Here is a 144,179-nt window from a genome sequence, read left to right as displayed (position 1 = left end):
CTTCCATTTGTACTTACAAGCTACAGTTGAGGTTTTATAGCCAGGGATAACTACAGGCAGGGTAAAATTTTTTTTTTCTTCTTTTCTTTTTTTTTCTTTCTGGTCAACCAGACATGTTTGCCATTTTTTTGGGGTCGAGGAGAGGAGAGAGGGAATGGAGTTGAGAAACTCCAACAAAACAACAAAAAACAAACCAGAAAGCACACCACCCACCCCCCCCCAAAAAAAAAAAAAAAGAGAGAGAGAAAAAACCCAACCAACCGAAAAACAAAAACTGAACAAACAAAGAAAAAGCCCAACCATCAAAACCAGGAGCTTGGCTCATACTATGAGTGGAAAATGTGTTCCTAAATGTGTGTTGGGATTAACACATTCAATACCTGTGAGAGTTCATTTCAGTCGAATAGCAGACATGTGGGGTTGTATTTAGAGGACAATGGACATATGATGAACCAGCCATATGAGACCCTCTTCTAAACGCATAGCCGCATACCAAGAAGAAGATAAGAGGAAGAAAACATCTGCAGTCGGATACATGGGAGGAACACCAGGAACTAGATGAAGCAATAAGGACACTTGCCTAGCCGCGTGATTGCCTCATGCAAAAGGGCTTTTACTAATCAAAAGGCACATGACTAGCGCATGACCGCATGTAGGGATAGAAAAATTTGTATATAAAGGGATAGTGAAGAACAATAAAATGGCTTCTGCTTGGTTCACATTGAATTGCGTAGGGTCCGCGGTATTCTCTCCTCACAGATACTGTATCTTCCTTAGTAAGTACTTTGGAGTTAGTATTCTCCTGAATGTACAAATCTGTACTTTCCCCCACTTCCTTTCTCTAAGCCCTCTCAAATCTGCTTTCCCTTTCTGTCTCTAAAATGCCTCCAAGCCCCCACTATCTGGCAATCCAGAAAGTGTATAAATTTCCATTGAGACCTTCAGAATAGCTGTGTACAGGAAGATTTTCTCATGTTGGATCTGTTCAGCTCTAGCAAAAGTTTGGATTTAGACAATTATTTTTCTAATATACAGCAGGACCTAACACGTGTTGCAGTGAGGTCAACAATTAAATGGGCCTGGGTACTACATGCAGGTCCAAAATGATGTAACAGTAAACTGTAGCATTGGTAAATGTCTTGGTGGTGTTGAAAGGTGGCAATGTGACAAAAATAGTCTTTATTTTGGTCTCAGCGTCATGATAATTGTTTCAATGGATGTGAAAGCAGAAAGAGGATATGCTGGAAATTGCCAGGACTACTATGAAGCCCTTTGCCAACCTGTTAGTGTTGCTTGTTTATAATAAAGTACAAAAATGGTAAAACAGTTTGGTTGTAGTTGTAAATGTGCCACTGCTACACCTTGTTTTTTAAAAAAAAATAGGACAAATATGCAAAATAGGGAGGACAGAAATGTCACTTGTCTCAATTTGATAATGTAAATTTCTAATGCTTCTGGATCCTCTGTACTCCCTCCATGATGAAGGGTGGAAATTGAATCACCATCTTAATGCTGACATGAGCATGATAATAATTCAGATGAGGTTCAATAAAGATTTACAGAAACACACTGGTTGTCACATTTTGGAGGGTCTCATTACAGCACAGTTCCTTGTCCAAACTAAAGCCAAAGGTGGAAGGATGCTCTCTAGGTGCTAAGGATTGTGTAATTTATTATTGTACTAGTAAACAAAATAGAAGAGTTTACTTTCTTAACAAAGTAGTTTAGTTTGGTTGTCTTTAGGAGATTATTTTAAGACAAAGAAAACCAAGAGCCCTGTTCTAGAGGTGGAAGAAACTCCTAGAAATCATGTTCTAAAAGCAATCCTGTTCGTAAACACTATTTTGGTCTCTTTTTAATCATAATTTGTAAGGGGAATGACAAGTACCCACCCTGTAGTGCTGAAGAGCAGTGCCAGAGCTCATGGACTAGTGCTCTGTCATTCCATCTCTCATCAAAAACCCCTGCATGCTCAAAAATTACCTTGTGACAGACGTGATGTAGATCATATTGTTCGATTTAAGAATATTCTATTTCTTCTCTTAGTTTCTTGGGGGTTTCCATGGATAAACATGCCATCTAAACAAGGTGCTTATAAAACGTGCGTTTTCCTAGAGTGAAGTTATTTCACAAACACCTGGTGGCAGATTTTGGAGCTATTACCACCGAGAGGCTCGCAATTGTGCCTAAAGCACAGATGGAAGAATAGTTTGGGGTTAATCAGGGTCCCTGTGCTTTGAGTTCTCCTTTGCGGTTTCTACCTTTATGATCCTGGTTGGCAGCTCTTGCACCTAATGAACGCTATGTTGTATGAGGTAATTTCGGCTTTTCTCTAAAATCTTGCATTTTTTGGAAACAGCTAGGAAGGTGGAATTATTGGTCTCAATCATGTAATTTGTTTCCATTTTCAGCAAAATTTTATTGGCCATTGTCAAAGCCTGAGCACAAGAAGCTACATCATAAAATTATAGTAAATAAAACCTATCATGAACAAAAACATTGTTTAGCTCTGTGAATCTCTGTACTATTTGCCAAAGGCAGACTACAGTTTAATGGGCTTTGAAAACAGAGACATTAATCAGATCTATTTCTATGGAAAATAAATGAGGCAATTCTTATAGCATGAATAAATTGTTCCCCTAGAATATTGTTTTGCACCATTATTGCTTCAAGCACCATTTATATAATCTCCTAACGAAAGGCCTCTGTAACAGCTAGAACACCAGGTACAGAAAAGGCTCAAAATTCCCAATTCCTTTCGAAAGCCAATACACTGTGTCAGAAAGAAGGGGTGCAAAAGAGTAAGGAGGTAGAACTCATTTTTCTTTGAATAAGAAGACCAGGAAACTAACCAAGGGAGAACAGTTCTTATAAAAAGGATAATATGTAAAGAGTCTTTCACACTGCCTCAAGTTTTCTTTGTTGAAAATGTATTCAAGTTGTCTAGAGCTTTTTTCAATTTAAAATGCTTTCTGTTTTTTCTCTCCCTATCCCCAGTCTAGGCATCTCCAAAATAAATTCAAGGAATGGGTACAGGGGTAATTGGTTTGAAGAAAATGAGATGAGGATATGGAAGAGGGAATTATATTGCAAAAGAGGGAATAATGCTGTGGGAAGGAAGGAAGGAAGTGACCCATCATGGTGCTGTATAAGTATTCTTTTAGCTTTTGGGTTGTACTAACTCAAGTGCTTTATTAGTTATTCCATATACTAAATATAAGTAATTATAACTCTAGATTTTTGAGAAATAATTAAGTGTGACTTTATGTGCCAAATCAATCTGTTCATTAATTGTTATGGATTTGATTCCATAAACAAAGTGCCCATCAGTGGAGATGAGATCATATCTTAAATGCCAGACAAACTCTGCAATGGCTCCAGGTCTCTGTAAAGCAATGCCTGCCTCCCTTTGACCTGGCTGCTGCTGCTACTTTGGGAAAGAAAATTTTGAGTTGGTGCTGGTTCCTTTCTTTTTTTTTCTTTATATTTTTCCTTTTCCCTCCTCAATGTGCCAGCTGTCCAGAGGGATCACAAAGGCACAGACCAGAGTCTTCACACAGGGGAGGCCTGTAGTTTGGCTGGCTCAATCTCTGATTCACTGAGGCTGAGCTGCTTCATGATTTCCAGTAAAAATGAAAAAGCACATTTGTGACAAAGGCTTTTTATTTTTATTTTGATTGCGGTGAAGCTTAAATGGCCTCAAACTGGGGCCAGCTTTTGTTCTGTCTTCTGATTAAGTAACTCTGGCATTTATGATAGCTTGCAATTACTGTGCAAACTATCATTTTTCCATTTCAAAATTTACCATTTCTCCGTGCTCACTGCATTATCTAAGATACCACAATTATGTGCATCTTCAGAAAGAGGAAATGGCTGTGGCACATCAGACTGGCGTGGTGAGTGTAGGGAAATGTATTTTTGGGGTTTATGTGATAGCTGTTCTTATGAAATCAAATTTTCATAAGTGTCTGAAGACAATTTTGTTCATTGGAATACTGCAATACCTTTCCTAGAAAGACTTTAGATCAGCTATTCATTTGTGTTTTATACATATGTGTACAAAGGTAGATATGAGGTAATTGTAGCAAATAGAAGTTAGTGAATACCCAAGTCTTATTTAGTCATAGCCATACATGAGAATGGGGTCCAGGAGTTAAGATGGACCAATATATTTTTCTAAGTAGGCAGTAGTTTCAAACACTGAAATTAAAATGTTGTGCAAGGAGACCACTTCCTACAGGAATTGCTAAACCAGCAGATTGGCAGTGCCAGACCTAGGAAAACTGTGCTGTGTTGGTATTTTTGTTCTGATTTGCTCTTTGGCTTCCTGGAATTTGTAGAGTTCAAACTCAAATATGTGGTACCTAAAAGCAAAGAATAAATCTCTATCTTAGCTTTTTTTCAGGGGTTTGCTATTTATTTTTTCAGGAAATATGCAATTTGCATATGACACGCTGCAAGTGGGAAGATGGAGGTTTTGTCATCGTCTGATATCTGATACTCTGGGTTCCTGATGGCTTCAGTGTTGTGGAAACTGAGGGATATTTACAGATAGATTTGGATGTGTAAGATCTACTTCAAAAATAGATGCAATTTTAACATAACCTTATGCAAGAGGTGTATAAATTCTTCTGCCTTTTGCTGTTGAATTAACTAGAGCTGTTGAAAAGTTACGTCAATTATTTTTTTATTTTTTTTTTTTTCCAAAAGCTGTGTGGGACAACTATGGTACAGCCTTTTATGTCTCAGCTTTCTGCTCTTGCAGGGCTAATCTGTCAAGATAATTGTTTTTAATAAGAGACCAACTTTGCACAGGGATGTTGATAAATAGGTTGTTATACAGATGTAGTACAAGGTGACTGTTGGGTTTTGTGGTGGTGTGTGTGTTTTTTTTGTTTGGGTTTTTTTTTAATGTTAACGGAGATGTAATAATGACCATGTTCAAACACTTTGATAGCTTGATGTACTGGGATGATCAAGGACTTCAGTTTTACTTTTTTGTGCTCTCGTGACTGAGCCTTTCATGGCTTCAGGACAGCTGGTAAACACTTGCTTTACTCCTCATAAGGGGTGGAATCAGCTGTGTTTATTGTTGAACAATGTTGTTGGTTTGGGGAAGAATTGACTAGAAGCATCAGGGAAATAAAATCCTGAAGCCTGGCTGTGACCATTGCTTGGCAGCCCATCTAATATAGAAAGTTTTGTCTGCTCCTCAAAGTCCTTTGGAGTTCAGGACATGCTTGTCTTGGGTTCAGTCTGCTTTCCCATGTCTAATGTTTTCATGATCTATTTATGTTTGTCCTGGTGTATTCTATGGCTTTGCTCATGTTTGTGTCTCACCTGGTGGTGGTGGGGAGGAGCTGCAACCACTTCCCACACCCGCACTGCTACCAAAAACCACCTCTCCCAAAGACCACACACAACGTTTTACATGGCTTCTGCTGTAATAAATCAAATGAGGCAGCCACCCATGTAGGACTCGTAAGAGCTGACTTGTTTTGCCTGAGCAGTGGTTTTTAATAGTGCGTTAGTGCTCAGCATGCCGGTAATTCTAATGAGAAAAGACCAGGATGCAATCTCAAACTTCTATTTTAAAATGGCTTTAGTGTTGCCTTGAAAGGTGGAAGAGATTAAAATGAATTGCTCTGTAAATTCATTTATGCAGTTAATGATAAATATGTTTATGTGAATTTAGTTAAACTTGAAGTGATTTCTTAATATGTTTATAAAAAATTCGGTGGGTGGCCAGTTAATAGCTAAAGTTGTTGATAAAATGATGAAAAGGTTGTGTAGTAGAAATTTAACTATGAGTGAAACAAGTTCTGTAGATATGTCTAATCTCTTTAACCTCTTGGGTAATTAAAAGCTCTCATAGAGCCATCTGAATAGTTTTATGCTTGATGCACAGCACAAAAGTGTCTGGTGTATCAGTTCTACAGTAAGCTTCCCTGAGGAGCGTGGTACCAGGAAGACCAGCAACTTCCATGTTGTTACCGATAAAATCGGTTACTGCCTTTCTGTACAAGCACACAGCATGCATGGAATGAACAAAGACCCCCTCTGCCTCCTGTTCTCTCTTTATGAAGTCTGCTAAGCAGGAGGGGGAATTACCTTTATCCAGCCAAAAATGTAGCTTTGCCCATTCTCCTACCAAGGAGAACAAAGCGAAGCTAGATGTGGCTCTGATTCAGAGGTAGTTGTGTGCATTCCCTTCTCGGACTGTGAGTGCTATTTTGCAATATAGCTCTCAAATACTGTGCAAATAAACCAAAACCACTACACAAATACATTAAAATAGAAGCAATCAGTGAGAGAACTTTTGATATGTTTATGGTTTGTCCACAATAAAATATTCTTCTGAAAAACAAAAGTGATGCATGTTAGAAAAGGACTTCAATGAAATTGTTTGAATGCTGTGCAGTTGGCTGCACTTCAAGGCAAGTCGGTACTGTCAGGAATCTGTCATAATACAGTGTTGATCAATATAGGTATACAGCAGTCCTTGTTCATGGTATTAAAAAAAAAGGTATTGCTAAAAGAAAGCTTAAGGTACTGCTATAAAAACTGTTAGGTCTCACTGTACATAGGTGTAGCTTATTACAGTGCTGTTGCAGAAGAGTAGAACTGAGACTTTAAAGTGCCACTAGAAACTGTAGGCAGCAGTATAATCAAATGCAAGGTATGGTTGGTTTGTTTGGTTTTTTTATGTTGCAGTATCAAAATAATGTTCTCTGGTCTGACAAACCTTTGGTGATGAGAAGAAGTGCTTGTGCTGACGAGAACTCAGCAGGTTCACTTGATAAAGTTCACGATAGCAGACCATTGCATTTATTCTGGAAAGCCCTTCACTCTCCTTTGGAATGTGAGTGTGGGATGAAGTTCTCTTTGAGCATTGCAGGACTGGTTGCTACAGTGGAAATGCTGTCCCTCATTTGAAGGATCTGTGCTTTCTAGTGATATATGAAAGATGACATTTCTTGTTGGGTAGTTAAACAGGAATAATGTATGTCAGTCTGAGATTTCATGGCCAAATACATGTACTCATGCCGTCCTGTGCACTTGCACTAAGTCTGAAGCTCCCAAGAAGTTTTGGACTACTGCATTTTAAGCACTGTGGCTGTATCTGATGCAGTGATATCACTTTCAAAGTACTGGAGCTGCTGTATGTGTGATAGAGCTACACTTGTCTTTCCAGCCTTACTGATACATGGCACGTGACCAACAATATTGGGGTATTTCATATATTATTGAGTGTTGGGGTCCTAAATTGGTGGAAGGATTAATCAGAAGTTCTGTGCACCATGAATTCCTGCTTTATACTTGGAAATCTGTCCTGTGTGGGTTTGGGATTTTTGTTACAAGGTAAAGATTAATACATGTGTTTGGTACTAGAACCTGGGAATTTCTGGTAGTGTCTCTCAGTGAGCTGATGTCAGAGACATACTTGTGTATTCAGGAAGACTCATGCTAACTGCTAACCCATTTAGGTTTTTTTTGTTTGTTTGTTTGTTTTGTTTAAAGGGAGGGAGACAATTTTGTATATTTCCATGTTGTTTTGCTTTTCCTAGTAACCTGGCTTTCTACTGATAGAGCAAGTTTTGTTTTTTGATGTTCAGAATATCTGTTTGTGCAAATAATTTACATATATAAGGCAGTATTTCAGGGGATCAGAAGCTGAATGATGAAAAGGCAGATGCTTGTCAGCCACCATGCTGTGGCATCCCCAGTGCACTGGCACTTCATGTGTTAAAACATTGTCCTTCTCACAGACACGTAGCCCTTGCATCATCCCTCCTTACTAAAAAGGAGAGTATGTGCAGAGGCTTACTGGGGTATTGGTAAAGAATGAGGCAAACTTGCCTATAACTAAAAGCAGCCTCAATTTGCCATCCCTTGTTTTTTCCTTTTTTCTAAACAACTAATTTTTATCTGAGTTTGAGTTGTGTTATCGTTGTCCTGTGTTCAACTTATTCACAATATCCTCTCCACTCATGCCATTTTTTCCTGCATGAATCTAGATTGTCATTTGCAAGACCATCATTTGCCTACAACTATGTATTTCTGGCACTATTTCTTCTTTTCAATGCACATCTAAAGACTTGCTTACTACACATTTTGTTTCTAGTATGAAAGTCTGTGGAAGTCTGTACAGCATATTGCTGTGTCTCATATTTTATCACTTGAAATAGGTTGCCAACTATAATATGCGTATACTTAATTTGTCTAAAAAAAAAAGTATTGGCCAAATTTTTCCATCTTAAGAGTTATTCAATTTACCCTAATGGTCTTTAACCGAGAGTTATGTTCACACAATGGAGGATAAAATAGACTGATTTTTTTTTTTCAGAGCTATTAAATTTGTGAACTTGATGAGTTCCCATCCAGTTCAGAAAATACAGGTTTCTGAGTGTCCTGCATACCTGTCAAATCTGGCAACTAAGCACTAGATTTGTTGAGGCCACTGGAAGATGAAAGAATAGTATAAGCAAGAAATGATGAGAGGAATGTGGTTATTTCCAATCTAGAGTGATAGGAGGGCACAGCTTGCGTCCAAGTGACATCATGTCAAAAGCATAACTGTGCTGAGGCAACTTGGGGGAGGCATATTTCTGCATCAGCTCAGCAAGAGCACCTTGCTAGATAATACACTGCAGTAATTGCCTTCTTGAAGCTTGAAGGGAAAAACAAAACTTTCAGGTGCTGTACAACAAACCCCCAAACCCAAGCATTAATGTATTTAAGAACATATTTCAAAACTAAACATTAGTAAGGAGCCTAATGCATACACTCAATGTGAATATAGACCATGTAACAACACCGAGAAACCTGTATTGAAAACCATGCTAAATATAAAGGAAAAATCCAAGGAAGTTTCCTTTTGGTATAGCTAATTGACTAAATAGGCAGGACAGAAAGCCAAGTGAAAGGGGACAATAGTCCTCTGCTGTTTAAATTTTTCTTTTGGTAATGTAAGTCTCTAGTCCAACAAAAGAGAAACTTGCTTTATTTAACAAAGAACACGCTCAAATCTTAATAAAATAAATTGGCCTTAAGCATATGCTTTATATCTTCCTGGCTAGACATGCGTTTTGCTGAATCAGTGTGTGACTCACTCAGCTGCGTGGGACCCAGGGACAGAATCAGACTGGCGTTCTAACCAGAAACCCATGTCAGTCCAGAAAAATGTGTCACTTCCAAATGAACTACTGGGGCAGCTGCTTCCAAATAGCCCTTAAGATAGGTGTGCTGTGCTGGCATTCCCTATGATGCATTAAAAACAATGTTTTGACTCTAAGCAATTGCATGGGGGGCATGTTCTTTTCAGTATTGGTCTTACTGAAAATTTCTGTACCGGGTTTCTCTTTCAATTTCTTGAAGAGCCATGTCAAAGGCTTAGAAACCACTTTTACTCTGTGCGTTTTAATGGAGAAAGAGCAGCTGTGCTGAGGCAAGCCTCAGGTGGCCCATGCTCCAAACCATGGGGTGTTTGGAGAAGTTAAAGGCAAGCACCGAAGGACAGTGTAACTAATTTCAGTGAAGATTCACAAGCAGCTTAGCTGAGAAGTGCTGAGGTTGCTGGCCTTAATGTAGCAAAGCACTTAAGCAGGTGTCAGGTTTTAAACGTGAGCTTTTTCATTTTGGTTCCTATGAACATCCTTAAGTACTTTGCTGGATTGGGATCCTGGCAGCACTGAAACCCTGGATATCTTTGCACATTAAGCAGTGTACGTTAAAGCATGAATTTATTTGGATTTGTAGCTTTTCCTTAGATTATATAGCAGAGGTCTGCTATTTCCCTTTTGGTTGCTCTTTTTGTGCCTGAAAGAGTTTACTGTTTTTTATAATATTTAAGATTCTATGTTTTCTTCTATTAGACATCCAAATGTGTACAAAGAGCCTGCAGGGGGGAAAAAGGCAACAAAAACAAAAAAAAAAAAACACCACCAAAAAAAAACCAAACTAAACAAAAAAAAAAAAAAAAAAAAAAGAAAAAGTTAAAAAAAAAGGAAAAAAGAGAGGAAAAAATACAAGGGGGGGGGGGGGGGAACCAAACCAACCCAAACAAAACCCACCAAATCCCTCAAAATGAAAATCAACAGAAAATACTCCTCTTCCAGAGCTTTGAGACTGTCCATAGAGAGAATTGCAATCTTGTCAAATTAGTCATTACAGAGAAGCACTTATTTGCATTCTGTCCTGCAAAAAAGAGGCGAATTTGAGAGCTGTATTTGCACTTAGCATGAAGCCAAAGATAAGGCACATCTAGCAAAAGCTGAGTTCACGCTTTTGCTTTGAAACAAAACATGTTCAGGTAAGAACTCATAGCTGACAGCAAATCATCATAAATTATGTATTAGTTATACTAGAAAATGAGTGCTGTTGAGCTTGATTCTGGTTATGTTTCATGACTGCGTTACACGCCCCTCTGTGTCTCTTTGGTGATGATAACTTTCTCTTTTGTAATATTTCTTCATGCTGTTTTTATATATTATTGAAGAAGGAACTGGGAAGCTGGATGGCAAATACTGTATGCAATGAATTTTTTGAAAGTTATTAGTTGTTAGCATAAACTAGCTGAATTAAATGCTAACAACCATCAAATGACTTTCCAGCAGAGAACAACACATATTCCTTCTGGCTGATGAGAGGAAAGCTGAACCAAGGCTGGGAGAGCTGTTGCGATTCCAGCAGCAGGAGCTGGACTGTACTTGCCCAGTTTGTGCTGTTGTAGCTTGCAGGTTTCCTGTTCTTCTAAAACAGAGTTTTACACATTGATTGAGTGTCTCCTTTGGCCTGAAGGGAGGGAAAATGCAGCAGTTTTTCAGTGCAGAGGGAAACTGTTCAGGCAGAGGGATCTTGTTCCAGCTTTAGGTAGTTTGTCTTCCCAGCTAATGAGTCTGTCTGACAGAGATAGATGGACTTCAGCAGTTTCCAGTACTGAAAGCTGGGCCAAGGAAGAAACCAAAGGGGGTATGATTTCAGAAATAATTTTACTTAATTAAAAAAAAAAAAAAAATATCTTTTTAACAGTTAAATGCTGATCTTTTGGAAATGAGAACCATTACCGCTGTTCTTCTAGCTGGATGGATGTGATCTTGTAATTCCAAAATAATACCAAATAAGTTTGCCCCCAAATTATGATACTAGTTGCCTCAATTACATCACAGACTTGACTTATCTTGAGGTTCTGTAGATTTTCAAAAGGGCTGAATTGGCCCCTTCATTTCTCTTCTAAAAATTCCCTTTGGTAGCGAAACATGATCTCAGCTTTTATTCCTTGCTCCAGTGGAAGTAAAAAGAATTGAGTCTGCTTTCAGCATTGTAACAACTGCTGGCCGAGACTCTGGTTTAATATTCATAGAATCATAGAATGGTTTGAGTTGGAAGTGACTTTTATGATCGTATATTTCCAACCCTCCTGCCATGGGCAGGAACACCTTCCACTAGACCAGGCTGCTCAAAGCCTTGATGAGCCTTGCCTTAAATACTTCGAAGGATGGGGCATAATATCTGATATTCCAGTGGTATCCAAGCTAGTGGTTAGACCAGCACTTTCAAGAGCTGTAAAGTACAGCCATGCACCATTCATCCTCTTCCTCATAAGCCCATTAATTCAATGGTAAATGACATCAGCTCTGCTAGTTTGTCTTTGTTCAGGTTTCTGAAGCAGCAGCATGTGAAAGATGTAGCAGTCTCTTGGGCAATATGTAGGGTTTTGTTTTCTCTTTTGGGAGAAGTGCGTCTGTGCTGAATGCAGTATAGAGATGCAATGTACCCATGCAGGGCTAAAGCATTTACTACTCTTCACTCTGCAAACCTGTAGTGTGCAGAAATGCATTTAACAGCCCTATAGATAACTTGAAAAAGTGGCTTGTAGGATAAATGTTTGTTTGTTAGGCTGGATTAGAAGGCAGAAAAGTAAATGTCATGTCTAAGTACTATGCTGTGAAAAACGAATTGAACTTTACATCTATATTGCATTAGTATGCTGGCTTCCTTGTTGATTTATAGTTCTGAAAACTAGTTTTAAGCCTTAACGTGAGCATTTTTGTGTTTATGCTTTTAAAGGGAAAGATTTCTTCTTATTCAATTTTTGGGTCATCTGATTACTTTCAAATTGCGTGGACTTAAACGTGCTTGTAACTGTTTCAAGATGAGGTGAACACAAGAACCAAAATCTCAGTCTTTGACTAGAAATGAATGTTGCCTTTGTTCATAGTGATAAGAATATTCAATTTTCGTTTTCATTAAGTCAGACTTTTAATTATGGTAGTAATTAATATGGTGGTTTACTAATAATGAAATGTCAGTTGATTTATTAGTTGGGTGCTTTGTGTGATCGAGTTTTTTCTAGCACACAGATCACAGTAAATAGTTTCTAAGAATTGTGGATAAAGTTGCAAAACTTTTGGAAGAACAGCTAAATATTTTCCTGCTTTATGTGACATCTCTTAAAATTATTTTGATTTAAAAATTATTATTCATATATTCTAGTTACTAGTGATAACACAAATGATTTTATTTTTTTTTTTAACTAGCTTGGGGCTGATAAATTCTTAATACTTAAATTTAAATTATATATCCTAAAGAGGATTTTCAGAATCACGCAGTTTCAGCTTGTGCTCTGATCCTACAGAGAAGCAGCTTTTCATTTCTTCTTATTGGCTCTATGCTGCAAGAGAAGACCACCATATGGGGAAAGGAAGCATAGCATTTACAACTGAATTTTCTGTCTAGGGAAGCGGTACCCTCAGATGCTGTGTTTCCCCAGGGATGGTTTGTTGCATTGTGTATGCTGAATTCTAGTTCATTGCCTACTTTAGGTTGGAGTATAAAATTTTTGGAGAAAGTACAATAGCTGGAAATGTGTTATGGGTCATAAAATAGTATTCCTAGATTCTAACTCTGTGGCAAGGGGGCTGAGCCATATTTTCAGGTGGTGTAACCTGGCACTGTTCCATAATTGACATCTCCTGTTGGCATCCATGCTATCCTCCAGTAAAACAGAAGCTGTTGATTCAATGTTGGTTATGTTCCTAATGAATCTATTTTTCAACTTTATGTTTTGCTTCAGAAAAGTAATTTACCAATTCATACGTCAGATGTGTGTTTGTGTTATCCTGGAATCCATTATTTGACCCAGAAAATTAGTATTCATCAAATTTAGAAAAGATTTCTGAATCTTGTTGTATTTTTTAATTTGAAAATCTGATCCCTTGAGAGATTTTGCTCTTCAAGATCTGTTCCATGAGATCTTTCTTTTGGAGAAGAAATACCTAAAAACCACTCACTAGAATTGAACGGCCTGTTGATCTCTTCAGAAAATAGCTGATGTACCACCAACAGATTGAACAGGTAGAAAGTATGTATGCAAGACCTTCTCTGCTAACACAAAGAAACTATTAGAAAATGTAGGGAGCAATGTTTGAGGGCTGGCTGGGTTATATATTTCCCCAGGCATTGCAATAGGGAAAGCAAACCTGTTCAAAGCGTCAAACACAGGAAGCACTAGAACTAGGTCAAATTCTTCTTAAAGATCAGGATCTGAGTAACTTGCAAATGTCAACTTTCTTCATATAAAGAAACCATACTCTTAAGCATATTGCATATAGTACTTAAACATTCTTTTCAGCCCAAATGCAAGGGTGTTTGAAGGCATTGATTGTACCAGTAGTGGACTGACTTTTTGGTATTTCATTTTTTCTGACTTCTGTTTGTTACAGGCCAGGTGAGATATTTCAGGATGGGTGGCTGCTTGTTTTTGAAGGCAGTAATTTTTATGTGTCAAAAAAATAATTCTGGTATCATGTGACGGAGCAAGCAGTTGCAATGGCTGATGTCAGTCCCTGCCACAGCAGTGGCAGGCTGAAATGTGTGCCCTTGAGTTTCTCAGACTTGTGTCTTTGTCAGTATCAGTTTAATGCATTGACCTGTAAACTGTTAGGGTAGGCAAAAGCCCACTCCTGGGAAGCTATAGCCGGTAATACCACGGTGAGCTGAGGACTGTGGTTGTATTTTCTTAAAAGACACGGTATTTAATGCTAGTCTTTGTCTGAGAGCCTGAAGAGTTTACATATATTGGATCCTGGAAATGCTGTTTCAAAACTTAGTATTGAAACAATAATTTTACTCCTTGCCTGTTGGAACAGGTTTTAGTTTGGGTTTGTTTCTAAGCTATTTAGAACAAAATGTAAATGAAAATTGAAGAATATCTAATCTGTGCTGGAGGCTTTTGTTTCCTTTGCTGCTTCTGTTAGCTAGCCACCATGATGTGTACTACACCAAGGTGTAGATGTGCTAAAGATTGCATTTACATAAATGGTTGGAGTTTTCTGCTGACACTGAGATGGTTGTACAACATCCAGGTCAGCGCAGGTGTTCTCTCCAGGGCACTGTACTCCTCCAGGGAAGCAGAGCTAGATGCACCTAGGAAAATAGTAATAGGGCTCCATCTGCTTTAGTCCTTCTACACGCAATGCTTACACGTTTACATGAAATCCCACCAGAAAAGATCTGAACAGTTGTGATAGCTGTACTGAGGAAAGAAAGAGAGAAAGTGAGCTTGAAACAGTATTTTGTGGTGATTTTGTGTGTTTGTTCTATTGTGTCTTAAGAAACACGCTTAGCTTTGATTTTCCTAGGTCTGGTTTCTATCCCTAGCTGTCTCTCCTCCTCCTGCTCCTGCAGTTTAGAAGTATTCTGCCAAATCCAGACTAATAGGAAAATAAGAAAACATACTAGCTGTCTATACTGAGGAAGTGGTTTCGTTAGAAATGCTAACCATATGAAAACTTGTAAATGCTGATACCAAAAATACAGCTGAATTTGTGGATGTGGGCCCTGGAAAAAAGCAGAAAATGGGACCTGTTTGCTAGCTAAAGGGGAAAAAAGTCTTGTTGCTGCCTAGGCTTTTTGCCAAGTGCAGTTGAAGTAAGATTACTTTAGGTGTGTTGTGTGACAGCTTTTCCTCTTGCTTTTTATATAAGGTGCTCAAAGGAACATGGGTATGAACAAATGAAAGTCTGTTTTGATTTCATACTTTCATGGACTCGCAACTGAAAAGGTGAGTGCATGCTCTGATAACCGTGTGTGGGACAGGGCTCCTGGTGATGCCATCAGATGTGACCCAGTACTGCTTAGCTCCCTGACACAGCTGCTGTGGTGTCTGGGCAGACACAAGCCGGATGCAGCTCTTACTAGTACCATTGCAGTGCTAGTGAGTGGGTTTGACAGCTGGAAGAGGTCAGAGGAGTAATTGCTGGCAGCAGAGTGGGGTACAAAAACCAGACCGAAGAGTCCTGTTACATGCAGAGCTCTATTCTCCGTGCTTTCTGTAACCAGCAGAGACCTTCTTGCTAGCCCTGAGTTACACTAACAGGTTAATATAAACATGGTATTGCTTCTCTCTCATCCTGAGAAAATGTAGATCATCTGTGAACATGAGGCAGAAAAAAGCTGGAGCTGGATTTCTCTACAAATGCTAGAATGCGGCCATGCTGTGCAGCACTATTAGACACCAATGTATAATCAGTGAGGTGCAGAGCTTTACGCTCAACCCAGGAACAGATTTGCTGTTGAAATTCTGTTATCCTTCTACCTCATCAGATATAAACTTTGATTTTTTTTATATCCACTTTATTTTTTTATTTTTTTTCCTGGGACCTGCACTTTGTGAGTTACAAAATCAGTCAATCAATAGATTTTCTTTAAAGGAAAAAGCAGGAATGAATATTCAGCAGTCATAAAATGCTCTGAAGATTGCCATTTAATAAAGGTGAAATAAAAAGCAGAAGCTGATTAGAATTCTAGAAAATGGGATATTTATCTATTTATAGGAATATGAGTCTTCATACGCCAGATTTTGTAATTTAGTTCTCAATGTCCTCGATTTTAAGCACTTCTGGAGAAATCATTAAGTGAAGGAAAAGTAAGAGGAATTTTAGAAAAGCCGAGTCATGTTGATTTGAAAAAGAAAAATGTAGCGAACATGATTTGTCTGGTTTTGAAAGATGCATGAGTGAAAAATATAAAATCCCTTTATTGCTGAAGTATTGCCCCATGCCAGGGACTTACTGTCTCCAACACAGACCAATTTGCTAAGCTAAAAGCAAAGGGTACAATGAGACTTTTTCATAGTGCTTATTTTTCAGACCAGGTCATAGTCCTTTTCAATGCAAGTGCCCCCCTAAAGCAGATCTTTTTCATATCTATTTTTTTCTTACATCTTTTGTGTGTTTGGGTGCTCCTGCTTCTCTTCTTTCATTTCTAGCTCCTATGTGCGTGACTTGGGAGAGCATTCATAGGACTTGTTAGAAGAAGGTGACCTCTGGCTGCTGAGAAAAAAAAAAAGAAAAAAAAGTGGCTGGACTTCCATTTCTACAGAGATGTTTTAAACAGCTGCTGACACTGTGGGAGACCTGGAAAGCCTCAGGGAATCATTCTACCTTGTGCTTGATTTTATTAAAAATACTCTGTGTATACTTTTTAAAAATTTAACATGTATGAATTATGAAATTGGGGAAGAGAGGCCATTATAGGGAGATAATAACTCTTGTGGAAATATTGCCTGTTCTTTTGTTTATATAAGTATTACCATAGCTAGAAAACAGTGTCAAGGTTTTTGAGGGTGGGGGAAGGAAGCCTTAAAACTAAGCAAAGCTTTATGTTATGTGAGCAAGGCTGGGCTAACTAATCATCATGCCATTTTCTAGCTGATAAGTGCACCTGACTCGTAATGTCTGTTAATTGTAATATGAAAGAAAATGTAGTGCACCTGCATAAGGTGGAAGGAAATTGTACTGTATTTAGGTATAATTTTAGCATGGTCTGCCTCTCAGCAAGGATGTTTGTGTGCTCTGTAAATAATAGTTTTAAATCAAGTCCAGTTGAAGCAGTTAATGTCCTTGTTTTGGAGAAACTTTTTCACAATAGGTACAGTGCTTTTGCTTGGGACAGCACCAGTTGGCAGTAAATGGTGATGGGGACATGGGAGCTGTGAGTTTCTGGGCCTCAACATTTTTGTCTGTACCATCTGAAAGGAGATGATGTCAAGGGACTCGTTCTCAGCCAAGTCATTCCTTCCAATAGCTGCTCTTACATTTTCTTGGCAGCAGCATTAACTAGATTCTTAGGCCAACTTGGCCATGCTGTCACTGCTGGTGTGAGTGGCCCACTGAGCTGTGCTCCCACTGGCTGTGTGGGCAGCTAATGCACCCATTATAGACTGGCCCTGGGAAGGAAGGACTTCTCTGGGAAGAGCTTAAGGGGAAAAACTGCAGTGCAACACTGACTCCTGCCTTCTCTGCTTCAGTGTCTTCTAACTTTTGCCACTCCAGCTTTATTCTGAACAGCTGTTGAGAAATGTGTAGTATTTTGTACACTCAACATTTCATTTTCAACACTGCTCAGTGTAGCGATGATGTATAGCAGCTTTACTGGCAACGTATCTTGAATGTCTTAGTTGCTCTGATCTTTCCTGTTTGGCTGGCTGGGGGATTTTGAATCTAGGCAAATATGTTAATAATTTGATGTAGAGAAGTCTATTTTAGTGAATTAAGTCGTTAAAAATGTGGATCTAAATTCACATTATCCTTGGTGGTGGTTTGGTTTGATGGTGTGGTTTTTTTGTTGTTTTTTGGTGTGTGTGGTTTTTTTTTCATCTGTGATGATTTTCTTATAGTTTGGGCTTCCTGGCTGATTTCAAGTGCCATGCTAAGCCGTTTCACTATTCTTAACTTCTTACTAGACGAGGGATTGGCTTGCAATCCGGTTTAACTCAGTGCCTTTGAGGCAGGTAATTTTTCAGTGGAAATTAACTGTGGATCATTTCAGAGCATCATTGCGTGTTTAAAGAATGTAAATCCCAGCTGCTTCCTTGTGCACCAGATTTAAGTACATTTAGTCTGAGAGCAGGATGGCAGACAAGGGAGACATTGTATGAAGAGGTGCAGGTCAAGCAGAGATAGCCACTGGAGACTGAAACACCAAGGTATTACTATTATTATACTATTACTTGTATTGCTATAGCCTCTGAAAGGTATTTCAAAGGGAGGGGATTTTTGAGTTCATGTAAATAATAATGGAGTAATCTTTGCCCATTAAGTTGGCATAGCATCCACAGCTTACAGCCACTGAGAATCTGGGCTAAAATTTGCTTAATATACTTGGTTCTGTTAGAGCTAGAAATTCGGATAAAACCTTCATAAGAGGCAGAAGGTAGCTAGCAAAATAAGCAGTGAGTATTGAATTGCAGAAAATAGGCTCTGGAGCCTTTGAAATGCAAACTTTCTTTAGGAATTCAAGAGCCACATGAGTAGGAGGTCTTCTGAAAAATCTGGCCAGCATTTTCGGATATATATGAATTTAACTGTCATTTGGTGCCTAATAGTCTAGTTCCGGTAAGCTGGCCTTTTGACTAAATTCATCACTACAAAATGTCACTCTGGAATCCTTGCTCATGGAAGTGAATGAATTGAATACATATTGAGTGTACGAAGGGTTTCATTATGCAGAAGCTTTAGAGAAACTGAAACAAGAAAAAATAATCTCCCCCTCCTCCCCCCTGCGAGTACTCCATTCAGATGTATCCTTTGAATACAGACTGGCTACAGTTGTATTTTCTGTAGTGTGTTTCTTGCAGTCCCCTGGCAAACTTCACTGGCTGGCACAGGCAAGTCCAACTTGCATTAAACTTAGCAGGAGTTGTGCTGACTGAACTTGGCCCTCTGCCTGCAGAAAATTAAATGCTTTGGCAGGTTAGCTAGAGGAAAGTATTCTTCTATTTGGGGTGCTCAGCACTCATTCTGAGGTACTCTGGGCTTGTGGAAGAGAGAAATGCTCCGAAATCAGGTGTAGCCAGGAGGGCTTGGACAAATTGCATCCTCCTTCTTCCTCTCCGTATTAAACGCTAGGAGGCCTGAGAACTGTGCAAAGCATGGTCACAGGCAGGCTCTGGATGCATAGCTAGCCTTGCCTGCACCTTGGACTTCATGTTTGTACCCATAAAAAGGAGATAACTACTGCTTTATTTACTCTTTTGAGGCACAGGTTTGACAGGGGACATCAAAGTCATGGTGTCAGCCTTCATCCAGGTGTGGTGGCCACACTAGCATATATACAGCAGGGATTCTAACATGTGTGTGTTCATGCATGAAAGCACACCCTTCAGTACCTAGGAAAAGATAGAGGAATGTGTGAATAGGTCTTCAAATCGAAGACTCTATTTGAGTTACTGCAGTGTGATCATGCATCTCCCTTCTAAGCTGTTTTAGCCCCAACCTGCACTTCTCTAGTTAGTCCTTTATTCGATTGTTTTTGAGATTCGGTCCTGTTCCTGAAAGTGGAGTAGGCACTTAGTAGTATAAATCCCATTACAAATAAATGGGATTCAGAATTGCTTGTGCTTGGTGGTTTTGTTTTTGTTGTTTTTTTTTTTTTTTTTAATGGAAATTTGGTCTCCTGCTATATGCAGTTTTTTACTGTATTTTTTTTGTGTTAAAAAAAACCCAACAAACAAATGTCATTTTGTGTTACTTGAAATCATGCTTAAAATAAAGTAGTTCTAGAAGATGTTAGTAACCAGCATTCCTTGCATTGTATGATGACTTACTTATGAAGTGGATAGAATTATATTATCTGGAGTTGCAACACTTCAGTCTCTCTTCGAATGTTTACAATAAAAATCTGATGTTGACAAGTATTGTGGAGTATATTTATTCTCTTGCTGTGGATTAAACAATTGATTCTGAAAGATTAAAATGCCCCACCTGCCTTCTTGCACACTTCTGTTTTGCCGTGTCAAACAATATAAAATGAATACTGCACTTCCCTCTATCTAATTGAATAATTTACTGTAAATAGCTGTCATTTACTTTAGAGCAGTAGGGGATCATTAGCCAAATGGATGTGAGGAAGTCATGCCTTTAATGCGTTAGAGGGGCCTAAAATGGAATCATCTAAATGGAACCATCAATACAGCATGCTGAATTAAGTCAGAGGCACTTAAAGCTTTAAGTCCTCTTTCTTGTAAATTACATGTTCCCTCTGCAGAAAGGTAATCGAGAACTTGCATAAAATATGGTATCTTTGTTTCAAAGCTTTATTTTTAATGAATAAAATAGTACAATTTAGATAACATGATTAGTAGGTAGAACTGTGTTTTAGATTTCCCTTGTTTTAATTACCTCCCTTCCTCTCTGATTGAAGACTTCTTGCTTGCAAGCAGCTACTTGTGCTGACTAATATTGGATCTATTCAGTAAATAAGTAAGATGAGAGGTAATAAAATATATTTTCTTGACTTCTATGAGTATATGACCTGATAATTATTTCCAGAAGTTGATATTTTCTGTATGTAATTTTAGAAAGGTGCCAGTCAATCTTGACTCCTAAATGTACAATACGCTTTTGGCTGAAGTCAGTGGCAGGGTTGTCAGGTGCTTTAATGCATCTGTCCTTCTCATTCACTCCTCTTGGTCCCGTCTAGTTCTTTTGTTCAGTTCCTTGTTATCCTGGAAAAGGTTGGTTTTCAGTTAAAATCAGAAGCCATACTCAATAGAGGTAGCAACTGTCTTGAGATGTGAGGCTTAATTTAAAAATTATTTTAATTGTAATTTTGGTAGCTTGTATTATCCATAAGAATGTTCCTTTTTGAAGTTTATTGAGGTATCTCCAATCTCAATATTCTCTGATACCAGCTTCTGCTTCACAGTGACTTTGTGGGAACAAGCGGCACGTGTTTCACAAAAAAGCATTTCCCTTCTGAGTTTTGACTTGGCTCTGTTTTATTCTTCTAATCTTCTAGGAGTTCTACAACATTAAGGTTCCTGACTTATTTTTCCACATTTATTCCCTACTGAGTTCTTAGTCATCTCCGGTCAGTGGTCAACCATTTCACTTTAAAAAAAAAAAAAAAAAAAAAAAAATTCTTTTTTTTATTTTTATTTTTTTTTTTTTTTTTTTTTTTTGAGCACTAGGAATTTCACTCACACATATGAACTATTAATTTCTTGGAATTAGATTTGGGCAGATACTTTAAAATCAAGTTAAGGTTCAAGGGCTGTAAATAAACAAAAACCCTCCCTTCCAAACCCCCCATTATTGCAAATGTAATCTGTCACTGCATTGAAGAGAGCAGAAAAATTTGATATGCCATTACTTCAGAATATGGAGAGGTTAAATAACTTTGCTATTTAGCTGGGAGGAAGTTGGTGACAAACCTTGTTGTGGAAAGCAGAATTATTTCCTTATTTTCATTCCCTAGCTGTAATCATTGCCCTATGTTTCCAGTAACCATTTTTTTCCACTTCTTACTGAATTTTTTTTTTTTTAAAGGTAAATTCATCTTGTACTTTGAAACTTTTCAGAATCTGCTTATGAACAGCTTTCACTTTTATTGGATGAGTCAGAAGTCGAAAGCTCTGTCCTGTAGTTCTTCCATGAGTAATGCTTAACATTTTCTTGAGTTCTCTTTTAGAAGACTATTAAATTAAAAGAAGAATCTGTTTTTTGATATCTTAATGGACAATTAGGTGGCTGGGTCTCAGAACTGATTTACATTTACCACTGCAGGAACTTAAATACTTTCCTCCAATTTAAGGATGTCACTTTTTGCTTGCATATATGTGTCACTAGCCATAGCTCTTAATTCTTTAAATAAATAAAAACATTTTGGTTTTTAGGAGTGCTGTGGAAGTTCTGATTCCACAGCTTTTGGGGTCAGTTTTTCCACTAAGGTCTGTACTGGCAGTAGCTACCATAGCTGGCCCATGTACACAAGCCTTAAGTTACTTACATAACATTAAATTTGTGGTAATGAATATAGATAGTATGTGGCTTCAGGAATCCTATTCTTTCACCTGAGCACTGACTGAGAGAGGTCACAGGTTGTTCCCATGAAACTTCTGTTCTGAGTGTTGTCCCAATAATGTGTACTTGCATGTGCAGTCCCTACTGCTGGTGAGGCAGAGTGCTGCTCAGATGGCAGATCCTTCCTCTTGGATGCCAAGGCACAGGCACATCAGTAAGTGGGTATTGGCAATATCTTCCAAGTTGTTTGGCATGCCTGGCCCTCAAGTATTTACTGGTATAACATAAGTGTAATTGGCACAGGCAGTTCTTTGGATCCAGCTGATGTAAATGTTGGATAGTTAATAGCATCCCTAAGCTTAGGCACCCTGAAAGTAACAAAAACCATATTTGCAGGTGGAATATATACTCTGTCCCCATGAAGGATTACATATGTGTATGTTTTCTTGCTGAGGCCAATTATTGGCTTTGGTTGCATTTGGCAATACTGGGAGATGATGGTTGTTTATAGATGAGCAGAGTTTTCTGAGGCTGATCATGAAAAATGGAGATGTATGAAACTCGTTAACATGAAATTCTCTCTAGAGGTGGTAGACGAAAAAATGCTGTTATTTTAATAGTGAAGTGAGCTCTCTGGAGAGATTTGGAGTTCACTTGGCTACTCTTGCAAGTGGGAGATGGTCTGCTCCACAGCTCACGTAACACAAGTAACAACAGAAACAAATCTGAAGACTGAAGTTTCCAGGACAATGGATGAGCTCTGTGACCTCTGGTAAGTTTTAGTGCATTTGCACTAGAAATGGTCAACACGAGATTTCTGGGAATGGAAGTTCATGGAGAACTCATGCTTAAAGATGTCCTTGGTCTTACTCCTCTCATGTGCCTGGAGATTTCGTAATGCACAGACTTATATTGGAAGGGTGTGAATGGACTGCTTTCCAGATGTGAATCTAATGTGTATCTGTCTGACTTTCAGCGAAGCATTGATGAGCAAGTTCTGGGGCACAGTCATAAACAACTGCAAGGCTCAAGCCAAAATTAATAAAAAACCTATGGTCACAGTTGTGTTTTCCTCTGGGCAGGAAAAATCAAGTCTGGAATCTGAGCACTCCTAAGCCTAGCCATTAGGAATTAATTTTGAATTTGGCTGCTAATACAAAAGCTTGGCTCTGGGACCTTTACTTCCAACTAATTCTGGTGTATGTATCTGCTTCTGCTATCACAACTGATGATGATAATGAGAAATATTTATGAAAACATTATCCCTTTTCTGCATTGAAACTGGTAGTGTTTAAAAGACAATTTTTCTCTTCTTCCAATATCACTTTTTAGAAAATCACATGAAAAAATAACACAGGTGTCCTGGAACAGACTGGAGTTCACTGCGTACTCAAAACTTGCATGCTAGTTCCTTTGTGTAAGAGGCTACTGAACATCAGCTGAGAAGCACAGTTGGTTGCTGTAGCTCACCTGACAGATGCGAAGTTGCTGGTCTCCAGTAACTTGCTGTGTATCTGAGAGTTACTAATGAGATGGGAGATACAGGCCATAAATTTTAATCCTTACAAATCTGGAGCTTTACTAAGTAAAAGTGCTGTGACATGTAGATTGTCTCTTTTTAAATCAAACTACACAGGTCTATTGAGCTACAGTATTTATAGGAATGATAATGTGTAGTAGAGCTATGATGTAAACCAGGGGAGATCTGTTAGACATAAGGAAGAAATTCTTCACTGTGAGATTGGTAAGGTACTGGAACAAGCAGCTCAAGGAAGCTGTGAATGCTCCATCCTTGGCAGTGTTCAAGGCCAGGTTGGACAGAGCCTTGAGAACCTGGTTTAGTGGAAAGTGTCCCTGCCCGTGGGAGGGGGTTGGAACTAGATGATCTCAAGGTCCTTTCCAACCCAAACCATTCTATGATTCTGTTACTTGCTATAAGCTGGTGGAGGATGTTGTGTTGACTCTACAGCATAGCTGGATTTTAGACAAGAGGCCTAGCACAAAGCTCTTTGCTCTACACTGTTTTTGAACTTGTACTGAGTGTGAGTGGCAAACCCTGAAGCTTGCTAATTCCCATTTTCACTGAATCTTTAGTCATGCAGCCTTTTCACCGGTGGACACACTTCAGGAAAAGGGCATCCAGTTTTCGTCTGTCAGGATCAGTAATGTTATAAGCTCTCAAGTGTGGCATAGTTCTTCAAATGTACATCCATCAGCATCTGAACTTTACTTACTAACAAACAATATTCCTCTCCTTGTATCTTTTCCTATGGTTTTGTTACCTGTGCTCTTCTCCTTGGTCCTTTCATACTAAAACTTCAACCTATGAATTATGTGTGACTGGGGAGAAGGCATGTGAGAACATTAAAAAAACCTAAACAAAACCCCCAAAACAAACAAAACAAAAAACCAAATGTCCCCACCCCAAAAAAACCCAAACCAAACAAACAAAAAACCAAAACTCTGACATTACATCAGATAATACCTTTTGAACTTTTTCTTTTGGCCTTCTGGAGCTCTGAAGCCAGAGGCTCGGTAGTGCTCTTGACACAGAGTTCAGCAAATTGACTTGAAGTAGGCTTTGCGCTTTCTGGTTTAAGCTGTTCCCAAGACACAACTTGAGCTCTGGTGTAAATCTAACCTAATGTGTACAGGCTGCAAGTCCCCCTGAGCCTTTAGATTTGCTAGAGATTTCCGGATGTTCTCTGGTCATGTTACACCTGCTCCTGAGACACTAAATACGGGAACAATCCTACAAAGCAGTTCTGCCTCTAGTCCTGCTGGAGATTCCTTATCTGCATTGCTATTACAGCTTTTTGGCTCCTTCATATTGTCTGTGAAGGACAGAGGGAGAAGAAAATGTCTGATGACTGGATACTCTTTGGCGGTGATTCAAAAATAAATGCAGTATTTTCTCCTTAAAAAGGGAAAAATTCCACTGCTGCTTTATTACTCCACCTATGCAGAGAATTATAATCACTAGACAATGTAGCTCTGTTAATTGGCTGTCTGAAAGTGTTAATTAGTTATTAAAGAAAAAAAGGAAGAAATAGGTACATTCAAATGTTGCTGTAGGCTCAAATGTTCATATTTTTCTGTATAGCTAATTTCACAAACATACTTTGATTTTATTATTTAATAAGAAGTTGTTTGTGTTTGTCTACAGGATTTGTTCTCCCTATCTAGAAAAGACATGTTTAAAGGTAGAGATTTCAATTAGCATGAAGATAGCTTAGTGGAGAACAATCCCTGTTCAGAGAGCCTGGATCCTTGAAAGTACATAGCTCAACCACACTTACTTTACATTTTCCTTGGTGCATGTTGGCTCATCGTGCATACTTGTCAATAAATTGGATCTCATGTGCTTGTATTCTGTTTGGGTACCTTATTAGCAGGCAATAGTTTGGACATCTCTTATTTCCTTTCTTTCAGTTTAACTTTTCTATATAGTGCTCTAATGTCCTTTTCTTTCTTTTCCCCAATATGTAGAGGAAAGGGAAAAAATATAATAGATATTAGTGGTAGAAGTAGCAAATTCATTGGTAATTCATATAGAGAGCTTGTTCAATGACTAGAGTGAGCTATTCTTGGCCTTTTGTATTTGTGTTGACTTCTAGGTAAATATGTGTTTGTTCTGGCCTAAAGCTGGTTTTAAGATCTTCAGATTTATGACAAAAAAGGAGCAATTGGATATTAACTCTGTAAAATGAAAACCTTAATGGCAAATATTGTGAAAATACCACCACTGTTTACCATTTAATGCCTAGTGATACTTCCAATAGAGGCTTGTTTAGTGTGGGCTGTGACCTGAATTAATAATATTATTTTGCTCATCTCTGTTAAAATGTCAGATTTTTTTTGTTGTTGTTCTTTAGAGGAATATCAATGTAAGTCAAGATGTCTTTCAGGCTGCCTGTCTGACTAACTGGAATGGATATTAAGAAAGATGAAATCCTTCCATTACAGCAAAGAGATCATACACAGACATATGCAAAGATATTATTGTTATATTTCCTTGCAACAACTGAGTTACTTGTGTAACTCCTTACTGTTTTCCCTTCACTGAAGTTGTTAAAAACAATGTTGTTGTCTTCTCGATGTACTTATTTAGTATTCCCAGTATTGAACATGGGAATACTTGGTTTTAATTTGTACTTGCCTCATGTTCAACTTTGAGTAAGTCACTTCTGTTTCTCTATTTCCTGCCTAGATAGATAGATGATTTTCTTTTCTCTTTTCATTTTAAGCTCCTTTTGGATTTTGTTTTTATGTTTGTAGGGAAAATAATGCAGTTACAGCCTAAGATTCATTACACTTAGAAGCCTCATGCTAACAAAAAAGAGAAAACCCTGATATTCTGTTGGCACTTCTTCTGAGCAGTGTAGTCTACACTTGTGCAGGCTTGTACAATGGAAGGTGCAACAATATCCACTTCCTATCTTTTTGTGCCCTACATAATGACTCATTGAAAAAACAGCCTTTTTATTTCTGATCTGACACAGAGACTGGCAAGACAGAAGATCCTACCTCCTGTTGAGGATAGAAGATGAAATCCCTTAGACTGGATGTTGTTTGCATGTGGCTATTGTGTCAAGGGAAATCAGGCCAAATCAGGAGCATTTCACTTGAATTTATTTATCGGCAATCAGCACAAACCTCTGATCCCTAATACAGGTGCTGGGGGGAAGTATGGGGAGCTTCCAACCTGGCCTCAACAGCCATTGTTTTCAGGGAGACTTGTGAGGCTGAGGTGGTGCTGGCAGTTGTTTCCTCACAGTTCCCCTCATGATGTCTGCAGCCTCCTAGCAGTCCTCCTCACAGAGGCTTCAGACCCCTCCTGGGTTCAGTCCTGAGGCTGCTGCGTTTGGGCTGGGCTTACGTCAGGGCTGTCTGGAACCAGTTCCAACTGGTGGGCAGCAGTTGGGGGCTCCCCTCACAGGTGGTGTGGGGACCCACAGAGCCATGCCTGTGAGGTAGCGAATCTGCAGCTGGTGTGTCCCTGGCTGCTGCTTTATATCTAGTTGGTGGGGAGAAAAATAAAAGCCAATAAAAAATAGAGAGGGGAGGGACTTGTTCTTTGGTCTGACAGCCACTGAGTGTCTCCAAAGAATAAAACCCTTGTACCACGTAGGGGCTGCCGATGGAGGCGTTGCCATGGCTGAGAGCAATCCATAGTGAGGAGAGCTGGTCTGCAAATCAAACAGCTAAAGCATGTCTATCTGTTTCTCTTCAGAAATACCTCTGAAACCAAGAGGTCATGACCAGGAACACGGATGCCCCTATTGTGGGCATTTGAAGTGAGACTTGTGTTGGCACAGGTGATGTTAAATTCACTGTTTGGCTTGTAAGAAGGGAAAGGGAAAGCACTATGCAGCCTGTCAGAAAGCAAGAGAAGTGTAAATACAGGGGAACTGTACTTCTCAGCATTTCATGGTAGCAGGTTGCATTAATGATGCTCTGAGCACCAATAAACATTTTTATATGGTGATTATTCTGTATCACATAAAAGATAAAATATAGCTCTGGAGTGCACCAACTTGCCACCTATTATTCAGTTCCCGAACCTCAAAAGCAAATTCTTTTCCAGTGAAACTGCCTCTAAAATGCTAATTGCTAGAAATGTGACCACTAATGAGTTTGCTCCCATAATACTGACATCTATATAAATTGGCGTGCCCCTTCCTTCTGGAAAGGGACTTTCACTAATAAGATTTAAAAAAAAAAAAAAAAATGCCAACTAAGTGATTAGTCCAGTGGCTCTTTGCCAAAAATAATTTTAAGGGGGGAGGAGAGAAATATTAAAATTTGTAATGGCCTTCTCTATTGCCTTATTTTAAATATTTTCATAATGTAGTCTGTGATGATGTAAACACCATCTTTCTAGAGACTTTATATCTAGATGGGAAAACTTGCTAAATATACATTGTAAGAAAACCCATGCCTTGGCAAAAGGACTGACTGTAATGCATGTGATGACACTCCTAATCTGTGTCATGGAGAAAACTGGATTACCTGGGTAACATGGTCTATGCTTCCCCTCTCAGTGCAGTCAGATCTTCTGGTTGCATTGCAGATATTCTACTTAGTGTGTTTGCATATGATCCACTTGCTAAAACAAAGAAATTTAGTGAGCTATCCAACATCCCTTGCTTTAAAAGCAGGTTTTTGCATTGTAGTTATTATAAATTAAAAATCGTATATGTTCAAGGAGGGTGTTCTGAAGGCTCCAAAACCAGAAAGTGAATGAAGGAATCAAACTTTGTATGCATATGAATGGGACTGGCTTCAGCTATCTTTCTTCTTCTTTTTTTTCTGTTTCTTTTTTTTTTTTTTTTTAACCCCTTCTTCCCGCCCAGTATTTGCAGTTAGCAATGTTGCACTTGTGCTGTCTTAACATCTACAAAATAATGTTCTTTATCTGTATGTTTCAGGATAATCTGCTTGAACTGAGGTAAGTTTTTATTTGCTTCTCTTCTTTCTCCCCTGTATATTCCTAAGGTATAGCTGTGTACGGCAAGGCGAAGATGAGAAAAAGAGAACACCAAGGTAGTACAGGCTTCAGTTTGCATGAATGTATATTTTAAAATGTCATGTGTACTTATATTGTATAATATAGTACATATATATATATATATGTATATCTTCAAGGCCAGGTTGGATGAGGCTTTAAGCAACCTAGTCTAGTGGAAGATGTCCCTGCCTATGGCAGGGGGCTTGGAACTAGATGATCTTTTAGGTCCCTTCCAAACCAAACCGTTTTGTGATTCTGTGATATGTAAAAAGGGGTATTGTCAAAGATAGACTTGTTTAAAATTAACTCCTCTATCTTCAGAAAATAGAAAGAAAAGATAGGAAGAAATATGTATTAAAAATAAAACCCTGTGTGAGTAAAAATGGATTTATGCTTCAGCTTGCAATTGAAGTGTAAGACATAAACTACTCAGCTGTGCATCCTCTTTGATTATTGGTTCTGCAAGAGCAGCTACCATGAATGAATGATGCAGGTAGCGCCTGTTCCCACCTCTTCCTCGTCTAGTTTTAATTTTGCATTCTACGTGTGTGGTACATACATCTGTATATGTGATCCCATGCTAATACAACCCATTTTAATGCATCATTTGAAGGACTCTTCATTATTTCTTACTCCTGGTTTTATAGCTGCTTAGATTTGTGAGACCCATCTTAATTCTGAGTTGGCTTTTACTATTGTAATTAACTTATATAAGCTTGTTATAAAGCAAAATGGCAATGGGATCTTGAGTCCTGAAATGGTTCGCATGAAAAACTTCTGATGGACCGGATGTGTTGCTGAAGGACAGAGTGTATATATTTACTTTCTGACCTGTCACATAAAAGCTGTCAGAATTTTGCTCTTAATTTGATTTGTAGAATTCCATTAACAGTTATTCTGTATAGCAGGAGAATAATAACTAACGATTCCCAGACTCCCAGAATTATAAAATAAGTTCAGGCACTGTTTGGCAGAACAGAGATTGTCCTGTGCTACAGACAGGAACTGTTCATATTAATCAAGAGATATCTAGTCTGAAATGACTTTTAGCTAATGACTTCTTATTCTCAGGTTAACCATATTATTTATAGGTAACATGTTCTTCTCATTCTGATTATTATTAATAATCAAAGGCTAGATGCATGGATTTCTGTCTTCCAGAAAAAGAAATTATGCTCTTGATCGACCTTATTTTAAGATGTTCTTAGTGTTGAAATTATGATCTTAGGGGTTAGAAATGGGGTGGCAGAAGTTCATGGGTGTGCTTTTTGGTTTAAGCCTTTACAAGAGTGGACATGTGTGCAGTGAACAAGCTCAAAAATGTGAGTTTCAGGGCTTAATTATACAGGCCACCATTTTGTGATGGAGAGCATCTTTAGGGCCATCAGTAGTAGGGTAAATGAGTCACGCTTATTTCCCCTTGAATATGTGCTGGTACTGTGATACTTTTGGACATGGATGTATTTCTATTAGAATCCTGACTGCTAAAATCCTTCTAATTTCTAGCTGGTTTAATATAAACTAGCATGTTAAATGATGGAGAAGAAATTAAGCTGGGAGATTTTAAAGATGTAATTTGTTGTTTCTGCTAGAAAACATCATTTTTAGGATGCTAAAAATCCACTTTGCACTGTACAAGCTGCTTGCCAATGCTAAACAGACTTGAGCAAAAGGAAGCTGCCAGCAGGGAATTCCTGTAAGGCAGGAGAAGCCTGCTGTTGTGGAAAGAGTGGTCTAACAGTTCCTAGCCACATGCTGTGCTAAGGAGGCATTGCACAGGTTTCATAGATGCTGCCAAGCCTGGTGTAAGTTAGGATGAGACAACTCCTTTAATTTATGGGTGGAGTAGTTTAACAGATTTTTAAGCTATTTTTAGTTCTCTGTGTCAGTTGTCAACATCAGGGCCTGGCTCTTGTACATAAGCACCTCTTCTTTGTGGTGTGTCTTTTTGGTTGGTTGGTTTTGTGTTTTTGTGGTTTATTTTTTGTTTGTTGTTATTGGGTTTTTTTTTAGTTGGTTTTTTTTTTTGACCATGAAGGTCACATCCTCTGCTGACACTGGGTTTTTTTTTTTTTGTGAGCAATGCTTACATGCTGTTTCTTGTGTGATACTTTGTTTCCTTCTTGTCTAGTACTTCTCTGAAAGAACATTTCGGTGGACTATCCTTCATGGGAATGAAATGTGGTTTGTGGTCTGCTAATCTACATCTATCCAGTAAAAATGAGGAAACAACATCTTAAAATCTAATTCACTGTTGACCTGACAAAGAAAGATGAAGAACAAGGAGAGACTGCTGCCTTGAATATATCTAATCCCACATGAACACATTGCTGTTTATGAAAAGAATTAAACCAATTATAAGTCATTATCTATAATTGCAATACAAGTCTATGTGCAGAAATTTACGTAAAATCCTATACAAGGTATTAAAGAAAGACCTTATAATAGTCCAAGAATGACTATTTTATTTCAGCTTGTCATCGAGGCTTGCACCAAAATGACCAATATCGTGAACTACAAGTAGAGTTATTTTTTTGGTACAAGTTTACCTAGACAGCATCTCTGATTAGCTGTGTGCCTTGATCAGTGGCCACTGAAGCCAGGGAAAATAACCATTAGCTTCTCCTGGACAACTTTGCTGATGTTGGCTATTAGTATGTATATGCTTCACAAATGTGAGTGCATGTATATACATGTGTAGCATATAACAAAGCAGATATATATATATATGTATTTTTATGAAATTGAGTCAGAGGAGCATCTTTTAAATAGTCATTAGGAGAAAGGTGTCTGACTTCAGGCACTGTTTCAGATCTGTAGCTCTGCTTGCAGTCATGCTGTTTCCACCATCTGTGAGGAAGCAGCTATCAGGAAAGGTTAAGATATGTCTCAATCTGTGTAACCTTGAGTGCATGCAACCTGTTCTGTGGGGGGTTTTTTGTTTTGGTTTTTTTTCTGGGTGGTTTTTTTTGTTGTTGTTGTTGGTTTTTTTTTTTTTTTTTTTGTGGAAGACAGAATATTTGATACTCTGAAAGCTTTTTGCTTTGTTTTGAGGTGGTGCTTAGGGAGTCATCTAAATGGTCAGTTATATTAGGAGACCTTCCTTTTAGGAATGCTGGCTAGAGCTCAACACTGTGTTGTGGCCTTTAATAAAATAAAAAGCAGTATTAACTAAACAGAAGGGGTTTATCAGTCCTGTCATGACCTTTACTAGGAAATACAGTTGCCTTTTTCTTACTGGGAAAGGTGAACGAGAACACTGAAAACTGAACAACGTCTGTCATTGAGCACCATGATTTCCCAGGATACACAAGAGCCATTCTGAACATGACCAGAAGCCTGTTACCATATCAGTCACTGGGTCTCCAGCCTCTCTTATAGTCATGGGTTTAGGTGGCCTAGTGTGGCACTTTTCTGTCCCCTGGCAGACTGTCAGGTGCTTGGGAAGAGCATTTCATCATATTGTCAATAGTAACCACGGGCTTAAAGATTAGAGCTAATATCTAATTGTAGTCTTGAAACAGACTGTTTGGTTAAGATACTGATGCAGCATTTTGTTATTGTTCCTGGAGCATAAATGACATCTAAGTAGGAGTTGATCATGTTTTTAAAGGCTCTGAGCCATAATATAAATGTGTGTTTTGAGGGAAGACAGCGTATAAAAAAACCTGCTTTTTTGTCAGGTTTCTAATTATAGGGAACAATGCCATGCAATAATATAATTTACGTCTGTGTACATTATGTCACTGGTCACAAGTAATGGAGTACAAGCAGATGCTTTGATTTGTATGAATAGAAATTTTTAGAAGGCTGAGCTAATGGTGAAGTAGCTCGAGGTTGCCAGACGGCAGCTGTCGATTTTGCGCTGGTAGCATAAGGAGGTAAATCCTGTGCCCGATGCTGAGCGGAAAAAGATATCTAGTGTCAATGAAGTCTGTTCTTATGAAAGACTGTTTTATCAGTCCTTTACACAGTAGGATTTAGGAGAGGAAACTTCATCTTGGAGATAAAGATTTTATGCAGATTTGTTCATCTTTGGTTAAGGGTATCTTCTCCAAAAGAAGATAGTGATAATCATGATAATTACTGAAGTAGCCCGTCTTAAATGTCTTTGATAAAGACAAAAAATCTACTAGTAAAAATAAATGAAGATAGCCGATTTATTCCAGTTGTTAATGAAGTCTGTGCATCCTATGATAATGCTTTCAAAAAACCCCCCAAAAAAATAAGCTTGCTTTTCAAATCTTGGGGTGTCATGGGAGCAAAAGGATACATACTAATACTTTCATACTTGGGCATATGAATTTTCAGACAAAGTCTATCAAATATCTGCCATCTTTTTAAATCAGATAATTCAGTAACACTTAAACCACCTTTCTTATCTAAACAGATTCTTCTCACAGATTTCAATATCCTGCTTCACAAGATGCATGGACTAAGATGATTCAGGGTAACATCATTGTCAAAGTAAGCTGGTGCGTAATAGTGGACAGAGCATATGAATGCATTACTTCTGTTGTAATACTTTTATGTACTCAGGCCAGTTTGTGAGATCGGGGCAGGGAGGAGGGACAAGAACATACATTAACAACGAGATCAGTTTGCTGAGAGAGACACTGAGGACTACTCTGTGTCAGTTAGGAGTAATCTGGAGTGGCAAATATCTTAAATGTTGGCTGACTCAGCTTGCAGAATGTAGACAATAACCAAATGACAGAATTTCACTAGTGGCTACATCAAAAACATTCTGCCTCAGTTGGTGACACAAACAGCATCAATTTCCTGTGTAAAGTATTTTCTTCAAGAGTGAGATCCATTGATCTCAGGTTTTTCTTCAGATCTGAGAAAATATAATTTTCCACACCGTTCCTGTCTCTTTCTCCAAATTCATTGATTCATCTCCTAGTTCTTCAGTCATGGATTAATCTTTTTCCTTCAAATATATTCTATTGTTACATTGGTTTTCCTCTGGCCAGGTAGGTGAGTGGGAATGTCTTCACCTTTCTTAGCAGAATAAATTCTCTCTGGCTTGTGTTGAGAATATACATTGACCTATAGTAAGTAAGGCCCTAATGTAAGATGGGGCAAAATTAAAAGTAGGGGGAGAGAGACAGCACTTTTTATGTGTGTGAAAATGAGGAGCTGCTTTCTCCTCTCTTGCCTCTTTCTACTACAATAGTGTTTGGACGTGTCCCTTAGTTACCACGTAGAAAGGAAAAACATGGAGGAAAGATGTATAGAGCTTTTCAAACTGATAGAAAACCAAACTTGTTTAACATGGAAGGACCCAGTACTTCAGTGACTTAGACATTCTCTAAGGCCTCTAAGGCCTCTCTAAGTGGCCTTTCTATAAATGTAGTACTAAATGATCCTGAAATCATATGAGCATACTCTTGATTTCTTGTGCAGTCTTTATCACAGTAGCCTGAAGAATTACAAGCATGCTAATAGTTCAGGTTAATTCAAAATAAATGAGTCTAAATAATAACTCAGAAATGTTCAACCCAGATGGCTCTGATCTGTGCAGTAGTCCAGGAAGTTCAGGAATATGTAAACCCAATGTTGCTTATGTTCTTAATGGCCTTTGTTTTCTGTTGGAATTGTGTGGTAGCCTGAGGAACTGACTTTTGAATTGTTTGTAACGAGTTAGCTCCACAGATCAGTAGGAGAATGCCATGCCACCCTGGACTGAAGAGGCCTGACTTTCCCTAGGTTTACTAAACAAGTGTTTGTTTTCTTTCTAGATTCCAGCCTATGGAGAAGTGCATGTAAGAAGAGGATAAATATGGCTTTTAAGGGTGAGGACCGCTTAGATTCCCTTCCATTACCAGTTCAGCGGTAAGTGATGTACTCTGTTGTGAGGGCTTGAGTGCTTAAACGTCTCTAAGGCTGCAGCTGCACTTCCCTTTGAGGATCCAAAAATGCTTAAAACCTCATTTTTAACGCGGAAATCTGGAAAACCTTTCTCGAGGCATTTGCAAATTTGTATACCTGAAGTCTGGTAAATCATGACAGTGAATACGCAGCTATCATTTTAAATGGGTGAACATGTTTGCAGTAGAGATATGACTCTATTTACTGGATTAGTTCTCTGTCATGATGGAAATCACTGGAACTTACTGTACTCTGTGAAAATTGCTGAACATTATAAATAAGAATTCCTTTAACCTGGTTGACTTTCTTCAGGTGTAGCTATTGTAATGATACGAACTTTATAGTGTAATCTCTCCACTCTCTGGTGCCCTGGTGGGACCAGAGACATTGGTGATTCTGCGAATCAACTGTTTTTAAAAATCTGGCTGTTGGTTGGCATCTAGTAGCTGTACCTGCATAGTACATTTTCACTTTAGCAAAATGGACGTTCCATGGAAAGAAAAAAAATAATACAATAACCTTTTGCATTTTCATTGAAATACAGACTTTATGCGTGGAACAACTGGTTTTGTGTTGTTGGTTTTGTGTTTGGTTTTTTTTTGTTTGTTTTTGTTTGTGTTTTGTTTTTGTTTTGTTTTTGGTTGGTTGTGGGGTTTTTTTGGGCGTGTGCGTGGCTACTGAATGCAGGAATAAAATCAGAAATAAAAAGGATTTAAATTTCAGTCTTTATCCTAGTCTTCTTTCTTCAGGTCAGATTGTAATATTGTAATTAACTGGCTGCTGACATGCAGTGTCAAAATGAGATGCTTTTCTTCATCAGGAATTTTATATTTCTCCACCTTTTCCTATCCAAGTCTTCTAGCAGACACTTTGATAATGCCATTAAGCTCACAGTCAGAGTAAGACTGTATGAGTATATTATTTTCTGGAAGAAATGCTGTGTGGAAGAACATAGTTTGGGGATCCCAGGTGCCAAGGTAACTGGTACTGTTCATTAGATTCTAGCCAAAAACTTGCTTTGGAAATAAGTGAATCCTAGAAGTCCTGAATAGCCAAGCATGGAGTGGACTAGTATAAACAGTAATGAGGTGTCCTATTACACTAATGAGTTTAATTTTTGTTCATGGGATGGAGCTATAGAATATTACTTCAGATGCACATAATAGAGAAGACAGACTAATGACTTTACCATGGAAATGCTCAGGCTAACCCAATAGTCAGATAAAGTGCTGGACATCCAGGTTAATTGCTTGCTTCTGGAACGAATGGGTTCCAGAAGCTGAATCCTGGATAAAAAGTCAAAGAAGCTCTTAAAGAGAACTGCTGTGCTAAGAATTTAGGTTGCCGAAAGGCCCAGTGAAGTCTCTTACTGTAGTAAACTAACTGCAAACAGAACCAAAGGCAGTAGGTCCTGTCGATGGCAGGGGTTGATGGTGGCAAGTTTTGTGTGCCAATGCATAAATGGGGAAATTGGCTGCAGACTGGAAATGTGGAGTGGTATGCAGCCCTCAAAGGTAACAGCGGCACAGAACTGAAAGCACTGTATTATGTAAGCTAGAGATTTCTGGAAAAGGAAACTGCCTTCAGGTCAGTTCTACTGCCTTCAGGGAAGCAGAACTCTGCCATGCTATGTGAATAAAACCATTTCACCTTACATCCACTCTGCACTAGGGCATATCTTAGTACAAGAAGTGATCTGGAGAAGTGCCTTGTAGTACGCACTACATACTGGCAAACAGCTTGGCTCACCAGGGAAATTCTATATAATAAAATTTAAAAATAAATAAATATTGTCCCCTGCCCCCAAGAAAATATCAAGCTCTTATTTTCCACATGTGTTTTGAAAGAGAATCCTTTTGCCTTTTGATGAGGGTTATTTCAGAGAAAGCCCATGTAGCAGAATGGGCAGACTGAATTTGTCAGTGGTCACACAGGTGTGAAGGCACAGGGAACGCTGGAACTCAAAATGAGGAAAGATGTTTTTATCCTAAGATTCTTTTCAGAAAGAACATAATATGGACTAGATCAGTAACATCCAGGAATTGTATGAAACGCATTTATTGATTATTCTTTTTAACACTCAACCTAATAACATTTCCAAAGAAATGGAATTTATGTGAGATTAAGTTTATCTGGATTAGATAAAGGAGTGATATGGATCCTATAGGGAATTTAAAAGGATTAAGTCAGGTTTCAAAATATCTAACAAGATTCAAGTATTATATATTATTGATCCTGTAATCAAGCCTAGAATGTATGTCTGTCCCAGAATTCCAGTTCATGCTACTGCTTTTTGTGAGAGGGACTTGAAGGCATGTACTGTTATGTCCTGTCACAGGGAAAAGTTAACACAAATCCAACTGATGTTAGTCCTGTGTAGCACCACAACCATGTCTTGTTTCATGTTTAGGTTAGATTGTTTCAGAAGTAGACACATCCCCAAAGAATACCTGTCTCCAAAGGAAAAGTGTACCATACACATGCAAACTGATTTCAAGTGTTTCCACAGCAGCCATTCAAGTCAACAGTTATCCTGTTTGTATCAGGAATTTAGAACTGAGGCCTTAAGCCAAGCCTCTGTGCTGCATGAGTTGTTGTTTACACTCTTCTTTATCCTCAGATTTTGTGGGAATTCACAGCTTGTATATTGGAAAGTCTCTAGAGTACCAAGTCACTATTCTAGTGGTTTTCTAATGTACTGAGAGACCTAATTTCTCTAACTGACACCTAGACTGCTATGGATACAGTATTTAAAACTGTACAGTATCTGGTGGAGGGGAAAAGAAACCCAACCAAATTATTGTTATTGAAACTTTATTTTCCTGTTTCAGAGAGTTAAGAACTTACAATCAGTGATAGTTTAGTCTCTCAGGAGAGAAAACATTTGGAAATCAGTTCTATAAAACAAATTGATCTAGTTACTCTCCAAAAACTGTCAGTAGTCCTGTGTAGAGCACTTCGCAGGACCATGAAAAATAATGTTGCCATCAGTGATGGCCAGTTCACTATAGCATGTGAAGTGTGTATATATGCCTTAGATATGCATATGCATCCACATTCTTCAGTACAGCTATTTCAGTATAGCTTTTGAAAAATGTGACCCTTTCCTCACATTGGTATTGTTTTTCCATGTTTCTGGTGAATTTTTCCAGATGGTAAAGCCAATGTAAAAGCTGTGTTTCTCTTCTGTCCCTGCCCTTCCTCTTGTATAATGAAAGTTCATTGGCCTTTTTGTTTAAGACAAAATTGTAATTTGCACAGATACTTTTCACTGTAGTCGTGGTTTCTTGTACTTTCTAGATTGGATCGTAAAGTAAACATTTGGGGTGCTGAATCTGAAGTTATTCAGCTAAAGAAAGAGTGCTCATAAGAAAGGACAGGACAGGACAGTTTTTTGCTTGTCGGATTACATGTGAAGTTCAGTGTGGCAATTGTGAGAAATACAGTATGATTAGGCATTTTCTAAAGAGGAAGAAAGGTTTTACGGAAATTAAGTAAAAAGCCACCACAACTGCCACAATCAAAAAAAAAAAACAAAAACCAACTTATGCAAAACCAAGTCAAACAAAACCAACCAACTAAATAAAAAACCAAACACAAAACCTTATTCTTGATGAAAGATTTTGAAATTTGGTCTGTATGTCTTGGAAGTACTCTCAAAAATGAAGTGGCCATGGGGGCAAAGAGAATTTTTCTTCCTGATCTTCAGAAATGCAATACTGCTGGACTGTTTAATATATTGTCTAAACATCCTTAGAGCTTCAAAATTGAATGATGAAACTGGTGGTTATGATTTCAACTTGCATAGAAAGGGCAGTGCTGATTATTTAAATGTTTGAGAGTTTTTTGATTGTTTATGAAAGGTCAATACTTTGAATATGAGGTCCAGGAAGATAAACCCAATAGGTGTCTATAGTTCCTTTTTCTTGGTTTCAATACTATAATTATGTGGTTTTCCGGTATAAGTTTACATCATCATTGGGGTATAGATGAGAATTTTTGTCACTCCTTCAGGTGAAGGGGATGAGTCAGGGAAAGTAGACAAGCCTTTCAAATCTAGGTACTTGTGGTTAAGTCCTTTATAGCATTTCATCTCTCAATCTCACTTCCTCAATTGGATACTCCAATGCAGGAAAAGTTTGCCATAAGGGACTTCTGTGGAAGAGTCAAAAATAGAATCCAGGTTTCCTGTCTTCCAGTTCTTAAACAAAAGACAGTCCTTCCTCCTTTTGTTACTTTCTTCCTTTTTTGTTGAACTAAAGATCTGAGTCGTATGAAAGAACAATATGAATGAGGTCATGACATGCATATTTATAGCCTTACATTGCTCTTTCAAACGTACTATGTATCTGCAGATGTTCTTGTAACTTCTCTAGAGGATCTGCTTAGGTGTCCCATTATATAAATCAAGATCAATGTGCCCTCTGTCAATAAGAATGTGTCAGAGTATCTAGCAGCTCCTAAGAAATCTGAATTTCTTCCAGTATGTCTTTTGGGGTTTTTTTTTTTCTTTCTTCTTCTTCTTTTATATATATATATATATTTTTTTTTTTTTTTTAGCCTAATTTGTTTGTCCTAAGCTTTTTCATTTCTTACAGTGCCGTTTTTGCATATCTGCATGGAGATCTGTTCCCTGTGCATGCACACTCTGGTGAAAAGAACTGTACAAGCTGTAGCAACTACATCTGATCTGAACAATATGTAGGAGATGAAAATTACTGAGGAAAAAAACCAAATCAAACCAAGCAAACACAAACCCCTATCCCCTCTCCCCCAACCAAACAAAAAACCCCCCCAAAACTCGGAACAAAACCTGGGAGTTGGTATTTGCCAGTGTCATACACAAAAATCAGTATGTTCTTAAAGTTCAGATTTGAAACCTTTTTGTAAACTGATAATCTGTGCTTCTCTAACATGCAGCAAAAGCAGGGCTTTAGAAGTTCTGTATGAGAAGCCCGTCACATAGCTGAGTCAGAAGCATAGCAACAGACCTATTGATGGCCCTAGAATTGACAGTAGCATAAGGTACAGACAGCTAAAGCAAAGGAGCCACCAAATTTCATGGTATAAAAATTTGAGGTAGCTTTATCTTGGTTATGAGTGAAAATACTTTTCTGCAACTGTATTTCCCCGTCTGATTATACGTAAAGACAGATGATATTGGTATGTGGAAATTTATAACACGTTTGTCCCCTTAGATCCAGGGGGAATTGGGGATGACTTGGGGTGGGTTAAAGATTGAGGACTTGCAGTAAAAGAGAAAAAATTATTGATTGGTTTCAAAGTCCAAGGAAAACACTGAAAGACTTAAGGAATCCATAGTGAGAGAGAACCCAAAACTTTTTTTTCTATGCAGATGATATGAACTGGAATACCATCTTGTTACAGACTTCAGGGAATTCTGGATGAATTCACATCCAGAAGGACCTTGACAAGCTGAGAGGTGGGCCCATGTGAACTTTATGAAGTTCAGCAATGCCAAGTGTGAAGTCTTGCATGTGAGTCAGGGCAATCCCAAGCACAAATACAGGTGGGGCATTGAGAAGAGGAAAAGAGGCCTAGAGGAAAGAAGGGGAAGGACTTTTTATCAGGGAGTACAGCAATAGGACATGGTGGAATGGCTTTAATTTGAAAGAGATTTAAATTAGATGTTAAGAAAAAGTTCTTTACTGTGAGGGTGGTGAGGCACTGGAACAGGTTGTCCAGAGAAGCTGTGGCTGCCCCATCCCTGGGGGCCTTTGAGCAACCTGGTCTAGTGGAAGGTGTCCCTGCCCACATCAGGGGGGTTGGAACTAGATGATCTTCAAGGTCCTTTCCAATCCCAACCATTCTATGAATCTGAATTGTTCAAAATAACTTGCATGTTTTCAGTAAACCACTTCTAAGGCTACCTCCAGACTTATAGAACACTTCCACCCATGAAATACTGGGCACCATGTTCTTTTTCACAATTCTGTTAAGTGCTTTGCTGCTCGACCAGTGGAAGTCTAAAATGGATTACTTTTTTTTATAATGGAAATTGAATTTCTATTGAAAAAAACAAAAAAAACCCCAAAAAACCCAAAACTTGACAAAATATTCCTAGTAAGGAAGAGGTGTTAAAAAAAACCCAAAACCAAACAAGAAAACAACACAAAACAAAAACAACAAAAAAACCCCACAACAACAACCAACCCAAACCCTCAAGTGAATGATTCCTAGGAATGTGACTTCTGTGAATTAACCTGAATAAAGTTTATTCTCTTTTATCTCATTCTGCTCTATTCTTTTTTTTTTTTTTTTTAAACCATCTCTGTTCTCGTTATCTTTGTACTTCTTATCTGCACGGCTTCTACACTTTCTTTCTCCTTTTGTTACTAGTGCTTGTCTTCACAAGATTTGCCTGTTTTCTTTTTTTCTTATAACACTGACTCCTCAAGAATGGGCAATCCATTTGTAAGTGTGCATAACTCTGACTGTAGTTAAGTTCATAAAAACATGCTGAAGTACAAGTGCTTTAAATGCTTTGTCTATTCAGTGATTCTGTATGTCCTTACACTTTTTAGACATCTTCTAAGTGATGAATTCTTTCTATTTCATGTTTTCCTACAGTGTCTGCTGCTGATAAGCAAGGGCTTGTTCTGTATTTCTGGCTTTTTCCACCTACACCTGTAAACTTGACTTCCTGTCCGGCAAACACTCTGTGTGAAGTAGTAAATAACATTTGTATTTTCTGTTTGTATTTTAGACTACTTACTGTACATAGATCTTGCCCTGCTAATTTGAATCCTACATTCTGTAGATCACTTTTACTTGGAAGATGTTGGGAACTTTTGTTGCATCTCTTTTAAAGCATTCAGAGAAAGACTGTGAGAAAGTCTAGAGAAAAAACTGTGTTATTTGTAATACAAGGGCTAGAGCTATAGATTTCCAGAGTTCGAAGTTCAGTGTGCTGATATGGCTCTTTCAGTTTTTAAAAAACACTTCAGAATGGAATACTTGCTGGGGAATTGAAAACATTTTTTTTCTTTTTATTTTTTTTTCTTTGAGAAACCTCTTTTTGCAGTAAGCTGTATGAATAGAAAGTAGTACAAAAGAAAGGAAGGTGTTCTGACAATAATGCACCTCTGCCAGAATGCAAGATTTTTCTGAACCTTTTCATTCTGATAGTTTTATCACTGTAGTTCAGTTCTGTAACATCCTGTAGAAACATATTGCTTTCCAGAGCTATGCTATAAAACACTTTATGTTCAGTTGTAGAAGTCACAAAAGAATTTTCGCTTTTAACCCAAAGGAAATCTGAATTTGTTCATTATAATTGTTAACTTATCGTGACTTTAAAATGTGAATAAATTGATGAATTTAAACCATCTGTTCAACTGGTCTTACTAGACCTTTTCTCATTAACATTGTGATTTCATATTTGTGACTTGCTGTTGGTTGTGAACTTCTTTAAATGATCAAGCACCATCATTTATCCTGAATCCCTCTTGTCAGGGTCAGGAGCATGTTTCATGGTATGTGACACACAAGCAATGGAAGGAGGTCAAGCTGGTGCTGGTATAGCCTATCATAGAAGAAAATTGGCTGATTGTTTTCAGAATGCAAATGAAATCTGGGAGTCTGTAGAAAAGACTCTTCTCTTTTTGTGTATTAGAGAAATAGCAGTCCCCATCTGCCCAATGAATATCTTGTGTCTGGGACTTGGTATCCTTTTCAGAAAGGACCCTCAGATTAACGTCTTTGAAATAACAGCAACAGAATTTGCCTGAACGCTCGGTTACATGATCTGCCAGAAATAGATGATGCTTTCTGATTGTATCTTCAAACCTATTGCATGAAATTTTTATTGTGACACCAAATTAGTAATCCTGTCAACTTTACACCCTGTGGCTAGCTCTTCTAGCCATTGTTTTATGGCTTTGACTCCATAGTTTGTACTTCTCTGCAAATTTTCCCTAGTACTCACAAGGCCTTTACAAAGAATTCAGTGTCGTTTGTTGTCTGTTTTGTTTACTTGTTTTTCTGTAGCACATTTCAGAAGAGAAGCTAATCAGGTTTACAAATATTCTACCAGTCCTGTTGGACGTCCGTGCTCTGCTTCCAGAAGAGTCTTGCTAGCTGTTTCTATGTTTAAGGTTTTATATTGCACATGGGATTTGTCTTTTTTGTTTGTGAATCTAACAATGTGAATGATGCATTAATTGACACAAATATTTTGATTTCTTCTAGTCTACCAAATGTTTTTACTGCAATTTGATACTTGTCTGCTTTGTGAAGTCTTCTAGTAAAGTAGATGGATTTCTGGAAGTTTAGGATATATTTGCTGTACTGTGGAAAGCTCATGGAAATTTTTAATTGTGAAGTAATTAAATTGCAATCTTTAGTCCTTTAAATCAGAATTTTATTTCAGCATCGGCTGCCTATTATTATAATGACTTACACTTTATAACTGTTTTAGCATTAGCAGTTTTCCATTAAGTTTTGGCATAATCTTAAGTAGGGTCAGTATCCAGGTGTCTTGTTTATTTGCCACAAAGGCTTAGAAAAAACCTTCTAAAACCTATCATACAAGTTAAATAGCTCCTCTGAGTTATTGTGCAATAACGTTATGTTATATAATACTGTTTCAGCTGTGGGTAGCTGGTGATGAAGCCACATTCTTGGCTTCTGTATTGTCTCCTAGTGGTCCATGTGGGTGCTAGAGATATAGATAGCAGTAGCCTGGAAAACATTAAGAAGGACTACAGAGCCCTGGGAGAGGTGGTTAGGGGCTCTGGAGCTCAGATAGTTTTTTCATCGATTCTCCAGGACAAAGGGGAGGACCTTAAAAAAGCTAGGCGTGTCTGGCAGGTTAATAAATGGTTAGAATGCTGGTGCCATAGTCAGGGGTTTGGCTATTTAGAACATGGGGCTCCATTTGGGAGGCCAGATCTACTGGAGGCTGGTGGAGCTGGTCTGACAAAGAAGGGGAAGAGCTGTTTTGGTAGGAGGCTTGCCAGGCTGGTCAGGAAAGCTTTAAACTAGATGTGTTGGGGGAGGGGAGCATTGATCCATCCCAACATTCCTGGTCAGTTGCCAGCACCTGTAATAAGTGCTTGGAGCGATGTAGAGATGTTCCAGCTGCCCCAGCCATTGAGTCGGCTTCATTTGGAGCTCGGCTAAGGTGCCTCTATATAAACGCCCGTAGTATGGGGAACAAGCAAGAGGAATTAGAGATGTGTGCAAGGCTATGGGAATATGATGTCATTGGTATCACAGAAACATGGTGGGATGGCTCCTATGACTGGAGTGTCGGAATGGAAGGTTACAGGCTGTTTAGAAAAGACAGGCCAGGCAGACGGGGAGGGGGTGTTGCTATCTATGTCAGTAATAGGCTAGAGAGTATGGAACTCTGGCTGGGGACGGGTGATGAGGTAACAGAGTGTTTGTGGGTCAGGATCAAAGGGAAAACAGCAACAGGGGACATTACGGTGGGGATCTGTTACAGGCTGCCTGATCAAGAGGACTCTGTGGATGAAGCGCTCTACAGACAGATAGGATCAGCCTCACGCTCGCAGGCCCTTGTCCTCATGGGGGACTTCAACCATCCTGACATCTGCTGGAGGGACGGTACGGCCTGGCACAAGCAATCCAGGAGGTTCCTCGATTGTGTGGAAGACAACTTCCTCTTTCAAGCAGTAGAGGAGCCGACGAGGAGAAGTGCCATGCTGGACCTCGTGCTCACCAACAGGGAGGGACTGGTCGGAAATGTAACGCTCCAGGGCAGCCTTGGCTCTAGTGATCACGAGATGGTTGAGTTTGAGATCCTCAGGACAGTGAGAAGAGCATGCAGCAAGCTCACTGCCCTGGACTTCAAGAAAGCAGACTTTGGCCTCTTCAGGAACCTCCTTAGTAAGGTTTCATGGGATACAGTCCTAGAGGGCAGGGGGGCCCAAGACTGCTGGTCGGTATTCAAGGATCACCTGCTATGTGCTCAAGAGTGTTGCATCCCGACTAGAAGAAAGTGCAGCAGGAGGGCCAGGAGACCTCCATGGATGGACAAGGAGCTGCTGAGGAAACTTAGAGGGAAAAAAGAAGCTTGTAGAAGGTGGAAGCGAGGACAGGCGGCCTGGGAAGAATATAGGAGCATTGCCCGAGAAGCTAGGGACCAGGTTAGGAAAGCTAAGGCCCAGCTAGAATTAAGTTTGGCAAGGAATGTAAAAGATAACAGGAAAGGATTCTATAGATACGGAGCAAATAAAAGACAGACTAGGGACAATGTAGGCCCTCTCCAGAAGCTATCGAGAGAACTGGCTACCATGGATTTGGAGAAGGCTGAGGTTCTTAACGACTTCTTTGCCTCAGTCTTCACCAGCAAATGCTCTGACCACACAACCCAAGTCTTGGAATGCAAATGCAGGGACTGTGAGAACGAAGACCTTAGGCCCACTGTAGGAGAGGATCAGGTTCGAGACCATCTTAAGAACCTGAACGTGCACAAGTCCATGGGACCTGATGAAATCCATCCACGGGTCCTGAAGGAGCTGGCGAATGAAGTTGCTAAGCCACTGTCCATTATATTCGAAAAATCCTGGCAGTCAGGTGAAGTTCCAGATGACTGGAAGAAGGGTAATATAACCCCCATTTTCAAGAAGGGGAAGGTGGAAGACCCGGGGAACTACAGACCAGTCAGCCTCACCTCTGTGCCTGGCAAAATCTTGGAACAGTTTCTCCTGGAAAACATGCTAAGGCACATGAAAAACAACGAGGTGGTTGGTGACAGCCAACCTGGCTTCACTAAGGGGAAATCCTGCCTGACCAATTTGGTGGCCTTCTATGATGGAGCCACAGAACTGATGGACAGGGGCAGAGCAGTTGATGTCATCTACCTGGACTTGTGCAAAGCGTTCGACACTGTCCCGCATGACATCCTTGTCTCTAAATTGGAGAGACATCAATTTGATAGATGGACCACTCAGTGGATAAAAAAACTTGCTCAATGGCCGCATGCAAAGAGTTGTGGTAAATGGCTCGATGTCCAGTTGGAAACCTGTAACGAGTGGTGTCCCTCAGTGATCGGTGTTGGGACCGGTCCTGTTCAACATCTTTGTCGGTGACATGGACAGTGGGATTGAGTGCGCCCTCAGCAAGTTTGCCGACGACACCAAGCTGTGTGGTTCGGTTGATACGCTGGAGGGAAGGGATGCCATCCAGAGGGACCTTGACACGCTTGTGAGGTGGGCTGATGCCAACCTTAGGAAGTTTAACCAAGCCAAGTGTAAGGTCCTACACCTGGGTCGGGGCAATCCCAGGCACTGCTACAGGCTGGGCAGAGAAGAGATTCAGAGCAGCCCTGCAGAAAAGGACTTGGGGGTGTTGGTTGACGAGAAGCTTAACATGAGCCGGCAGTGTGCGCTTGCAGCCCAGAAAGCCAACCGTATCCTGGGCTGCATCAAAAGAAGCGTGACCAGCAGGTCGAAGGAGGTGATCCTGCCCCTCTACTCTGCTCTCGTGAGACCTCACTTGGAGTACTGTGTACAGTTCTGGTGTCCTCAACATAAAAAGGACATGGAGCTGTTGGAGCGAGTCCAGAGGAGGGCCACGAGGATGATAAGAGGGCTGGAGCACCTCCCGTATGAACACAGGCTGAGAGAGTTGGGGCTGTTCAGCCTAGAGAAGAGAAGGCGGCATGGTGACCTCATAGCAGCCTTCCAGTATCTGAACGGGGTCTACAAGGATGCTGGGGAGGGACTCTTCCTTAGGGACTGTAGTGGTAGGACAAGGGGTAATGGGTTCAATCTTAAACAGGGGAAGTTTAGACTAGATATAAGGAAGAAGTTCTTTACAGTGAGGGTGGTGAAGCACTGGAATGGGTTGCCCAGGGAGGTTGTGGATGCTCCATCCCTGGCAGTGTTCAAGGCCAGGTTGGACAGAGCCTTGGACCACGTGGTTTAGGGCAAGGTGTCCCTGCCCATGGCAGGGGGTTGGAACTAGATGATCTTAAGGTCCTTTCCAACCCTTACGATTCTATGATTCTATGATTCTATGATTCTGTGTGTGTTTCCTGGCATCAAAGAACACTAAGCCTGAACTGCAAGAGTACTCTTTCCAAACCCTATGTATTAGCTGTGGGGAAGTGATATATAGGAGGAACCTCTCACAGAAGCTGTATGGCTAAGCAGGAAAAAGGAGTAGAGAGTAAGAAATAGTAGAGCATGACAGGATCAGAACACTATGGTAGCTTGGTATGTCTGTGACACATAGTGAAAAAGAAAAGAACCAAGTGGTCCACCTCTTCATGCAACTCAAAGAGATCAGACTAATGAAGGGAACTTAATGTTCAAGGTTCACTGAATGTGTTATGTCTTCTTATGCCTGATGTGTACATCATCCCATTGCACTGTTGCAGGTTGGTAATGTTGAATGTTACCTAGCAGCCGTTCTCAGTAAATTTGAAGAGTGTTTCTGTTCACAAAAACTAACTTTTTCCTTACATGTATTAGCTTTCCACTGTTTTCTTGGTGGTGTTTCCTGGCAAGTGAGTTCACTAAACTCTCTATAACTGTATCTGTAACAGAAGATAATGATTCATTATCCATACCTTGTTATTTCAGAGGTGTTTTCCCACAATCAGATTTTAAAAAATAGATAACTTCATTAAGGATATTTTAATGATCCTACTATGACTTGTCTTCTCAGTTATTTATTTTAGAAATACTAGTGACACACTGTGTTAAATACAGTATTTGTTGCATCAGTTCACATTTCCTGAGAATTTCTTCCTTTCTTAATTGCCTGGTCTCTCTTAATCTGGTTCACTGCTGCCTGGGGATAGTGGAAGGATCTTGTAATCAGTTGTTCCGTAACCTGTAACGAGCAAATTTATAAAGCCAGCAGAACAATGCTATGACTTTGTAAATGGTTTTTTGCCTTTTTCCCTTTTTGACAAACAGTATCATGATCTTAAGAAATGTGCTGGTCTGACCCCATTTCTAGTCTCATTAAATTCGCTACTGTCTGTTAGAAGCTGGATTTCTGAGTTCATATTAACCCTGAGGGATTTGGAATTATGGAGTGAAATGCTTACAGGAGTTTAATATTAAGGTGAAATACAACTGTTAGCAGTACCAGTTGATTCTTTTTGCTTCTTACAGTGTTTTAGAGAATGTGATGAAGCACGTATGTATGTGTGTATATATATGTTATTTAGGGTAATATGCCTAAAGGACTATAGATATGTAATGTTTTACTTATGTTTAAAGGAAAAAACCTTTTTGTTGCAGGATGCTTCAGGGGTTTTTTTGTTGTGGTTTTTTTTTTTTTTTTTGTACCTGGTCTTTTGTTGAATACCTTATTGTTGAAGTTATTCCAGGGGTACAATGGAAATATAAAAAATATCTATATTAAGAACATAGTATTCTGTCCAGCTCTAGTTAATAGGAATATTTTTCCATTAACTTAAATGGCAGCAAGACTGAGCTGAGAATAAATATTAGATAGGAGCAAAACAGGGGAAACCTGAGAAAATTATCAAAGGAAAAAGGGGAGAACCAGGAAATGGTATCAAAATAGATTGAGGTTATTCAGTGAATGGTAAGATAGTTGAATGGCAAGATAGTTGAAAGCAACCTTTTGGAAATTGCTACAGAGCAAAAATTTCTTGTTCAGTATCATCTGAACTGCCAGAGGAAAAAGATTGATTTGTTTTGTTTTTTTGCCCCCCTTTCTTTCACCAAGCATTTTATTCTCCTCTGAAGGGCTGGAATTGCACTGAACGTGCGCTGTGGTTCAACTGCTGGGCGAGAGGTTGATCTCAGTGACTTTTAAAATGTGTCTTTTTCTTTGTAAAGTGCGAAGACAGTCAAACTGAGTAAACTGTCACACAGTTGCCCTACTGTAAGAGGGTGATATTTCAAAGTGTGCATCAAACTCAGCATTGTTCTACTCTAGTTCCAGTTGCTGCAAATGCAAGGCCCTCAATAAATGATCAAATTGAGCATTTTTTACTATTTAAATTAACACCTCAATATCAATTTACACACCTCTTCAACTGATCCCACAATCAAAAAACTGAATTTGGGTTTTTAATTTAAATATCTGCTGTGACATGAGAAGCAGGGACCTTGCTAGTCATTTCCAACAGCTCCTTAGTTTGCGCTGCATGAGCCAATCCTCCACAGCTCACCCACTGAATACCTTTCGCACAGAGGGCCTTTAAGCCAGCAGAACAGCAACCTCATAGGACTGTAAGTGCAGTATAACATCCAACAGTGAATGTGCCAGAAGACCATGATGGAAAAAGTTTACAGGCACAGATCACCAGCAGTGCTCTGTGTGTGCTGTAAGGACTATGGTAACAGAGGTGAAAGCTGAAGCAGACTGACGGTTGCTTTGTCTGCAGCAGGTCAGAGCTATACTGCAGTTGCATCCACTCTCAGCCTTTGCTAGTGCTAGGTAGCCCCCTGTCCTTACGATGAACTGGAAAATAAAGCTTTACTACTCTCTTTATAATGGTAGATGAGTTCAAGACATTTGTCCTGTTATCTTTGTGAACTTTCCAGCATATAACAATGATGTTGCTCCCTGCTTACAAATTGAATTTCAGTGTGTGTGTATGTGTGTGCTTGTGGGAGACACAGGCAAGCTTTTTTGACAATTCCGTTTTTTTCAATTAAAATGTAGGACAGCATTTGGCTATCTGTTTGTTAATTTGACATTGCATAGGGACATGTATGATATACATTCAGTACACAGTCTATTCATAGTGTAATAGCACAGAAAATTTTATTTCAGTTTATTCCTCTAGCAAATCTGTGCAGGATCTTGTGTCTCCAGAAAGACGCTTAAACTGCACTTGGAAGAAATGGAAAGGGCTCTGTATGTTTCAAAAACTTGTTGCCATTCTCTTTGTCCTCTCTACTTCTATCTTTTGTGGGCATTTTTTTGAATGATCTATTCTCTTTGAGGCTTATAACTTTTATTTTTTACAAATAACTATCTCTCCTGCTGTCCCCCCATTGCGTCTCAAGGAATGCTTTGGCATCACTGCTCTTTCTATTTTGTATGCATGATGCTTTTGACAATGACAGTAAAGATTTTCTCATAATTGCTTATAAAGGCTACAAAGAAAACCAAAACTATGCAGGGAGGTCACCCCTCCGTTTGTATTAGCTTTGTATATACTTGGCGTCACTCTTTCTCCCCTTACTCATCTGGGCCCCCCTCAATGAGTGTTTATACATGGATGTGGCTTAAGCATGCTTAAGCGGAGTCCATATGAAGAACAGGTGAAGCCATCCTCAATGTTTTTCATACGCCTCTGCACCAATTACCTGTTTCATATTCTGAAGAAATGCCCTTTGAAAATATGCTCACCTAGACATTAAATAAACCAGGAAAGATAAAATTGATAAGCTGGAACTTGCATAATATTTCAGAAAGGTGATACAGATATCATACCTGCTTTTTGCAGGTATATTAACCTTAGCTTTATTTCAACCTATATATAGCCTCCAATCACTCTTGTGCTGGAGTACAGCAGTGCTGCTTCCCAAATTGGGTCCTGAAGCAATCTGTAACTAGAAGTGAGCTTAGTTATATCTCAAAGACCTTTAACAGTGAAAACAGCCCATTATCATCAGAGGTCTGTATACATCTCTGCAGCTTGTTAGGACAAGTTTTTGCGCTTTAGACAGATAAATGTGGTACAGATTAGCTAATTTACTATGGTTATGTAAGAGAAGACGTTAGGATTTTGACATTCTTTTATGTCAGAAATAGTCGAACCGTTTGCTAATAGGCAGCAAAATGCTCTTAACTTTTTTTTCCTAGGTGCCAGTGAAACTGTGGTGCCCAGAATGCTGTCACTATCAGGCATCTGTGCAAGCAGTAGGCAGATGGTAGGAGCCATATTCTGGTGAAGAGGAGGTCAAAGGCTATCCTAGCCAATAGTAGTCTGACCTAGAGATTATTTAGCATGGTCTAGAGAATTCCTTTGAGAACCTCTCTTCTGCAGTGTTCTCAAGAAATATGAAGATTAACAGTTGAATGAATCCTGTTATGCAGGAAAAAGATGATTATTTCACATCAGCTTAGGTCTGTGAATAAAATGGAAGGGAAATAAGGTGGTGTAGGACCACTTATCACATCTTTGCATTTGTTTTTCTCAAAACTGAAGTCATGCAACAGATTAATATGAATTCTGATTATAGTTGGCTGAGAAAGGTTTTTCTGTTTGAGTATTTGAAATTTCAAAAATATTTATCTTTGTGTAAAGATGTTTCTTTTCTATTCCAATCAAGCATTTGAGAACAGCAGAAAGAGATCTTCCCCTCTCTCAGATAGCTTCTATTGCCTAGAAATATCCCTTGAAGGGGGCACTTGAGTCAAAGTCCAGTATAAATGCCCTAATATTTTTTTGATAAATGTGTGTATATATATATTGATAGGCAAATGCTTCCAGCAGAATCTATTGCATGGACTAATGTTAGAACAGCAAAGAGCTAGCAGATGGAATATGAAGTTAAAATGTGTTAAAGGAATTGCTTTGTGTTCTGAGTCATATTTGCCCTGTTAGCTTCCCAGGTGCACCACAGGTGCTGTGGTTTTGACTAGCATGGGTTGCATATACATGCACTCTTCATTGACTTCAAGTTAAGTCTGGTATGTAAAAACTGTTCTGACAAAAGAAAGGGCTGAATGGGGAAAGAGAGAAACAAAAAAACACCTGTTCAGAAAACGTCTGGCCACTGCTAGGTCTGATGTGTTATAGCATTTTGATATTTGATTTGTAGTCTCCTGGATCTAGGTTTTTGTTTTTTTGGTGGGTTTTTTGGTGGTGGGTTTCTTTTTTTTTTTTTTTTTTTTTTGGTATGAAATATAATGGGATTTGATTTAAACTGTGTGTTTCTACAAGTGAGCATATACATACAATATGGACACAAGTAAGATAATGATTTAATTGGCATATTGCCCTGTCATAGTTTCACTCCTGTTATCACTGGTCATCTTTCCAGGCAGCTGTGAAGTACAGGAAAGATTAGTTCTAGTAAGGCTTTGCTCTATGGAAAATCCGGCCATATACTTAATAGATGAAGTGTGCAGTAAGACAAAGTGGTATTTCCTGAATACAGGAAAAGAATACTGTCCCATCCCTCCGCAACCTGAATAGTCTGGAGTATCTCAAGTCTTCAAAACTTCTGAGTTCATGTCAGATGTCTGGAGGGTTGAGTTGGTGGGAAAAAGGTGGAAAGAGAAGAGAAAAGCAAAGATGTAAGAATATAGTAAGAATATAACTTCTGTTGTCAGTACACATCTGTCAAAATACAGACAGAATATATTTAATGTTGTTTTCACTGATTCAGTTATAGGAGTAAGTCTGCAGCATGTAGCATTGATTATTATCCCCCTCCTTTTACATAGAGAATTGAATGTAATTTAAAGGTGGGAAATTCTAGTGAGCTGTAATATTGCACTCTTCACACTGTTGCTAGTGCCTGTTTGTTTGACCAGCCTTATTGGCAATTCTTTTCTGCTGTCCACCGGAAATGGGTGGTCTTCACCTTTTGCGCATAGCAGTAGTGAGAAGCAGGAAAGCAGGGTCACTTTCTTCTTTGGTTTGGGAGGGGTGATGGTAGTGATTTTTACCAGTTTTATTGGTAACAGAGAATGGAGGTACCTGTCAGTGCCTTTTGAAGAGCTTATCTATTTAAATTATTAATTTCTGGAATATATCGAAGAGAAATGCTGCATCTTTCCTAAAATGCGAATTATGTAATTGGTTCTTGTCTCTTGATTTCAGAAGGAAAATTCAGCTGCTTTGATTTTTATGCATAAACTCCAGTGTAATAATTTAGTTAAATGAAACTTTTGCACAAGGGGGGCACTGGAGAGAAGCTCCATTTCCCTTTAAATTAGAGATGGCCCCAAAAGTGCAGTTTTGATCCTGTTTCAAATGTTCAGATTTAAGATCTGGGTTTCAAGGTATAGTTTAAGTCTTTCCAGAAACAGGTGTCAGGTGAAGGGTGGAATCTGAATCGCACGGCTTTCTGCTTGCTGACAGTGTGCCAAGTTAGTGCTGAGATTCCTGCCTGAATTTTTTAATTAGTGGCAGCTACAGGAAAGTGCATTCTGCTTGAGAACTGATAGACTTTGAGAAACTATTGAGCATGTGCTTTGAAAATTTTATTAAGTGATGAAAATCCTTATGCTAAACAGATTTATTCTTGCACTCTGGAAAACAGTAGAATATAGAAATCACATAGAAAACTGGATCTACCTGTATTTGCTTCTCTATACAGTGAAGTCAGTTATTTCATTTTCTGGTTATATGATGGCAGCAGGATTGTTAATCAGACACTTTAGAGCTTTTTTCCTTCCTCTGAAGACTTTACTCTCATAACAGACTGACAAAGGGACAATAAAAGAGATTATTCAATGAATAAGGCACTTATTTTTTGTTTCTCGGACATGTATTTCCCATTTGTGAAGAAGTTCTGGTATCCCACTGTAATTTGTATGAAGAAAAATTAGCTAAGGCTGGTAGTGATAACAGACTTAATATTATGGAATAGTTTTTTGCTTCCATTTATGATACGTTTTCACATCCAGTTTGCTTGGTCTACTGTGAGGTATCATTAAGCATTACAGCAGGACAAAAACCTAGTTCCACTTTTCCTTTAATTGTTCTTAATGCAAAATACTGTACTCACATAAAATACCCATTTATTTATATTTGGTGCCAAAGGCTAATACACTGAACCTGGGATGTATTATTGCAAAAACAATGGTGTTGACTACACTTTTTCCCTCCTGTTAGCTCTTTCCCAGGTTCCTTTCACAGCCAGTAAGAGTTTATTAATGCTAAATAAATAATTAAGAAGCGATAATTGACTTATTTCTATGCAATGATACTAGAATGATTTTTTTCTTTTCTTTTTTTTTTTTTTTCTGTGGAAAACATCATTGTTCTGTTTTTAATGTACTGCAGAATATGGAGCCTGCAGCCCCTTATGAATCATGGATAACTCATTTGTGCCAGATTCGCTGACAGTGACCCAAACCCTGCTCTTGCTAAATAAAAGGAATAAATAGATATGCTGTTTCATCCTACTCACTAAGAAGGTAGAAAAAGAAGAGATCTTTTTTTCTGTCTTCCCTTCTTGCTATTATTTGTAATATTTTCTCATTCCTTGTAAAAGCCACCCTGTTCTATCTTCCATGGTATGTAATTCTTTTCTCCTGCTCCCTTCTGAAGATGAGATTGACACCTGTGCAATAGGGCTCTTGGTAGCAAGATTTGCTCTCTCCCTTGCTCCTCTTTTACATCTGAGATTACCAGAGTTGCTGTGAACAGCAGTAAGGTGAAAAGTCCTCACTAATGAATTGTTTCCAAGGAACAAGCAATCTGCAGGATTCCTAACCCTCTCATCTGTACTTTCACCGGGAAACCAGGCTGTGGTTGTTTCCTTGCCTCATTCAGCATTTTGAAGAACCTTCCTGAACTCTAGTCTTTTTCAGGTCTTGGAATCCAATTGCTTTGGATTTTATATTTTAATGAGACTGTTCTACCTCAGACATTCTTCACAATTCAGCTGTTGTCCCTCATTCAAAAGCAACTTTATGATAGTAAAAATAACTGCTCATTTCCTTTCTCCTTTCGCTATTTGGTCTTCAGAACTCCTCTCAGGGTTGCTTTCTAAAACTTAGATTTTTGTCTTTCTCCACTACATGTGTTATCATAGCATCTGGAAGCTTCAATCAAGATCAGAACACTGTGTGTAATGCCTAGTGCAAAAGCAAGAAAGTGTCACTTGATAGGCTAATCAGATGAGAGAGACAGAGTCTAGCAGAAGAAAAGGATGGCAGGAGGAGACGAAACTTGTCATAATATTAGTAAAAAGCAGAGTGGAGCCCAGATTTTTAAATTTCTACTCAAGGAGTCTATCCACTAGATCACCCTGCTGCTCTGAGAAAATTTATTGTGGCTGGAGGGCCACGCAAGCTTTAAGTAATACAGAAAATAAAAATCTGGCCGTGCACAGCAAAAAGAATGCAAAATCTCCTGCATCTGCTTGGCTCAGGAGTCTCTCTCTGGAAGCAGAGCAGTGGATACTTATGCAGAAATAATAAAATAGTAGTATCAGCAGAAGGAGGGAAAGAGAAACCAGAATTCTGAATTGCATTGAAAAGGCAGCAGTGAAAGAGGGTCTCTTCCAATTAGATCAGAGCCTTAGACACAGTCTGTTGTTTGATAGGGATGTAGTGTGTGGAGAAGGAAATGTCACTTGTATATGTGCACACATACACATGCGCACAAAGTGTGTTATTGTATCCTAATTTGAGTATAAGGAAGGGTCAGGCGGGCAGATAATGCAGCAAGTCTGTGTTTGTTAAATAGCCTCTTCAGAGGTGATTTGACTATCTAGGGCTCTAGTCTAGCATATACTTACTGTCAATTATGCTTTTTCCAATGAGACTTTTATTCAGAAAAGCAATTTGATATATATGAATACTTCTCAATTCAATAACTAAGATTGAAAGAAAAGGAGATAAGAAATGCTTACTTTAGGTAATTAGTAAGGAATAGACACTAAACACTGTCATAATACCCTGACTAAACAAAGACTTAATTGCCAGTACAGACAGGAACATTAAACATCTAGTTTTGACTGTCGCATGCATAGAAAGGGAAAGAAACATATCTGAGGGAGAAGCAACGGATAACCTTCAAAAGGCACGAAAATTACTCAGGCTGCTGAACTTGCTATCAAAATTTTGTAGCAATTCAAAGTGAAAGTAGCAAAACATAGTGCTTATATCTAAAGAGTGAGAGAGGGTGGAATAAGAGAGAACTGAAAAGGAAAAGGAAGAAATTCTAGTAAGGAGTTGCAAAAGGTTTGGGATTAAGCAGGAAAAGGAATGACAAAATATGAATTTGCCAAAGACACGTTGTGTTGAATAATAACTTTGTTTCCCCTATTTTCCCTTCTAACAAAGGAAATTCAGTGGAGATTATATATGTAGTAATTTACCAGTAAATACAGAAAACAGTAGCTATTAGGCAAAGGGTAAAATGGGAAAGGGTAATGGCAAGGGTTATTTTTGAAAGCAGGGTATTAGAAGTAGACTTCAAGTATTGAAGAGAAGGGATGAGTAATTGAAATCTCAAGGTTGTGCATTTAGGGGCTGAGAACAAGAATGTCTGCAACAATCTGTAGGTCGCTCAGTGGAAAACAAAATTAGGAGAAGGACCTATGCATACTAGTTGATAACGAGATGACTGTGACTGCATTTGCCAGTAAGATGTGATGATGCAGGCAGCAAGATCAGTCCTAGACTGTATGAAGTTAAATATTTTTGGAGATAGGGTGTACTAATGTAATTGTGCAAGCTACTGTAACACTTCATTTGCTATAACGCATGATATCAAGTCTTTCAGTAAAAAATGCATTTTACAGCAGTTACAGATCTACCAGGCTGTTTAGGGCAGGGGGAGTGGAAAGAGGCATAGTTTCATAAAAGGAACCTAAAAAATTTTTCTTGTTAGGTCTTGCAGAACAGAAGCTGAGAGATGTGTTTGCTTTCTAGAAATGCATTGGAAGATAAATCCTTATTTAAAAGAAAAGATGAATCCAAATGATAATGAACTGGCTTTTAAAAAATTTAGATTAGAAATAAGAAACTTTTAACCACTGGAGCAGTGCAATTCTAGAATAGCCACTTAATAGAACACTTTTGAGCCCACAATAAATTAATTTTAGAGTTAATTTTTTTTTTTTTTTAAGCCGTTTAGGAACAAATTATCTGATCTAGTTGCTTCTGATATCAGAAGAGTGGATTTGATTATGCAAGATTTCATTTTCAATCCTCTGAATTATATAAGCATATGTATAAATATTGAATTTGTTTGATTAGAAACAGCTTTCGTATTTGAATGATCCTACTTCAGGTATTTTTACTAACTCATTCTGGTAATTGTGACAGCATTGCTAGTTTTCATCTTTTTAACTTTTCTGATGAAGGGTTAATGTTCTAATGAGAATCTTAGAAAAGCCAACATCAGGTTATCCGTTTCTTATCCCTTTTTAGACAGTTTTAGCTGGAGCCGCCATGCAATAGATGTGACTGAGGGTCCCCAGATTTCTGTAGTCTCCTAAGTGATACTGATCTCATAACTCCCTCTAAAATGGTTCTTGCTTCCTTCATTAGGTAATCCAGGCTTTAGTTAATCGGTAGGGTTAGGACCTTAAATGAGTAAATAGTAAAGGGTGAAAGGCTAATGGTGCTGCTCATAATGCATGTCATAACTCCTTTGAAAAAGGCAGAGAGAGCTGCAGTGTTTGTTATTAAACCAGAAATTAAGGCAGATTCGGAGGAAGGAAAAAAAATATTCGATGAGGCACTGGCACTATTTTCATGGACTCTCATGTTAGTCTCCAAATTGGTCCTTGCTTGTGATTGTGAATGAGCATTGCCATGCTCTGTGGCCCCAAATTATTTCCAGTGTTGTTTTTCTCCTCTCTTTCATTTCTATTTCTCCCTGCTAGGTGTGCATAAGGACTTCTCTCTTACAGCATATTGTTTTTATAAGGCTATGAGGAATATTGTCCTCTGCAATTACAAGTGTAGCCTGAGAATCAGGAAGCAATGAACTGGGATGAACTCTGGTTAATATCTTGAGCATATTGTCTCCTGCTGATGGCCTTGTTGACTTTTCTGTCACACAATGCAGGAAACATACCCAGCTATTTATGAGAGTGAGAACTTTGTGTGTATTCAGTAATTAGCAATTTAAATTTATGTTGATGACAACACCCCTTCAAGATCATTGACACACTTCAGTTAGCAAGTTGGGCTTGAAAGTAGTAAAAGTGTTCTTAGATCTGCCTTATGATGTTCCATCAGGCTATGCTGTTTTACTTACATTGAACTAAATAGAGTCTGAAGTCATGGACTATGCCATTGTGCACACAGCTAAGACCCTTCAGCTCTGGAACCTCATTTTTCAGGGATTAAAGAAAAAAAAAAGAAAAAAAAATAGAACTGTTTCATGTTTTTGCAAGACCCAGGCAGTCATTTGCAAAGAGAGCAGGAGTGGTGGGATCTTGCCTCTCCAGCAGTGCTTTAGCCTGTGAATTGGGGAATAGTTTCTTTTTTCAGGACCCTCAGATGAAGGGAATAGCTATTTCATCTGGCTCATCAGAGAATTTGCTTGAGGAACTAAGGGAATCTGCTTACTTACTGCAGAACAAAGTATCAAGTAACATGCTGAACAAAAGAACCAATATCCTTCACAAAGTCTGGTCAGCAGATTGGTTTTTTAGCTTAATGTAGAAGTTTCTTTTGTGCAGAGCACAGAAATGCCCTGTGGTTTGGCAGGTTTGGCTAGGTGAGAAATCTCAGCCCAGAGAAAATGCAAGCCAGTGTAGCTGATGAGTGTATACTACTGCTGAAATGAACTTGCAGGGGAAAGCAGAGTTTAGATGATAATCAGTGTCCTGTTATAAATGGGTTATCTCTGACCTTCATTGAGTTACTGACTCTTTTACAAATAGACAGAATGAAAAAGGCCAATTTTTTTTTTTTTTTTTTTTTTTTTTAAGTGCTCCATCACAGAGTTCCACTTGTCAGATTTGATGTTCACCTTCATTTCTAGTTTCACCAGTGGTCAAATGGAGATTAAAAAAAGTATAAGCATGTCAGTAACTCATATCAACACATTTGGTGAAGGGATCTAGGAGCAGTGGAATTATGTTGGCAGTCCCCCATCCCACTCCAACATGGACTCTCCAGCAGCAGGGTCAATGGGACAGCTTTTTTTTTCCTCATCTAAACCATATTGTCCGAATAGCAGAGTGGCTAAAATTGCCTGCTTCTAAGTCTGGTGGATTCATCAAGTTTGATTAAGCTCATCAAGTCTGATCTGAGTCCATAACAGCTTACTAAGTCTAAATATGCCGATATCACATGGTTTACCAAGCTAATTGTTTTTGGAAATTTTAGTCCATTTACTAGTTTAAAATGATGCTACTAATGCAATAGTGTTCACTGCAAATAGGCATTAATAGTGCTATACAAACATAAATTCAATAGACATATTTTAGTTGGTGATAATTGTGGCATTAGCATACTGTTTGTTCAGCTTTGCCTGTAAATAGGCATATTATCAGCCTTACACTGTCATTAACTTGCTGATAGCAGGGTTTATTTAGCATTTTCTGCCTTTCTGTCAGGAAATCGTATTCTTTTGCTGCCCTCTTCACCTTCTGTGAACTCAGTAGCTTATGTGCATGTTAAGACAGCTACTGTTTTAGCAACGTAATGTACCAGGCACAAATTAAAAGTCTATAAACGTGTTTTGAACTAGTCCTTTTGCCTTCTGACTATCCCTTTACTCAACAGAGGAAAGGATCTGGCTCCATTTAAACTCTAACCATGTAAATAAAATTAATATATACATTTATCCTAGATTTTACATAAGCTAATCAGCAAGCTGAATTGGTCTGTAGTTTTGGGTTTTGTTTTTTTGTTGTTTTGGGTTTTTTTTGGGGTGGGGGGCTGGTGTGGATTTTTTGGTGGGTTTCTTTTTGGTGTGTTTTTTTGTGTGTGTGTGTGTGGTTTTTTTAATTGTCTTCCTTATGTTCTGTAGTGTGCCAGTAAGTCTGTGATGATAAAATATTTCCAGACACTTTTAGAGGGACAACTTTACAGTGAGGATTTCTCAGGAAAACGTAAAGATCTGAGAAGAACATTGGCGTAGCACTTAGCACTAAATGATTTATGTGGCCTTTTAAATAGGTGTGATGAAGCTGTAGTTAATTTACATATCACAGTTTATACATGTGTTTATGGTATTTTTACTTTCCTTATAGACATTTCTGTATTGGTAAATGCATAAGATTTCACAAAATGCTGTAGCCTGACCACAAATGCTTAGTTCTAAGTTTCGTAGGCTGGTCTTCATTTATCTCCTTTCAGAAGTTGGATGGATGCTTAACAAGGCACAAGCCATTTGTGGTTTTAACATGTTATCTATAGTAGCACTGATTTTGGGGCAGCTGGTGGTTCGAGCAACTCTATCATCCCAGAGTGCAGATGCCAAACTGAATTTGGTGGTACTGAAGTTTCAGTAAGTGGCAAGGAGAGGCCATTGTTGGCTTCAGGTCAGATGAAGAGACTTCAGTTACTAGAAAAGTAGCAATATTGAAATGCCCCTAGTCAACAAAAAAGTTAATACCACCATTGTAATACATTTGTATTTTACTTGTCATCTTTGAGTAGTTCCGGTTTTGTTACCGATAGTTAATTCTGCCCATTGGCATGCTGATTCCTGAAACTAGTGGTAATGCCTCTGTTACTTCTGCTGCATGTCTTTGTGGTTTAAACCTACTCCTAAAATAAATGGAAATGTTAAAGCATAGAAGAGTGATCAATGTTGCCTAATAAGAGTTCTGCCTTCCACAATACGCTTCAGAATATCTGGCTGACCACAGTGCACCTCTCCTTAAGTTGTTTTGAGAAATGTTTCAGGGGAAATTGTTAGACTTTAGGTATAATGATTGAGTAATCATTCAAATGAGGCAAATTAAAATACCATTTTAATATAGCCCATTAAATTTTTTAAAAACTAGGAACTAACTTGCATTTTATCAGTGTTTTCTAAAGGTTTAAATAATTTGTGCTAAACCCAACTTTTGCCCTAGTGAAGCTGGATTGCTGATGTTCTACTGGAAAAGATGAATGTAAAACCAAGGGGAAAAAATAACACATCTCTTGCTGCATTGGTTACAAATACCAGATATTCAAAGACCTCTATTACCTTAGGGATTGTCTAAAAAGCAAGTGTGTTTGCTTAAAAATCATGAATCTGATTCTCAGCTACCTTAAAGCCACTCTGTATCTTCTAAGCTAGCACTCTAGCTCACTATAAATTTTTGCTAAACTCAGTGCAAATACAATATCATGGAGCTACAAGGTTCTTACACAATTAATACTGTGTAAAGCAACTTGAAGATAAGTAAGAGCCATCTCTATGGTTCTTCACTAAATCCTTCCACGGAGAGTTGAGCTCTACTGTCCATTGTATTGATGTAGAAACTGGCCATGGGTATATTGGGTACCTATGAATAATTTTCAAAAGATGAATCAGAAAAAAATTAGAGATGATTTATGTTCAAGGAGATGGTTAAATCCATTCAAGAAGTTGTTTGTTGCCAGTTAATTACCTACCAGTAATTAGAATAATAAATTTGAACACAGTTGTAAGACTTGGCATTGACTTTCACTGTAAGCCTATCTGGAAGCTGTACTAAATACTATCATTAGTATTGGTAATAAATCTGTCAAAATAGGTGAAAATGGATCAAAAGGCTAAGAAGCCTTGAAAACATAACTTGATTGAGCAGAAGTCTTTACACTTTATAAATATGACCACTGGAATTATTCACATGAATTGATCAGCTCAGACTTCAACATGATGTTATAAAAGATGAAACTTTTGCACTTAGTGAAACTCAGTGCTAAAATGGAGGTATAACTCTTTTTCATTACAACAATTGCAATTTAAAAAAAGAAGTGTATGTAAAGAGTTCCAGGCTGGAAGCCTTAAACAAATGATCTAGTTATTAATTCTTCACTTTTGTATTCATGTAACATCAATATGAGAGAGCACAATCGTTCAGATGTCAATCCATCTTGTCTATCCTAAAGATCTTGTCATTCATAAAACTACTTGCTAGACGATAGAAAGTACCAAAAATGAAGAGAAATGCTGGTAATGAACTCTGAATATGATATGCCTCTGTTTAGAATTTTAAAATAAGAGGTAAGTCTTTCTCCAGGATGAAATTTGCCCACAGTGTGTGATGTATGCAGAAACGACTGTCCAAGGAAACAAGGTCTGAGCATCTTTTGAAGCAATATTCTGTTAACATGCTGTTGGTCTGACCCAGTGACACCAAATGACGTTGTCAAAACACAATTTTTAAAAGACACCATTTTTTTTGGCAAGTGTGCTAGAATTCAGAGTATTCAAATTGCTAGTTACACAAATTCAGTTGAGTGCTCTTGAAAACTTCATCAAATATTTTACAACCTCAATTAAAAAAGAATGACTTTGAAGAAATGCTGGAGACTTTCTCTTGAATTTTATTTTGCACTGAATTATTTTTATTACTGTTTTTACATGAAATGCTGCTTTTATAGTGTAGAGTCTGTATAAATTGTTTTTTTGTCAATATACCATGACATACTAAATTCAGAAATTCTAACTGCTGGGGAATTCTAACTAAGCTATCATCTATCTACATCAGGATTTCTGCCAGTTACCCAGCTACTGTTGCTCAATTGAACAGAACTGGGAAAAAATCACACCAGTAAGGTCCCTTATGCTTAAACCAATCTGGCTTCATGTATTTAATGACCTGAAAAATAGTCGTAATAGCAGGACAACAACACTTCCTCCTAATGCAAAACTGTTCAGGTTAATTTAAAATAATGTGCAAACACAAGAAGTCTCATAATTCTGAGTCACTGAAATGTAAAATGCTGGAAGAAATTGTATGTTAATGAACATGAAGTACCTCATATGAGGTGGGGAAGGGAACTGAAGAACAATCTCTCTCATCATACATATAGAATAATGAACTCTAAATTATGTATTATCACTCATGAGAGATTCTGAAATCAAAATAAGTAGATTTTTCTGGAAGGTAAAAAAGAAACAGCTGTCTGGATAACACTTTAGCAAAAGAAAATTAATTTGGGAAGTTGTTGGAAAATAGGGACAGTGCAGAAAATGTAATTCCAATATAGAAATCTGTAATTTACCTGAATTTTGGATATTGTGTGCATTTCTTGCCCTCACATCTTAAGGGATAGGAAGACTGGAAAAGACTTTTTGAAAAGGTGGGAAGAGTAAGTGGATGACTGGAGGAGCAGAATCATTTCTGTGTGGTGACGGATTAAATAGACCGAGTTTCTCAACGTTGGAAACAAGATAACCAAGAAAACATAAAAAATAAAATAAATTACACAGAGGGTGAATGTGCAACTACCATTTAGCTATCTCTTAGCATACAAAAAATAAAGAGTTTGTGTTAATATCTCCAGGCAGAAAGTTTAAAACAAACAATAAGAAACACTCTTTCATACAAAAAAAATAATGTGAGACACTGCAACTAGATGTAAAAGATGAAAGTTTAACTGAGCCCTAAAAGGGTTTAATGGCTACTTTTGTTTTGTGGATTGTAAAAACATCCTGCTCAGGCACAGCTTCTGGCTTGGGAAGTTCCTAAACGACTAATTGCCAGAAGATGGGAAGGAGAAGTTGCTCAGCTCTTGCCATGCCTCTTATAATCTTTTCTTATGCATCTCCTAATGACTGTATTGGGAGCAGGATAATGGACCAGACACTTTTTTTTTTGGTCTGACCCATTATGGCTGTTTTTATTTTGTAGGCATAGATGGTTTTATTTTTTTTCAATAATGGGAGACAAAATGGAAATTTTCATCTTGTTTTTGGAGTTCCGTAAATGCTGTCTGGAATATGATTCTTAATAACTAATTAGGAATGATCACACTTTTTGCTTTGCTTAATTTATAAAAAATTAATCTACAAGCTCATCTGTTGAATGCTTAGGAAGATTTTACCTAAATAGAGGGAGATGTGTATGAAAATGAATCATTTATGTATTTCACATGACTAATCATGATATATGTGTATTTTAAAGAATAATGTGTCAGAAAAGCTGACACAGTGAGTGGGAGGACTTTCCTATGGTTATTCTGTCTGAAAAGAGGTGAATGGTATTATTTTTGCCATTGTCGTGTGTTAGAGAATGCTAAGTTTCAATGACAGAGCAGCCTAAATTCTACAGTTTTACTACTTTCAATTAGCAGGAACAGATGAAAACAAGGCAAGTTTCTCTTGCTTTCACTTAATTTTATTTCTTCTTCACCTTTCAACTCTAATTCTTTGGAATCCTTTTATTATCAATCCATTTTCTGTGTTAGAAAGACTTGCTAGGAATTAAGACGATTTTCAGCTGGTGAAAACTCAGGAAAAAAAGACTTTATTCATTGTAGATCAGAAATCTGAAATTCTTGCTGAGTAAAGTGCCCCTTTTGGAAGTGTGTATGCAAATACTACATTTGTTAGTCATGCTTGTGTTTATAAACTCCACAGAAACTCTTTTAGACCTGTAAAAAACATCTACTATGCCATAGAGAATTGCAGTGATACTTTGAACTCTTGGCATCCTGCTTTGCTTTATTACCATGGATGATGTTGCATTGAGAGGGGATATAATGAGCCTAGTGGTGGACAGATATTGATAAAGTCAGTTATTACTATTGCAAACTTGGTTAATTTCAACAACAATCGTTGAGAATACTTTAAGCTTTTGCATGAAGTTAAAGAAAATTTAAGGAATTGGAATATACATGATGGCTTTTTAACGATAACTTGTCTTTTCCCCTTAGATCTATGTAACTGTCCCTTAGATTTATATACATATTTATGTATATACTTATATCTACTATTTACGCTAAAATTGTTTTTTTTATATGCATTTATTTACCAGAGGAACTGGTCTCCTGTGAGGATTTGGAAGTGGAAATGTAAACTGAAAATATCTGGGCTTACTGTTAAATCTGGAAAAAAAAAAAAAAAAAAAGGATGCATGGTTTCTGGAGACAATAGACAGTGTCTCTTCTGTCGTTGGTTTGGAAGCAAGGGTCAGATGGGACTCCTTGGCAGAGGTGATGCTCCTTCCTTGGGGAGTTCCCTCCTCCAAAAGGAAACAGAGGTCCAGCCATAGGCGTGGTAGGAGAGGGTCAAAATACAAGACTGGGAGCCTGCATTTTGTGCAGATGGTCTGAGAGACTGCAGGAGGCAGCAGTGGGCCAGGCAGGCTTTAGAGGGCGCAAATTTCCAGAGAGTGAAAGCGATCAGGGTGCTGCCACTAGGGAATTCCCCGAGCTAAATTAAAGTGAAAACCATAGTATGTCTGTAAAGACAAGCTAGGTAAGGATAAATACAGTTGTGTAAGCTTTGCTCTGTCTGACCTAGGGTCCTATACCTGACGTTTATGTACCGTTAGATACAATGTTGATAACACTAGTCATGTCTAATAAAACCTGACTCTGTATGTGTGTATAGTTGGGGTGAGAAGTTGATTTTTTTTATTAGGATCTGGGCACCTCACTATAAGAAAAAAATTCAGGCAACTCTACCTCAAGGCTCTGAGGAACTTGGGATCACTCACAAAGGTGAGCTCAGAACAGCTCAGTACAGCTGCTCTTGAGTACCACTTTTTATTATCCGGAGGGTGCAAAATGCAAGCCCATTGCCCCTGTGTCAGAATATACTCATCAAGGAGTTTTTCAGCCTCACTGGTTTGCATCATATTTGCTGCAGAGCAAAATATATGTTTTGGAAGTCAGATGCGCAAATTGTTCAGAGAGCAGTGAGAAATAAGGAGGAAGGTAAAGGACTAGGTCAGAAAGTAAAATGCAACTGAGGTTTAAGGGATTATCATAAAGCAGAAACAGATATTGCTGCTGACTGTAGCATTCACTGTCTTGGTTTGGCTGTGTCAGTGTGGGTGGAAGGGCTCTGGAGAGATGCTGCAATAAAACTTTCTCTGTTGTGCATAATAGACAAAGTATAGAAAAAGCTGACAGCACAGTCCCATACATAACAATCAAGCACACCTATAGCTTTCCTCACTCATCATCATATTAAACTCTGAATGTACAAGAAACATTTCCCCCAAAAGTGTAGTCTAAACTTCTGTTTACTTATCTCTAATCTCTACTGATTTTCACAAATCATTTTATAGCAGAGTATGTGATGTAAGGGTGATTAGAAAATCAAAACCTGTGTTTGGCATAGAAAACTAAGTATGTTGCTGTGTTACAACAAGCAAATTGTTTGCTCAGTTAGCTGCCTTTTGTCAATCAATTGCAACCTGGTAGGTGGATGCAACTTTATGGTATTGCTGGTAGTTATTTTAAGGTTGTTTTGTTTTACCTTGTTCTTCCTTCTCTTTCTCTGCCTTCTAGCATGCACTTAATTCAGGTGGACTCCGTTCAGCGATGGATGGAAGATTTGAAGTTGATGACAGACTGCGAATGTATGTGTATTCTCCAGTCCAAGCCCATCAGCACTGAGAAGAATGAACAAAATGAACTTATGCTTTCCTCACAATATAGTACATGTGATAACTTGCAGCTGTTATTAAAAAGAGCTTGGATCATAAGCACAGAGCTGACCAGGATTTCTCAAAAGCTGGAGAAAAATAGGTGGCAAAGAGTCCATAGCATGACAGTGAGAGTCAACTGCCATGTGCGTTCAATGATAAATGAATACAATACGTTCACCAGGAATTCTTCAGAAGAAATGCACCAGGTAGGATGCCTTACCTGATGTCATGCTTGTCCTGTTTGGGTTGGGTTTTTTTGTTTCTTTGGTTTTGGTTTGGTGTTTTTTTGTTTGGTTTTTTTTTAATGATAAGTAAAATTTACTTTAATCTGCAAGAAATCCTTTCATACCAATAGTGGTCCCTTATTTAAGACTTTCTAATCCCTTTTCAGCAATGGAAGCACTCTTAACTCATTTTGGATCCTATAGGCCTGATTCTGAATGTTAATAATGTTGAAAAAAGTTTTGGTTTTGATGACTACTGGACTAAAGAAATTAGACACCCCATCTGTGAGTTCCTTTGCGTTTACTATGTAGAAAATACTACTCTTTCTTTTCTTTTTTTTTTTTTTTTTTCAGTTTTATCTCTATTTGTTTTATTCAGAAAAGTAGAAAATGGATGTCTATATATGAAATATATTCCTGGAGGGTTTTCACCTAACTATCATAAACAAGCATTATTTATTTAAAAAGCAATTGTGTGTATGGATATTGCTTTAAAATCACTTTGTCTTTCTCTCCCTGCAGTTTGAAAAACTTTTATTAGACAAGTGCTCAGAATTTACAGCATTCACAGAAAGGTAACTTAAACTTTCTAGTTCAAATATTCATTTTTTTGTTATGTTGTAGGATTTCTAATGAGAAGTACAAATCCACTAACACCCTCAAATGTTTGAAGTAGACCCCTGCAGCTGTGAAAGGCTTTCTAAATGGTAGCCTTTGGTTGGTGAAGTGAGTTGCTTTTATCTAAACTGCATCCTAATGAAAGATGGGATCTGTTGTTGCACAAAGAATCTGGCATAGACACAAAGCGGCATGCAAGTGCATTTTTTCAGGGCTTTTAGACATCAATGGAGAATGTCTGGCTCTAATGATACCAGTGACAAAGTTCCATTGAAGTTCTGTGGAGAGAAGATTTCAGCTGGTGTAAAAACTTCTGTTGCAAGACTGTCATACTGCATGTTCCTGTATGCACATATGCATGTATTAGTAAATCAAACTGAAATACATACAAGCTCCTTTAAATTGGGGTTGTAGGTTTACTCAGCTCTGTGCATTCCAGAATGCTGAGACTGGAAAATAAGAATCTCTTTATAATTCTTCTCATGATATTTCCTCTGCCTAACATAAATTACCCTGTTTCCTCCAGCACAGTTCAGTCCTTTTTGATTTACTTTAAACACTGTGCAAGTCATTCTGCTTGTGGGATTATCAGGGGGAAAGATACCATTTAATTACCAGGAAAGAACATTTCTTGAGCTTTACTACTTTTTGCCAAACCCACACAGATCAGACTTTACTTTTATGTACTGAGACACACTGATCTAATGAGAGCTCTGATCTCGTAGTGTTTGCCCCATATCAGCCCTTTCCCTCCTTGTCTGTTTGACAAAAAGTTGATATAGGTGAGTGAAAGACAGATAAAGCTTAAAAAGGAATCTACTGTGTAGGTGGAGCTACTGATCAAACTGTATCTTCCATTACAAGTGACATGCCTGGGTGGAATATGTTTTGACAATTCAAATGAATGCATCTCTGTGAGGAAGTACAAGTTACTTCATTTGAATTGTATAAAGTTTTCCATCTTTATCTCATTTGGTTACAGCCAAATATCACTGGTTTCAGGATAGTTATACTAACACTGTAAAGCTGCTGTATGTAATCTTTCTGCATAGAAGGCCAAATTTGACTTTTGAGTATGCTGTTTATATTTAAATGAACTTTGCTTATCTGGAAACACATCCATTTTGGGTCCTTGTCCTGCTATGTTAAACTATGGCAAAGAAGTAAAGAAATTAAAATTATTGAAAGCACTTCTTCCATCATGAAAAATGGATATATACAGCTGCAGTTGAAATGCAGGTATCATAGAGTGGCTGTAACTATTAGAATAGGTGGAAAATAGCAGAATTACACCAGTATAAACACACAGCATCTGCAGCAAAATTTGGCCTGCAGTCTGTAATGTAAATTGTGATCCCAAACTTATTCATCCATGTCCACTGTTGTCTTTGGTATACTTGCTATTTGTAGACAAAGCTTTGATTGAAGGCTGGTATAATGATACAAAGACAGTGTCCTCATGAACAGTTGAATTCGCATTATATCCTGATTATTAACACAGAGCTCAGCTTGATAAAACAATAGTTGTCTGTTGCATCTTTTTGCCTTCATTTCCTTTCTCTTTCTTTTCAGGTGCATACAAACTGAAGATGAACAGATACTGAAGTCCATCAAGTCTTGTGTTAATGAAACGCTCACTGCTGTTGCTCAGTGTTTTGGCCAGTTGATAGAACTGGTTTTAACACATGAGGCACAGGTTAGCTTTCAGTAAAAAAAAAATTAATTGTTGCATCTTTGAGAGGAAAGCATCCATTAAGACCAGGATCAGAATTATAGCTCTCAATTTTCAGCAAACTTATCAGTAATACAAATATCTTGCAAAGAAATTTAGGTGTTTGCATTCTCAGATTCTCCAATAACCTCAAATCCCAAACAAAATGATCTTGTGGCTCATTGTTGCTTATTTTTCCTGATGTGTCACCTTCAATGCAAGGCATCTAATTTCTGGACAATGTCTTGTTAATAAGAACTTTGAACACGTTTTCTCTTCTTTCCATACAAACACTGCTTTTTTATAGAAACCTTGAAAAAATTATCTCCTGCTCTCACTGATTCTCATTAAAAGCTTAACTTCTCAGTAGATGTACACATAGCAAGTATACTTTCACAGCATACATTTTAACTAGTGCATGCCTTATATCACTACTTCCTAGAGCCTAAGTGTTGTGTACAGGTTTTGTGTGTAAACTTCTGGAAACAGTGCTGTATCATTGCAGTCATGATGTATAGTTTCTGGTGTTGATATAAGTATGTAAATATGCTGAGTAATTAGTCTGAGACTACAAATGCATGAAATGCTGTCCATTTGACCATTCTTGAAATAGTAGTAACTTGCAAGTCTAACCAATCTACAGTCTTACACTGGTTTCTTTCCTGAGATTTCATTAGAAATCCCATTGCATCCTCTAATCTTCCTCAAATAAACCCCCCAAAGTAATTATGCTTAATTAATTTCTCCATATTTTAGAGCTGATGTTAAGCTGAAATTTTATGTTGTCCCTGTAGAAAAAGAGGAAATAAGAGTCTTAGTGAAGAGGAAATAGTTAAATAATATTCACTGTGATGTTAAACTAAAGTTAATGCATGGTATTGCTTAAATTCTAACATACCTTGATGTATTAAGACAGCAAAATGTTGTGGTTCTTTAAAACACCCCTTGTAGTGTTAAAAGGTTATTACTAAAAGGTGAGAACCTCCAGCATGCACTTGCAGAATTACAGTCAAACTAACAAGCTACTTGCTAGTGCTGTTGGTTAGGATTTATGAGAACTACATGAAATGCCACATATGAGTTGAAGTGTATATAGAATTCTGCATATTCCATATCAGTGGTTGTTTTGATGTTTAGTCGTCTTAATCTGAAAAGCAGTTCTTCGTTGCTAATATTTCTATCTTTGAGCACTTCAGCACCTACTGGTACACCTGGAATTACTCTGCATCATCTTGTGTGTATTTGTGTGGCAGAAGGCTTAAGTTAGAGGTCATCAATGAAAACATTTTGAAGAACAGTTTTCTGAGCCATTCAGTCAGGCTGTGTGCCCACACACCAACAAGCATGTGTCTGGGAGTAGTTTGCTGCGCTGGAACAGACTAGGTGCCTGCATAAGAGGCCAGAACTCTCATCTTAAATTTTGTACTCAAGAACATTGTTTTCTTAGTCAATATGTCAGGATTTTATTCAGGAAAAGTTCATATCAACATGTGAATTGATAAGTTATGTCTTTTATGGAACATTTTTCTGAACATTTTTCTAATGCTAAAGTTGGAAGAATACAGCCTCTAAAAGGGAAGGTAATTGAATTTTGTATAAAAGTGTAAAATGCAGGACACTTCCTTGCACTTCTTTCAAAATTGTATTAAACAAAAATGTTTACCTTCTTCCTCCTAGTAAATATTATGTATTCTTCTTCTAATGATTGCATGTCCTCTCAGAAAAATCCAACAAGCTTCATATTCTTGACAGCTGTGCTTTTCTGTGAAGTTGCAATGGCACACATACAAAAGCAAGATAACTATTTACAAATATAAAAATATTTAACATATTTCATACATTGGAGAAATAAACTGTATTCCCCTGAGATTTCCCTGTATTTGTCAATGACATTTTCTGTGTAGAGTGAGAATAGTAATGAACCCAGAGCCTTAGAAAGTAGTGTTAGAAAGGATATAGCAATATTCCTTATAAATAAGGTGGAATTCCTGTGTCACCTTGTGATACCAGCTTCTACACTAAGAGAATCCATTGCCTTCTGAAAATTTTAGTTCAATCCTAGGACATACCCAGTAATAATTTACTTAAGTAGCTGAAGAGTTCTTTATTGAATGTTCTCACACACACCCCTGTTTTCTTACTCTACTCATATTTATTTTTAAATATCACTATTCTTGGTTACATCTATTCAAATGCAATGCTAAAATGCATTACAGTGTTATCAGTCTGACTCCTGCCCATGGGGTTTGGGTTTTTTTCTTTTTCCTTTCTCTGGGTGAGAAGCAAGATGATACAGATTAAATGAACTAGACTTTCTGTTATATCTTACCTTTAAATATAACACTAATTGTTTTCATTAGAAGTAAGTCATGTTTATTATCTTCTGTCACACAGAACCTGCTGAGACAAATAGAATTGTCAGATAGTATGTGCATCACCGAGTCGGCGATTAGTAGTTTATTCAGCCTTACTCAAGAAGGTGCTCATCTGTGCCGTATCATAGCTAAGGTAAGGGGATATACGGACTAATCAAAAGTAAACTAGTAATACAAGTGAGTTCTTCTACTTAACACAGTAGTGGTTGTGAGTTTTGTAATTTACAGTGCGAGATGAAATTATGTATTTCAGGAGACAAATTAGCCAAGTAAAAGAACAAAATTTACTCTGAAAAACTTTTTTTTTTCTTCCTTTGCTGCTTTTTCAAATTTTACTCTGCCGAGTTTATTACCATAATTATCCTATTAGATTAAAACAATAGAAGGGCTGCAACTCCCCAAATCTTTAATAAAGCTCAATGCCTGCGTAAGCAACTGCAGCAGGATGGTAAGCTTCAACATGCTTCTGGACATTGAGTCAACTGTGGTTGTCTTTGTGCAGCCTGAGGTATTACCACACCTTTCGGCATCTTTGGGCACTTTTTTGTCTTCCTGATAGTACTTTTTAAATACCAGCCATGTAAGTGGAGATAAACTTTACAATTGGCCATGCATATGGCTGATTACATAGAGAAAGAGCAAGTCCTCTTCAGCTGTGTGTACAGAGGAGGTTAGAGATATTATTAAACATGTAATTTTAGAAATACTTTGTATCCATTAGTTTTCTTTTACAGAGAGATGTCATTACAGTTACTTCCAGCAGTGTGTGTGTTCTCGTTTACGGAGTAGTTGATTCTAACTTTTGGTATACACGAATCATTCATGCCAAGATCAATGATACTGGCAATCCCTGCGGTGTTTGCACCTTTGGGGACAGTTGGATCTTGAAAAAGTGAGAAAGGCAGGGCATTACGTGAGGTTGAGGACAGGATAATCACTACTGCAGTGTATATAGAAAGAAGAAAGCCTCCTTTCCCAAATGTCTGCTTGTGGAATAGTGTGCCAATCCCCTGTCCTGCTCAGAGATGAGCTTGAACAGCTGCATTTAATGAATTTTACTTCTGTCTTTAGATGAATATTTGCACTGTAAAAGGTACCACTCTGTTCTGAAGGCTGTGAATGAGGTAGATTCAGAAATGTGTAGTGGATCCTGGTGACAACGAGAGGTTTAATTTTTTCTAAATTGGTATTTGAGCTCCACTCAGTGGTATTTAAAAACAATGCTAAAATGTGCAGAACTAACAAGTTGAGGAAAATTGGTCTTGTGCTTTTTATCATTGTGTGAATTCTGTAACAGTTTCATTTAGCAGAAGTGAGGTCTGACCTTCCATAAATCGCTAAATTGATTTACTACTAAAACCTGGATGTGTGGCAGATTTACAAGAGATGAAATGCATCCCCTTAGGCAAAGAACCCTAAGTGGTGTTTGGTTGCCAAATTACAGTGCTGATTGCACCACCTGTCCTCTGTCTGTTTCCTCTGTGAAATACAGTTGTCCCAACTCATCGTCATCTTTCATCCTCTGTATTGCCCCAGTTACCTGCATCAGTGACCAAGGTGGCTGAGGACTTTTAACAGAACAGAATTTTAAATTCAGTCACTAGGGTAATCAGCTATGACAATGAAAGTACAGAGTGATGGAAGGGGAGAAATCTGGAACTGCCCCACTCCTTAAGAGTGTGAGAATACGTTCAAGTTTTGCAAAGATCTCAAAACCTCCCACAGGTACAGAAGTTCCCTTCAGAGCTGTCATTTTATCTTTGGTAAAATATAGCCAGAGAAGCAGAATATTCATTTATGGTAGATGCAAAACTCAACAAATCTGTCCACATAACCTTGAAGTCCTACAATGATGTCTTTGACAATATGTGATCTTGTGGATCTATGTTGTTAGCTTTTTCCTGTCCCATGTTATAAACCACACAAAAAGCGCACAAAAAAATCTCAGACATGCAAACAATGAACCATGATAATATTGTAAAGCTACAATATTGTAGGAACTGGTTTCTCACTTTACTTTTTGGTAAGGGTTTCAGTATTCTCTCTCCCCCCGTCCTTCCCTGCCAATACCTTAACAAAATTTAAAAAGGCTTTAAAATGCTTCCCCTATGCCGAAGTGTAATCTATAATTTTGTTTCACCTGGAGGCATTCTCTTTTTTCCTTTTTTTTTTTTTTTTTTTTTTTTCTGTGAGAGTCATGTTGCTGACTCACCCTGGCAGTCAGCTAGTCGTTCTCACGAGCTGTCAGAACTATGAAGACCAAGTTCTCTAACACAAATGAGTAATAGCAATGGTGAGTTAAGAAATGAAGGGAGAAAGCCTAAATAATAATACTAATAAAAAAGGTGAATTCTGAGCTAATAGAATAACCAATGTGATGCTGTGAGTTTTGAACCCAAATCTGTAGCGTTTGTCTACAAGCAACTACATTGGTGGCAGCATAATGAAAACCCCACCAGTTTAGATAATTTTAAAAGCAAAAAGAGAAAATGAGAAAAGAAAGAACCAAGTAGAGCATTTGTTACAACTACTGGGGAAAAGTTTTAGGTTTCTGTCTGCAGTTCAGTTTCCTACCCTTGGAACCAAATACTGCTAAACTACTTCTCTGTAAAGTCTTATGACACGTACTTATGCATCGGACAATGTGACTAAGTTGCTGTATCATTTTCTCAGGTAGCATTTTAGGGATTTATTCACAAAAGTCTTTTTTATTACATTGTATCTATTAGGTTTTGATCCTAGGATCTTTTATATTAAATATTTATAAGTTAGTCTTGGTTGTTAAAAACCTACCTTCATGTTCTGAGAGCATAAGGAGATATTAAAAATCAGAAATCATAAATTTTTAGTAGATTTGAACAATTGTTGAAAATTAGCATTACTTGATGTAGACTGGTTCTAAATTGATTTCTCTGTAACAACCAGAAGAGACAGTAAAAATCAGTTCCAGAGTTACAATAAATAAATGCTGGGACACAGAGTCATAAAGAAAAAAAATCTTTGTAAAGAAATCCATTTCGCAGATGATAATTAGAGTCTAATATTGAACTGGATGCTACAATAATAGCCTCCTAAAAGAGGCAAAAATAAAGATAATGAAGATAGCCATGCCTGCTTATCACACCCTTCTTTGGAGAATGTTTGACTATTCGAGTTGCATATGGATGTGCAGGAGATCACTTCTTATGAGAAGCTTCTAATATATTTTAGCATTCTTTTATGTCACTTCCTTTTCTAAAAAATATTTACTATAAAGATTTCTTTGGAGATCATCTTTCAAGCTAATTATAAATATTGTCCTCCATCATGAGGAAAGGCTTGATGACAATTCACTGTACTTTGAATCATTTCAGATTTAAACTGCAAAATATTATGGTTTAGAGTTGGATGCCTTTTCTCCCACCTCTCTTTCAGATACTGCTTCACAGAGCATGTTGACCCTGTCCCAGATGGAACTTGAATTACAGCAAGAGCTGTAAATCTGTCATTTAGTCAAAACCTGGAAATGCCAAAAATTCTGCAAAAGATAAAGAAAAGCATGCTTAGACATCTTGAGTGCTTTTGGAAAAGAGCAAGTTAATCTCCAAAGCAAGCAAAGCTCAGTGCTCTTATGTTTCTTTGTGTGATTGGTACCGTTTACCCACTTGCCCAATTTGTGTAGCCCTGTCAGAAGGAATAATTTTGTCAGCATTGCAGAAAATACAGGGGACAAATCATGAAAAAGGTGAATAAGTCCTGAGGAATGCAAGAGATCCCAGTAAGGGGAGTGTTTTTGACAAGCCATAGAATCAGACTCGGTATTTTCTGCATATTCCGTATTTCACTTAGCTCTCTAGGTTCTTTGCTCATGATCAGTATTTTACAGCTTGGTAATGGCACATAGGGCACAAAATAGTTTAGATCTTCTCCTGACAAACTCAGTAATAAATCATTTCCTGCCCATCAGAGGCAAAAGCAGAGCATTATTTGTCATGCAGAAAACTTGAAGCAAATGTGCCGACATCGCTTGAGCTTTACTAGTGTTGTCCATGAACTTCTGCTTATTATGACCAAAGCAAAGTATTGGATAATCTCTGCTTCCATCAATCTGTGGGGACTTTCAAACTGAGGATAAATAAATAAAATCTCCAGTTACCTTAGATTTGGGGACAACACTGTAATAGCAGATTTTCTGTATTTTTCATAGATAATTTAATTACTGCTTGGGTGAAACATCAATATTTTTTGTGGAAAGAAAAAACAAAAAACTTTTTTTGTTACTGTGCTGCCTTTTTTATTTTAAAGGCTGAGAAATGTCTTTCTGTGGTAGGCTATATATAACAGTATAGAGATACACGTGCACTTCTTACAATTCCAGAAATAAATTCTACTCTGAGCAAATCTCAGTAAGCCTACTACTTCACTGTCATAAAAGTGCATATGCATGTGCAAAGACCTAATATAAAAATTCTATCTTAAAAATGTATTGAGGTATTAATTTTGTCTAATTCTAATTTTCTTATAAATTGGCATAACTTTTTGTTAAACTGAACAGATAACTGTGCTTACTCTATTATTCTCCACTGTATTCCAGCACAAAAATGTAGTAGAAATCTGAAAAGCGAGTGGAGTCTAAATTGGAGTCCAGAGGTTTTATATTGGTATGTCCTGTTGAGTTTTAAAATAACACAAATGGGTGAAAAGAAATAGATTATTTCTGTGAATCTGAAATATATTTTTATAAAAGCTACTGAAACAGGCTTAAAAAGAAGGGTATATATTACACTTGGTCCATGATTTCAACTTTTTAATATACTACTGTCAGCCTAATACTTTAGTCTGAGATCTTTCCTCTATCATTAATTTTTTAAATTCTTTCCTCTTCGTTATGTCTGCTCTTACATACTATAAGGCATCTGTAGACTACCTGGTGGCATAACATTCTGAAATGAAGAACAATAAAAAAACCAATCAAACACCACATGAAGTGCTTATATTGTCTGTATGTAATGATACCTTTCCATTTATTATGAACTTTGCTAACATACATGTTTACAACCCGTGTTGGAAATGATTAAGGATAGCTACTTCATGGATGTATATATACTCAAGTCTTTGTCATGATTGTCATATTTAAAGAAAAAAGTTTAGGAATGCAAATATTATGTATTAGAGGGTGAAGATATAGATTGTAACTGTATAATGTTATATAGGAACACCTATTTTGACCTTATTTTCAGTAGCTCTTCAACCATATGATCTTCTCTTTCATATTTTATCATTAAGCAAATATTGTATGCTGTTCAGAAATGTCATAGAATGCGAAATATATGCTAACAAAAATCTGGTTTAAACTAATAGCATATGGTTGTACTATCACTTAAGTGTCATTTCAATAGCTGCCTATTGATAATTCTTTGTAATTTTTGCATGAATGTCAAGTTTAATTCGAACTGTGCTTGTAATTGGTAAAAGTCAATCCCTTAAACACCTCCCACTGAGGCTATATTACTTTTTCATCGCTTAGTGTATAAGCATTAATCAACTTGAGTTCTCCGTGTGAGCTTAACATTCTCTTTGTTGGTGCTGTAATGAGAGCTAATTTGGATAAATTACTAAGGGAATCTGCTCCCCGTCCCCATCTTGTTTTAATACTAGAGAAATGTTCAGTGCTGCTTTCCTAACTTTTTCCCTTTTTTTTTTTTTTTTTTTTTTTCACCCCTGCAGGAAGGAGGTGTAGATGCTCTCTTTAAGATTTGTCGCCAGGATTGTTTCAGGTGCCTTTATCCCCAGACATTGAGAACATTGGCATCCATTTGCTGTGTAGAGGAAGGGATGCACCAGCTGGAAAAGGTAGGCACTTTGGAATTCTTTGCTGACTGCATCATAAAACAGAGAAGTCCTGTCTTTAATCTCTTCTAGGAATTGATAGCTTGGTGGTGTTTGATACTTTGTTCCACACTCTGCTCAGTTTTTCTGTGCTGAACACATCTTCAGTCTTTACAAAATTAGTTGCAGCAATGACATTATCCTAATCAGTTGCTTGCACAAATAAGCTTTTTGAGTAGGGATAATCTTCATAAAACAGATAAACATGTTAGTGACTATGCCAAAGTGTTTTTTTCTGTTTTGGTGTTTTTTTGGGGTTTTTTTGAGAAACTCCAATGTTTTAAATAAACCTTTAAAGATAGAAAGCTTTATATCTCTTTAAATCCTTTTCTGATGCTCAGGTAGGGCACCTGCTTGTGGAATTGCAGTGACTTGTGAGAGTTGTAATTGCACAGAAAACGCTGGGATGGCTACAGCAGTTAGCCAATAGAAAAATGTCTGCTAATTAGCAGCAAGTCTCAGAAAAGCTAATTTTAACCGGGACAGCAAACATCGAAGTATTATCCACATAAAATTATATCATCTTCTTAGGCCCCATTCCTTTCTCACTTTCACCACATATTGCTGTGTTTTGGAAAATGAACACTTTTGGTCACTAAATCATGATCTCATCCTTTGTATTCATAAAACGGTCATCTTCTACAGCTGAATAATGGCCTCTTCAAGTTAATGATAAATGATTTCACTGCCACTTTACATTGAAGTATCTTGTAATTTACTGCCCAGAATTCAAGCAAACTGTGACACAACATCTGCAGCAAAAAGCAAGTCTCTGAGCTTACAGTAAATGAAGATGACTTAAATTTTTTTTGACATAATGCTGGTTCAGACTGACATCAGAATCAGTCTAAAAGGATATTTCATTATGTCCATTATAATAGTGGAATTAATAGTTAGAAATGGAAAAGATTGATTCAACTCACCTGGTCCAATTCCTGGCAGCGTCAACATGCATTTAATGTGGCCCATATCAAAGCTGACAAAATAGGAGTCATAGAAAAAGTGATAACTGTCAAGCTCATATGTAATTGATTTACTTTAATGTTGGTCACAAGTAAAATTGCTCAAGGTAAACTTTGTCACAATCAGGATTGGAGTAGCATTTAAAGGATTTTTAACTGAAATCCCTACCACCGCTTTCAGTAGTTCAGTTCAGTTCAGCTGGACCTTCAATTCTTAAATCACATCTTGGCAAAACCTAGGTTTGCAACATGAGGGGTGGGATGTTAATCCTACTCACTTGAACAGAACAGGCAAGTTTGATGGGAGTATTTGGTTATTACTTTGCCAACCTCTTTGCCTAAAATTGTGTTGCTGAGGATCCATATGTTCCATGGGTCCAGTACATGCCTGGGTCTCTGATGGGGGAGAACGGGATATTTCATATATCAAAAGAAACAAATTTTCCCTGCACGGAGGTTAATGTCCCTCCAAATGCTAATGGAAGTTAAACAACACAGGTCAGTATGATGCTATGTCATCTCTAAATAATCTTTCAGCTGGTGACATTCCAGGTTTGCCAGTTTACAGAGCTGAGGAAGGATAGTAAACGAGAAAGTTTTACTATTCTCTGTAGCCTTTTCACTCTTCTTGTACTTCTATTTAGAAGCAACAAGATATTCTGACCACAGGGAAACTATGGAAAGTGCATGGAACAGACAACCAGTATTTTGATGTCACAAGTACTCTTTTTTTTTTTTTTTCTTTTTTATATTGTCATCTTTATATAAGAACAATTTTTCCCTTTCAAAATTTGAAGGACTTTCGCAAAGAACAAAAAAGAGGGTTAACAATATTAACATTCCTATCATTACAGAAATTACTATAGAACCTCTTGTCTGGCAGAGAGGGCAGCTTCTGTTATCCAACTAAGTCCTGGGTGGTGGTGAAGCATTTAATTTGCTCTAATGTGAATATCATTATGCCACCTAGTGCATTAAAACATGAGTGCAATTTGAACTTGATGTTTTATGGCAGAAATAAAGCTTGGCCTCCAAACAATTCAGATTAGGCAATCCAAGATAAAAAAAAAAAAAAAAAAAGACACAACAAAAACACCCTCCCCCCCCCCCCTTTTTCAATTAGATTTCACAATGATTAGTGTTTAAAAGACCACTTAAAAGAAAGCAGCAAGAGCTCTTCTTTCTAATGGAACATTTGTCTGGAAGGTGAACTAAAAGGGGGTGAAATTTTTTCTACAGTAATTGCAGCACTTAATTACTAAAGATGTCAGGAATACTGTTTATTTATCCAATGCTCTTTGATCTTCCTAATTCAGTAGCAATGCAAGAAGGTAACAAGAATATCTATGTTAATGTAGATGGTTATTTAGAAAGAAAACAAGGAAGCCAGTAATTCACAAGAGACAATCCAAGTAGAAAGTACTTTAACATTTTTCTTGGGTTTTTGAGACAGTTGAACATTAGACTTTCTTTATAATTAGTGCAAATTTAGTGCGACTGATGTTATACTGAGCTTAAACCATTTGTTCTGGCGAATTTTTTGGATTGCACTGTGGAGATACTGTTCTCATTTACTAATGAAGGAAACAAAAATTGAGTGCTCATTTCTAAAGATGTAAAAAATTGCCTATTTAAGCAAAAATATTTTTCTCAATTTTTTAAAAACTAATTCTTATTCTTCCCAGCCACACATCTTTAAATATGTGCCTGCACTACTCCCTTCCCAGCACACTTGAAAATAGCCATTGTTACTTTTTCATCAACAAGCTGATCTTTGCTGTAATTACAATGAGCAAATAGTTGTTGCAATGACTAGCTTTCACACTTTTAGGTGAACCTAGTTGGCTGTATACACAACAATGCAAAATCCATTGGTTAAAATGCCAGTTTTAGAATAGCTGTTACTTCACTTGCAGGTGCTTTACTGGCTCTTGAAAGGAGCCTGAACTGCAGAGCTCCAGGAACTCAGCAGTAACAAATCATGCAATTAAAGTAGAAAGATAGTGAAGAAACAGGCTTATTTCATGACTGAGGTCTGTGTGTAAATAAATGTTGTGCTACGTAAGCTGTGCTCCACAAGTGGTAATTTTGGCGCTTCAAGCTGCTTATAGATGTCTAGTAGTTTGGTATACTTTAACTTCATAATCCACTGTGACACCTGGAGGTTTGAAATCATTGGTTTTGTTTTCAGCTGCCTGACCAGCCCCACTTCAGAGAGGAGTGGAGAGACCCTGGGAAAACAATCAGAATTTTCCTCCTTTGTATTATTACTGTAGCTGCCTGTCCTTGCTCCCAAGAGAGCTTTGTTATCTGTGTTTTGTGGCAGTTGAGCATGTAAAGTTTTTTAGGAGAAAGCTCATTGCATCATAAAGGATGGTTATTCTTTTTCTAGGCATTCCAGAGTTTGTGCAGAGACAATATCATACAGGTAATAGATAATACAGGAAAATAGCCAAGATCACTAAAACCAGAACTGCAAGGAGTTTGGGGGAGGTTAGCATCACTGGAAAACTGAAGAACAATGTTACTGCTGCACATACAGGCCTGTTTTTGTATTCAAGCCTGAGGTTTAGGACAGAAATACAATGATGTAGGAGACTGGTTCTTAGCATAGACTTTTGTTGAGGTTTCTATAACAAAGAATATCTGAACCTTCAAGAGTGCACTTTGAAAACTTAATTCACCTCAATATTTCCCATGTAGGAAGGACTGTTGAAGGCACAGAGCTGGAAGAAGTTAACGTGTATTTCATGAAACTTAAGGTGAAAAATAAAATTAAATTTAAAAAAGAGATCTTGATGGTCTGATAATGTACATCCTGCAAATTACATTAGGAATAATTGTACTTCATATACCACTTTTATTGTAAAGACACTCAATCTAACAGACATTGTCTTCAATATGAAGCAACCTTGCCTAGAAAAGGGGTTTGTATTTGAATGCAGTTGTACAACTTTAGCACATTTTTTGCCTAAAGGAGTTCTTCAGCCCTTTCCCTTCCTGAGGGGTCCTTGTTTTGCAGAACTCTCTGAACAAAGGGTCTCTTGTACGTATGCTGACATTAAAGACTGTGGCAGTTTCTCTGCTATAGGTTAGTCATTAGTCCATACAATGCTTTTTATTGACTGGTGCTAGAAGCCATGGCTTTCCAATTTTTGCCCTACACTGAAGTTCAGTTGCGTGATTTTCACTGAAGCAAGCTTCTTGCTGCAATAAAAGAAGTGCAGAATTAGTTCAGAAATCAATAGCAAAGATAGTGCAATGCACTGCAATTTTCACTGTGCATGTGTAATATTATTACATTAAAAAGCTGCAGCTCAGCTGGGACCTAGATTAAGGCTCAACTGCCACAAAACCATAATGATTTAAACAAATAGTCATTCTAGCAGCTGCCTAAATATTAATGCTGTGGAGCGTATGTTTACATACACTATTTAAACTACTTCAGAAAGCAAGACACCTGGAATCAACTCATTAAGAGAAGATATTCTGGAGAGACTGGTGACAGTAGTTGTTACTTTCATTAATAAAACCTTTTTAACAAATGACACAGCTTTTATCGCTGTGCTTTAAGCAAAATTGCCTAGGTAGAGATTAGAAATTGCTTTGAATCCTTCATTTAAGGCATTTTATATCAAATTACTTAACTCCAGAAAAAGCATCTGGAGAAAGGAGGAAGCAGGTTAAAAGTTTACAATATTTGTGGTTGGGAAACTATGAATTTCATGAAGACTTCTTAAACATGAGTGACCTTAAATCTATTGTTCATGGTGAACACAGTCTGATTTTTAACAGCCATTATCTTATACACAATAATAACTTCTGCATGGCAGAGATATAGTCTGTCAATGATTTATCTGAAAAACAAGATTTGGGTGAGAATTAAGTAGAATGTTTGTTACAGAACCTGCAACTACAGCTTATAGGTAGCTTCACTGAGCCCTAACCACTTTGGAGTTTTGTTGCAGATGAAGTCTGTGTTTTGCCTTAAACCACAGCTATTAAAACCACTAAGGTTCGTATAGCTGTAGTACGACACAGAGGTGAGAATTATGGAGAAGGCTTTGATTATGAGAGCTTGAATGACCTTGTACGAGAGTCACCACATCTAAAATCTGGACACAAAAGTTAGCTGGTGGTCCATGGATTTCATTGTCACAGCATGTAAATGCTCCACAATAATGAGGGGGTTTATTTTCATAGTACCTGTTACATGATGAAATAACTTCGTACCATAGAAGGTGACAAGTTGTTAAGGGGCCCTTATCTCCCACAAAACCAGTTGACGTGTAAAGTTACTCATTCCAAGTTCTTCGTGGGTCATGTTGGCAAACGTTCTCAACACTGTTTTGTGAAGAGGATTGTCCTCCTTGTTTGTTTCTTGAAGTAGTGCTTGTTTACAGGAAAAGTGTGAAGCTTCCCAAATGGTTGGGAAGAGACTGGAAACTATTTCTGCATGCTTAAAAGCACAGAACACTGGCTTATGTGCTATAAGAGCATAGGAGATGATTTACATGGAAAGAGTTCAAGTGATGTGTTCCTTTTACAGCCCTTTGGCTGGAGAGTCAACTCCTCTGGTTTGCATAATACACCTTTTTCCATCAGAGAACATTGTTTTGACTCATCTTCCATGGCCATTTGTACCCACGCTTTGAAATCACACTTGTGAAGTTAGGAACAGTAAGCAGGAATGGATAAAGATATTTCTTTTGGTCTGGATTTTGAGAGGGGAGGATAACCTTTTAAAGACTAATTCAGGCAACTTTAGACATGCAGTGCAGAACACACTGAAACTCGGTGTCATTGATAGCTAGAGCTGGGAACTGTCTCTCACTTGTCATTGAGTAATTGCATAGGTCACAGAAGAATGAAGATGTACAAGGAGGCAAGGGAATAGAGTGGGGAACAACACTTTTAGAATGCTGCTTTTCACATAGCCTTTTTGATAACCAGGCAAATCTCTTTCGGAGGTGTGTTTGTGGTACAATTAGATAATGTGAAGTTCTAGGCTTGCAGCTCTTTAATTTACTGGACACTTCTTCTCAGTGAGGCTGTTTAATTAATTGGCAGTGAAAAATGTGCTGGGTTTTGCAAATTACATTCCTGTCAAAGCCCCTGCAAGATTCATTAAATCATATCTGAGAGTGCAGGAATTGTCCTTCCTCAACTGCTGGCTTCATGTATATTAGGTGATGTTTCAAGTTTTACCTTCTGATTACACTGCTACGTATCAGTAAATGCAACTTCTTTCAGCATAATCCCAGGCAAGTGTAGCAAGACTTCTTAGGTCATTGCAGAATCTGACCATAATCAGGTGTGGCAGGCCACAGTTCTAGGGCAAAATGCTTTGGAAGTCATGGAAATATCCATGAAATACTGAAAACCCGTGTGAAAACATGTTTAAAACCCCCAAACAAAAAACAAAGCCCACCTGACCCCCTTCAAGTTCTTCCTTCTTCCCCACCCCCAGCTCCCCCCCCGAAAGAAAACAACAGGAAAAATAACCTTAAACCAACAAAGAAACAAAAAACCCCAAATAAACAAGTAAAAAAACCCAAACAACCAAACCCAATGATGGATAATCTCTGCTGTATCATTTGGTCTGTTGAAAACCTCCTGTCAGTTACAAAGCAAATTAAAATTTGTTTGCCTTATGGTAGTACCTATTTTACCATGCAAAGAGAAAAGCATGGTTTATTTTGATGGACTTAATCGAGAGACATGGAATTGAATAAAGGCAGACATGTTAGTGCAGGATTATGGGACATTGCTAGATCAAAGTATACACAAAATGTTTTGGCTGAGGTCACTGCCATTATTCCAATTCTGTTAAATGACTAATTAAATCATAGTGGTTGTGTTGTTGTAGCCCTGATGGTCTAAGGAGATATGTATCAATTGCTGTAATAATAGATATTACCTCTCCGTACAAACCTTGTTTAATTTTAATCATTTTATAGATTTTTAGAAGAGAGAGAAAGGAGCCAGCAAGTGTAGCACTAGAGATAAACATTTTTATAATACTCGTAACATAGGACAATGTGAGACTTAGCAAAGGAGTTGGTGAGTAGCTGCCTTTGGAGGACACAGATTCTGCTGTTTATCAGTAGATCCTCATCTAGATATGAGCCCTGGCCCAGACTCTGCAAACTTATACACGTGTACTTACCCTTAAGCAAGAGAACCACTACCTATTAAAAATGTCAAAAGAGATGCATATCTGATCTGTTCATGACAGGATTCAGGCTATAATAAATTTCACAGAGTGAATATTCATTTGGTGATCACTGAACGTATGCTTGGGAAAAACTTTCAGTCAGATCAAATAGGTATGAGACCTTTTTGATAAACCTTGTCTTTTCAATAGAGATTCAAGAGGCAGGCTATGATTTGACATACTAAGTCTATCTATAAATGGCTAACAAAAGTACAAACTGTCTTCTGACGCGACTATGAACATTTTAAGTCTTTTGCCTTCAGTGTCAGTCCTTCTTTGTCACCCACAGGTTTAGGCTTTGCTTCCCTTTGTCCTGTGCTTAAAGTGGCATATTGCCTAAGCATTGGATCTGTGATAACATGTCCACATGCGAAACTTTTGTAACAACCAAAGCAGCCCTGTTTTATTTGTTCTGTGGGTTTGGGGGCTTTTTTGTTTTGTTCTGGGTTTTTGTTTGGTTGGTTGGGTTTTATTCTTGTTTTTTTTTTTTTTTGGTGGGGGGGAGTGGTTTAGTTGTTTGGTTTTTTGTTTGTTTGGATTTTTTGGGTGTGGTTGTGGTGTAGCGCTTGTTTCAGTAAGACCCGATCAGGAGGAGGCATTGCAGAGGCATTCAGATATTATCAGAGATGTGCTGAGAGTAAATCTTGCCACTGCTCCATTGTATTTTTCATTCATGGCTGCAGAGCAATGTTCATGCAGAGAGCTGATAGTATTAGGGGTACTTTGGCATTTGGTTCCCCTATGTGATGCAGTCACTGTAGGAGGAACAACTTCTCATCTATCCCTCAGCTCTGTCTTTTCATACACTTCTTTCATTTTAGCTGAGGTGCAGAAGAGAGAGACTCTCCAGATTGGTTTTTTTTAATTCTTGTTTTAAAATAATAAGTTTCACTGAAATAGATTTTGAAAGCTGAAAAGGAATGTCCTCAAACTATGCCAGGTTAGTGAGGTGTGTGCTTCAATGTGCAAGACCAAATTGGAGCAGTGTTTGTAGGCTGCCATTCCCTCCAACTTAATTTTGAAAATTTGAGCAGGTGCCAGGTTACCACTCTGCACTTGTTTGGCTCCCATATAATTTACACATGGTTTTTGTAGTCAGTCATGTTGGTATTTTAGGCTATCTATTGATTTTATGTTTCACTAAGTATTTTATTTAAAGCACTCCAAATAGCTCTTAATTTATGTTTCAGAAGTCAGGATGTTAAGAGAATTTGATAAATGAAAAATAATTTGGAAATCACCAGATGATGACTTTTTTGTAATGATTTAAAATATTGCTTAAAGCAATGATAATGATCAGGGCAGCAAATGATCCATGAATGACGTCTGAAGGAACAGAAGCCAACACATCAAATGACAGGTGGGTTTTCCCTACCTAATAATAATAATAATAATCTATCAAGCAAATTTAATTTTAAGATGAAAGAAGAAGCTTACTCAGCTCCTAAACTAAAGGCAGAGATTAATGAGAATCAATTGAAGCATTTAAAAAGAGTGCAGGGAGAGAGCTATTTTGAACCTCAAATATTCCTCTTGTTATTCCCTGATAGAGACAGAAAAGAAACAGAAAAGACATGGCCTTAGAGAAAGACTTATCAGATGAGCGGCTTTCAGAATTCATTTCTTCTCAGCAGGAAACTGTTGCATCGCATATCTGCATTTGTATCCATATGTAAACATGCATGCAGAATGTGCTTATGTTGTACACATTAAAGAGCATAGCTGTAGCCACAGGAAAGTGTGAGGAGAGATGGGTGAAAATACCTATTGAGACAGACATATGAGATAGCTCTTCCCTCACAAAATCTCTGCTGAAATTAGATATGCTATTCCAACTGACCCATCCTGCTGCAGACTTCATGACTCAGTATTGCTTATGATTTTTGTGACTCATTAGAAAAGTCCAAAGAGTTTACTGCTCGGTCTCCATCTCTTGTTTGGTTGACCTTCAAGCTTGCCTAAAGCCCCACTGATTTCCTTTTTTGCAGGACGAAAAGCATACCTACATAGATTTGGTTAAACAACGGGGGTTTAAATGTCTTAGGAACCTGAAAATTCAGTACTGGCATTATTTTCCTTTCTAAGGCTTCTGCCGCTTTTATTTTCCTGCTTGAATTAACTATGACACTTGGAGCTTTCTAGTGCTCTATATGGCTTCTTGTCTATCTATTCTTGCTTGCATAACATTGACTTTCAAAATTTTTACACACATTTAATTTTGAAACACTGAGCTCTCACAGATTCACATTTCTAAAAAGCAAAAGGAGAAAATCCTTGCTTCATTCATCTAATTGCAGCTACAGAATTCCTCACTAATATAAAACTGTATTACAGAAATACTGAATGACCAAAGCCCTCAAAAATAAAAAAATCATTCTCCTGGTGCCAGGTGATTTATATTTCTTTTCTTTCTTTTATATTTCTTTAGGGTATGCCAGTTGAAACAGATAGCTTATAGATCTGCTGTAGTTTTTTAACTCATCCATAAATGAGGTGATCTCAATCGTACTTGAGGATAACAAGATGGAGGCTGCTAGATGAAGTGATTGGCTTACTTTGATCTGGTTATGAATATTGGTCATCTGTTGGGGTGACAAGTTGGGGCCTGAGAGCACTGCAGAAAATTGTTTCTCTTTACAAGAAAATCTACATTCTGATTTAGCTTCTCAGCTTGACCTCTTCCTTGCATTTGTTTTTTATAGTAGTTCAAACTAGCAAAATATATAAGCCTCATCTTATGCTCAACTTAGATGTTGGCTCTTTTCCAAAACTACTTTTATAATTCTTGTATTCCCATTGGTGTTACTACCCTTTCTTGGGTTCAACATGGGGTTAGGAAGCCTCTTGCATCACAGGACTTACCAATGTTCACACGTGCTTAGGCAGTGAGGCTGTAAAAGCCTGCTGTGACACAGGCATGGATCTGTGACACAGCGTTCAGTGCAGGTGTAAGCTGGAAAACTTTTCTAGCTGCAGGTAGTAAGGAACCCTTGCAAATCTGGTCCCAGCAGTGCTCCCAAAATGCGCAAGCTCTGGATGTTGTTACTGAGAGGGAAACTCACAAATTTGTATTTTGCAAAATCTCATTTAATACATGTACAGTTGCTTGTGGTTTTTGTTTCTTTTCACCCAATGTTTGCTAAAATTATGGCCAAAATACATGATTCAAAACCTCTTTTCTCTTACTTCCTTTCCAGTACCTATCACTGCAACAAAGTGAGAAAACACCTTACAAAACAGGGAAAAAGTATATTCACAAAACTTTTTTATGAAAACAGCTTTGACCAGTTCTAGCCCTGTCCACTGTTAAACTTTCCACCAGTAGATTTCCTTGGTTCAAGTGAGTTACTAGCAGTTTAATTTTCCCTCCCAAACTGCGTTACCATAAACACAAAGCTATCTCAGGGTTTTTCTATTGGTATTGGTATATTCTGACTCTGTCACATGGGCCAAATGCTAGCTCTTACTGAAGCTGAGTGTTTCTCCATAGCTACTTGTAAAAAAGCAACAAAGGAAATCAAACTCACTGTAAGCTAGTTGACTAGCTGAAACTCAGTATCCTTTGCTTGTGATACGTTTTTGAAGTCAGGACTAGAAGTATTGAATTACTCAGGTAAAGTATCCTGCCTGTGCTCCTAACAAAACCAAAGGAAGTTAATTGTATAATTTTTTTCTTACCTCACATTTGTATTGAGCTAAAAGCTGCCATGTGGCTCAGCTGAAGCTCATCCATGATATGTATAAGTATCCCTGTATTCCTCAAAAAAAGTGAAGGTTAAACAATAAGTCATGGTAGGTGATGTTTGTGCATCAGTATAATGGGGTTTTTTGCTTAGGTTGTTTGCAGGAAACAACTTAGATTTGGCGCTCTGCCTGATTTATACTAAAACTTTCATGGTTTATAAAGCATCTTTGAAAACATTTAAAGAGCTGTTGGAAAAACAATCTCACGTGTTTAAGATGATAATCCTGTTTTTGAAAAAACTAAACATCTAACAGCATTGCTCATATATGATCTGTATCTTACGTCTCTTGCCTATCATTAAGTTCCCAGACAATGGCTCTTTCACTGGCTGTTCCTTCCCTTGCCAGTACTGTCTAGAGCTTTTCCTTTTCAGAGGGCTTTCAGTTTATTCATTCGCAGTTCCTGGGAATGAATAAGCAAGCTTTTGTATGGATCAGGGCACACTGATCGGCAAAATCAGTCTGCATTTTCAGAGATGCTTTGCTGCATGTCTTAGAATATCAGGCTTTCCTCTCCAGATTGTGCTTTGATAGGTAGGTAAAACCTACAGATTAATCAGGGCTGATATAAACCTAAGATGGAAACTTGAGCTGCGTAGTTAGTGTTATTCTGTAATTTGGAAGTAATCTGGAGGCCTGAAGATTGTCTCTTGGGCCTTGTGCATAGCTGGTTTTATTGAATTCCACTAGCTTGTAGACTTCAAGTAAAAGTTTGATCTCACAAGGAACTTCACCTGAGATGATGTTTTGCAGAAGGAATCCCTATGGGACCATCAGGTGGAATTAAGACAGTAGGAGTCTTTCTGGTAAGTCTTTCCAGTTTTTATAAGAGCTCATCTTTGTCACTTTGCTCTCACAAAGAAGGTGCATGAAATGTTCCCCAATAAGTTGACTTCACCAAGGGCAAGTCTTGCCTGGCCGACCTGGTGGCCTTTGGTGATGAAGTGACTACTTCAGTATCCAATTCAGGCTTTGGATTAGGCCTGAAATAGAAATAAATGGGTGAAAATGTCATCATGGAGAAATCTGCACAGAAATCAAGCTGTTTAGGAGAGAAAAAAATGGTATGGGCAGAGTTCTTACCAATATCTTCGTATGTACAGTGCAAACACATGGAAAGTTCAGATAACTTAGAACCACAGGTCCCCGAATTTTGCCTTCAGGAGGAGCTCTTTCTTCAGTATTAGGAGAGCTGTATCTTAATGGCTTTGGTTCTGCAGTTTCTATGCTAAGCTTCCATGCCCATCTTTGCAGCCATACCCTCTGACTCATGCCAAGCACACAGATCAAAATATACACTATTATACAGCAGGATGTCAGTTAGCATGTAATAGCTGCATTACTTAGTAATAAACTCGTCCGTAATAAACCTGTTGTGTGCGGTTTTCTTACATGGTTGCTGCTTGCGTGAATGCTAAGAGGGGCTCTCACCCTCCAGATCCAGGCAGATGCAAATGAAGGAGAAAAAGAGAAAGGAGGATTATTTTCTGAGAAACAAGTATATCTCTGATGGACACTGTAAAATAAAGCTAGTTATACTGGCATCGTTTATACCATGCTCTTAGCATGAATCTCTGCTACCCTAGTAAAGCATTTGTTTTCAGCATACAGTCCCAGATCCCTGGCATGCACAAAACGTAAAGAAGGAAGCACAGTGTTGTCAGGAAGCTTAAATTTGTCATGCAGGTATCAATAAATCAGAGAAACTCTAACTTCATACAACAGAAACTGTCTTATTAGTTCTACTAGTCCCTGCACTGCTGTCCTTAGTTACAACTGAGTGGTCAAGATACCAGCTAAAAACATTGCCTCTATACCCTTTCCTCCCTCTCTCTCCTATTTATGTGGTTTTGGGTTTGGGTTGGTGTTTTGGTTTTTTTTTTTTGGTAAGGAAATATGCATCTTATATGTATATCTTGAATTTTCAAAGGACACCCTTCTGAAAGGAGTGGGTGACAACCTTGATCTGACAAGGCGATGCAGAGCTAGTTGCTCCTAAGGCTGAAGCTTAAGTCTTGTGCCACCAGAGACCTTATCACATGAAGATGAGCAGATAGAGCCATGCAAGTTCTGCATGTGATGACATCATCACATACACGTGATGAAAACATTCCCTGCTCAGTCTGTTATCCGCAAATCTTCATCTATATTATGTAATGCTCCATTTTGCTATGTCCAGATGAGATAAAATTTATCTAGTGTTCTTTTATTTCTAACCAGTTTCCCTGATTAATGTTTATTAAATAAGGGAAATAAATGAAATCTAAAAGAATAGGAAAAAAAAAAAAGCAACCCCTAACATATAAGTAAAATGAGAGTGCAATGCTGAGATTGAAGTCTTCTGGTAGCCTGACAGTTGCTTGTAAGAACCCTGAAGTCAGAAAAAGACCCCTGTGGAAAGTATTGATGGCTGTGAACTGGCAGTTTCTCAAGCCTTTGGCGAGGTAGGAAAGAATATACATATTCTAGATTCCTGGAGGTAGACTGGGCATTTCTCCTACTGAGAAATTTTCAGTTCAGATGTTAATGGGAAAGATAGGGAATTTCCAGTTTTGTGATAGCACAAATTGATTTATAAACCTAATCTTCTTCCCATCTGTGATGTTTGCTTTACGTCCACACACATGTATGTCAAATAGCCACGTAACAATTTAAAGAGCAGGTAGATAGTTTTTTATCTTGTTGTTATTTTTAACATGATTCAATAAGTAGACATAATGGGAGCAGTTACGTGGGTGATAGTCATTCCTGCAGTGTGCCATGTCTGGCGAACAACAGCCTACATGCTGAGAAGAGAGCAAGGCTGTTATGCTAAAGTGAAATGCTGCTTCTGCGTCAGTTTTATTTTGCAAATGTTTGTATTTCCTGCCCTGGGTGAAATTCCTGAATTTAGCAGTTTACCTTACCAAATGAATTGCTTTTATTCCTTAGCCACAAACAAGCACTTGAGAGTTTCTCATCAATGCGGGACTGGCCAGACTGCAGGGCATTGGGCTTGTCTGTTGCCTTCAGACCTGCACCCATGGTTCTGTTTTGCTGCATGGTGCCAGTGATTTAGCTGGCTGTGAGAATACTGTGGGACAGATTAAGATTCAGTCTACTTGCTGTTTACTTCTGTTGATTTCTCTGGTTTGTCATATAATCTCTTTCTTTTTCTTCCTGCTTTATCTTCTTTGCCCTACTTAGCCCCTTTGTACTGCCAGAAAACTGTTTACATGTTCTCCCTTTTTGCCCATCTCTGTGATAATAAAACCAGTGCTGGCAGAGTCATATAGCCTCTGTTTGAAGGAAAATTTGTGTTGAAATATAGCAGAATTTTAGGGAAGTAATTTGGATTTCTGCTAGAAGGCGGCTAAAATCCTTTGAGATCAATGGCTCTAGAAATTTCTGTACCTATCAATGCCAAGTGTCTACCAGACAAGTGCTGAGAGAAATGAGAAGAAAGGCCCAAAGTTCTAAAGGTAGGCTTCATAAACACTGAGATACTGCTTCCCCTGTCTTCAGCAACTTGAAACAATTGTGGTTGTATCATTCTGTCAAATAAGTAGTATGACAAATGATTCCAGTATGGAAGGATGGCATGAAATCTCCTTAAAACAGTCTTTTGCCTGTAAGAAATTTTTGTATTTAGTGTAAGCTCTCAAAATATTCTATTAGATAAGATCGAAATGAAATCTTGATTATATTTATTTCGTTTATTTATTTATTTCTCAGCGGCCTGGGAAAAGAAAATGCAAAGCAAAATCTGAGAGTAGGAATGATGTGAAATAGACAGACTAAAGGTGACTACATGTCTGGTCAGAATTTTCGAAAGTGATTAAACTTCAGTATTTGTGGATTCCAGGTTAAGTCACTAGAATGAAAATTGGTATCTAGCAAGTTGTGGATATCCACTGACCTTTAAATGGAAATTGCATTAATTCTATGAAACTAATATTTAATTGCCTTAAGTTGGCTGATAATGTATTACCAGTGTTAATGCCATTCTTCTGATGTGCACACAGTTTAAGAGGACTCGCTAAGTGAGTTTTGTTCAGGTCACCTGTGGGTTTGTGGTAAGGTTTCTATTCTTGTGGTGGTTAAACTGTCACCAAAGCACTTTAGACAGAGACAGAGAATCATAGAATTATCAAATAGTTTGTGTTGGAAGGGATTTACCCAGTTCAACCCTCCTGCAGTGATCAGGGACATCTTCTACTAGATCAGGTTGCTCATAGCTGTGTGGTTATTGTCCCTTCAGAAGTTGAAAAAGATAGGTGAAAATAGGATGTGAAGTTGATTATCAGTCAGCATGGAGGAACAGATCCACTCACGGAACTAAAAAGCTTATTCAAGTACAAAAAATTTGGAAAGAACCTGAGCATTTCTGTATTTGAGCCTCTTCAGCTGTAGTGATCTAGGAGGAATTAAATCCTCCTTGTATTTCTGTCTCTAAAAAGATTATCATACGGCATTTTAAGGCCATAAAAAATGAGCGATAACCCTGAGCGTGGTTTGAAAACTTCACGAGAGTGAAATGGAAGTTGGAAGCCGTTTTTGTTGACTCACGCAGTGTAATCTGCACATTGCGTTATGCAATAGTGGCACCCAGTGGAGGCCGGAGTTACAGCAAAGTTTCCGTTGCTGCTGGGTGAGGCTAGCCCAAATTTACCCGGAATTTAGGACTGCAAGCACAGACTCGGGAAGGTAGGTCTATGAGGACCAAAGCTATGCACACCCTAAGCCTTCTCTAAATCAACAATTTTTACCTGTCACCTGGTCTTTTAAGTTGAAAAGTTTAGGCTATCTGAGTTTTTATCTATCTATTCACAACAAACTCTGGATAGTGTGAGGGCCTTTTTCTACAGGATAGACCCTCTGCTTTAGCTGCATTATTTTGAAAACCTTAAACAACACCTAATGCAAGAGCATTCTGGGGGTGTAGGAAAAATGCCCTTTACCCCTACTGCCCTGAAAGTACAGCTTGAATAGTGACAATATCAGGCCCTCAGTGGTATGGTTTAGTGGTGATCTTGGCAGTCCTGAGGTAATGGTTGGACTTGTTATTAACGGTCTTTTCCAACCTAGTTGATTCTATGATTCTAAAAGCTTGGATAGAAAATGAAGAGCAGTGCGTGTGCATGGGGACAAGGGGGAACAGAAGGTAAGCACAGATCCCGATTCAGTCACCATTTGGGCTTAGATGCAATAGTCTGAATAGGCTGTAAGGTTTATGAGAGAGGACTGGGAACAGGAGGAATGCCAGATGTGTGTCATGTAGGAGGTAAGGAAGCCCCTAGGGAACATATTTTAATGTTTAAAATTCAGGCAATGGTAACAGCAGCCCCACCAAAAGTAAATGGATATTAATAAGCTGTAAGCAGATCAACCACCCCATAATGTGGCATCCTTGACATTACAATGTGCATGGAATATCAGATTTCTCTGAAGAATATGTTATTTACTATGAGGCTGGTCAACATGCTGCTCCAAGGGGAATAAGGCTATATGTCATCTTCTGCTTATTGTTTTCTTTGGAGTCATGTATTACAAATAGTTGTGGTGAACAGGGATCTGGAACTGACTGACTTGTAGTGTCAGAGAGAATAGAATGAATTAAAAGAATATTCCTGCTTACCCAGTGTTATTGCGCTCAGATTTCAGTTCCAGATTGCATGCCTACTGAGTGCTTGATGTTATCAAGAAAATGTGTTTAATGAGGATGATCTGAGTTCCTAGAAAATTTTCATCTTTAACTAGTTTAGCACCCTCTGTCATCCCTCCCTCACTGCCTCCCCAACCCCCTTATTATTTTGTCCGCATTCAAATTTCATTGTAAGCCCTGGATGCTTTGGCATTTTGGCCATGCTGGAGTTATTTTAGATCTTCAAGCATGTTCAAGTAACTGTTGCTTTGCAGACAAGAAAGAGTTTAAGAAAGGGAGAATGATAAGTTGGACCAGTTTGTTTGTACACTTTGGAATTGTTTTCATAGGTGCAAAAGTCATTAGGCAGAAGAGGCTGTTTATTAAGTGCATGCTCTGTCACTGTTGCAGTATTTTGTAAGTGATCCCATTAAGTCACCATGACTTTCTGCTGATTAAGCTACTATTCATCTTAGGATATACTCTCATAATTTCTGGAGAAATGGCTCCTTATTTTAATGACAATAGGTAGCATCATAACAATGGCATTTATTCAAGCATTATGTGGCTGTAGGTAACTAGATTTTTATTTTCATTTTATAGCACAGGTTGTGAGAGCAAAATTAAGTCACTCAGGAGAAAGAAACTGCCTCAAATATGTGACATGAACTTCTTGGCTGATCCAAGCATGGTGGTGTACTACTGTCTAGGTTGAGGCAGAAATTCTAACAAAAGAGAAGGCTCTTAGAATAGATTAGTAATTTATTTTTGAGCTAGATACATTATTTCTCCTAAGCTAAATTATTAAAGGGCATAAGACATTTTTGTGTCTCATTAAAGATTGCTCCCATCTCATCCTGTATCCTGGAAGAACTGGGTTACAAGACACAGGGTCTCACCTAGGAAATACTCCTTCATGAAGCCGTATGTCCCCTGACTTCCTGCTCATGTTAGAAGAATTTATTGTGTGTGTTTAAAGGCGGTAACAGATTGCCTTTCCCGTTACTCAGAAAAGGATTTTAGAGGAATTTTGCCTCAGGAAACTTGCAGTGTTCAAATTACCTAGCCCATGGTACTTCTGTGCTGCTGGGCCAGATTATGTCAAGAAGCACATGCTACACCTTCACTATACTGGCTTTGCCATCTAAGTTGTGTTGCAAGTGATATTGATGTAACTCTGAGTAAAAAATCCTGTGTGCTATTCCCCTTCAGTTCATCTTCCCCTCAAGCTCCTTTAAACATGAAATAACACACTTGCATCCAATTTTTGCCATAGTTTTACCACTTCTCTGCTAGAAGGATTTCTGCCTTGTATGAACTAGTCAAAATGAAGGACTTGCCACAAAATGTATGAAGAAGGTAAGGCACCTAGGACCTAGGGCATTGGAGAAGGCATTAGGACAGAGAAGATCAGTTAATCAGATGAAGACTTTCATCCTGAAAAAGGACAGGTAATTGAGACATACTCATGTAATTACAATTGATTATTCTCACAGAAAAAAAAAAAAGGACAAAAAAAAAAAAGACACAAAGTATGGCAATTGCTGAAAGTGGTAATGGAAAAGGAGGTAATTTTAAGTAGAGATGACACTGGCTTTTTTTCTTTCCTTTTCTCTCTTAATTTTTAAAGAAAGCTATGGGTGTTGACTTCTAATCCTAAAAAGGCGGCAGTCAGGGTGAGCCTATACCAGTAAATGATATTTCAGAGTAGCAGGAAAGAGACATAACATAGAGACAGGAAAGGATGTAACAATCAAAGACCTTTTAAGTGGCATGGATTAAGATTTACAATTGAATTAAGAAAGATCAGTTGTTCAAGCTCATTAAAAGATGAATGATTAGACTTTTTTTTAAATGGTTTGTGGCCAGCCGTTCTGAACAGAAACACAATTGCAGTTTCCTTTAAAATACTTCAAGCTTTGGAGTAGGTACTGTCCTGCACTTACCTTGGCCATTCATCTTGGTTTGAAGTGACTTCTGTATTTTACCTCTGGTTAATGGTGCTCTTCAGTAAGACATCCAAAGATCTAAGCCACAGGTGTCAATAAAAGCCCAGCCAATATCTCTGTTGCAGCTGGGCAACTAGTCCAAAAGAGCTAGCAGGAGACATGACAAAGAGACACCCTCCAGGCTTTGTGCATAAGGAGTGGGAAGCCTTATCTTTCTGCTATGGCAAGGACCATCTGGAAGGTAGTTTGGATCTAACTTGCTCTAAAGATACCTACCTTTGCTCAGTGATGTGACTAATGAATCTCCAGAGTTCACTGTGAATGGGTATTTGGATCTGAGAAGATGCAAGTGGAAATCAGTACTTGAGTAGAAGCAAATATGTTGTTTCTAGAGTTACCTGGATGCATGAGGAAAGATGCTTTACAAAGCAGTTTAAAAAGCATTTTAGCTAAAATCTTAAAAAAGACGCTCTACATTGTTCTGCTGAAGTCCAAGAGTGCTGTTGTAAGCAGAAATGGTGTCTTTGGTATCTGACTGTTAAACGTAAAAGTTGTACTCTAGAAGTGTCAACCAGTGATTGTAACTTCCAAGAATGACGTAACAGTGCCAGGAAAGAAAAGCAAGGTGGAAAGTAATTTAAAATGTGTATACGTTCAAGGACAATATCCTGTGTATATGAATGGTAATCTAGCTGTTAGGTACACATCTAGTAAATGTACTGATATTTAATAGATCTCAGAGTTTGCAAAATTTTACATTGTTGTGAAAAATTTTGTCCATAGGCTTTCAGAAAGAACTGCTCAAAGTTGTTGAGTGGAGGCATTTGATTAGAATACTCCATTGGTGGTGTTGCTATTTTTGCTATTGGCAATATGGAAATTATTTGATGTGGAATCAAATCAAATAACCAAAGTTATTTGATTTGGGTATTAGGGAAAAGCATAGTCATTGACCAAAACCCTATGATGCTAACTATTGTATGTATACACACACAAAAAGTTGCTTCAAGAACTGAAGCATCTGAAAATATTCTATAAATATTTTGAAAACATTTATATTTCTATAAAAATTTGAAAAGCCCACTTGTTCAATTTAACAAGGCTATTAAACAAAATTTTACAGCCGAAATTGTGAACAGAACATCTAGGTATCTAGGCACCCTGAGAGTATTCAGAACTATAAAGAGCTATAGTGAAATTTGGGATAATATGGGATGTGGAACAGTTCTTAGCTCAACTAGGTCTTGATCCTATGGAAAGACTTTTATTGGTGGCTCCTAAATTCACTGGGGAATGGTAAGACTTCAGTTTGTCATATGATTAATGTGCCTGAATTGCAAGACACATTTCATACTTTTTTTTTTGTGAAACTAAGCTTGTACATCCTCCTTGTTCATGGAAAGTGAGAGAGACAGTGGTTCTTAACATACCAGAGACTCAGACCAAGACAAAGTTTTGAATGATCTTTACTAGAACATCTCTTCTCAATAAGTTATATGTAGAGAGCAAAAGAAAACGTGTATGAGATATTGGTCTGAACTTCTTGTTGGGAAGCTACTAATCTAGAATAAAACAAAGATTAGAATGTGTGGGTTATTTTTAAAAGTTATTTGCACATACTAGATGATCTTAACGTCCTTTCCAATGCTAACTATTCTATGATTCTATGATTATTCTCTTTCCTCCCAGGATCCTTGTTCGCTTTGAATTCAGCATAATTCATTTATATTGTCTTGTTTTGCATAGCTTTCTTTCTTCATCAGACATCAGTCAAAATAAATTTCAAAAATATGGTGAATCCATCTCTGGTTAAAAAATAGTGGGAGCAGTACAACATAGACTTTGCACTGGCTTTTCCCTAGCAATCACTGTCATTGCTTACAATGCTAGCTCAGTCTTGTTGGAAGACTTCCAACATCCTTCTCCCAAGGGTGAGAAGAATGTGACCAGGGCTCTACCTGCTGCTCAGTGAAGCTGGACACAGCAGTACTCACAGTGCAAAGGTGGCTGAAATAGCTTCCAATCCTAATATAAAGAGACATGTTCACAGTTGTTTCTTCCCTTTGTTCTTTGTCAGCTGTAGAGCTGAAATACTATAAAATATTTCCACTTCACTATTTTATTTACAATTTGAATTAATTTAAAATCATATTCCCAAGCAAATGCAATATATTCTGTTTGCTAGTGCTGTTGAAAGGGAGAGTGCCCTGCAAGCAAGTCTCAGGAGAGAATCCAGTAAGCCACTATTTCATTCTAGTGTCTAGTGAGGCACTGTCCTTCAAAACAGCATTTTCTTTCTCCCAGACTGACTCTTTGGTCTTTAAGAAAATTTGGACTTTTTCTAGAAATTTGGTATACTTTTATCTAAAATTATGTTCTTTGGCCACAAAAGAAGTTCTGATTTCAGAGTGACATGTTTAGACCTCTGTTTTCTAGCTGTCATGCTTTTATAGTATCTCCTTTAGATATCCTATGACATTATCTCTGCTTCCTTCTGAAACAGAAGAGAATAGGTCCTAATTTTGGGAACCTCTCCTGGAGCCTGGAAAAGCCCTGTGCTGAGCTGCAGTGGCTCATGTGTTATTTATGGACTGGCAGGCAACAGAATGAAGCCCGATCATGTGAAATTTCTAGCCCAGACTTGGGCTTTACAGATCTGGAGGATTAGGTTGGTTTGGAAAATGGAATGGGAGTTTTTACTGCTTATGTGAAGTGAATTGTGAGTGTTATCAGGGAATTCTAATATTTAGTATTTTCTAGTTGTTGGGTTAATTCTGTCAAAACATCTCTTTGAATGAACAAACTAGCTCACAGATTAAGAACAATATTAGAAATACAGGCAGTAATTGGATGAGAGAGTCAGAACAGTTTTTGCGACTTTGCTCAACAACATGCTCATTTTCACAGGTCTATGCGACTTCTTAGCCAAAATAGGGCTAGTTGAGGTTTTATCTTCACCATAAACATAATGCTCACACATTTTCCATCTAAAATAACTGGAAAGGATCCTGGGCTATCAAAGCTGGAATATGCTCACTAGGTGAATTCAATTTCAGTGAGTTCTGACATGACTTTCTCATGAAAGACCAGTTTATAAAAATAAGCATGACTTACAAATATGATTTTGTATGAAGATTGGTACTGCCCCTCTTTCAAAGTACTATGTTGCAGATATCTTGGCTTGCTGAAAAAATAATCTCTATTGAAAGTGTAACCAAATTTATGGTTTTGTTCCTTATTCAATGCAGCATTCAAACACTAGCTTAACTTTACACGTATGTTTGTTATCCTACATAAGGATGCATATTTATGTTGAGGCCTGGTAAGGCAGCAAATAATAGTGAGTAGAAGAAAAATAAAGATTCAGCTTTTAAAAATATTCCATTCCTCAGCCTTTTAGTATTGTCCTTATTTCTTCTAATATAGAGCCAATATTACAACTATATTTGACAGAAGAGCATACTGGGAGGTGTTAATGGAGAGAAAAACCTATAAGATAATTTTTTACCAGATGGCTCATAGTAAACCTCTGACTGCTTATAAAGTTTCCATACAAACAGCTGATCTTAAACTTGAATTTCTTAGTTTTAAAGCAATTCTGAAATTATTTTATTGCTACTTCAGTCATAGAAATAAATCAATGTTTGTAGAAGATGCAGGGAGATTTTCCCGTCAGGAGAGGAATCTTTGGACCAAATAGCTTGAGTTTGCTGCAGCCAGTGAAGTTCCATCAATTTTCACCAGATGAAAACTGCTATTTTTTTGCTTTTTTGAAATTCTTGTTTGAATAAGGGTAGCAATTTCCTTGTTACTCCAACACCAATGGACTCTTAGTGAGTTGCTCACTAAAAGTTTTATAGCTAAAGTGCTGTGAGTGTTTTCATTATAAATGACTATCATAAAGCTCTGTACCTTGCTTGTAAAAATTCTCTGCCAATAAAAATCTGGCACATACAAAGTTGATTCTGGAGATAATTTATTTAAATTAGTTTACTAAAATAATTGGACAGCCATTGTGAAATAAAGAATGTAACAAACAATTATATTAATGCTTGGTGCCTTTTAATGCTTTTCTTAAAAGCAACAAGAAGTTTTAGAGAGAACAGCATGGGTGAAACACTGAAACAGTTTTGGCAATTATGTGAATTTAGACATAAAAATATTTTTCTGGACAAGTTTCTGTATGTATTTAACACATTCTGTTAGATAAACATTCTACTGTTAATGGTGTTTAGTGTACATGTGATTCAAGTATCGTAGAGGCCCTGCCTTTCAGAGACTGGATATTTTTTAGGCTAAACCAAGTGATACTGTTGAAATGAGAAATATTTGCATGAAAATTGTTTGCATAATGATCCATTTCATATTTAAAATAACAGTAAACCAGGTGACATCCTGTGCTATCTCCGTTGCTCATTCACTCTACCTTTCTAATGTAACTCTCTACTTTCTGCTGTGGTGTTTTCACTGTCGTACTTCGAGCATAGGGGAGGGTTATGTTTGTTTCTAACTTCATGTATAATGATCTGTTCTAGAATTTTAATTTGATGAGAGAAGTTGTACATGAAATTCCAGTAATAATTAATGATAAACTCTTTTATTAAAATTTAACAAAATTGTCTTAAGGATTGAAAGTATTGAGTTAAACAGATCCAGAATTCTAGCAGGAAGATTATCAGAAACTTTTCCTGAGAGAAGAAAGACACTATGAAGAGTTAGATTAGCTGATAACGACTGATTGGCTGTGACCTACATGCTGCTCTTTTTGAATAGAGCGCTTTCTCATTATTGTAATAGATGAAAAGGGTCCTCTAAAAATGTGATGTGCATGGAATTATTTTTTTTCCCCTCATGAAGAGGTACACGAATAGACACATCTTGAAAATAAAATCCATGGTGTCACACCAAAATCAGAATGACGCAAACTAATCAAACATGTTGAAAAAGCGTTCTTGTTTTTAAATGCCAGGCACCAGGTGTTTGAGAATATGCCCTCATGCAATGCAATGTCTGTGACATTATTTATTTAAAACTAGATGATCAGAGCATGTTTTTTTCAGTGAGTACATCTCATTTTCTGGAGTGCCCTGCTACGCATAACCCTGGAGCCCTTGTTTGTTTATAGGAATAGTTGAGGTGGGTTATTTTCTTTTTCTCAGACTGTGGTCCCCCAGGGTAAATAAAAATGAGGGCTATGGGAAAACTACTAATGTATGGTCTTTCTCTAGTTCAGACTTCGGGACCCAGTATCTTGTTCATCATTCTTATATAACACGACAGTTCCTCTCATCTTGTTGCTGAGTCCTTCTTGTGTCCGTGTGGTTTCATTTTAATGAAATTCTGACCCAAAGTATAATATATAAAGTCTTATCCATTATTTAAAAGAAACAAGCATATACTTTCTGTAATTTGTAATGAAGATGTCAAGAAAATCCTACAAATAGGAATAGATTCCTGCAACTTAAAACCAAGCCAGTATATCCATCCCTCCAAAATGTAGGGCAAAAGAATCTGAGAAACCTTTGGCTTCTGTCATGTGTCACATAACTTCAAGAATTTAATCTCTAACTTTATCGTATGTGAACACAAATAGTTCTCCCCTGCTCTTATATGCTGCTGAGATTACAGATAGCACAGTCATTATTGTGATTGTCTTTTAGTTGTGACAGAACAAGAGAAAGGGAATGTTAACAAATGCTGAATATAAGATCACTGCAAATGTCTTTTTTTTTTCCCAAGCCACTGTACTCCTCTGTGCTCAGTAGTTTTCTTTCTGCTTCATCAATGCATCATGATTCTGTAAATACCAAGAGTGGTTGAATGTTAGGATCTATACTACAGATGACTTCTACATAACTGCAAGTGAATTCCTTTGCAGTCTCTTCTCCTTTGTAGCCACTCAGCTGCCCTGTAGAATTGAAAGCATGTGAAGAGATCAGGTAAGTTGAATGTGTCCTTGCGTGGTTCACCTATGTCTGTAGAGGGTAGTTTGAAGCAATCTAAGCTGTGATTTATGGGAGTTGGAAATGTGAGCTGATAGGCTAATAGCAGTCCAGTTCCTGGTTTCTTTTATCAACTACAGAAATAATACTTTAAAAGTCTGTCTTACCCTTCATATCATTCCTCAAAATTGAGGGAGTTCAAAGCCAGCTATTTGCTTATCCTTGAAGTGAAGACAAGAGAGAAGTCTGGATTTTGATCTTACTGATTTTTGTCTATCCTTTCTGTAAAATGACTTCTTCTCTATTACCTCTTTGACAAGCAGTTGTACTTTTTGGCTGCAACAGAGTTAGAGTATCTCTGAGTGCCAAAGAACATGTACTGTGTGGTAACTGTTTGACTGCTTTCCCTAGGTTTAGTAGAGACAAAATTTACATACTATTTATGTTTTCACTCCTAGTCAGCCCAAAATAAGGAGCTGGTTATTTCATCTTGCTCTGCAGGTTTTTTCTTCCCGCAGCACGGCTGCACGGTTGTACTTAGGCATTGTGACGTTTAGTGCATCCTCCAAGCTGATAAAGCCAACTGTTGGGTATTTTTGTTTTTTTGGGGTGCGGGGTGATGTTGGTGGAGTTTTTTGGTTTGGTTTTGGTTTGGTTTTGGTTTTTTTTGAGAAAGAAGGTTGAGATTTTTTTTTCATGCCACATAACAGTACTTCTTATATAGATCAGATCAACTTTATGCTGTCCCTTGATGGCTGAACACAAAGCAAAACAAATACCACTTCATTAGCTTGACCGTGTTCTGAAGGAGGGGAGTTTAAAAGGGAAGCTTTAGTTGAAGATACCATGAAAAAAGCATCCACTCACAGCCAATTCAGATACACAGCTAAGGTTATTGCCAGCACTTGTAAAGCTACTGAGTTGGGAACCATTCAGCCTTTATCCAGCCCCACACTATTCTGTAGAGTATACAGTATGGCTTATAAGTCACGTCCTATGGCCACTGTTGTACAGCAGTAGTTATAAAAATTATTACAGTTTTGTTCACTGGTCACTGCTGCTGCCATGAAATTGCTGCAGTAGCTTTGGTTACTTGGAATAGTATTTGTGGACATTTTAATAGCATCACTCTATTAATATATCATCTCACTTTAAAAATAGCTGACCAAATCTTCATCTGGTATAAATCAGCTAAGTTCTCAGTGGAGCTAAGGCAGTTTTTATCTGCAGAGCATTTGGCAGAGCAACTGTTCAAATATGAAAACTCATGTGTGCAAGGTATACTTTTGTCCTTTTCCCTTCCTTTCTTTCAACATAGAAATTAAACAAGACTTGTAGGCCTTCTACAGTTGCAGAATAAGTTACAGAAGTTGACATAAGATATACCTCAGCTTTGATGATCAGGAATTCATTTAACGAGTAGCAAGTCATCAAAATAACAATATATGGATTCTGCTGGATGACATTTTCAGTGGAGTTGCAGAATAGCAAAGTGACCTCATGGTTTGTGCGATGGTCTGGGCAGTGAAGTAGATTGTGTTCAAAGAATGCTGAGTAGGGGATTCAAACGTTTTCTGAATATGATAATTTTTCCTTCCTTCCTTCTCTGTCTCCACCTTCCTTATCCCATAAATTCTAATATGTTTGTGTTTTTATCTAGCTATGCATTTTCTATTTAATCTACTAAAGTTCATGTCTTCACCTATACAATTAACCTGTCCTAGTTTCAAGTTAGAGGGGCTAATACAGGTGTGAAAGGACAAAAAAACTCACAACTCTGATTTGTCAGTTCTTGACTGCTTGATGCAGCCTTTGCTTTTGAAATTCTCCTCTACCCTCCTTGGGAGATCAATAAAGAGAATAAAAAAAAAAACAAACCCAAAACTCTGACAAAGTTTACTAACATGTAGAGATCACCCAACTGTTAAGAGTGGGCAAACAGAAATGTTAGAGAAAGTCATATTATGGGAAAAGGCCTTCAGCAGCTTTTCACACAAAGGAAGACAGGCATTATTAAAAAGGCAATAAGTCTCGGTTCCCAGCGTGGCATGGAAAGCCTGCCTTGAACCTTCTTGTGGAAAGCAGAGAGTTAAGACTGGTGTGTGTGATATTTCAAATCATGAAGTAATTTATACAATTCATTCAAGTTCAGTATTGGTAGCTTTAAGAGATACCTAAGAACAGGTATCCTGAAGAAAGTAGAGGACTGCCCCAGAACTCATTCATTCCTGTTGCAGAGAAAAGAAATTATTTCCTTTCAGAAGACTTGATCTATGCAGTAAAGTGCTCTTGCATTTGTCACTTGGATTAAGTTGCTATAACAGGGCTATGCTGATAAGTATGTAAATTCTTGGCATTTTTCCAGTTATCAATATTGAAATATTAGTGATCGAGCATTTACTGAATGCCATTCCTCAAATGCAGGGTTTCCACGGCATCTTGTTGCATTCATGGAATTCATTTGTTTGCATTATCTGGCTAACTGGTTCTTTTGTATTGCCAAGGTGATGAACAGATTTGACATTTAGCTGATTACTTCACCAAAATTAAACAGAAAACAGGGCAGCCATCCAAAGTTCCTTTCAGTGTGAAAGCTAATTATAAAAATGCTTTAAGCAGCAATTTCTTTTTGGATGTTAAAGTGCTTTTATTAGATTGTTCCCCTGTCATTTTAAAATTTATTGCTAGACACTTATAAATGGGGTTGCCTGCTGAAGTAGAATTATTTTATTTTCTATATTTAAGATGGGAGACGAAAGTGTATAGAGCAAATTTTAGGCTGAATTTGATAGTATTTAACATGATTCTGAATAGAAATGAAAATAACTAGTGCTGGCTTTTGTGGATCAAAAATATGTATTTTATCTTTCTGCTGAATAAAAGCATATATTCACTTCTACTTACAATTCAACAACTCACAATTTCAAAAAAAAATAAGTTAGCAAATAAAAAACCCCTAAATATGTGATTTAAAAGTTGTGTACAGCCCTGTATTGTTAGAAGCTTGTATTTTATAGTGTAGATACAAACAATCAGTGGTGATGGAGAAGTCTAACCATGTGCTTGTACCTGTCTTTCATAAGACATTACTTGTTCTGAAATAGCATAAAACTACACTAAAATAGTATTGTCAAGATCATGGAGTGGGATATGGCCAAATGAATTTTAGCCTGTAAATTTTGAGCTGAAGAATGCTGTATCCTGTTGCCAGATCTTAGAAGAAGTTTCTAGTGAAGTATTTTTTGAATACCCTGGAGTATATTTAGCTTTTTATACTGACTGTTGTTATTAGAATCCTTTGGACCCCACACAAGGTGTGATCTGGGGAGGTTTCAAGGTGACAAAGTTGGGGGGTTTTGCATACGATAGTCTAGCACACTCTGGCTACTAAATCATCTTGTGAGGACATACATTAATTCTTGACACCAAGATCTATTAATATACCTTGAAGCCAAGTGAATTATGTGAAACTGCTGTTTCAAGCTGTAGAATTCTGCCATAACTAGGAGGAAATATTTTTCTGTAGGTAGATTAATGTTGAAAGCTTGTCAAGAAAAAGTTTAATGTTGAAAATTTATTCCTCCTCCTCTTGCCAGTACTTGAGCTTCTACACTAAATCCCATTTGTAATCTGAGGAAAAATAGAGATATAATGTCTTTTGTATTTATCTACGTTATTAGGGTTCCAATGATATAGTCTATTGCCTATTAAAAAGTGCATCCCAATGAATGATCTTCAAGAGGTTAATTTTTGCTCCCATCAATCTGAGAGCTTTGCTTGTAAAATACAATAACTGTCAGTACTTATCAAATAATTTAATCCATGCCTACTCTAGGATAAGTAATTAAGGTAACTCAACATTCTGTATTAATAAATAACAAAAGCGTGAATGAGAGATTTGCTAAATACCCCTTCTGGAGATAATAGGTGGGGTTTAATATGCATGTTTTGAGGAAGCTTTGAATAGAAAGAGACTGCAGACTGAACAACAGACTTAAGAAATGGTCTTGGTTAGTGTACGATGCAAATGTGGTTTTGTTTTCACTTGACAGATAAAGTATATTTCAGTGCTAAGCCTTCATAGCTCCTCTTTGTATCTGTAGTGTCCAAGCAACATATAAGGCAATTGACCCCACACTTTTTCAGAATTTCAAATAAATAAATAAAGTCAGTCCAGTTTTTAAAGCAGTTACTCAGTGAAGCTTTTGAAAGCTCTGATCATTTGTAAACTGTCCCTCTAGTTACATTAGTTTTATTCATATCAGGATTTTCTGTAGTGGATTTATGGGAATTTGACATAAACACGGCCATAATTAATTGCATAAAACTTCATATTCTGTCTCGTCTAAGCACATCTACCTACCTGCTTGACAATGTGATGAATCATTCAGGGATATGCTAAACAAGGGGAGAATCACAGTTCTGTTAATTTGAAAGTTTACAGATTATGTCCTTGTCTACAGAGAAACTTCCTTTGCTGGGTTTGGTTGTTAACAGATGATATGTTCCTGCAATTTAAACTATTCCTTTGGTTATGCTCTATTGTGGTCTTTCACTGTGTCAGTGGGTCTCCTATAATCCAGAGCAAGGTGTGCATATATGATGTATCTGCCTAAAATGTTCAATGAATGAGTTTAGAACACTTCAGACACTCTAAAAGCATAAATCTAGGTAGATTTACTCATTTTTCAGTTTCTCTTCCAAGTGATCAAGGGATATATGGACCTAACTTTAATGTGGAGTTGTGCAAGCTCATCAGGTGCAGTTTGGTCAGGGTCTCTCCCGAACGGTATTTTTTTCATCCTGTATTGGCTTTGTGAGAGGTTCAGAAAAAAGTGGCAAAAAAAAAAAGTCTTTGAAGAATTTATTGCACACTCAGGCTTGAGTTTTGCGGTGGGACATACTCAGACAAGAGCTTAAATGAGGCTGTGGCATATTAGCAGTCAGCATTTGCTTATCAGAGCTTATTTTTTGATTCATGTTTGACTTGAGACATCTGTCAGAAAAGACTTGTTTGTTTGACCAAAATAAATTCAGAAGAAACTTTAAGGGGGAAGGAAATGCAAGACTTATTGCTGGTCAATAAACTTCTATGCTAAACTCATTTGTATTTGCTAAACTGAAACTTCTTATGTCATAAATGCCATCAAGTTCAAGTCATCTTTGAAAATAAACTGAGTAGTTTAGCCACAGCCAAGAAGAAAGAATTGCAGACCCATCTTTGGTTGCAAAAGTATTTCCTGGAGTATTTCCAACCTATACCTATTGTTTTTCCATAGGTTGATGGAATACTGTGCCTGGCTGACATTCTTACTGATAATAGCCATTCTGAAGCTACTCATGCCGAAGCAGCAGCAGTAATTGCACAGATCACATCTCCTCATCTCACATTCACACAGCATCTCAGCAGCTTTCTGGAAAATATGGAAGAAATTGTAACAGCACTTGTCAGTAAGTTCTTTATGGGACTTCTGAGTCTTTCCAGTTAAAATAACATGTTGGGGTAGGACTCTTTAGAAATGTTCCCTAAATCATGTTTTCCATTTTTTCCTTAACAGATAAAATAACTCAGTCATTTTAAATTCTGAATCAGAGCATTCTGCAATTATATAGGTCTTTTTAATCCAGTCCATATTTGAATAGAATTAATTCGTGTTTATCAAAATAATATCTGTGTGAAATTCTACCATAATAGCCACATAAGGAACTCAGCAAAGTTGCTAACCTTTATGCCTGTTGTATTTTCAGTACTTGCTAGAACTCAAGCTCACCACTGCATCTACATTTGTATGATACTTGAGAGGATAACTACAGTATAGTATGGTCTATGGGCATTGTTAGAAGAAAATAACAGATCTATCTTTCTTGTCTAGGCCTCTGATCCATTGTAAAATCAGGCAAAGATAATGGCAAGATTTTACTTAACCTGGGTCAGTAAGGACACTTCAGAAAAACAAGATGATCTTTCTCATGACTTTGTAAAGCAAGGACTCTCTTATTTCTGTCATTGGGCTGCATCCCTCTCAAATTTCAGAAGCTTTCAGTCAAGTGTTGTCTTCCTCTCTCTGATCTGGAAATTCATTTTCCCAGAGCTTCATGTCAGAAAGTACAGTTCGGCTCATGGAGTTTGAGTTCTCATGTATAATAGATCAATACATCTGGATATTCTCTACTGAGCCCAATGGTTACAGTTAAACTACAGGACTTCAGTTTTCATGCATGTTGGTTTTGTGTTGGAGCGCTTTTTTGGGGGGGGCTTGGGGGTGAGTTTTGTGGGTTTTTTGTTTGGTTGGGGGGTTTTTTTGGTTGTTTTTGGTTTTGGTTTTGGTTTTTTTTTTTCTTTGATAGATCAAGAAAAAGAATATGGTAGTGCCAGTGCTGGCTGGGAATTATCTGAGAGGTATTCAGGCATTCTTCAATATGCCCATACAGAACTAGTACAGAAATCAAGGGAGCAATTTATTGCTGTTGACCAGATTGTCCAGCAACAAATATTGAGGGTTCAGCCCTGAACCTGCCCTGAATCCAGTGGATGGAATTAACTTGTGCTGAGCTTGGTTCTGCTGTAGCTAGACTGCTAGAGGCATCCACCCTGACTTACTTCTGAGGAATTTCCAGGTTATTACTGTGTGCCATGATCAAGGGACAATCTGAACAGCCTATCCAGGAGATATTAGCAGGTGGAGCATTTCCCTGACTGTCACTATTTAAGTTCCATGGGAACTTTAGGATTATATACTCTGTCCAAGAAACGTGAGCATTAAAAATAGAACATGTATAACTTTGGAAGAGCTGTTTCAGTAATCACACACCAGTTTCCTTGTAATATTTATAACTCAGTAATTGAATTACTGTAATATGTTTAATTTTTAAACCATGCTGAAATCCAATTATCAGGTGATTCAGATCTTAGTTTAATTACATGTGTGCAAGGAATTGAAAGTTATCAGTGTCTTCAGCACATGTATTGAAGCAGGAAAATATGCAGGATGATCTCTAGAGGAATAGGTTTAGAGGTAGGCAACATGTACACCTATCTTGTTTCAAAAAATAGGATATATAGCAGAATTATTCTCTTATGGATCAATTATTGTTAGCCTTCTGCATCCTGTATTTCATATTATTTATTTATAGCCAGCTTTATGTTGAACAACATTCAGTGGAATATTCGCTGTAGAATGCTATACTAGGTAGACTGCCTCATTGATTAGAGGAGTGTAAGAAATGCTTGGTTTCTAGGTTCGTATTTACCATTTTCCACTTTTTTTGTGGTTCAAATGAAGGTGTATAATGTTAATATCTTTTATAAAAGTACCCTACAGTGTGACATATGCCCAGGTGGCCAAGAAGGCTAATAGCATCCTGGCTTGTATCGGAAACAGCGTAGCCAGCAGGAGCAGGGAAGTGATCATTCCCCTGTACTTGGCACTGGTGCGGCTGCACCTAGAATCCCGTGTTCGGCTATAGGACCCTTACTAAAAAAAAAGACACTGAGGTGCTGGAGCATGTCCGAAGAAGGGCAATGAAGCTAGTGAAGGGTCCAGAGCACAAGTTTATAAGGAGAAGCTGGGTGAACTGGGGTTTTTTAGTCTGGAGAAGAGGAGGCTCGGGGAAGACCTTCTCACTCTCTGAAACTACCTGAAGGGAGTTTGTAGTGAGATGGGGGTCAGTCTCATCTCTCACGTAACAAGTGATAGGACAAGAGGAAATGGCCTCAAGTTGTACCAGGGGAGGTTTAGGTTGGATATTAGTTAAAAAATAGGTTGTCAAGCACTGGAGAAGGCTGCCCAGGGAAGTGGTTGAGTCACTATCCATGGAGGTATTTAAAAGACCTCCTGTAGATGTGGCATTCAAGGACATGGTTTAGTGATGGACTTTTGGCAGTGTTAGATTAACGGCTGGACTCGATGATCTTAAAGGTCTTTTCCAACCTAAATGATTCTATCATACTCTATAATTGACAAAATGAAGATGTTTGTTTTGTTTTTTTACCTTGATGACTATGAACTTGGTCTTAAATGCTAAGATTACTAATGCAAGTTGCAGATGCTTAAATATTGCTTTGAAACCCCTAACCATGCTTTTTGCAGTGAAGCAATGACTTTTATTCATCTTACTTTCTGCGTTCCTAGAATTGTGCCAAGAAGCCTCATCTGGTGAAGTTTTCCTGCTGGCTTCAGCAGCTCTTGCCAATATTACTTTCTTTGATACCATGGCTTGTGAAATACTGCTCCAGTTAAATGCAATGAAGATTCTTCTTGCAGCATGTTCAGACAAACACATAGTGGATACTCCATATTCCCGAGATCAGGTGAGCAGTTCCCCAGCAAGATGTCGTCTGAGCACGTTTGTGTAAAAGTCAACAAGTTTCAGCTCTGTCTGTTTTGACATAGTCAAACCTACGTTGCTTTCATGAATCTGTTCTTGGTTCTTTTCAATATATAGCTCTTTTATTATCTGCTTCTGTTCCTTTTTGTTATAAGCATTAGGAAATATGACAGCTTTTAATATGATTTTTTTTTAAAAAGTGAAGATCCATATTTCTAAGATACTAGAATATTTTTTCATCATGCAGATGGCCAAAGAGTGACACAGACGCCCAAAGAGGCTATGGAATCTCTGCCTATAGAGGTATTCAAAACTTGACTGTGTAGAACTTTGAGGCAAACAAGATATATATGGAGACTGGAGCCTAAACATACAATTGTCAGTTCAAAGATGGATTAGCTCCAAAAGCTGAATTAAGGATCTCATCCTCAGCCCATTGACCTCAGTGGGCTTTGGATCAAGTCCTCATTGCTTAATAAATGGTTTGCAAGTTTTACTGGCAAGTACTGCTGATGTACTTTTGCATTTCCCTTTCTTTTTCAGCTTTTTTTTTTTTCATAGACACATGTGTGCTAATGCATAGATGAAGTCAGAGGGAGTTCTTTTGTTCCTCTCAGGTACTGCCATGCAAGTGGGTGCTGCAGAGGCACTACTTAATTTGATATGTCAGTGATTAATATTGCCTCAGCAGCGTAACAAGTATGAGGCTTGAGAGTTTCCGTAGTTGTTACTAAGGGGTGGAGGTTGATAGTCTGCTCAGTTAACCTACTTCTGTTTATGAGACATTGTGAATATAACTAAAATTCCATAATTCAGGCCTCACAAGCCCATCCTCTTCCTACCTCTGAAGTAGCCAAACGATGATTTATGGTAGACCTAGGATCTTCACTGCCACAGAAAACTCTGTGTGTGCTTCAACAGGAGCCAGGCCATGGAAATCAAGGCACGTGGGTCCTTAGAAACTGATTATTGGTGTTCTGGAGGGCTTACTAGGGCTGCTTTAGCTTATATTAATAGCATTCAGTAGTTTTCCAGCTCAGGAGCATTTATGAAAATATGGAGTTAAGCCATAATTACTATGTTGCTCTATGGGCAAAGTCAAGGACATCGGCGTAAGTGTTTGGCACGGCTGTATAGCATTATTATATATTTACAGTTCTTCATGATCTTTTTTTATTCCTCCTGTACACTCTCATAGTTTTGATTTCCTTATTCATTTATGCCCTCATCTTAATGCTGCTGCCAGCTGTGAGTTTGCGGTTTTCTCTGTGGGTAGCCTGGCAAGCTCCTTCTTTGTACGAGGAAGGCAAACATTTAAAGAAATATGTATGACTTTATTAGGTAATAGACTAGTTCCAGGCCTTTTGCAGCTTGCAGAACATCTCATTAGCTAGAGGAACAGAGAATTGAATGCCTTCCCTTCAAGAATTGGCAAGATTTCATCCCCAATAACCCCTTGCATTCCTTCTTGGAATGACAAACTAGATCAGAAAGGTGTAATGTTTTCTGTGGTGTGCTGCAGTAACTTTCTGAGCTGACTCCTTGTTATTTTGCAGCAGTGGGAACTATAAAATCTTACCTTGTGTTCTTCTGTTACTGGGCACCTGATGTTCAGGTGGAATGTAAGTGCTGCTCATCTTATCTTTAAGAGCCGTCAGTGTTGCTAGTCAAGCAGTTTTGGTAATACAACAGCTTTAAGAGAAGTCTTCCTTCAAGTTCCTGAACAAGTGTGTGTTTCAGTAGATTGCTCATATTTCAAAAGAATAGTTGTTCAAGTGTTATATGGGGAGAGGGGCCATTATTTGCCAATTATGACATTTTATGGAATATTTTGCTTTTTAATTTGCTCTGTGCCTAGTTGTTGCAATGAGAAAAACACTCAGCTAGGGAGAAAAGCAACACTATAATGCTGTATTTTATTAAGGGTATTATAAATAGCCATTTTAGTTTTTTATATATATACTTTAATTCCTTTTAGGTACATAACAGAGTTACTAACTTTTTCCATTACATATATTATCATGTCCCAGCCAGTAGACAGACATTTGCCCAAGGACACAGATTAAAGTTAAATAGGTTTTGAAATTTTTTGATTCAAGGTTTTATTTTAGAATATACAACCACTGTAGAATATATTTTTATGGACTAATGTCCATTCTGAATGATCAAGTCTTCCTGGCCAGTAAAACAGTTTAACTGGAATTAAGCTATACTAAATGGTGAAAAATTAAAGAAGATTCATAGCAAATACGACAAAATACAGTCTAATTATTACTAAATATTATAAAAGAACCCCTAAATCTTAAATGCCCTGGTTTTCATACAGAGCTTTAATTTAAGTAGCACAATTATCTCATAGAAAACTACTCAGTATTTTTAAATACATTACTACTTTAGCATTTCTGCTGATTTAAGAAAATTAGCTGAAGCATGCTCACTGTAAATGGGCGAAAGATGGCTGAAATGCAGGAAAGGAGCAGTGAATTTTGTTTTCCTTTGTGCCATTTTTGTCTCATCTTAAAGTCACACGATGATCTTCTCTACAGTCTTTCTAAGGACAGGTAGCACTGATTAGTTATGCCCTCCATGATGGTATAAATAAATAGCATTCTGCCAATGAGCTGGATGCCTGGAGAAAGTACTTTGCTGCTCAAGCATGTCTAAAAGTGTTCTGTCTTTTGAATTCTGAAAAGTTTTTGTATGCAAATGGTAACAAACTTTTCCTGCCTTTGCTATCTGAAAAACAAACTCCTTCCTCTTTCATTTCCCCAGCAGTGTTAGATTAGGCCAGGTAAGAAATCTAGAACTGAGTGCTCAACTTAATTATAAACAAGATAATCATTGTCCATTTTATAGAAGCATGTATTCCTTCTGTAACCAGTAGTATTACCTTGAGATTGCTTAGTTTTGTATTGAAATACTTTGTATAAGAGTTATCAGATAAAGCGGTTATTTCCAGACAACATAGCCTCTAGTGTGGGGTGAGAATGGATATGAATATGCCATGTTCTTTTTACTTGCTGCTGATACTTACTTTCTGTATATCAGGCTGGGGTTTTTTTACTTCAAAGGAGCATCAAAATATCCTTTCAGAAGAGCTCATGCCTAAATTCAACAGTGTAATGTATACAGTCAGGTGTCTTAATAGAGTTTAAGCGCTGTCAGAACAAGGGTTTAGCCAAAACCCTTACCATTCAGGGCCGTCTTGACTTAGACTCTACATAGAAAAATATGAAATATGTATGGTTTTGCACAGTATGTTTATGTATAATAATATTTTTCTCTCCGCATTCCCACTTGTCTCTTCAGTGTTGCTGGTATTCTCACCTCACCTGTGAAGTTGTGGAGGTATAGCCTAACAGCTTCTGATCTGTTATTCAGGCGGACAAAGAATTAATGTGTAGTGAACACATCCATTTTAAAGCGTCTATTTCTAGGTCTAAAATCAGTAAATGATGTTTCAAATAAAGTTTGAGGCAGAGAAAAGCTTTTAAATTGGAAGGAGAAAATGGAAATTTTTGCAGCTTTTTTCTGCTAAATTCTTTCCTCTTTTTTTTTTTTTGGTGTTTGGGAGATGTTGCAGGCTCTGAAGCTGAGACCTTCTGTCTCATTTAAGATTTGAAACCCTTAATACTATTCTTCCTCAAGGTTCCACATCCTTTTCTCTGATCTTCCATTTTTTCAGGGCATTTGCCTTTTCCCCCCTTTTTTTTCTCTTTCATGGGAGATTGTAGGGTCAAAAGGAGAGCAGAGACAGATGTTACTTTACCATAAAGAAGTGTTGATGTTTAAATGTTGCCTAATACCCAGTGAAAGACTTTGAGAGCAATGTCTTTAATGAGAAGAATATGAACAGGTCTTTTAGACTTCCTTTGAAAAGGAAGTACTTGCAGTACTACTTCTCAATCTGAGTTTCTTGAGTACTGGGGAATTTATTACTCCTTGCCAACTGCTTTTTTGTCTCTGCTTGATGTTATAAGGACTGTGGGATCTCCGACTGCATTTTGCTAAACTGCTGTCCAAATTTTCCCATATGTATGGAAGCCAGTATGGGCTAAAAGGAACAGGGAGCTTGAAGTAGAATTTGAGCAGCGCAGGCCACGTTAGGTGCCTGTCTTCCTTACATCTGACAAGAAGTATTAGACAAAATCATTGCAGGTCAGGGGGAATGCAGCTGATGAAAAGTCCTCATTTGTGCTTTTGAAATCTCTCTTCTTGGAACAAAAGAAGTCTGGAATGAGGAGCTTCATCTCCCAGTTGGATCGGAAGAGGGATATCCCTTCCACTGCTGAGCCATCATCAGCTGGTCTTTCTCAGAGAAGAAACGCATGTGGTACCCTGGGACTCCATCACTTATGGCATTTTACATGAGCAGCCAGAGCCAGTGTCGGGAGCAAAGCTTGGTAGTCTGCCTCTGTCAGGTCTGACTTCAGCAGACATAAGTTTCCTGTCTAGTTCCTGAAAATTATTTTCAAGATCAGCAGCAAGTAATATTTGATAGTCTCAAATGGTTCAACTGCATGCTCACACATCCTTTTTGCAGTTCAACATATTTTGTAGATTTACATACTGTGAATAAAAATGCAACACAAAGCCTTTACATAAGGACAACTAGGTCATAAAAGGATCTGCTCAGTTTTTTTGCACAGGTCTCCATTAATATCTAGCTCTGATGTTAGTATTAACGATAACTAGATGTGTGGTTAGTATTGCCTTCCCTCTCAGTGTGAACTGTGGTTGGAAAACTATACACTTAAAATTGTGCAATCCTTTCCAGTATTGACTAGATCACACTGATAAAATATGTTTTCAACTAATATAGCTAGAAAGAGAGGTGATAAATTACAGAGGTTAAAAAAGTTATTAAAATAAATTGAACAAGAAACAAGACTGCCAGTAACAGATGCAAAAAAGGAAAATTAGGCCAAAAGTCACATGACTGTATCTGAACGTTAACCATGCCATTATATAATTTATACCCTAATTAATTTTGTGTGTGAGACTGTAATCACTTCCTTAATGTCCTTTCTTACTTTTTAACTGGTTATCTCTGTCTTTGCATATACATTTGAACAATGTAAAAATACAAGTAACAGTATTGACTAGCATTATGTGGTCAGTGTTACAGATCATTACATCTCAGGTATCCAACACTGACTTTCTCTCTTAAATGCTACATTTTTTTTAGACAAAATGCCTGTTTCACTACAATTCTGCCATTCACATTTAGATTTGATGCAGGGTAAGGCAATGTACTCCAACTTGCAAAGCAAGAGATTGTTGGAAGAGTAAAATCTCAGGTGAGTTGAAGAACTCTGCTGTTCTTTCCTAGCTTAGTGTGGTGAGGTTTCAATTCCTGGGATCAAATCCTAATATTGCTGCTGCTCTAATTTTGAAGAAACAATTTAATTTCTCTGCATTTTTGTTTAATCATCTGTAAAGTTGGGCAGACATTGCACTTAGTGTAAAGTCTCTCTGGAGGAAACATGCTATGTCAGCACAATTGCAGTTAAATTCTGCTCTTGCCTGCCAGGTTCACGATATAATAAGGCTGGTGCTGGGCTCTTTACTGCAGAAACTATAAACAAGAGAGTTTGCTGCAGGCTGTACCAATCATAAAGCTGTAAGTCAGAGATGGCTATGTATGCATTTTGTGGCATTTGTCATCTTTTTGTCTTCAGTCCTTCAGGAAACGAGAAAGCAGATTTTGAGCAGCCCCAAGTTTTGCCACTGATCTTTTTTTCCAAAACTAGGCAGAATCACTGCCTAGGTGAAGGCGGTGATTTCAGTCTTGGTTCTGAGAAAGTGAGCTTACAAACAGTGTTTCTACAGATTAGAGTTTCTTGTTTCTTTTTCCTCCACAAGTAGAAAACTATTATCTTCTAGGAAGGCACTAGAAATGACTAGTTCTCTGCACTTTCTGTCTCCTCTAAAATGGTAGTAATTAAGTTTCCTCCACATACTCAAACCCTGGTTCCAATTAGACTTGTTTCCTATGACTCTGCATTGGCTTATGCCAAATTGTGCTCTGCTGTAGGGAGAGCAGATGTCTTAGGTGTCTTCTGTTGATTGAGTCATTTTCAAAATCTAAGAAGCTTTCTAATACCATGAAGGAAGTCTGACAGATAATCATTATCCCCCCGCCCCGTTTTACATCTGAAAGACAGAAAACTGTGTCCTTGGAAGTGAGGGAGGAGACCCATGCAGGATGCGTTTCCTATATGCTGCTTTAAAACAAAATATGAGGGAATCTGTTTTTTCTGCCTATTTGTTAGCTAGATTAGCTAGCAATATGAAGTACAGCAAACAAAAATGCAGCAAAGACATCCTCCATTCCAAAGATTCCTTTAGTTGTAGTCTCTGCTGATCTGCCTCAGCATTCCAAGATTATAATTCCCTGTCAGTCTCAGAATAAACCTAGACTTAGCAAGCTGATTCTGTCTCTGTTACTATTATTTTATGGGGATGTTTGCGTCTTTCAATCAGGTGACAGAAAAACCTATTGATCTGGGTGTACTTATTTCTGTTTCAGGAAGAAAACTGAATTCCCAACCACGAAAAAAAAAAAAGGCTATTAGAAGCACTGTGAATTAAGTTTTCTATTTTAAGCAATATAATATCCTAGAGAAGTTTTCTAAAGATTTCTTAGCAAAGTTTTTTCTCCCGATAAATAGTATCTTAAAAGGTTTTTCTACCTAGACTTGATATAATGCCTGTTCTTGACCCCTGCTCTATGTACTCTTTTGCTGTTTCCGTGTGGATTGATCTTGAATCGTGAAGTTCAGATGTTTTTAATTTACATTCAGAAACAAAAACTCCATCTTGCTTCTGATTAGTTGTCAGATGCCCTTTCGGGGCATCTGCAAGATGGAACTTTGCAGACACACTCTGATTTATCCTTATGTCATTTATTTGAATGAATTACAAAATACTCTCATAATACGTAGAAAAATAATTTTACTTAGCGATGAATCAGCATTGAAGGAGTAATTAACTAAGAGAATTAGCAATTCTGTATTGATCTGCTTTGCCACTCAGTTAAATTACTTGCTAAGTCTCATTTTGAGCTTATGTCCCTCTAATTTATGTTGGAACTGTCAATAAAACCTACTGAAGAGTATACCTGTATTATCAATAAAGGTATATTAGCATCACATCTTTCAGATTTGTAGACAACTCTCCGTCCTCCAAGAGAGGTAAGTGACCCTCAAATGTGGAAGATCTTGCCCCTTTAAAAGGCTAAAATGTATGCTTTCATCTTCCAAATCCAATTGCATCTTTCTTCCGGAGTAGCTGGTTTCACAATAATGAGAAACACTTTTAGATCATCTTAAATCTCTCATTAAGGGAAAGTTATCAAAGAAGCCTTCTGTTGCCTATGTGCTCTTTAGGTTTAAAACTCTGTGTTAACTAAAGCATTTGAGATTTACAACCTCAGTGTATGTATCTTAGTTTATAACAAAGCATTTTCATTTAGTTTCCACTTTTGCAACAAAGGTTCAGTACCTTTGTGCACTGGTTAATGAGCATTAGTCACAACTAGTTTAGAAGGAAAAGTGTTACTATAGTGTTAGTGATTACTTTTTTTTTTTTTTTAATAAGAGTATTCCCAAGTTAACTGTTGTTCTTCTAGAGATTTTGAACAAAACTGTTTGAAAGGTTCTTAATTAACCATGGTTTCTCTAATTTAAATCACTCTTGACAACTAAAATTCCTATGGTTCAGTGCAAAGCAGGCTATAGAACTGAAAAGGAAGGTTCATCATTGACAAATTCAGTATGTTTGAAAGGCTGGGTGAGTGAAAGGAAACTATGTGGAACTAAAACCATTTTTCAAGTTATAAAAATAGATTTTGTTTACTAGAGTAACCAACAAGATTAGCACTGCCGATTTTACAATAACGGATGATATCATCACTAAAAGCAGGTACCCGTTTACTTATATTGCCTATAGAAATAGAAATTTTTAGTTAGGTTTTAGATTAATTTCCAGGGCAACTGTGAGACTACCAATATGACTCTGTACTGACATTTGAAAAGTATGAAATAGCTCTATTATTTTTAGGTTTATTAAATAGGGAATTTTTCTATGGATCTGAAGGGGGCCCCCTTCCCCTCATATATATCTGCATACTTTGTCCACCAACAAATGATTTAAAGGTGAACTTTTAAAGCTTCTTTATTTTAGGTATGGTTTTTACATTCTGAAAGTTAACTACTTTGTTTCTTAGTCTTGTGAAAAATCTTAGTAGTCCCAGTGGAACTATCTCAATGTTAATATTTTGATAAGCTGGTGCCTCTTCAAAAGGTGCTAAACCACAAACTGGTCAGAATTCTTTTCCTGGCATTTCGTGTTTTACTGTGACTCACTACTACGTGGTTTAGGTACATAGTGCATAGCATGTATTTTTAACAGGTAGGTGGTGAACACAGGGATAAACCCCAGAGGCCTATTCCTCTGGTTGTTTTGAATAATTCAGCTTTCATCTGGTGTCAAAAAATGTATATAGTTCATTATTTGTTGATCAGGTCCATTTTTCTATGGTGCACATTACTACAGTGGTTTTAGGGCTGCCAGTTCTCTCAGAGAACCAGGTATCAGGTTTATCAGAGTCCTGACATAGGGAAACACCTGCAATTTTTCATGGATCTGGAGAACAGAGACTACAGTGTGCACTAGCCTGGATTAGTCTGTTGAAGAGCTCTGCTAGAATACAGATATTGGAGATCCATGGATCAAGATCTAGCTCCAGATCAAATCTGTTCAGCACACATCCAGGCACTGAATCAGGGAACTATGCTGGATGGATCAGCCCTTGCAGCACCTGCGAGGCAGTTTCTAAGGCAGTCCACTAAAAATCCTTCAGTAGATTTGGCAACAGAATGTAAGATCAGTTGTTTCATTAAAAAATTCCACATATGATGAGGCAACATTTTTTTTCTTTTTTTTTTCCCCTCTGGGGAGTCCCTGTCAGTTTTTGCTTAATAGCACATCTGCAGATGCCACATATCAAGATATCACTAGTGTACTGGAATTTGTGGGTGGCTACAGCATGGTATGTCACCCACCTGGTATGATATGGTGGGTGCATATCATGGTATAGTAGCACAAATGATCAGAACTCATGTGTCCTGTCTTCAGGATATGTTCTGTTTTATTGAGCTGACTACAAGTTCATTGCATGGTTTAGGAATTCAGAAAAATTGCAAGAATCATAAATTGTCTCAGGTGCAAGTCCTTTATAATCTTGGAGTGTAATTTTTACAGGAGATGTCTTGAACAATTAAAGCATTGAAGCAATTGATACTAAATATTGCAGTGGAATAGGAGAGATTCCATGTTAAATATTTTCAAGTCTCTCGATGGTTTCAAAATCATTAAAATTCTAAAAGAGGCTTTGGAATCTCTTTTTCCCAATAATTTTCACCTAGTTTCCTGGTGGAAATGAGGCTTAGACAGTCACTTTTATCTATATCTGTGGGCTTCATGTCTCACAATAACATGTGAACTGGTTTGCAGATTCAACAGGACTTCACTTATTTTTGAGAGACTGCTAAAGGTTTTATGAAATTTGAAGCCAGACAATGGGAAAAGAGAGATAAAAACTGCAGCATAATCCTAGGTATGATTAGACCCAAAAAAGTCTACTGTGGGAGAGATGCCACTGGAAAAGTTCTGTTTGTGGTTTTTGATCAACTCTAAATCCAAGAGAAATGAGACTTCATTAATACTAGTGCTCACAGAAGTGTTACTTTTCAAAGCGAATTGTATCTACGTTTAAGTTTGTGTTTTCCTCTAGAGAGTTCATCCTTAGTATTAAACTTCCTTGAACTTTGGTCTGTATTACAGAAGAAATTTTCATGGAAGCTGTATGTATAGTGAATTTTTAAATGGGCAAGTATAGGGGAAATAAAGCATTTAAAGTCAACTCGTATTCAGCTTGCCTGTTATGTGTTTACATTGTGCTATTTCACATTACACTGTTTACATCACAGGAAAATGTGACTTTTTTGAGGAAAGAAAAATGTATCTATATTGAGTGAGCTATCTATGGTTTAACTGCCTTTCAAGTCCTATTAAGATTTTTAAAAGATAATATAGGTGGAACTTCATGGTTATTGATGGTGAGGGTCTTTTATAAACCCCTCTGGAGAAAGTTACATATAAACCCATTAGGCTAGTCCATAAATACATTGCAAAATATAGGGGCCACATAATCAACACAAAAGAAGTATAGATATAACTTCAAATAATTTTTGGTGTCAAAAGATACACACAAAATATTTTTATGTATGAAAATACTTATTAGACAAAATAACTTGAAGCAGTGGAATAATTGGCATGTATTCAAATTGTGGTTAATTGAATTCTTCATCTGTTGCTTAGAGAGCCACATGGGGTACAGATTCTGCATAGAGGAAGCAATTTTCATTAACAGGATATAATTTAGAATGAGAAAACATATACACTCTGCCTGAAACACAGTTAATAATTAATATGGAATAAATACATAGACATATACTGAGTTGCCATATTTCTACCTGTCACTCTGCAGAGCTTCAGCAACTCATTTGCATCCTAAGTAAGTGTATTTATTCAGAGAGATGACACTGTAACACTGCCTTCAAAAGTAGAAGACCTTTATGTCACAGCAATGAAAATGAGTCATCCTTGTTATTAAAATGGCAAAGTGAGATCAGAATGATGATTTGATCTCATGCCTACTTACGTCTAAGAAGTTTGCTTGTTTTCGAACTGATACTGTACCGTTAAAAAGCTGACAACTAGTTCTCTAATTGATCATTGAGGCTGGTCAGTTTTTCTCAACTAGAGTAGAGAAAATTAAAACCTCTGAAGAAATAATATTATTTATATTTGTATTCTAATGGGCTATAACATTTATCATTTGGTCCCTCACATATGCTGTTAATGCTGAGATGTGTTTGCATGCAGAAAGCAAGTTATTTGGAGGATAAAGTAAAAAAGACTATCTTGCAGGATGTATGAGAGAAAGTATATGATATCAATGAAGGAAACAGGTGGTTGAAAGCCAACAGCTCCACATGATCCTATCTCTGTCAACAGTTCACTGCACCACTGTAAGCAGGTTGAGTTACACCTAGTCTTGAAAACAGTGCAATTTTGGATAAGAAATTCTGTAAATAAGGATCTCAAAATGTGCTTTGGCCTCAGCTCAGGAAAGTTATAGATGGATTTTTAAATCCAGCTCATTTTGGGACAGTACTTTGACATACACACAACTTAAGGTTTCAATAAAACTGAAAAGTATTCCTTAATTTCTCCCTTTAAACAAGGCTCAAAACTCCAAATCAGTTGTGAGGATTTCTCAGCATTTCAGCTGAACCCTGAACCAGAAAGTTAGCAATAACTTGATGCTACTGAATGTATGCCATTTGCTAGTTCTTAGCCTGCACTGTGCCTGAGCTGGAATGTGACTACAGGATTGGTTCCTGAGGGTGGGCAGCTCCTGGCTGAATTCTTTGCAGGACTTCAGGTTTTTTCAGTTGGTTGGTATTTATAAATTTTTATCTTCCTCTTTCTAACAATTTGGCCAATGAACAAATCTGCTGCATAGATCTCTATAAGACAGATTTTTATGCATTAGTATAGGAGCATGAGAAAAAGAGGTTTTACTTTTGTTGTTTGGATTTCAGTTAGTCGTATGTAAGATAAAGACCCCTGAGAAATCGCAAAGGTGGGAATAGAATTTTCAGCTAAAGAATGCTTTTAAATTTTATTGCGCTTGCCACATATCTGCCATACTGATTTTATAAACCACAGTCCTGTTTAATATTACTGAATTGTTGGGCTATACTTCATATTTTCTTCTCTTTTTAATAACAGGTGGTAACAATCTTGGCAAACATGTCTGTCTTGGACCAGTGTGCTTCAGAAATCATTCAAGGAAATGGTATGTATTTTAGCTGAATTGTATTCAGTATTGTTTGTGGAGAATGTGTGTAGATGGGAAAGTAGTGGTTACAAGGCAAAGGAGAAAGGCTTCATTAATAATACTTAGTTTTGCATCCTATCTCTGCTAGACATCACACATTGCTGCAGGGTGCAAAATGAGTCCTTGGGATGGTTCTATGTAACTGAAATAAATTACCGCTGCTTTAGAAAACTTTGGATGTATGACCATACTACTGATGTTCTCTGTGTGTGTGACATTCACAGACACAAAGCAAGGTAGTACAAAGTGTTTTAGCAAGCTTTGTTCTAGTAATTACATTGTATGAGGTGACAATTCTTACACATTGAAAGATGTCATCTGATCCTGAGCCATGCACACCTGCATTTTGTGCCACTTTTTTCACAGGTATTTAGAAGTAGTATAAATTTTGAAGCATTATATTTTCATTACTATGCAGCTGTTGTCAGGTTTTTTCCACACTTCTTTAAATATCATATTATGACAGATTTGTTGTGTTGAAAAAAACCCTAGATGTTACAGACCCCCCAGAAATCTGAGAAGTTACATTAATAATTCTGTGGATAGGGATAAAGGAAGACATAACTGCCTTATTAATACAGCAAATTCATGGCCAAGCAATATAGTAAGACAGTTTTTGCATTTTGGTTTTTTTTTTTCTATGGGGAAGGTTGGGGAAGGAGGGGGAGTTATTAACTTACAGTGAAGCTTCACATATTGCTTCTTCTGTCCTAGGAATATCCCATCCAGACTTTTTAAATTAAGGTTTGGATAGGAATGGTTTGTGTCCATTTGAATCTCAGACATGGCTGATTGTAGTGAGAGAAGGGGTTTCAGAAAGCATCTACATAGATGTGGGTCTTGAAATAGAATTGGCCAATTCCTATGTAATATTGGATTTAGAAGCTTCCTGCATTTCAGTGGAAACTTTGAGATGTATGTACACAAATATGGCTGCAAGGATCAGGCACAACTAATTTGCTTAATGTGATCCATGTGTGCACAGAGGTAGTGTGTGTTTGATGTCCTTGCTAAGGTGGATAGATGCTGCAGTTTGAAACCAAGTGACAATGTGGAGGTTGGATTGATCTGGATACTGAAGAAATTTAATCACAGGTATATGTAATTTTACAAATTACCAGACTTCTCTGTCCCATGCAGAAGACAGTGCAGTGATGGGGAGAAGCAAGGCAGGTTAGCATGGTGGTTTCTTATATGATGTCCTGTTGCATGGGAGAAATGGGCAGTCCCAGAGAGAGGTTGGTCAGGTCCGCATGTTGGTTCCTGTAGTGCTCCTGGTCTAAGCTAGCTGCATTCCTGGTTGCTGGAGAGCTGGTCCTGTACCTCTTGGTACATGTACATGAGGCTTCCCTACCCAGAATATTTTCTAGAAACTGTTGGCAAGACCCTAACATTTCCCAGACAAGACCCTAGGTGCCTGTAACTATAGGATTGGGTAGAGAATACTCTGTTTGTCTGTTTGACTTGTACTGTTGTTTTCTGATTTGCTGTTAATATCCACAATCCAGATATGCCCTGGATTGTTTATCTGTTAACAGATTGTTTATCTGTTAACTATAAAGTCTATCTATTTCCTTGAGCACACCAAAACCTGTTTCGTTACTGGGGGGACAGGTGTTTGCTCAGATTTCATTTATTTCTACTACAGCAGAAACTTAATTGAAGTTCATAAAATTATACTAACAGCTGTGACAACTAGGCCTATCTCATGCTAGATACTGTGGTAGTGGAGATGTACATATGGATTGTCAAGCACAATGTGATGAAGTAAAGTTTGTGTATGCACTCTATAATGGAAGCTCACATAGAAGCATTTGCCCCCAGGCTTTTGAGAAGGGTTGACACTCATCTTGTGTAGAAAGGCATTTTGTGTCTGCTTGATGTTATGATAATCAGATGCTGGTCAGAAGCCAGATTCACAAACCGAGAAGGGTCCTTGAATCCTGGAGAGTTTAGATATATTTTCTTCTCAACTCTGACTTTTTTGTATGTTGATTGATTATTATCTAGCTGCATGATTCTGATGCTAATTCTCTTAATTATTTATGTAAATGTTCTAACTGTTAAAATCCTCTGATGTTACCTGAAGTAATCTGAATGCCTAATAGCATATGGAGTCTAATAGCACATAATTTTCCTTACATTTTAAATAGTCTAGAAAATAGAAATCATTACAGTTTCACCTGCTTTTTTGGTGCTACAATAAGAATATCAACTTCTACAGGCAACATTAAGTTAATGAAACCATTTTGACATAGAAGACTATGTCTTCTGAAGTGAAGAGTTAGTTGCACAGTAAACTTCAAGGGCAAGAATGTCATCATTTCCCTCATTAAAGGAGTCCCCATTCTAAAATACCTGTAAGCAGTCTGAGATGGGAACTTTTGAAGGCTTGCTTAAATATGCATAAACTGAAATAAAAAGTTTTGCTTTCTTTAATTTGATTCAAAATTTCATGTTAAGATCTGAAACATACAGGTTTTAAAGTTAGCGATTACCTTCAGGTTAGCTTAGAAGTAAATAAAAAATTGCATTTAGTTGACTGAAATAAATTTGTGAAATCTAAAATACCAAATTGTAGAGGAGTCAAGAAGTTAGAGGAGGGAATTTAACCCATTTTCTGGTTCCAGGAATTCTGTAGCTTCCTAGTGAAGGCAAACTTATGTACAGAGCAGATGTGCCTGAATGCTGATGGCCAAATTGTCATTCTCATATATGCTTCCTTCATACCCTATTTTGTATGTATTTTACCTAGCTTGTTTTTTGCCTTTATTTTTTCAGACTGAGTATTTTTGTTGGAGAGAGGATAACAATGGCTCTTACATCCTTCTAGGTGTTCAACTTTTAATGGAAATGCTGTTTGAAAGGTCATCTTCAGGAAATTCAGCAGAAGCTGCTGCTTGTGAGCGAGTCCAACAGAAATCTGCAGTTACGCTGGCACGACTCAGCCGAGATCCTGAAGTGGCAGATGCAGCCGTAAAACTCAGCTGTAAGGATGATTGCTAGCTTAACGGCAGACTGAAAAAGAGAGAGCAACTGCCAGTCATAGAGAAGCTCTTTTTAATTTTTAGCCTCCCTTGGTACACTTTCTGCAATAGATTTACTAGACAGTCTGTCCGGAGAGTGACTGAGGAGGTTGCACTAAATGAACCTCTGGCTCATTTCCCAGAGGAACCTGAGGTGCAGCATCCACTCAACACATAGCTGTGGCGGACGGTGCCAACTGACAGTGCTGCCTCATCCATTCCTTTATTTAAACCCTTGTGCAGGATCTGTTAGTGGACAGAAAGCTTGGACCCCAGCAGGTTTGGATGCAGTGAATCTAACAGTAAAGGAACATGCTCTTTTGGCTGGAGTTTTTTCATAGGGAAGAAATGGAGGTCACAACCTCCACTCTGAAACAGCAATAGTGGGTAAAAACAATGTAGGCATTTATTTATACATTACAACTATTAGTTATGTCTGCTCTGAACTGCATAGCTCTGTGGACAGTCCCTTAAGTATTTGCATAACATCTTTGCAGTAGAGATCGCATCTACTAAGGAAGATAAATACGAAACATCTGAAAAACCAAGACCTCATCTCAAAATAAGGACTTTGTTTTCTAAATTATTTCTCCTGATACTCTTTGTGCACTCAGGTATTCCTCGCCTAATTAAACTTTGCAGATCACCAACCGAAAGAAACAACAGTGATTCTGTTTTAGTGGCATGTCTGGTAGGTACATTTAAATTTTTATTTCATACTTTTCCTGAAAAATGCAGAAAAACCAGCCCTTTAGATTTCAAAAGGCCTAAGTATTTCAGGAATGAATTCATGCCAGGGTCTCTTAATTTTGTCCTGAAGTGTAATCCTGTACTGTGTCAATTACTTATCCTCTGATTGAAGATTTAAGCACACAAGGAAAAATGGCTTCATCTTCACATTATTGAGCACTAAAAAATTTCACTGGAACACTTCAGAATTTAAGGTTTCTGTGATTCTTAAATTCCATTCTGTGATGATGCTGTGTTTGCTGCATTAAGCCTTGAATCACAGGCGTAGCAGCCTTTTATCTGCACACACACATATGGATGAAAATATTTATGTAAAGAGGCCAAAGAGAGGAAAAGACATTTCTTGCTTTCAATACAGTCCTTTTTTTTTTTTTTTCCTATTTGAGTCTCCAAGAAAATATAGTGTCCAGCCAAGGAGTGGCCAACAAAAGGTTAACACTTTCTGTGCTTAAGAGAAAGATCCCAGCTGCTGGCTCTGCACTGCATGGATTGTAAGCCCCAGTCACCTGTCAGAGATGAGTAATATCACCTAGCCTTCTGAGAGAGAAAAGTGTTCTGGGGGCATGGGTGGTGTAGGGTTAGGAGATAGGTGTTGATGAATGAAGACTGAAGAATATTGTTTGGCAGTGCTTTTTAGTATTATTATTTCTCATGTAAAACTTTGTTATTGCAGCTTTGATTAACTGCTAGCTTTGTACCAGCACATGTGAAGTTTTGCTTGTTTAATCAGGTTTCATTCAGGATGAAGAGAGTATGGGAGCATAAGAAATGCTGTGTTTATTCTTCATACCTGCTGAGAAGGCATGTTAATTGTGTATGGCTACAGCAGAGGCCACAGAGTGATGGCAGCAAACTAGACTGTGATTTTTCTGTCACATTGAAGTTGTTGCTGCACATTCCTTGAATTTATGCCTATCACTTGAGATGTTACCTGCCTGTCCCAGCAATTCTGCTTCTCCTGATGTTTTGATAACTGCCTGATGACACTTTCTGATAAACATGTGACAGAAATGTTGCCCTTGAGACATAAACTGCTTCAGGCTTTGATAAGTATTGCCACTAAAGTCTGAGGGATTGTAGTATTTGGTGGTTTTAGTTTGGTTGTTTACCTTTTGTATTCTTTGAAGCAGGCAATTAACTCTTGTGTTAGTGCTGCATTGACAAACAGCACAGAGATAAGCTGATCACAAGTATCAGATCTTGCTAATAGAAGACAATTTTTATACTTAAGGAAAGCCAGCCTGCTTTTCAGTTGCTTGTGTCGTGTCAGGTTGCTAGAAGGTATCTAATGGATGTATATTTTTCTCCAGTGAGGAAAAAAACCCCACAACTTCTTAGAAGGGAAGGTTTTATGAAGATAATAGCAACATCAATATGATTTTTATTGTGCAGCCTCATAATCGGAGCAACTGGCAGTTTTATTTGTTCCCAAATGGTTTGAAATGTATGGCTTCTTTCTACTAAACTAGTATCTAAAAGATTTCTGTTACGGGCATTGCATAAAACTTCAGTAGCAGATGTTTTCTGACTCAGATGGCTTATAGTTCTCATAAATAAAACAAAAGCTGAGAGTGAGATACAAAGAGGCAGCATGAGATGTGCAGCAGATTAGAGATAGGTTTACAGTCAAAGTGCTATGACTCTCACCTCTGTGTTCTTTGACACCATGCTGTCCCTGCTGCTTTGGTCTAAGAGTAATGTGCCCAAAAAGAACTGTCATTTGATAGCTGCATTTGAGGGGAAATTAATCTCGCAGATGAAGACAGTAATGGGAGATTAACAAGTCAGAAGAGTCTATAGACTCGCGCTCTTCAGGTTTGAGTCTTGGCAATTATTTAGAAATAATTATATGGAGTCCTGCAATGAAGACTTTGTCAAACCTTAACAGTATTGCAATTCTGTTGTTTTATTTTCCTAGGCAGCCTTACGGAGACTAGCAGTTATGAGTCCTGATGGACTTGAAGATTCAGATTTTCAGCAGCTAGTGAAGCCCAGACTTGTGGATTCCTTTCTGCTATGCACAAATATGGAAGAGAGCTTTGTATAAGTGTGAGCCAAAAAACATTTGAAAAATAATAAAGATGGTAGACATACAGTGAGATAATACGTATACAATTTTATTTAGTTTTAGTTCTGTTGTTATTTATGACTTATTTATTTTAAAACCATGAACACGTGGTTTGTAGGAGCAAAGAAACAGAAGAAGCAAACTTGTTTCAGTGAGTTGCAAAGGTATTTTTTTATTTTATTTTCCTGCCAAGACACATCAACTGACCTTATCACTGCAATCTAACAAAATGTTCTTGTCTTGTTTAATATAGTTGAATCAAGGTAGCAAAGCCAAGAATTTGGTGCTCTGATGATAAATGCTTCTAATAGTGTTTTATTGCTGATATTTTTCTACTGTGGAACATTTTGCAGGTTTTTTTTAAGAAACACTTTAGTCTCATGCATTTGCTGCATTAGAAGAAAAACAATCCTTCAAGCTGGTGGTATATACTTTGAAATGAAGGGGATGTTACAGACCTAGTCCAGTTTTTAACTATTGTTATTTTTTAGTAGAATTCTGAAAATACATAAATGTGATTAGCTGAGAGAATTTTTCAGAAAATTTTCCAATACTGGATTGGAATGATGTTAGAGGACATTCTTACACTGTGTAAAGATGGGCTCCATTAGAGGATACACACTTGCAGACAACTTTTATTTACATTTACTGAAATTTCCTAGAGAAATTAAGAGAATTCTAGAAAAATCTTTGTGAAATCAAACACATACAATCAATGTGAAAGTATCCACATAAGATTTAAAAATCATTACACCCTGATAATTCTTCCTCCTTTACAAGCCTTACAAGAACTGGAAGTGAGCATGTCCAGGCATGTTTTTAATATTCAAGCTACTACTTTTGTGAGTTATGCATACACGCACTAAATAATCAGAATAGATTAATTGTAACTTGAATTCCCATTTTTCCGTTTTTTTGTAACTAGTCCTGTATTTCTAAAACTGTGAAATGGCACTTTCAGGATCTCATGAAGTTGACAAATGGAGATTTTACCAATGTATATCAACATATAGAATAGAATTGACTGTAAAATAGATTTATTTTTTCATGAACATTCCTCTTAAAATTTGCTTTTCCTGTTCATCAGGAAACCATACAACTTTAAAATTACTCGACCAGCAGTATTTCAGAGTGGTTTTTCCCTCCAGCTTCTCACAAAGCACTCTGTAGCTTGGGAAAATATATGTATTTTTTTCATGATAGCTTGCAACTGTTGCTCTGGATCATTTTATGATCGGCAACATTAGGTACTAGGACATCTGCCAAAAAAAGTAAGTATGTTTCTTCTTTACTGTACTTACTTTGTAGATATGTTAAGCAGCTTAATTCATTAGTCTTTATTTAGTAGTACATGGTGTTTAGATGAAAGGCACCAGGAAATTGCTAAGCTGTGATTGCCTTCTGCATTTTCTGTGTCTGAGAAATCTGTCCTGCTTCAAGCAGTGATACATGGTGGCTACTTTATTCTCCCCTTGAGTATACGAGTTAAGAAGTCTCTGCCTTAACATCTCTTCCTTGTGATCTCTTCATTTAACTGTGAGCTCTATCTTGACTGAAGTTTTAAAGCATTAGAAAACATACAATGACCTCTGTCATAAGCAGCCACTCAAAGATAAGCGCCAATTCAGATGTTTCACAGATGTAATTTTGTATTGAGTAGAGATTAATTCCACTTTGTTTGCTTACTGTGAGACAGTTCCTTAAACTTCTGAGATTGCTAAAATATATGGTACTGTACAGCTTTAAAAATATTATACAAGTGACGGACTTTAACACTTTCCCCACTAAGCCAAAATGCATGTATGAACCATGGAGGCTTTAAATGGTAAATGCAACATTCTTGGTGTAAACAATGAACTCATAAATCTCATTAAAATATTAAGTCAATAAGGTCCCCTTGCTATCATTCTATAGTGTGATAATTGTTAATAGAATACAACACATCCAATTCTGTTTTGAACGTGCTGTACTGAACCTCATTCTGATAACTGCAACACCAGAGATATGAGTTTGTAGATGTGGTAGGTTTTATCCTATAATACGTGAAGTTATAATCTCATTTAAAAAAAAAAGTCCACACATGTAAAATGAACTGAAATATCTATTAAGAAAATGCCATTATGACCCATAATATTCTAAAACCATTTCTAACAGGTCAATCAAATATTCAGTGAGCAGGGCAGTAGCAATGAATGAGTCTAATTTGCTCTTATTTAGAATAATGTGAATTAACATCAATTGATTTTACTACAGATACTCTTAATCTGTAAACATATGGCCATAATTCTAGGCCCTTATTGTCCATTTACATGTAGTCATATTATGAATGTGGCTGTTTACATTATAGAAGCAAAATCCATTTAAGTGGATCTCATATCTGTAGTAGAAAAATATATCTTGAAAGAGCAGTTCAGACCTGTTATCACCTGGGTGTCATCAAAACCATTTTTGCTAGGCCTAAATTTTTCACCTAAAGTTGTGCACTTTATTTTTGTATATGCTAAAGTTTATGAGAACTTCCTTTCCTCTTAATTAACTTGGAAACAAAAAGGTATTAAAAATATTGAAATATTATTTTCTCATTACTTCTGAATGAATTCTGGATTAATGTTCATTTTGAATGTGACATTTCAGCTTTTAAACAAAAAAAAAAAAACCCAAACCCAAAACAAACAAACAAACAAAAAAAACCAAACAAAAAAACCCCAAACAAACAAACAAAACCCCCCAAAAATCCCCCCCAAAACCCCCCAAACCCCAAAAAAACCAACCAACCAAAAAAAAAAAGGAACACTTTAAGCCAGAATAAATATGTTTGATTTCAAGGTAATATGAACCAAAATATTTCATAACAAAATATTTTGACTAAAGTATGTTTTTTTTGGTGGATCAATCTTTGGGCTCCCTGTGTATATACATATAAAGTTAGTATATATGTATATATATATACATATATATGTGTATATATATACACAGAGCGAGACAGAGAGTATTTGTAATACATCTACATACCAATTCATATGCATGGACTCGTTGACCTATAGAGACTGCATGTAGGTTAGATAATTGCTTAATCTTTCTGAAAACTGAAAGTTGTTCTTGTCAGAAATGTTGTAGTTCCATTTAAATTTTTCTGAACACTTTGGATTTTGTATGAGATTAGAAATGTTAGACAAATGTGCAGTGAACTGCATGATTCTTTGTAACTTTGATTTACATTCCATTGACTTTGGACAATGTGTTCAAATTTCAGCTTTAGAACTGCTTACAGGTATTAGTGTCCCAGATGTTTCATTCATAGAATAAATTTTTTCTCATTTTATTTTGTGTTTGGTGCATGAATCATTTCTGTTGAATGTTACTTGTCTGACCTGTTCTGTTTAAAATAATGTTTGTATCTACAAGGGATAAGATATTTACAGTGTCTTCGTAAATCGGATGTCTTACCTATTTTTTTAGGGTTGCCTGCTAGTATCCAAAAGATATGACTTAGTCTGTATGGTATCACCCTGCCAAGACTGATTCTGGTATCTCATATGACTTTTTCCAAATATGTATGTTGACAATCTCCTTTTAAATAACAGCAATGAACAGTCAAAATAACATTGACTTTTGTATTTTGAGAAATCTGCTTTGATTTTCAGATCAAATTTACATTAAATTTACTGTGTTTAAAGTAACACTCAACACTGTAAATTATTCACTAGTGTACTCATTTTTAAAGCGAGGGAGGGAAGATGGCATTGAGTGTTGAAAGATAGGTCTAGACTGAATTTGTTCATTTGAGTTGGAAGTGCTTAGCTGCTGGGAAGGTGCATGAATAGTTTCAGCTCTTGAAAGGCTAAAGAACCAGGAACAGGGAAAACACAAGGTCATCTATTTTAGATACTTATATGCTTTACAGAAATCCTTATCTCTGCTTTCTAGTTTGCTCTTGAGTCTGAGTTCCTCTTTCTCTGGTTGTGACAAATTTCTTCTTGGGAGTGTTTTTTGTATAATTGCTATATTTTTTATATTCAGATATTTTGTATCTGAATATAAAAGAGTTAAATTCTAAGGTATTATCCTTCTAATAATTATATTGATAAGGTTTTACTGAGAAGCTAAATAACAAAAATAACTTGTTAAATTAATGTACTCTAGGTCACCTAGAACAAAAAGAAATATTTATTGTTCCCACAAAGGGGGAAGAAACAGCATATTCTCCAGAAAACTTGAGAGAAAACATATGTCTAATAGTTTACTTCCAGGTATTGGTACTTTCATAAACAGACTTGCTAGGTAAGAGTTTACGAATTGATCAGTCCCCTGCCAAATAATTACTGACAAAACACTGGAAAATCAAGATTTTTCCTCTTTCCTTTTAAACAGCTAATCAGTGATGTTTTGTTTTAATAATTCAAGTGCACCTAGAACCCAATGGAACCGATGGGAAACCAGCGTAAAAAAATTAAAAGGGATCAAAAGGCTTAAATGGTGTGAAGAAGGAGGTGTGTTTGCCACAGTACCTTTTCTATCACTGTTGTGATCACCCGTGTCACCAATGTCTAGCTGAAAGGTACACTGCTTCTATTTTTTTCTTCAAGCTTTCTGGGTATTACCACTGCCTTTTAACCAGCTCTCGTCCACATCCTTCACAACCTTTAGAATGTGACCTAACAATGCACGTCTTCAAAGTAACTTACTAATTTTTGTGTATATAAAAATTTAGTCTGATTTTTTTATAATACACCACATAATGTAAAAATCTTTTTGAAGATACTGAAAGGATATAACTAACAAGATATGTTTGTTATGTATGCTCATCAAGTAAGGCAAAATTTAGGATAAATCGAGAAGATATATCAAAAAATATCCATAAAGATGTATCAAAAAAGAGCCACGTGTGTTTTCACTTGCACCAAAAGAACAATTCTGGAACAGGACTGAATCATCCAGGGATACCTTCATTAAAACCATGTTAAGTCAGTGTGCCTACACTGCAAAAAAAGAAGAGCCAGATTTAAACCCCAGGTTTCAAGATTCCTACTAGAACTGTAGAGATATATCTCATAAAATAAAACAAATAAGATCTCACAGTATGAAACTAAGGATAAACGACTAGTAAAATTTTGTGATAAATGCAAATATTTAAGGAGTATGCTTTGTACATTAAGCAATGTGCTTGTTTACACATGCTTGCTTCCATTTGCAAAGCAAGATACAATGCCCTTTGTTCACGGCATTTTACTTTTGTACTGCTTAATTATTAAAAAGGCCACACTTTTGAGAGCAGCAATTATGACAAATCAGCGATTTAAAAACTTCAGCCCATCCTTAGGGATGGATCAACAGCGAAGTGACTTAATATCGTGAATCACAGGTGGTCATTTACATGAGTGTCTCATCCTTAAAAGGACAAAACTTACTGGTTTAGAATATCTGGAGTAGAAGAAATCTATCATGTACTTTAGGGGAGGGGAATTCTCATGTGTTTTGAAGATCTGTACGTATAGTCCGGACCAGTAATTTAGGTACTTTCTGTAGACCACAGAAGAAAGTGGGCAATTCTTTCTCTTTGAGGATGACTGTCCAAGACAGAAAGCATATGTAATACCATTGAGCTGCCTTTTTTTTTTTCAGTGGCTATGGAAAAGAGTGCTGATGTTTTGTTTGGAGGGGTTGTCTAAACACCTCAGCATCTAACTATTAATTCAGATCATGTAAGATGAGTTCCAGACTCAGCCTGAAGACAAAAGGAAGGTACTTTTTCAGCTGGGGTTTCATGTGCTGTTTACATATCAAATACAATTCCCATCAAAACAGACATTTTTGCAACATCTGACTCTCCCTTTGAAATTACTGAGACATTATTTTCTTGTTTGGTATACACTAGATGATGACTCCTGTTTTCCAGTGTTGTAAAACAAGGAATAGCTTGAAAAATGTATGATGAACAGATACAAAGCCAAGACTTGAAGAACCTGAGGAGATTTCTCTTTACAAATATGTTCCTGCATATAAACATACTGAAACAAGGGTTTGATTAAATAGCTTCTTAGTAAAGTAGATAACTGAAAAGTTGCATGAGGGTGTTCCTTTTCAAAGTCATATGAAAAACTGTTATGGTCATAGACAAATCTGGTATATGCTGAGCTTTGCACTCACGTGGAATTTCTGGATTCTGCTACAAAGATCAGATGAATGTGCATAAATTGTTTCTACTCTATTTTTCTTGTGTCTCCTACATAGACTAAAAACTACAGGGATGGAGTGGTTTTTTTACATCTTTTTGTATGATACTAAGTTCTCTAAGATCCCTCATTTCATTCGAGGCCACTTAAAGATAATATGTTAAAAATAAATGTTGATACAAAGACCAGCTCCTTTGGCGGTACCAGCATGTTCTTTGTGTTTGTGGCCCTATGATATTCCTTGTGTGGAAATGTCTTTGTATCTTGTTTTGCAGTTAAGAATCTGACATGGCTTTAACTGAGACAGTTCCCTTTTGTGTCCAAGGACATTTTCAGCTACAGCATTCATTCAGAAAGAACATCTGAATTCAAACGTTTTTTTCTATTGATACATCTATTGTTTGCAAGCTCATCTGAGTGCCCCTTTCATGTGGCAATACTTTTGTTGCTTGTCATACTCAATTGAAGTTCTGCCTTCTTAATTTATCCATTCGCAGCCTTCATAATTTGTTCAATTTTCTCATTATGAGTATCAATAAGAAAATGTCCTAGACCTGAGATACTTTTCTGATGACAGAGTTTTACGTTTTATTCATGGTAAAGGACTTGCTTTTTGCTAATCTTTCTTTATAGGCTAAAATCCATCTATTAATTTCAGTTTGAGCATCCTTACAAGTCCACTAAAACCTTCAGAGGAAAGTTCACATGCCACTTCTGTAGTGGTAGCCTTATAAATTAGAAATTTGGATTTTCTCTGTAGTGTTCATTACATGTCTAATGTTTTTATAAGTGGATTAGTTCTCTTTTACTTCATCACACTGCTATATAGAGCAGACAAATTCATCTGGTTTTAGTTGAAGAGTCAAAACTTTAGTTTATCTGGTTTTTTTCTTGCCGTTATCAACGATTAATTGTGAATGATCTGTGAAGCATTAAATGGACTATATACTAATGATACATTAACTATGCATTATCCTGTTAACTATGAAACCAGAACACATGTAGTGGAATCATGGTGAGCAGAAGAAGAAAGATATTAATGCACTATGATTTTATTAGTAGTGGAAAGGAGAATAAAGTTGCTTTGTCAAGAAGGTAAAATATTCTTGGTGAAAGAAGAATAAGTCTCTTTACTAGGATCTTGAGGGGATGTGGAAAAGCAAGAGAAAATTTACGTAACCGAAATATTGGATATAGAATTGCCTCAATCAATAAAACCTCTAATTTATTTTGGAGAATGGCACCTATTAGTTAACTTCCCCTCCAACTGAGTTTCACAAACACAAAAAAGAAGTGGGGAATTGGGGGAAGGATGTTGTAGCTATTTTAATTCTGATTTAAATGTTATAAATTGGTGGGGACAATAATTGAAAAGGCGGCTGAATTTTGGTACAGAAGTGTTATTGATATCAGGATCTCAGACTTTAAGTACTTTTGAGGTAGATCATCTTTCACTAAAGAAATACAGATTTATTTTTCTTTAAAAATGTCTGTCTTAAACAGGTTATATTTTTAATTAAAATGTTTCAATTAAAATAAACACAAATGGACTTTCACTATTATTCAAAAAAGCTAACTAAGAGGAGAAAAGCTAGTTTAAAGAAAAGCCAAAATACAAATCAGTTAAAAATTCTTCAACCATCACTTTGTTTTCTAGGGTCTTGCTGCATTAAATTAATACACTGGGTCATTTTCTGGTGAGTGTCAACAGACAAGCTATATATTTTATAAAGATTTTGAAGTTACTTTTTATAATATAAAACTATTTCTGGGTCTTAGTTGTAATCAGAATAAAATATGGTTGCTGCTAAGTAAATATTTCAGAAGTATGAAGTGTTTCTTTTAATAAATTTCAGCTTAGCAATTCCTCTAAAGCCTAGGGATGGCACTACTGGACTAAACTTTTCAGTTACAAACTGTCTTAAGGTCCTGAAACAACTCTTCACTGTCCAGTGGCTCTCAGCACTTCTAGATAATCTGCCTTTGCATAAGATTTTACCAAACAGGTTAGAATCATAAAATTATAGAATGTTTAGGGTTGGAAAGGATCTTAAGATCATCTAGTTCCAACCTCCCTGCCATGGGCAGGGATGCCTCACACTAGACCATGTTGCCCAAGGCTCTGTCCAACCTGGCCTTGAACACTGCCAGGGATGGAGCATTTACCACTTCTTTGGGCAACCTGTTCCAGTGCCTCACCACCCTCACAGTAAAGAACTTCTTCCTTTTATTTAACCTAAATCTCCCCTGTTTAAGTTTAAACCCATTACGCCTTGTCCTATCTCTACAGTCCCTGATGAAGAGTCCCTCCCCAACATCCCCACCCCCTTCATATACTGGAAGGTTGCTGTGGGGTCTCCACACAGCCTTCTCTTTTCCAGGCTGAACAGCCCCAACTTTCTCAGGCTGTCGTCATATGCGAAGCCCCCATTTTCATGCCCATGGTCCTCCTCTGGACTTGCTCCAACAACTCTATGTTTTTATGTTGAGGACACCAGAACTGTACACCATACTCCACGTGGGGTCTCACAAGAGCAGGATCACCTCCTTCAACCTGCTGGTCACGCTTCTTTTGATATGCAGCCCACCATACGGTTGACTGGGCTGCAAGCGCACACTGAAGCTTGCTAATGTTGAGTTTCTCATCGAGCAACACACCCAAGTCCTTCTCTGCAGGGCTGCTCTGAATCACTTCTCTGCCCAACCTGTAGCTGTGCCTGGGATTGCTCCGACCCAAGTGTAGGACGTTGCACTTGGCTTGGTTGAACTTCATGAGGTTGGCATTGGGCCACCTCACAAGCATGTCAAGGTCCCTCTGGATGGCATCCCTTCCCTCCAGTGTATCAACCAAACCACAAAACTTAGTGCCATCAGCAAACTTGCTGAGGGTGCACACAATCCCACTGTCCATGTCGCCAACAAAAACGTGAACAGAATCGTTCACAAACTGAAGGTCTGTTTCATATGGGAGGCCAAGGACCAGGCAGTGCATGAAATACAATCAAGTGGAAGTGCTTTCTCCTGTTGAAGATTCAACCAAGTCTTCATTTGGAGAATGCTCCATGGCCCCTAATGAGTTCAGGTGTCTCTTGGCTTCATTCAGTACCATGTGGACTTGCTTACTCTTTTGAAAAACCTCCTGAGTGGTAACTTCTCTCTGTTCACATCAGGACAGCTGAGAGCTGCAGCTCTGTGGATAATTCTGATTTTGTTTGCATACCTCTTTTTGTCTGCTTTATTTGTAACTTACCCACTGAAGAACCATCTTCCTCACTATTTGTTCGCTCATGATAGGCTTTTCTGAAATCTAGAAAGCTCACCACAGAACTAATATATAATCAAACTGGCCACATAACTAATATATCTGTGTACAGACAGCATTATTTTAGTAATGATGAAACATTTTCTGGAATACTTAATGTTATATATTAGCCAATTTTGTCAGGGACAGTTGCTCATATTATTCTCCAGTCACACACTTTTAGACAAATCAGTAACCGCATCTAGCAGTTCAAGTAAAACATTGGGGTGGGTTTTTTTTTCAATATTAACTTATTCTTCAACAAGGAAGCAATTTTAAAAGCTTAACATGAAGGTTTGATTTAAAAAAAATAGAATGAAATCAAAAGGATCTTGTGAAAGAAGGCAATCCTCATGCAGCAGCCCAAGGTTTTACCATAGTCTGCATTTTTCTTAAGGAGTACAATGTTGCTATTGTTCAGTCTCATTTTAGTTCTGGCTGCTATTCTACAAATCCCATTGACAATACAGTGACTTAGAGGCCCCTTTACAGCTGGATGGGAAACAAATTGAAACAATAATATTTTAAATATTCTTAAAAAGAGCTTGATAGTTTTTCAACTCATTCAAGTGACCCAGTCTCATGAATAAGGACATTTTAAAAAGTCTTAGTGATGCATTTGAATCTTATCTCACTTCCTAAAATATTTAGGAACCAATTTTCCTTACATGTGTAATGTCTCTAGTCAGTTTGGTTGTTTTAATCTGGTTGAAATCTGAATAAATTGTCATCTACAGACCTGCAAATGAACCTTTCTGAAGTCTTTAAAGCACTGTTGAACTCACCAGAAATATATGGACGTTATGCACTGCTATGCATCCCAATTCTTTTCCAAGTATTAAGGGCTACATTAAGTGATGAATGTAGCCAGAAAGCCAGCTTCTCTTGGGGCCATCTGGTCACATTAAAAAAAATCCAAAAAAAACCCCACATGAAACATTTTCTTGTCCTGGGAATTGTTGAGGATTAAGTTTGTCTTCCAATATTCTAAAAAAAACCCCAAACCCAAAACCAAAAACAAAACAAAAAAAAAAAAAAAAAGCAAAACCAAAAAAAAACCCAAAACAAACAAACAAAAAAAAGAAAACCCAAACAAAGTAAAATTTGTCTCTAAAGCGAAATACTATTAAATTCTTCAGAAAATGAAGTTTAGACTACAGTTTTCTGTAGCAAGTTAAGTTTTTCTTAAGTTCATTTTATATATTATCATGTTCTATGGATTTGAGTTTCTCTTACAAGAGAAGAGTAAGTATTTTTTGGTGTTTTGTTTTGTTGTTTGTTTTTTTTTCCGTGATGCAAATAAAGTGATGAAAAGTTATTAATTTTATAGAGAACAATGAATGATGCTACTGCTGTCAGATGCAAGGAGTCAAGGTCGTTATAAGCAAATAAATATGCATTGATGATGTGTCTCCTTAATTAAAGATCTGGATTTTAGCTGGCCTTGAATTTAATCTGATATTGGTTTAAGAATATATGCTCCCAGAGAGACTTAGTGTGCAAATGGGAAGGGAAAGTACCAGGAATCTCTGTCTGGATGTAGCTGACCAGAAGGATTATGAGCCCTCTCCCATAGTGTGGAATAAAATGTAGCCATGAAAACCAGGTAAACTGAAGCAAGAGGTCTCATTTTCATGTAAAGGGTGGATAACAGCAAGTGAAAGTTGAAAAGAATTGTACACAAGTGTTTAGGAAGGAGACACTACTGAGGCTTGTTTAAACTTGCGAAATTAAAGCAAGAAAATGCTGCAGGAACTGGATATGAACACTAGAAAACCAACTGTAGTCACAATCAGGGCTATAGTTATAATCTAAGTATCTCTGAAAACTTTGATATGTATGAAATATCAAATGACGTGGGAAAAATTAATACAACACTAGATACCATTTTGTAATAGCAATGACATCACAATTGACAGCTAGTCTGCATGTGGTTTGGTTTACAATAGTGGCATGAGTTCTATAACCTCATTAATTCATTACACAGATTAGAAAAGTGGTTATATTCCCTTTGTGTCAAAACACATAGATGTAACCCACAGCAAAATGAGACACTCTGCTTTCTCAACTCATGAAGTAGTGCAAACTGAGTTTTCAAAAGCTTCTTTTAGATGTGCTTAAGGGCTTGCTGGGGGAGGAGTGGTGACATCTACTGGAATTTTAAAACACTTCCTCATATGTTTCCAAGGCTGCTAGCAAGACATATTTGGTTTAGGTCTAAAGTTGGATGAATTATGCAGAAACAATTTCTACTTATATTTGTGCACATTTGGAAGCAAATCTTCAGCCATCTTGGGGTTGCTTTTGGTGTCGTTTCCTGCACACACTCACAGAGTTATTAAACTTTAATCGCATAACTGTTGGCAGAAAATAAATGTTAAGCTCACACAGGAATACTATGAAAAGTGGATTTCTAATGTGCTTTCTGTAAGCCTATGTACCATAAAGCTGATTCTATGAGTTGTGTTCATTAGACTGGAGGATGGAAACAATATTAAGTGATTTATGGGACCAACTGCAATTGAACAGTGAGTTTGTGCTTGGAGTAGCAATCCCTTACTTTAAAAAAAAAAAAAAAAATTTCAATGAGAAAGGAATACGTGAAGTAAATTGCAACCTGCTTCCCACATTTCATGGAAAGAAGGAAAGAAACTCATCCATCATTAAATGAATTCAGTAAAAATTATTCACTCAGATCCATTTAAACCATGTTCTAACTTTAATCTCTTGATTTCTTGGGGCTAGATTGCGATGCATACTGCATGCCCAATACGAGCGTGAAGGCTTTTTCTTGCATCCTGATGTAGGTTACTTGGACCTTGGGACTGAGACTGCAGGCGCAGCAGGGTTATACATCTGCTTCCTCTCTCCCCTCTGAGGGAGTGTACAGAGGGGAGGGAAAGGGGGATGGGATTGCAGAAGATGAAGCAATCCCTCTTGGCACAAAAAACCCCTCTGACTGACTTGCTGGGATTGGCTGGGGGTCAGGGTTTCCCAAAATTTTACTGCTAAGAACCAGCAATAAATAATTCCCTCTGGGGCAAGGAAGATGTAGGCAATAAATTGGCTTTTCAGATATACCCTTGAGGTATGTTTTCCAGTGTTATCTGTGTGGTATTGCACTTTATCTACCTCATTGTCTTCAGCCTATGCCTAATCTTTAATCCTTAAAATCCAAAGAGCTGATTCACATTACTGTGCCTATTTGTTGTTGGGGGTTTTTTTACCCATTATATCCTTTTTGTTAAAAAAATGTCTAATCTGTGAGAAACTTTCTGTAAAACTTTCCACCAAACTGTCCTTAAGGATTTTTTACTGTTATGGAGATTTATGATTATGGTATGACAAAAGGAAACCATCTGCTGTCATTCATCAAATCGCAAGTCTACCACCAGTCTTACCTCTAATTCTGAAAGTTGCAGATATGTGGAGTTCTTATGTTGGTTTTTTGCACCTGTGAGTAAATGACCTGTTGTAATACTCTATTCCTGCAGCCTTCAGTTGAGTCCTGTGAGTCAAAAGAGATCCCCAGCCACAGCAGCTTTTCTAGTACTGGGAGTTGTTTCACTTAAGCAGTGTGCCCTGTTTATGAGACGGCCTGGCTAAGGAGATAAGAAGTGTGATAGTTTAACTTACCTACTACAAAACTGCAACTGTTTGGCTGTCAGCATTATGGTGAGAAACTCTGACATGACAGTTTTCTGACTTTATTAGTAAGTTTTAATCCTCAAAGCAAATTTTGTTAGTACATGTTGACTTTCCCATACTGTCTCTCTGATTTGCTAGACTGACAAGTTTCTATCAGTCCATCAGTCTTATTTAGCTGACCTGCTGCTCACAAGTTTCTCTAGATTTATCATGACACAAATAACACATTTTTAAGTGAACAGAGATTCCCTGAGTCTGTATGCATATCCACATCCATTTCTAATTATTTTCATGGCTAAAACCTACTCTTACTGCAGGTCTTTGAATATCCAAGATCTGTACATAAATTGTTTGTGTATTTTCAGTTAGTACTTTTCATAATCACACTTTGCTGAGTCAGGTCAGGGTGCTCAGTCTGGTGGGGAAACATACCTGTATGCAAGAAATGCAAAGAGTTGCCTGTGCAAGGGAGCTGGCATGCCATCTGGCACGAGTTCATAGTATTTTAGTACTACATCTGCTTATACAAGCTGAAGATCTGGCTGAAGACATTATAGCTGCAACATGTTAAGCTAATAAGACAATAAATGTTTGAGGGTGCCAGTACTAAAATCTTTCCCAGACAATAGCACATGATATCCAATTAATAGTTGTGGTAAATCTGTCTGAAATGTATCCCATATCATTTGTGTCAAGATTTGCTTTCAATCAGAGTTTACAGAGACCATTTAAATTAGCAGTGAGAATTACCCTGAATAATAATCTCATTATTTACTGTATTTGCATTTCATTGAGCTTAGTAGTAGCAATGCCTGGTTAGATTTTGTGCATCCTTTTCTATCCTTTCTGTGTGAAAGCCCAACTATGCAAGATTTCTGAAAGCAACAATTGTGATTTTATAATGAACCACAAGAGGGGGGAGAATGAACATAAATGAAAGAACTTGATTTTAATGAACAACTGTTACATTTAGGACAATGCCATATCAGTGCTGAATTTACAGATCTTGGCCACGTATTGTCTGCAGAATGAAGAGTTTGAACTAGTGGTGAGTTCTCTTCCTAAGATGCATCTTTTCAGGTCTGCTGATTTATTACTGAGCTTCACTTAAAGCTGTGGACAAACCACACTTCCAAAGTTGCAAAATACTGTGCTGAGTGTACTGATGCCTTTCTTTATTGTCTTGATCAAACAGAAACAATGCTGATGAAATGATAAAAATAGAGATCTGTAACCTGAATAATCAGTTTTAAAGCCTCCTACTCTGCCTTTTCATTTTTTCCCCCAATTATATAAAGGAGTTCTCTAACTCAAATACTCAAGGAATTTCTCTCTGGTGCATAAATGAGTTTTTGCTGTCAATATGAAAACAAAATAATCTCACTGTTGTGATCATGGGCTGATGCAGGACTCGTGAAATTCCAAGTGTTTTCAAGCTACTTTTTAAAGAAGGCTCATAGGCCCCTGCTCCTCACGTGTAGAAGCAGCTATAGTGATGATGAAGCTGGAGTGTCCTAAGGAGGATTCTCTGGGACTGCTGACAGCACATGCCTCTACAGCTGGATCAACTCTTAGGCTAGCTTGCACAGGCAGCTTTGGCAAGCAATCAGCTTCCTAACCCTAGGACTCTGTGGGCTTGATGGTAGTTCCTATAAGCAGCTGGAGGGCAAGGAGGGAAAACAGATTTCAAGAAGCAACCCCCTCCACCCTCCATTTTCTCTTATTTCAAATTGGATACAAGGGGTGGGCAACTTTCCCAATTTTTAGTCTCCTGTATCTCGTGTTCCATGTCCTATATTGTCAGTCTCCTGGGTGAGTGATAGGATAGAAAATGAGTCTTATTTTCCCATAGACAAAGAAAGAAGAAAAATAACAACTAGAACAGTAATATGAGGATGGTATTGCAGCAGGTGGTTGCAGCATGGCAAAGCATAGGCAGCAAACCTCAGCTTTTCTCCGCAAATAATTGCAAATAGCCCAGTAGACTGTAACCCTGAGAGAACACCATGTAATGTCATTAGCCAAAATTATAATGTCCTTAATTTCATATTCAACAGCTCAATGGTGCTGAAGGAGTCTTGCAGTAAAAATTAAGATAGTTATACTAGAAGAAGACAGAATGTTGATTACCAGCAGCAAGGTATCCCAATTTGACTAATGGCATAGTTATTGTATGCATAAGCCCTAATGGTGTTTAAGTGGTTGCTAGAATGAATGCAATTAATGTAATTTATCTTTCAGCATCCAAACACAAAAATACTTGGAATAGAATGAGAGGTCCCTTGCCTAGCATATAGCCCTACAAATATTTTTCAGAGCCTCCTTTCACAAGTGCACAAAACCAGTGACTCTGATTGGGGTTTTGTTATTATTCTCGTCATTTTTAAAGGAGCATGATCTGTATAGCTCCTCTTATTTAAACTGATTTTTTCTTAGGTTTTTGTCATGGATTTTGGGATTATCTGGTCTGGCTTGCCACTTGAAGGCAGTAAGTGATCTTGCATCCTACAGTTCCTGAGCAAGTGTATGGTTTTTAGAGAGAGATCCTCCTAGTTTGGTTGAACTACTGTAGGGTTAACAGTAAATTGATTGCCTTGTTAAATTACTTCAGTGATTAATGATGATCTATGCTTGAAAAAGAAAAGGAAAACCAGTATATTTCTAATGTGAGTTTCAGCTGGAATCTGAAGTTAATCTTCAACTATGGGCTCTTGCCATGCTACATCAGAGAACAATGTGTTGATGTAGAACTGTCTTTCCCGTACCCAGTATGACTGGGATGTAATCGAGATGTTTGAAATACACAGATAAAGCTTCTGATATAGAATGGTCTGGGTTGGAAGGGAACTCAAAGATCATCCAGTTCCAACCCTCTGCCATGCTCAGGGACACCTTTCACTAGACCAGGTTGCTCAAAGCCCCATCCAACCTGACCTGAAACACTTCCACGGATGGGACAGCCACGGCTTCTCTGGGCAACCTGTGCCAGTGTCTCACCACTTTCACAGTGAAGAATTTCTTCCTAGTATCTAATCTAAACTTACCCTCTGTCAGTCAAAGCCATTCCCTCTCATTCTATCACTACATAACCTTGCAAAAAGTCCCTCTCCAGATTTCTTGTAGGCTCCCTTTAGGTACTGGAAGGCTGCTCTTGAGTGTACGTGGATCCTTCTGTTCTCCAGGCTGAACAACCCTAGCTCTCTCAGCCTGTCTCCATAGCAGAGGTGCTTCAGCCCTCTGTCATCTTCGTGGCTCTCTTCTGGGCCTGCTCCAACAGGTCCACATCCTTCTGCTGGGGGGCCCAGAGCTGAAGACAGTACTCCAGGTGTACTCTACTCATGAGAGCAGAGTAGAGGGGCAGAATTACCTCCCTCGACCTGCTGGCCACACTCCTTTTGATGCAGCCCAGCATACGGCTGACTGGGCTGCAAGCGCTCTCTGCCAGCTCATGTTGAGCTTCTCATCCACCAATACCCCTAAGTCTTTCTGTTCAGGGCTGCTCTCAATCCACTCTCTGTCCAACCTATATTTCTGCTTGGGATTGCCGTGACCTAGATGCAGGACCTTGCACTTCACATTGTTGACCATCATGAGGTTTGCATTGGCCCACCTCTCAAGCCTCAAGGTCCCTCTAGAGGACATCCCTTCCCTCCAGCATGTTGACCACACCACACAGCTTGGTATTGGCAAACTGGCTGAGGGTGCACTCAATCCCACTGTCCATGTCACCAACAAAGATGTTTGTTAAACAGTACCAACCCCTGAGGAACCAACCACTCATCACTAATCTCCACTTGGACATCAAGCTGCTGACCACAGCTCTTTGAGTGCAACCATCCAGCCAATTCTTTATCTACAATGTCTCATTGTCTGGCTGTTGCTTTTGATCTCATATTTTTATAACTTTCTGACCATTTCAATATCTTCAGTTTGGTTTTTTGTTTTTAGATCTAAAGACCTCAAAAATGTCATGTATGTGGACAAAACCCCCTTAGTGCTCCTGCTTGATATTTCCCTACTTACACAGGGAGTCAGGGGCATCAATCCTCTTGAGAACTATTACATTACATGATAGAGTTCCTCCAAATGTGTATAGTAACTGTACTACTACCCTCTACCCCCTACTCGCACTAATGTGTAAACATTCCTAGCTTTGGCATTGTTCGTAGCCAAATCCCATAGAAAGCAGATTAGTTATTTTTGTACAAATGAATATTGACAAATATGTTAGGGTTAACAGTAAAACTTTATCAATATGCATTTTCTTTTCAAGTAAGTTATTAAAAAATATTAACAGCCTCTTTAAGTTACTGCTCCTCTC

General features: G+C 37.6%; 1 protein-coding gene across 1 annotated transcript; it reads left to right on the top strand.

The window, feature by feature from the left end:
* The first annotated feature begins 34,117 nt into the window (after positions 1–34,117).
* INSC (INSC spindle orientation adaptor protein) lies at positions 34,118–126,723 on the top strand. Its single transcript, XM_030482890.1, has 11 exons — positions 34,118–34,155; positions 65,218–65,563; positions 66,104–66,156; positions 67,772–67,895; positions 70,305–70,418; positions 105,870–106,041; positions 108,723–108,901; positions 120,784–120,850; positions 123,726–123,881; positions 124,533–124,609; positions 126,587–126,723. Exons 2-11 carry the CDS (start codon positions 65,219–65,221, stop codon positions 126,713–126,715), a joined length of 1,416 nt encoding a protein of 471 aa, XP_030338750.1. The 5' UTR covers positions 34,118–34,155; position 65,218; the 3' UTR covers positions 126,716–126,723.
* Positions 126,724–144,179: the final 17,456 nt, after the last annotated feature.

This window comes from Strigops habroptila, chromosome 4, assembly GCF_004027225.2.
Source record: "Strigops habroptila isolate Jane chromosome 4, bStrHab1.2.pri, whole genome shotgun sequence".
In the NCBI taxonomy this organism is placed as follows: domain Eukaryota; kingdom Metazoa; phylum Chordata; class Aves; order Psittaciformes; family Psittacidae; genus Strigops; species Strigops habroptila.
The sequence above is the reverse complement of the archived record's forward strand: the minus strand, read 5'-3'. Positions and strand labels throughout refer to the sequence as shown.

Coding starts and splice junctions, on each gene's coding strand:
- INSC (XM_030482890.1), top strand. CDS start 65,219: ATGCACTTAATTCAGGTGGACTCCGTTCAGCGATGGATGGAAGATTTG. Junction 123,882..124,532: donor TGCAGCCGTAAAACTCAGCT/GTAAGGATGATT, acceptor TTGTGCACTCAG/GTATTCCTCGCCTAATTAAA. Junction 124,610..126,586: donor CTGTTTTAGTGGCATGTCTG/GTAGGTACATTT, acceptor TTATTTTCCTAG/GCAGCCTTACGGAGACTAGC.